This window comes from Dasypus novemcinctus, chromosome 7, assembly GCF_030445035.2.
Source record: "Dasypus novemcinctus isolate mDasNov1 chromosome 7, mDasNov1.1.hap2, whole genome shotgun sequence".
NCBI lineage: Eukaryota > Metazoa > Chordata > Mammalia > Cingulata > Dasypodidae > Dasypus > Dasypus novemcinctus.
Window position 1 is genome coordinate 4,922,000 of NC_080679.1, and position 142,590 is coordinate 5,064,589.

The following is a 142,590-nucleotide window of genomic DNA, read 5'->3' on the forward strand; positions in this document are numbered from 1 at the left end:
GATAATGTAAAGGTAATACTGCGTCTGCGTTTCCACCAACAGCAGCTGTGCACAGAGAGCGCTTAGCAGCCCCGGGAGGAGAACAGCGACAGGAGCCAGGCACGGGAGGTGGCGAGTGATGGTATTTACAGGAAATGCCCGAAGAGGCGAATCCAGAGACAGAAGGCAGAAGAGGGGGTGCCAGGGTTGGGCAGTCCTGGTAGGGGCCTAGGGTTTGAGAATTTCTGGTACTAGGTAGTGGTGACAGCCCCACAACATTGCAATGCACTTAAGTTACTGAATTGTCTACTTTTTTAAATGGTTAAAATGGTGAACTATGTAATATGTACATATTATCACAATATAGAAAAAGAGCACTAAAAAATGCCGGGCATGGCTGAGTAGAGGGGGGGGTGTCACCGGGCCTGAGTCCAAACCCCAGAATCGGGTGGGAGAGCCGACGCACCCCTCCAAAGGGTCAGTGGGGCCATGGCCAGCGTCCATGGCGGGTTTGGGGGCTTGGGAGGGGGAGACTTGGTTGCTCTCCACCGTCTGTGGCCTGGATTTTAAGGAGTCTGGCGGGTGGTCCTTCCTGGGTGGTCTGTCCATCAGTGACTGGGCTGGCCTGGGGTCTGTCCCCGCAGGGCAGCTCCCGCTTGTCCCCAGGACTCAAGCCCAGTCAGACCGGGGACCCAGGGCACAAAAAGGATGGGACACAGCCGCAGGTGGGTGCCGGGGGTGGCCCAGAGAACCGCAAGCGCAGGGGAAGAGGAGGAGGTAATAAACACCGCCTCTGTGCCACGGCAGAAAGTCTCCAAAATCTAAATTGAAATCATTGACGAAGAATTAACTGACATTTGGGACAAGGACGGCATCTGAGGGCACGGCCAAAGTGTAGGCAAACGCAGGAGGGCCGCGGTGGGCCACGGGGCAGTAAAACCCACCCTGGAGACAAGGGGAAGCAGGAAGCCCCAGCCACCTGCTCCTGGAAGCTTCCTTCCTGGGGGGACAAATGGCTCAAGGAGGAAATGAAGAACATAGCCACGCACTCCTTAAACCGGAAGAGAATGGAAACTGCACGTAAAAACGGTAGGGACGCAGGCCCAGTGGCACTGATGGAATTTTCAGGACTTTAAATGTCGCCTTTACCAAAAACAGAGAATGAGCAAACAGTCTAAGGAAACTGGAGGGGAAAATAATAAAATAGAAGTAGAAACAAAGGCTTTTAAATATAAAAAGCCTGATATGAGTCACTAAAGCCAAGAACCCGTCCACATAAAAATATCCCTGCACAGAGACCCCCCTCTCTAGAATTTAAAAGATCAAGAACCCACAAATAGGCTCTCTGGGGAATCCTCTCATTCTTTCAAGGAACAAAGAATTTTTCTAGTATATACTTTGTTTCTGAACATTCTTTGAGATATGAATCATGTGCTCAGAAGCCTTGAAAAATAGTTAAGATCCAAAAATGATTATTTCAGGGTAGGGCAACAAGCAAGGAGCAGGAAAAGACCCATGGCTTTTGAAGCAAGATTATGGGATGGAACCATTTCTTCTCGATGAGTCATGACAGGGACTCTCTGATAACACGTCTTCTAGATTGATCCCGTGCTGGAGGGGAGGCTACGGAGTGTGCGCCAGCCAGGAGTTAAACAGGCCTGCCGGCACGAGCGGTGCAAAGCCCCCTTCTGCCCCCACCCTCAGCCCCGCAGGGTGGCCACAAGGCTCCCTGGTCCTCCCTGGTGACAAACGGCTGTTTTGGTCCAGGGGCGCCAGGGGTCTGTCCCCGCAGTTGGCGCCTGCCGCTGCGGCCCCTCTGCTGGCCTTCGCTCCGGGGCGGGAGGGCCCGGGGTGCCTCTGCCGACCTGCCCGGGAGAGCAGAGAGTACCAGGGGCTCGTCCTGCGCCTTCAGCCTGCAGGTGCACGGGCGTCCCGGCGTCTGCGCTCTCGGTAGAGGCGGGGACAGGGATGGAGGAAGGGGTCAAAGGTGTGGGGTCCCTGCAGGGCTCTAGGGACCTGGAAGCCCGTCAGCCGTGGCAGGGCCGTGGGGGGCCCCTCACCTTTGCTTTCCACCTCTGGCTCGGGGGGCCCTGCAGACAGCATAGCCCCAAGTCTCAGATGGGGTGCCCCTCTGCTTGCGTGGGAATGCTGCAGCCGGCGGCAGGGGCTGGGGCCCGCCCTCGAAGGGAGCTTAGGCCTGAAGTCGCCGTGTTAATTTAGGTCCACAGAGAACAGCTCGCCTGCTGCTCGGGGACCAAACAGGTGGTGTCATGGGGTGGGTTGTCTCCCCAAAAAAGATACGGAGGGAAGCTGCTGTGGCTCCATCAGTTGGGCTCCTGCCTACCATAGGGGGGCCCTGGGTTCACGTCCTGGGGCCTCCTTGTGAAGGCAGGCTCGCCCCACACTGCAGAGAGCTGCCGGCCCGGGCTCCTCAGAGAGCCGGCTCAGCGAGATGACGCAACAGAAAGAAGGGAGACAAGCGAGAACACACACAAGAGCCGGCAGCGAATGGACACAGAGAGCAGACAGCAAGCCAGCCGCAAGGAGGGGTGTGAATAAATAAAAATAAATACAGACACAGAAGAACGCACAGTGAATGGACACAGAGAGCAGACAGCACGCAAAAAAAAACCAGCCACGGGGTGGGGGATAAAAGAAAACCTATGGAGCCGTGGAGGCCACTGTCCTTGGAAACGGTCACTGCAGATGGAATGCATGGAGGTGAGTCACTCGGGGGTTTCATCCCATAAACTGAAGTCCCTGAAGAAGAGGGAGTGTGGCCGTGGACAGAGCCGGGGAGGCCCTGGGCAGACGGGGGCAGGGGCGGGAGGGCTGCATCTATGAGCCAAGGCCGCCGGCCACCTCGGGAGGACAGAAGAGGCCAGGAGGGCCCCCCATGGGTTCCGAGGGAGCACCCCACCCCCCTCTCGCCCTGGGACTGCCGGCCCAGGGACCAGGAGGGAGCAAGTCTGCTGTCTCAAGCGGGTCTGTGGTGCTTTGACAGGCAGTGACCTTAACTGCAGCTGTCCGTCGTTCTGGGGTGGCTGTGTGGACAAGTCCACCCTTAAAAACGACCCAGTGTGGACAGAGACCCTGTGCCGCCCCGCACTGCGGGGATGCCGTGGACGGCCGCGCGGCACCATGTTGCAAAGTTCTTTCTCGAGACATCTGAAAACACAACCCTTCAAGTCCAGCCTTTAAGACAGCGTAGGGCCATTTTGGTGGAAGCCCAGGGCACTAGGAGGTCACCTTCTTGGGGACACCAGGGGCGGGCGGGTCCCTCCTGAAGGCTCAGGGCGTGCCGCCTGCCCCTGCCCTGCCCTGGCGCCTGCGGCTCACCTGGCCGGCTGGGAGAACGGCTCTCCGTCCCCTCTGCCTGCACCCCACCACCTGGGTTTTCTCTGGAAGGCGAGTTTCAGCGCCCCGCTCCTTGCTGGGAAGCGACGGGGCTCCCCAGGCCGTGCTGACCCAGCTCCTTTAGTCCTCTCCACCCGGATGGGCTCTGCTGGGCTCTGGGGCCAGCCCTGGGGCTGAGGATCCAGGGATGGGACAGACAGACGCAATCCTCGCCCACGGGGGCCTCCAGTCCAGGGGGAGCGCGGCTCCGAGTACGGGGTCCATGGTTAGATTGTGCAGCACTCAGGGACTGTGGACCACCAGAGCCATGGCGCCCCAGTGAGCTCAGGTAGGGCTTCCTGGAAGAGGTGGCGGTGCCTGAGCTGGATCTTGAAAGCTAGAGGAAGGGGTCATGGGGGGGATGTGGAAGGTGGGTAGGTGCTCCTTGCAGAGGCCCAGAGCGAGCCCAGCACAGGCTCGTGAGATCGAGGGGTGCACCTTATGTGCTGTGTGGGGGCTTGGTCCACGGGCAAGCCTGGGGGTCCTGGGGGTCATGGAGGGGCCTGGAAGAGCTTGGGGGAGTCTGGGGGTCAGTGGGGGTACTGGAGGAGCTTTGGGGGTTCCTGGAGACACCTGGGAGTCTGGAGGACCTGGAGGAGCCTAGGAGAGTCTGGGGGTACCGTGGGAACCAGGGGGAGCCTTGGGGGGCCTGGGCACCCAATTTTTCAGCTTGCTGTTTCCAAATAAGTTCTTTAAAGCCCTAAATTACCTTCCAAGAGGGTCAGAGATGGGGTTGAAGGGACACCCCCAAGGTAGGGGAGCACCCCAGCCTGAGCCACACACAAGGGTCCCGGGCCACGGACGAGCAGCGGGGAAGGTGTGGGACGCGCGAGTGCCAGTGAGGAGCGCTGGGCGCACCCGGCCCTCGGAAGGGCGGCGGTCCCATGGACAGTAAGCGAAGCAGGTGGGGCGGGACGTCCTCATCCTCAGAAAGCCCCTCGCTGCGTGCCCCCCGCACCCTGCTCCGGGTACCCGCGGGGTGCAGCGCGTGATAGTGTGCCAGAGGGTTGCCAAGGCAAAGCACCAGGAAACTGTCAGCTTTCGTATCAGGGTATTTATTGGGGGAAAAAGCTTATAGTCCCAAGGCCGCAGGGAGTCCAACCCGCGGCGCGCTGAGAGGCGCTTTCTCACCAATTGGCTGCCGCGTGCTGACGCAGGATGGGGGGCACCCTCTGCCCTGTGCCGGCCTCCCCCCGGGAGGGTCCTGGGCCCGGCCTCTTCCAACGGCGGCGGCAGGCTGCCAGAGGGCTGGTCGCCCGGGGCCTCCTAGCCCACCCGCTCTCCTCCCGAGGCCAGCTCTCAGCCATGGGGCGAATTGGCGGTCTCTCCCGGGCGTTAGCTGTTCAAGCCTCCTCCCTTCTGTCCATCAAAAACGACAGCGTTCTCTCCTCTGGTGTCCTCTTGAGTCAGGGTCCATTTCTGCCAGACCCCCCACGGGGCAGGGGCTCACCCCGAGTCAGGTCTTACAAAGAGGTGGAATCAAAGCCCTCCTCTTAGCAGGTAATCCAAGGCCCATCGGCTGAATCTCCTACGACCAAAGAGTCTCACACCCCGAGGGCAGATCAGTGCACAAACACCATCTTTTGCTCTTGGGGATTCGTTAAATGTTCTCGCACGCCACAGGGTGCTTCAGCATGCCGTGGAAACCTCCCGTGTCCCGAGTGCAGTGTGGCCACGCAGCAGGACCACTCCAGGCAGAAGCTGGCAACGGCCCCCTGGGGCCCCGGGCTCCCTGAGAATCCGTTTTGCTGAGATGGGAGGTAGTGGAACCCACCAGGGCTGGGAAAACAAGTCGGAAACATCCCAGAAAAACACGCCGGAGAGGGAAGTGCAGAGCCCGGGAGGAAGGCAAGATCCGCGCATGTGGGAAATTGCAAACCAGTTAAACATAAAAAGAGGAGGGACGGCCCGGGCGGTGCCGGTGCCAGCGCCGGGGGATTTGGCCGGATGGTGGTTCTCACTGAGCTTCATGTGGAAGATACACTTTGATTAATTCCTCCAGACTTCACCAGAGTTACACGAGCAACTCCCAGGACGGCAATTAAGGAGAAGAGGCGGACAGTGACTCATGCTGGAAAGCACCCAGCGGACGGGGTCCTCCCAGCCCTGGGATCGCCTCCCAGCCCTCCTGCGCTGGGAACGGCCTCCGGCCAGGCGGCCTCGGCCCGGGTCAGGGAGATAACGCGGGCGGAGCGCCGGCCCACGGGCGTGCGGGCGAGCCGTGCGGGCACGCGTGTGCGCACACGTGCCCGGGACCCCGGGCGTGTGTTCCCGAGCGAAGCTGGCAGGGCCATCTGGCAAGCACGCCTCCCCGTGGGGTGACCTCCCCTGGACGCCCGGATCTGCCAGGACCCCCTGGGTTTTGGATTCCCAGGAAAACAGCGGAAGCCTGAGCCGAGGGAGCTGCCGGGCTCCCCCCCTCGGCCGCCACCCCGGCCTGGGATGCGCCGGGTGCAGCTGGACGCCAGCGTGCAGGGCTGTCCTGCACGATTGAACTTTGGCTGCAAAGCCTCTGTGGTGGGGGGGATGGGAAGGCGCCCTCTTCCATGCCACGGGAGCATGAACGTGTGCGGCCTGGAGGAGGAACGGAGCGTGTCAGGCAGGGGCAGGGCCCTAAACGCATGTTTTCTCTCCAAGCAAGTTGTGGCTTCCAGTTCCGCTGTGACCGCACCCTCTGGTTGCAGAGTGGCCACCCCCCGGCTGGACCCCCGAGCCCCCAGGGCCTCGGGTGGGTGGACCACATCCATCGTTCCCAGTTCAGGCTCGGGAGCCATCACATTACATCTCAACGCCAAGCGCACCCCACGCGCCAACTCCCCAGCGAAGCGTCGGAGATAGGATTTGAACATTACGGGAATTCACAGCACTGTGGGTCAATGATATAAAATACTACAATTGCACAAGGCAGTGTGTCTCCATGCTTGATTCTCATGGAATGGTGTTAAGGACAGATAAGAACCAGCTTGTTGCTCGGGCGGAGGGGCCTTCTCTCCCCAGCCCGTGAGGGACCGAATGGTGGCTGAATCCTTCAAAGCCGTTCTTGCCCCTGGGTAAGGTCGAAGGGCAGGGCCGGGGGCTGGAAAGCCAACGGGATGGAGAGCAAGGACTCGGCTCTCACTTCTGCCAGCCATGCAGCCTGGCTGGGACCTCTGTGGGGCTCAGGTTTTCTACCCGTGGACAGGGATGGTGTCAGCACCAGCCAACCGGCTTACATGGGTCACTGTCCAAAGCGGGGTCAGAACCCGACCGCGCAAGGTGAGCCGTCAAGGTCAGATGATAGAATCGCCGCTGGATGGATTTGGCAGGCAGCGGTGCAGACTGCCAGGGGCTGAAGACCCCACCCGGGAGCACGTTACAAAAGCAAAAACCTGTAGAGTTTTGCAACCATAGCTTGACCGCAGTAATGGCAATCGAAGGAAAACGCTAACTGCATTACACAGATGCTAAATTCCTAGCATGTGAAGGGAAGCTCTGGTGAACAGAGGACCACCTGATGAACGTGGAGGCGGCTCTGTGCAAGGCGGGGAGAAGGGCTGTTCCTGCTGAGTTATGGGGACCAGATCGAGGACTGCACAAGGAGGACTTCCGAGGCAGAGCCTGCGGGCCAAGGGGCCGACCGAGCATGCTCGGCCGTGTTCCTTCTGTGGCTTGCTGTGTTCACCGATGTCCGTGCACTTCGCATCAGCTTGTTAAGTAAAATGAAATGGCCACCTGCACTGGGCATTTCTGGGAGGGACCCCTTTGCAAGGAAGGATTTTCCAGAAGACAAACACACTTGACCTGCAGGGGCTCTAGGAGACAATGAAACGATGGGGCGCCCCCTTAGAGAACTGCAGCACCTGGTGGCTGCAGGCCAGCAGAGGCGCTTAGGAGACTGGACAAGCACACTGCACCAAAGAATATCTGCCCCCCACTTCATAAGATGCCCCACGTGAAACGGAAGCTCCAGGTCTGCCCACCAGAGTGTTTCCTCACTTGCATCCAGTTGGCGCTACAGGAGTGACCCTTTTCCACCCCCTCATTGGAGCTCCTTTCCACGTGTGGTTTGGATGCTGCTCAGATAAACTACCATAATTAGTATCTTGTCTAATATATGTTTTTTTAACAAGCTACCATTATTTGTTGATCCAAAACACTAATGTGCTGGGAGAGGCTGGATAAGGACCAATGGGACTTCCCGATGTACTGAGGCTGTTTCCCTACTTAGGACTAGGTGTGAGCATGATGTAGCAGAAGAGGCTGTATTTGTTTGGAAACGTGGAGTGGATATGTACACACATACACACTTCCCGGGGAGGGGGTGAGCCCTCCTTGGGTTGACCCAAATGGACTTGCCCAGTAAATCTATTGCCCCAACAATTTACTGAGCTTTTACTACACACAAAGCGTCATACTAGGGCTGGAGCTCCAATGGCCAGTCCTTAAACTGCAGCTGGTGGAGAAGACAAGTAGGAAAGCAAATTCAAACTCTGCCCCCTCATCCTTTTGTGTCTCACAAAGGGACGAAATGAAGAAGCATTGCTTATGGCATGAGTAACAACAGATGCCTGGACTATTGCTTCCAGCGTGGAGTTAAACCTTTGGAAGGGTTCAGAAGCTCTTCAGATCCTGAGGTCTTTCGTTTCTCCCACAGAAGCAGCCACCCCAGCCTCGGACGGGCAGCGACTCTCCGAAGGCCATGCCCTTTTCTAATGGCGATTAACAAGTACCCGCCTACTCTTGTCTGTGCATGCAGGGGTGCCTTTTTAACAAATGAGATTGGCCTTTTCCTACAGTTTCGTTTCTATGTATTTTTGTTTCTTTTTACCTGCTTTTTAAATTTTGAAATAATTGTAGATTCACATGCAAGTGTATGAAATAATACTTAGGGATATAGATGGAAAGTCTAGTGTATTCATTAAGATTTTTGCTTATTTTGTCCTTTCTTCCCTCCTGATATTCCAAGATTCCTTCTTTTATTGTTTCCTTCCTGGGTTGAGAACATTCTTTCATCATTCTTTTGGGTAGATGTGCTGGTGAAAAACTCTCCTTCATTTGCAAATATATTGATTTCCCCTTCATTCCTGAAAAAATATTTTCACTTGGGGTAGAATTCTGGATTGAGGACTTTTTCTTTCAGCACCTGAAAAATATAGTTCCACTACCTATTGGCCTCCTTAGTGTCTGATGAGAAATCTACTGTTATTCTAGCTATTTTTCTGCCATAATTAAAGTACCATTTTTTTCCTGACTGCTTTTCTTTGCCTTTAGTTTTCAGTTCCATTATGGCATGTCTTGATGTGGATTTATTTGGATTTATCTTGTTTGCAATTTGCTTCTTGAATCTATGGATTCATGTCTCTAACTAAAAATTTTAGAAGTTTCATCCATTATTTCATGCATATTTTTTTCAGGCATGCCCTCTTTCTCCTCTTTTTCCAGGGTTCCTGTCACTTGAATGTTTGATCTTTTGTTATTGTCCCAGGTCCCTGAGACTCTGCTTCTCTTTTTTTTTTTTTTTTTTGGCCTGTTGCTCAGGTTGGATGATTTCAATTGCTCTACCTCCCGCATCACCAATCCTTTCCTCTGGCTTCTCGATCCTGAGCCCAGCTGCTGAGCCTTTGTGTGAGTCGCTGTGTTTTCCAGTTCTAAAAGTTCCCACTTGGTTCTTCTTTACGTCTTCTGTTTCTCTGTGGATGTGTTCTATTCTGTCCTTTGAAGCATGTGCGTTATTGCTCATTGAAGCATTCCATGAGGACTGCTTTGACATCTTTGCCAGGTCACGCCACGGTCCTGCCATCTCCGTGTTGGCATCTCCTGATGGTTTTTCATTCAGTTTGAGATTTTCCTGGTTCTTTCAGCGAGTGATTTTCAGGTGAAATCTGGACTTTAAAGATTGTGTTCTAGGACTCTTGGATCTTACTTAAATTTTCTGTTTTAGCTGGCTTTTAATGCTTCTCTTCTGCAGGGGAAGAGAGAGGCCTCCAGCTTGCTACCGCAGGTGAACGGCCAAGTCCAGTTCTCCTGTCAGCCTCCAAGGTCATGAAGGGGGTGGGTCCTCCTTACTGCTGGGCGGATGTGGGGGCTCCTGCTCCCCACGTGGCCCCCCTGACACACACTCCCATCGGGGAGAGAGCAGTGCCTGGTCACTGCCGGGTGGGGGTGGGAGTCCTGGACACTTCCTTGACCTTCTCTGACACCACCCTGGCCAGGCATAGTGTTCTTGTTCCAGGTTCTCGAGGGTGGGGGTCTAGGCTCCCCCTTGCCCCTTGATAGCATGGGTAGGGACGGGGCCCCCATATTTTTTCTGTGGTGTTGGGCTGGAGTAGAATGATTTTTGTCAGAGAATTGCCTGTCTTGCTCGGCTGTCCCTCCCGCTGTCCTTTGGCTACAGAGAGCAGGCTTTGGTTAGGGCTTTTTGGCCTGGGCCCATCGGCGCTCCGGGTTGCTGGCCTCTTCAGCTCCAAGCCTGGGATATACGAGACAGAAGACACACGGGCTCACCACCGCAATGCTTCTTGGGGCTCATGGTTCCTAGCTGCTCTGCCTTCTTCTCCCCACCTTCTGGAATCTTCATATGTCTGTTGTACCTAGAATGTCCAGGGTTTTCAGTTGTCCTTAGTGGGAGGAATAAGGAAAAGTACCTCCACTCCATCTACCTGGAGTGGAATTCTCTGTCCATTGCAATTTGAATTTCAGTTATTGTATAGCTCATTCCTAGAAGTTTTATTTATTTCTTTCTGCAGACTCTTTAAGTCATTGATTATAGTTTTCTGCTCCATGAAGATATTTTTAAGCTCATTTTTTATTTCTTTAAATGTATGTCTAAATAAATAGCCATGCTATTTTATCATCTGAGCTTGACAATTTTTCTTTCAGAAATATTTGTAGATTTATTTCAGCTTTTGCTCAGGGTGGTTTTTAATTCTTCGTGGCACATCATTGACTTACATGCCTGGTTATTTTCCCTGTGTGCTCGTCACCTACTTTGAAAACTTCTTGTGGGGATTACTTGTGGCCTAGGCTAAGTGCATCTCCTCCTAGCACAGGACGAGCTGGTTTAGGTACATAGCTCGAGGCTTCTGTTTGGTTGGGTCCACCAAAGCAATGTGCACTCAGGCGCGATGTGGGCCCGTGCTGGCTGTGTTTACAGCGCCACACGTGGGTGTCCCTCCATGCCCCTCAGCTCCACAGCCACTTCCCTTGAAGCCTCCCGAGTGTGATCATGCAGACGCCGTGGTCCACTTGCGGGGCTCAGATTTCTGGGGAGAGCGTCTCTTAGGAGACCCCCATCCTGAGAGGCGTCTGTACCACGCAGACTGTCAGAGCTGAATCCCGGGTGCCGGGATGGAAATGCCCGTGGGAGGCCAGCAGCTTCCGGCTCTGCTTCCTTCTCCGTCTTTCTCTATCTTTTCTAATTTTTTTTTCTTCCCCTCCCCACCCCACCCTGCTGTTTTTGCTGTCTGTGTCCATTCGCTATGTGATCTACTGTATCTATTTCTCTTTTTGTCTTCTCTTATCTCTCTCCTCTAGAATTTACCAGGATTTGATCCTGGGGACCCCTGATGGGGAGAGAGGTTCCCTGTCAGCTGTGCTACCACAGTTCCTGGTCTCTGCTGTGTTTCACCTTGACTCTCCCCTTTGTCTCTCTTCTGTTGCGTCATGATCTTGCTGCGTGGCTCACTTGTGCAGGTGCTGGCTCACTGCACGGGCACTTGGCTTGCCACATGGCTTACCGTGTGGGCACTCACGTGGACACTCAGCTCACTGTGCAGGCACTGGCTCACCGCATGGGCACTCACATGGGCACTCGGCTGGCCACACGGGCACTGGCTCACTGCACGGGCACTCAGCTTGCCACGTGGGCACTGGCTTGCCATGTGGACACTCTCGCGGGCCCTCAGCTCACCATGCAGGCACTTGGCTCGCCACGTGGGCACTCACACGGGCATTCGGCTTGCCACGCGGGCACTGGCTCACTGCGCAGGCACGCTTTCTCTTCTTTTTCACCAGGAGGCCCCAGGGATCAAACCCGGGTCCTCCCACATGGCAGGTGGTGGCCCTATCACCTGAACCACATCCGCTTCCCTCTAAATTTTATTTTAGCCTGGCCATTTCTTACTATCTAGTTTGCTATTCATTACGCTCATGAAGAACTAAACATACTCTATCCAGCATTCTTACTGGTCTTTAGTAAGCGTTTGGTTTGAGTAACCCCGTTTGCCATGTTCTTGGAGGTAGAACCTTATTTTTAAGGCTCATTCTAGTTTGGGTTATTTGGGGTTGCACATATGAATGATTCGTCTGAAGAGCCAGAAAGCCCCGGGCAGAGAGAGGCAGCCGACGCCCCAGGTGAGGCACACCTGCACGCGTCTCGCTCCTGAGTCCAGCCAGGCCGGAGGAGCTGCCTGTGCCCCCGCGGCAGAGCCTGCGGCCACCCCGGAAGTCCCCACGGGATCGAGGTGGCTCCCGCAGGGGTGGGCTCCGCGCCCCGCGCGGCCGTCCCCGGCCAGCCTCTCCTCCCCGTGGGCTCGCTGCTTTCTCCCTCCAGCCTGCGCAGCCCCCAGCTCCCTGCGGCTGACTGGAGACCCGCCTCTTCGGCTTCGGCTCTCCCGGCTGACGAGCTCGGGCTCTGCTTGCCCACCCCCGGGAGGCTCTGCTCGGCCCTGGGCTTCGTGATCCGCCCTTCCCTGGCCGCTCAGCGGGTGGCTCGTCCAGTCCACGTCCAGCCTGCTCCCCTCTGCGCGGCGGGCGGGCCGGGCGGGCCGGGCGGCTGCTGACTCAGCAGAGCTGTGGGTTGGAAGGCGCTGTCGACGCAAATGACATAGAATCGAAGGCGGGAGGATTCATTTAGGTGATTTTTATTAATTCCTACAACCCCCAAAATGGACAGTGGGAGGAACTGGGAAGTCAGGGTCAGCAGGACCATCCAACAAACAGGACGTGCAATTCTTTTTCAGTCTTGATTATCTTTGTATAATTTTTTTATCTGTGAATTGTTGAGTCCATTCCAACACACTCAAGAGCCAGATTTTGCTCATCTTGGCATCAAGCTGATGTGTGTTTAGGATCTGAGCAAAACTAAAGAAGTAACAAGTTAAAGGAGTAAAACTTAAAGAGTAAAGAGGCAACATACTATTTGCAAGAGTCTGTTTCAAAACAAACACAGATGAACAAAAGCGCTCTGCCGTGAGCTGACCGCGTGCTCAGCTGGCCCTGGCTGGAGGCCGGAGCGGGCATCGGATTGGCACGTGCGGAGATGGATGCATTTCCAGACCACCCGTCAGCCGAGGGGGCACCCCGTGCTGACGGGGGGCTCCTCTTCCAGCCCTCTGCAGCTGCCTTCCCTCGCAAAGGTGCTGGTGGTAGAAATGTCTCCCATAGAGCAGGAAGAGCAGGAACCGGTCTTGGGGGCCGCTGTGACCCCCACGTGTTTGCTTTTAGTGCACAAGTCAGAAACGATGGAGTCCTCCTTCTCAGTCCCTCCTGAGACCCGGCGTTGCACAACCTAAGCCAGAACATTCTAGGCCAGGAAGCTGGACGGGCCCTTAGCTCCCAGTATTCGTCTGGAGTGTCCACTGGTCCCTGGCCGTGGACAGGTGGACACCAGCCAATGCCCAGCGGCGATGGCCAGTGCCTGGGCCCCCCTTTGCTCCCGGGCCTTATGGGTGGAAGGGGAAGGAGGCAGGCCACTGCTGCTGGGTCGTGCTGTGCTGCCTTAGCTCAGGTCACTGCCAAGAGCAGGAGGAGGGAGGCCTGTGGACGGTGGCCCTGGCCTCCGCGTTCACCCGGGTTCCCGCAGTGATCCCCCTGGCTGCAGCTTCCAGTTCCTTTCAGTGTCTCTTTGAAAGTGACGGATGGGTTTCCTAGAGCGGCCACTGCCAGCGACACAGGCGGCGGCTTAAAATAACAGGCATTTGCCATCCTTCAGGTGGGGAGAGCTGCACCCCCCCAAACACCCGACGGGCCCTGCCTTGGGGGGCTTCCGGTGCTCCTTGGCTGTGGCTGTGTTGCCCTCCCCCCCACTTCACACAGCTGTACCCTCCCCTTGGGTGGCTTTTCATCTTCTGTCCCTTGTAAGGACACTTGGATTTGGGGCCCACCCAGAAAACGTGGGACGATGCCGTCTCGAGTTCCTTAACCAATTACAGCCGCAAGAACCCTATTTCCAGGTAAGGGCCTCTTCGCAGGTCCAGGTAGACACGTCTTTCGGGGGAGTTTCCACTCAACGGTTGTTAAGACGTCAATATATCAAAGAAAGATTGTTTTATCCCTCCACAAAATGGTCAAGCGTTACAATTTTTAGCAAATAGTGGTCTAATGATATTTTTGGTGGAAATTTTGAGTACACTACCCATTAGGACGTTTTGCATGTTGGGGAAGAATTCAAAAGAACTTGAACAATAAGGAGCATGTGCTGCTCCACCTCAATGGAGAGGCCACAGGTTTCAGGGCCTTCAGGAGAAGGTCGATCCAGCACCCAGGGACAGAGCGAGGCTCAAGGGCCGCAGGCTCCCTGCTCCATTCTGCGTGGCTGGGAGCTCCCCGGGGTGCACAGGCTGAACCCTGAAGCTCAGGGGCCACCTCGCTGCAAGCCCCGCCCCGGGAGGAGGTGGTCGTTCCCAGCTTCACACCCTCCAGTCGCCTTCTGGTCTCTTCCCCTGGCCCAGTTACTTTGCAAAGGCCCCCAAGCCGCCCCAGATGTCCCAGGCCCCTTGCAGGTCGGCTACAATCTTGGAGGGCACTTCCCGAGGGCCTCCTGCCCTGATTCCAACCCCTCTGGGCACCCTGTTATTAGCCCAAGGTTTTGAGCCCCGGGGCTGGGGTCTCCGGGAGGAGGGGCACATCCTGCAGGTGGCGTCTCAGCCCCACACCTCGGCAACCTGCTGTTTCCAACCTCAGGGGCCTCCGGGCCCCCCCAAGGGCCAGGCCTCCCACCCCACTCGACGCAGCCACGGCCAGGGCAGAGCCCACCCCCTGCCCACGCGTGAGCCCCTGCCCACGCCTCGTGTCCACCCCACTCCCCCTCACACCTCCCCATCCTCCCAGCCGGGCACCTCGGGCTGGGGTTAGTGGAGCCCCTGCCCCCACAGAGGGTACCCGGACCCTCGCCCCTCTCCTTGGCACACCCTTTCCTGTGCACCCTCATGAGCCCCAGCCTGAGCTCCCCAAGGCCACGGGCCCCACGGGGACACCCACCTGCCCAGGCTGCTTCCCCTGATGCCGCTGGGCACAGCTCTTCTCCCCCGTGCACCCTGCCGAGTGGGGGCCACCCCACTGTCTGTCCCCCTGCCACTTGCTGCACCCTTGCTAGGCATTCACCGACTGCACCCTCAGCCCTGGCCCCAGCCCTCCCAACACCTCCCAGACAGTTCACCTCCATGTCCCCTGGCTGCCTCCAACCCAGGGCATCCCGACCCTGACATGTCGTCTCTGGGTGCCAGCTGCCAGCCCAGCCCTTGCCGCGCAGCACCTGCTTCTCCAGTCAGCCTGCCACTAGGGCAGCCGTTGCTCTCTTCCTCCAAGTCTTCTGTGGCTGCCATTGCTCCAACACGAAGTCCACAGCCCTTGGCTCATTGAGCCAAGACCTAAGACCCCTCTGCTCAGGCTGCGTCCCCGCCGCATGTCAGGACTTGAGCCTCCCTGAGCACGGCGGGCAGCATTTTGGATCCACTGCTCTGGGTCCCTCTGCCCAAAGGCTGCATGTGGCTCTGGTCTCGCCCAGGGAAGCCCAGAAATGCAACTTCCTCCGTCTGGAGCTGCCCCCGTGCCCCTCCCATTTTCTTGCTCTTTTTTTGGTTTTGTTTGCTTTTTGTTGTTGTTTTGTTTTGTTTTTCTATTTTGTTTTAAATGTTACATTCAACAAATATAAGAGGTCCCCACATACCCCCACCCCCCTCACCCCACTCCTCCCACATCAACAACCTCTTTGATCATCGTGGCACATTCATTGCTGCACCACATGGATAGTGGTTTACAGTGCAGTTGACACTCTCCCCCAGTCCACCCAGTGGGCTGTGGCAGGACACACAATGTCCAGCTTCTGTCCCTGCAGCACCACCCAGGACCACTCCAAGTCCTGAAAATGCCCCCACATCACATCTCTTCTCCCCTCTCCCTGCCCTCAGCAGCTCCTCGGCCACTTAAACATCAGTCTGAAGGGAGCCCTGCCTCGGGGAGCCCAGGCGCCACTCAGCAGGCGGCTCCCAGAGTCACACTGAGGAGGTAGGAGCAGAGGGGTCCTGCGTGCCGGCCTCCCCAGCTGGCGAGACCCCCGCTTTCCCCGCTGAGGAGGCCGAGGCCGCCGCCTGCCTGGCGCAGTCGAGCTCCTGCTAACAGCCGCTCACTGTTTTTAAACAGAAACTGAAGAACGTTTGGGAGTTGGGATGTGTGCAGAGGAAACGTTTTCCTGGAATTTCTGTGCAGAGTGGGTGGGGAGTAGGTCCGTGTGAAGGGGTAAGTTCAGAGGACGGCAAAGGGGGCCGTGGGAGGGGCGGGGAGGCCGGCTCCAGCCTGCGGGCCCCGGCCTCTGGGTGTGGAAATTCGCCAAGTGCTTAGACAGCCGCACTCAGCCGGAGCCAGCCGAGAAGCGCCGTCACAGCACGGGGGCCTCCACGCGGGCGACGGGCCCGTGGGCGAGAAGGCGCAGGCGTCCGTGGCCCAGAGCTTGTGCGCAGGTGATTGGACTCAGCGTCACGGAGGCCCCACAAGAAACGTAGAATGGGGCTTCCTCCCTACGTCCCAGCTGGGGAAACCGAGGCCTCTGCGTACTCCACGCGCCCCAGGCTGAAGCAGGCTGTGAGTGGCAGCCTTGGAACAGAGAGGCTGGGCACGGGGAGACCCCCGGGGCGGCAGAGCGCGAACCGGGTCTGAACTGCCCGGGGCTTGGTGAGTGCCTCACCCTCTGCACGCAGCAGGGGGGCACCGGGGCCGAGGAGGGGCCTGCCTCCATGCCCCTCCCAGGACCCCTCCTGGCCAGCACAGACTGTGGGTTCGAATCGCACCTCCGCCCGCCATCCTGGCTGTGCGCTTTGGAGCGCGAGCCCTTTGCGGGCAAACGTCCGAGGCTCCCTGCCCCAGCACGCCGGCCCTTGTCCGTGTCCACCCACACGTGTCGTGCAAAATTAAGAGCGGAATGCACGCACTCGACAGTAGTGCTCCAGGCGCCCAGCCCGTGGCGCTCAGCCTCCTTGTTTTCCTTCCGGCATCAGGTCTTAGGATTTCGGCAAGTCACCCCTCTAAACGCCTCTAGATTTCGTTCTTGTCCAGGGGGATGAGCCTAATTTGCCCCATTCCAGAGGGGAGTCTTTTTGAGTCTTCAAGTGCCTGGAAGCAGAGCCAGGTCTGACGGTGGTGGACGCTCAACCCTTTCGGCTGTGTCGTTTGTCTTTCTAGGGGAGCTTGGAGCGTCTACAGATACAGCAATCAGACCTTCTTCCCCCCTTGAATCAAACCTTGACTTTGAAGACCTCGCCTTCGAAAGACCCAAAGACACCGGGAAACCACTTAGAAGTGGCGGAAGTCTCAGAGCCTAGCTCTGGAAAGGTGACAGAGAGGCTCCAACTGTTCATTTCATTTGCCACCTTGGGAAAGGAACGCCCCTAACTGCAGTGGACTATTCCCAAGACACACGGAGTCGGAGGCCCACAGGCCAGGCGGGCGTGGGGGCAGATGACCACATTCGGTCCCTGGTAGGGCCGTTCTAAGTAGAAGCTCAGCTTGGAATACTTTCGTGCCAATTTTCAAAAGAAGTTTTGCTCTGAGGGGGGCTTTGGGTTTTAACAGAGAGGTGGCGGGTTAGAGCATGGCTCACGTGGGCTCGACGTGACATCTCAAGGTGACTCGCTGAGAGGGGTCCTCTCTTTACAGCTGTGATTCCACAAGCAGCCGAGGGCTCTCTTCTCTCCATCGTCAAGTCTCCATGGAGAATGGTCGCCGACAGGCAGACGTGCTTGCGCTCCATCCCACAGGTGGGGAGGGAACAGGTGGCAGGAGAGGTGACAGAGGGGGGGCTGCTCACCTCTGTGTCCCAGCGGGAATTTCGGTCTAGGAACGGTGCCTCCCCATGCCTCGGGCCCCATGAGCTCTTGGCACGTCTGGGCTCGTTTCTCCTCGGCTCTGTCCCATCCATTCTATTCTCAGCAAAACAAGCGTGGCCGGGGAACTTTCCAGCTTGAACGGTTGTGAGGGAACACTCGGTCCAGGCCTGTGGCTTATGAAAGAGGAAACTGAGGCACAGCTGGGGGACGAGATCCAGGCCACTCCCTTCCCTGACCCATTCTGGCTGCTGCCGGAGGGCTGGGCTGATGTGTTTCCCACATCACCTGTCTAACCGTGACCACACCTGGAGGAGGCGTGGTAGGGCCCCCGTGGCGGGTGGGGGCCACGCCCACAGCCCCAGAGCAGATTGGATTGAGGAGGATGGCTCTTAGGGCACAGAGACCTCCAAAGCCCCACGGGGGTCTTTAAATCCAGAGCCTCCCCCCATGCATTAAGAGCCGGTCCTGCCCGTTGCCCTTTCCTGGGCTCATTCCCGGTCACCTGGTGGCCTGGGCCCGCAGTCGGGGGCCTCGAGGGAGGCAGCGGCACGAGGGCTCAGGGCAGAGGGGGGAAGGCAGGGCCGCCTGCTTGGAATCACCGTCCATCGGCCTGTCTGTGCCTTGATGTCCTCACCTGTGAACTGGGAATAAGAAGAATGGGCGGGAGAGCCCCTGATACCCCAGTTTTCATGTCCTTCATCCTCTGAGCTACAGGATGGTGAAAGCAAGGAAAGGCAGCCACAAAACGGGGATGTGCGCCCATGAACTGACCATACGTCGTGTGTCCCCGCTCGCTTGTCCCCAGTGACTGCCCAGCCCCCTTGGTGACGCCTGCGGGGTCAGCCTCTCCTGGCTATTGGATCCGATGACCAGGGACACCCGAACACCGAGAGGAGTGCTCGCAAGGGACCCGGCTGGGGCCACGGGGAAACTGACAGACTCTGAAACACTTTTGTGAAATGATCCTCCTTTTTATGGCCACATAAAAATAAAAGAAGAGCTATCCTGCTGTCACGTAATCTTTAAGTTTAACCTTTTAATCTCAGCTATCGCTCTGTCTACTGATCAGTCATCTACCAGCCGTCTGTCCGTCTATCATCCTAATACTAAAAGGCTTACAAAGAAAAACAGCAGTTTCCCCTTCCCCTTCGCATCCCAGAGCCCAGGTGCACTACTCTGAACTCTTCTGCCTCTGCTCTGGTGTTTGCCTGTGTTCTAAAATAGTCAGTTTGTGATGCCCTTTATTAATATTCCAGTACTAGACATTCTCTCTTGACTCTCTCCGATGAAATTTGTGGATTTCGCTCTTTTACACCCCACCTTCCCGCATGCTTCCCCTCCCCGTTCTCAACCCCAAATTAAGTCTCAATTATTAGTTAAATCAACTTCACTGTTCCTATGATTGCAGCTGTGTAAATATTCATTACAACTGAATCATGTATTGTACTGTAATCCCATTTCTTTTAAAGCTTTTTTGGTTTTCCTGGAGTTACCATTGTTTCTTTTCTTTTTTTTTTTTGATGTGTGTAATTTTCCACGTACCTAACATTAATTTATTCCCAAACTTTGCTAAAAGACTGGAAAACTCCTCTTGATTTATGTAAAATATATAAATAAAAATAAAATAAAAGGTATCAGTAATCTCTCAGTTCAGCTTTTCTCCTTGCAGACCTCTCCGTTGGAAGACGTGCCTAACGCTGCACGTTAGACCCCCCGCCTGTCAGAACTCACGCTCAGGGCTCCCCTGCGCCGCTCTCCCTTGTCTATTTTAGGATCAGGCTTTGGCTCTCCCTGGAACTTCTTTGGTTTATGCCTAGTTTTGGTGGAGCCTCTGCTGGAAGGGCAGAAGGGAGGTGAGCTGCGGGCCTCCCAGACCCCCTCCCTAACCCTTCGGTGCCCACCTGCTGCGTCAAAGGGCACCTGCCCGCCGGTCAGCAGGGAACCATGGCAGGAGGTGTGCGGGGGGGGCGGGGGGGAGAGGGGGAGGGGGAGGGCGGCGAGGCGGGGGTCCTGATTTCACCAGTGCTAAATGCAGAGCTCCGCCTCAAGAGACCCTCCCCACTGTCTGCTCCGGGCCCCGGCACTGCCAGGGGAGGGGCAGCACGCTAACCGGCTACCGTGCCCTGCCCATACCTCGCCCACCTCCCCTCGAATCACGGCATCTGCACGTGCTCCCCGCTCCTGCGGTGCCCTGATGGGGCTGACAAATCTCCCCACGCCTCGGCCTCAAGCTGCATTAGACGGAGTGTCTGGTCCAGACGCCAGAGTGGGGGTCCCCGGGGCACGGAGGGCAGGGCTCGCTATCCTCTGCCCGCGGTGCTGCAGGGCACTGCTGAACAGCATCCTGACGGACACGCCCTTGCCGGGCCAGGGGCTGGCCTCCGCCGCGCCTGTTCCCGTGAACGGGCCTGCTTCTCCACCCCAGCTCTCCCCTGGGGGGTGCAATGACATCCTGGAAATCCGGGGAGAACTGGGTACAGAAGTTGCCCCACCCTCCTGCCGGTCCCGAGCCATCTGGGGATGGGCAGCCCAGGGGGCCAGGCTCTGGGGTCCCTTTCGCTGACCTGTCTGGTTCCCACAGCCTCGACCTCCAGCTGAGCTCCACCAGTCCCGAAGGCGACACTTAGCCCCCTCACCTGCCTCCCAAAGGGTTAGAACCCCAGCAGGGAGGAGGACGGCTACGTCCCGGCCACCCGGACTTCCCAGCACCGGCGTCTGCAGGGTCTTCTCCTTCTTTCCTCCGCGGTGCTGCTCACTCTGGCGGCCCCTTCGGCCGCGAGAAACTTTCCTTACGACAGTAATTCCTCCCCCCATTTGCTCCTTTTTCTTTCTGGGCCTGCTAATTTCTTGGGGGATGGACCTCCTACACTGATGCTCAAATGCTACCTTTTCTCTTGTTTTTCTTGTCTTTGTCCTTTTTTTTCCCTAACAACTAAGCTTTCCTGGATTTTATATTCCCAAACTGCTACTAAATTTTTCAATCAATCGATTGTATTCTGAGGGAAGCGGATGTGGCTCAACTGATAGAGCATCTGCCTACCACGTGGGAGGTCCAGGGTTCAAACCCAGGGCCTCCTGGCCCGTGTGATGAGCTGGCCCATGTGTGGCACTGATGCACACAAGGAGTGCCATGCCACTCAGGGGTGTCCCCTGCGTAGGGGAGCCCCATGTGCAGGGAGTGTGCCCCATAAGAAGAGCCTTCCAGTGCGAAAAAGGTGCAGCCTGCCTAGGAGTGGGGCCGTACACACGGAGAGCTGACACAGCAAGATGATGCAACAAAGAGACACAGATTCCGGGTGCTGCTGACAAGAATGCAAGCAGACACAGGAGAACACACAGCAAATGGACACAGAGACAGACAACTGGGGTTGGGGGAGGGGAGAGAAATAAATGAAAACTAAAAATCTTAAAAAATAAATAGATCAATAAATAAATTGTATTCTGAATTTGCAGAAGTTCTACTTTCATCCTCTGCATATCCCCTTCGAATAGCCTACCGACAGCAATCTGCAGACGCCGCGTCTTCTAGCGCTAGCACAGCACCTTCGCAGTTTTCCTCGGCCCCCTCTTCTGTTTTGTGGTGTGGCTTGCTGCCGAGAAGGGACTGAGGGGCCCCTCTGGCTCCTGCGGCAGGGCCCCGGGCTCCCGGGCTCTGGGGCTCAGGGAGGAGCCGGGGTGCCTCGGTGTTGGCTGTGCGGTTGCCCCAAATCCTCTCCCCCGGCTGCCCGTCGGGGTTCAGGGACTCCTGGGCTCCAGGGGCTGTCGCCTGGCTCGGCAGGCTGGGGAGGGGGCCGGGTCTGCCCACGCCGCGTGCAAGGACCAGCCGGGCCAAGGCTTCAGGCGCACCTGTCCTCCGGCCGGAGGTTTGGCGGCCCCGGTCCCGAGCACTGCGGGCTTGCCCCTCCCGCTGGTGCCCCCACGAGTCCCGTGTACCTGAGCGCGTGGCCGCTCTCCCCTCCCCTTCCTCTCCCACTGCTGACCGCTCTGCCTGGCGCAGCCCCCTCTCTCTCGTGCCTGGAAAACCTCTTCTTCACATCCGTGTACGAGGGCCGCAGGGGAAGCTGTGCTCCGCACGCGTGCCCTCACTCGTGTTCACGTGGCAACGCTGCCGTCCCTGCTCCCCGTCACACCGATTCCTACGCCCCTCTGGCATCCTGGCAGGCCTCGTCATCCCTGGAGGATGGGTCCCGGCAGCCCCTCCAAACCCTCACGGCCAGAGGGCCCCACTTCCTACTCCACTAGGTCAGTGGGGCGAGCGCCGGCCCTGGACCGCCTGATGCTGGCGAGAGGACGGGAAAGGGTGCGCGGTCCTAGAGGTCCCTGTGCGTGGAGGGGCGGGGAGGGGGGGCAAGAGGCAGACCTGGGTCCAGCCCAGTTGGGGTGCAGGGGCTTTACTCAGCAAGGATGGAGCGGCCCTGGTAGGCAGGAGGTGCGGCTGCAGACCCGGGGGCTCGGGAACAGGGGCCGGGGCCGGAGGAGGACGGCCAAGCCCACGGGGGGCTCGGGCACGGGGGCCGGGGCTCAGAGAGGACCAAGGCAGCAGGGGGTGTGCCACATGTGCATGTACACGCATCATACACGTACCATGAGTGTACTGTGCACGTGTGTGCGAACGTGTACATCTACACACACCCACATGCATGCACACACGTCTGTGCACGTATTCCAGGAAGCCTGGCATCTGCCCGCCCTTGTCTTGGAGTCTGGGTGGGGGTGGAGATGGGTAACAGATCCAGTTTCCATGGCAACAAGTGTCCATGTGACTCCAAGCTGCGCGCCTGGCTCCCAGAACTCCCAGAGTGGGGCCAGTCGTCAGGAGAGGCCCAGGAGAGGCCAGGGCTGGGGGAAGAACAGGCCCCGATGTGCCAGCCTGGGCGGGTGGGCGGGGGGCTGGGGGCAGGCTGCAGCCGAGAAGGGCCCAGGGATGTGGCAGGCTCAGGCAGGGCCACGCATGGCCCCCGGGGACCGGGAGGGCCCAGACCCCAGAGCAAGGGGGGCTTGTGTCCGGGGGGGACTGGGCCGAGGAGGGGTCTGAGTTCCTGGGCTATGATCCCAGGGACTTGGGCCTTGGGGTCACATCTCCAATCCCCCGCTGAACTCCTGACCCCTAATTGTGCACCCCGCTTCTCGGTCACCCACAGGCTCACCCCTCGCTGGCAGCGCACCCCTGGTTCCCTGTCTCTGTGTGGCCATGCCCGTCAAGCCTGCTGCTGCAGGCTGGGTGCACAGAGGGTCCTGGGCTGGTGCCCACAGGGGGACGTGGGGCTGGACTCTGAGCAGGGCACCAGGAAGGGGAAGGAGGAGTTTTAAATCCAGGAAGCAGCTCTCCGGGCCATCCTGTCTGGGAGATGCGCGCCTCAGGGCTGGGTGTGCTTTCTCTCTCGAATCTCTCAGGGGAGGCGCGTCGTGTCCTCCCCGGCTCTGATGCTTCTCCCAGGTGCCAAGGGCAGGCCCTCTGACCGAGGAGGACCGCAGCTCCCTTTCCATTTTCTCCAAGTCTCCGCTCAGTGGACATGGGCGCACATGTGTGCACGGGCCGGCTGAGGCTCGCCCTGCAGGGACCTGGTGCCCAGGACAGATGCACGGAGCCCCCCGGGCGGTGCCAGCCTGAAGGCAAGCAGGCACTGCTTCAGCCAGGTGACAGCTCTTGAGGGCAGGCTGGCGTGTTCGGAGCTCCTGCCATCTCAGTGCGTGGAGGGCAAGGGAGAGGGGGCAACAGAGGGCTCTCAGGCCACCACGTCCTGCCAGAGGCCCTGGGAGAGCCGCCTGGGTCTGCGTGGGGTCTGTGTGGCCCCTCGGGCCGTGGACAGCTCCATCCCACAGTCCCTGGGGCCACCTGTTCCCCCACGAAAAGCCCCGGAGGCTCAGGGCTGTGACCCAGTGCCTTGCAGCCCCCAAGCTGGAAGCACTCATGCGTGGGGTACGCCCGCAAGCCCCCACTGGCACCACAGATACTGACATGCTCAGGGAGACGGTGAGCAGGGTGGGGGGCCCGCTGTCCCTCACAGAGATGTGGGGGCCCTGGTTTCCCTACCCACCTGGACCAGTCCCCAGGCAGCTTCTCCTAAAAGGGTTTCTAGGCAATGGCTCCATCCTTACCTGAACAAACAGGTGCTCTCCTTAGCCACACCCACGCCACTGGGCACACGGTGCCAGGGCGTAGAAAGGTGGACGTGGAAATCGGGATTAGTGTGGGGAAGCGACGCGCCCAGAGCTAACTACGACCTGTCCGAAGATGGGCTGACGCAGTGGCACGGATATCGCACCGGGGAGCCAGAACCCCCGGGGGGGAGGCGGAGGGAAGCTTTGTGAGCTGGCATTAGCCAGCCCTCCCTTGGACCAGGAATGGACACAGGACAGGTGAGGAGGAAACAGCCCAGAGAGTGGCGGGCTCCAGCAGCTGGGTGCCAGGTCATGGGAGGGGCCAGAGCAGACCCCGCCCGCCGTCCCCGCAGGGGCCTACCCCACCCAAGACTCCTGTGAGTCTGCAGCGCACTCCCCGTCTCAGACCGCCTCCCGCCCCTGTCGAGGTGACGATCTGCCCCCCGTGCCGGCGTCTCGGGCCCCGTGTCTGGTGCCGTGAGGTCAAGAGAACAGAGGCGCAGGCGGGGCTGTGCTGACACCTTTATTGGCCCTGGGAAGGGGAGCAGTACACACGACCACGCCGCAGCCAGTGTGGGAGGGTCTCAATAAATAAAACAAACAAGCAACATATACACTGAAACAGCAAATACAAAGGCCGGGGAGCTGAGCAAGTCACGGGAAAGAAGAAATTACTAGGGGCATGGCAGCCAGCGTTCCAGGCTTACTTGAATCGATCATGCGGAGGGCTGGGGTACGCAGGGAACTCAAAGTTTTTCTCTGAGAGCCTTGGTCCAGTTTAAACAGTACTGTACAAGAATGCATTTTTGTTTTATTAAAAAAATATACATTAAAAAAGGCACTTAAAAGGAAATACAATTCCAAAATCCAAGTTCTCGTAAATGTTTTCCTGAATCTAGAGATTTTTTTTCAGAAAAAAATACAAACCCCCCCTCCCAAAGGAAAAAAAAAAAACAAACGAACAGAAGGAAAATCCGAACAGCGACAAGGATGACAAGGAGAATGTTGCCGGCAAGAAAAACCTGTAAATGCCACTTCAGGTTTGGGGATGGTCCCTGGAGAGAGGCGGGGGCCCGGGGAGCCCGCGGCTGCAGCTGTCCCTCTCCTTCGCTGGGCTGCACAGCAGAGGCCGGAGGGGGGCTCCTTGAGGTTGTCCAGGTTTCAGAAGTTACAGGCTTGGACGCATCCCAATTCCACTTCAGCCTCACACACACGGTTTGGTCTGGAAAACAAAGAAGGCGGACGGTGAGGCCCCCAGTGCTTGGCCCCCCGGCACGTGCTGCCGCTCTGGGAGGAGGCCCCAGGGTGGGGCAGGACAGGAGGTCCACGGCAGCCAGGGACGCCGCTGCCTCCCAGCAGAGGCGGGAGGTGTTGCCGGGGCAACCGGGGCACCCACCCCCACCCGCCTCCACCCCCCACTCTTGCACCCAGAGTCCCCCTGCTGCCATCTGCATCCCCGGAAGGCTTCCTCCGCACGGGGCTCCCCGAGGGCGGGCTGACCGTGGGTACGTAACCCCCAAAGAGCAGTGCTGCGGCAGTGCAGGTGGCTGCTGGAGCTCAGGGCAGTGGCGGCGAGGAAAGCCCGATTCGGGGGGCCGAGGAGAGAAGAGGAAGTGAGGGTGCAGAGAAATGGGGCAGCTGCTGGGGCCAGGAGCTGTCAAGGGAGGGACTTAAAAAATATCTGATTTTTGCAATAATTATAGATTCCTAGCAAAAAAATGTAGTTTGGCCCCAGTTTCCCCTGCAGTATCAGCTCGCGCAGCTATAGCGCAATAGCGAGCAAGCGCAAGGGCTTTTTTGGATTTCGCCAGTTATATCTGCGCTCGTGTGTGTATGCAGCCATACCCAAGTTTATCACGTGCGACCACAATCAAGACACACCCCTGTTCCCTCCTGCTCATTTCACTGATTTCTTACATCCGTGGTGGCCAAACAAAATGCACCTGTGAGCAGATTCTCCCGGCCGGCTCCCAGCACTGTCTCTGACTTTCACAGGACTTTGGAGGGAGAAAAGCTTCCCTGGAGTAGCGTGGCGCCTCTCCCCCCACCCCTCGCCCACCCGACGTCGGAAGCCCCCTGCGCAGCGGCCCTGCTTCCCCTGCTAGGGCTTTGCTGTTGAGTCCAGCCTGTCGCCAAGCAGGGGGCACTGCCGAAGGACGACGCCGCAGGGGAGGGCGGACACCAGGACAGTGAGGTCCTCGGGGGTCCAGTGGGCACGGGCCGCAGCCCAGGCATTCTTACTCGTGCTGGAAAGACGGCGGGAGGCAGGGGTCCGAGGCCCCGAGGCTGGAGACGAGGCCACTGCTGAGAGCCGCTGGCGCGGGGGCCCCAGGTGGACACTCAAGGTCACGAGCAGTGAGGACGGGGTGGGGAGGGCCCTCAGCCACGGTCCCCGCTGCGCCCCGGGCAGGGGTGGGGCCTGCGCTGGGGGTTTTTGGAGACTAGCCCAGGAACCCCTCGGGGCTTCGGTGTCCAGTGCGGGGGCCCAGGGCCCGGGGTCCGTGAGCACTCAGTTCCGTCTGTGGAACCAGATAACCCTTGGGATGCAGAGATTCAGCGGGTCCCCTTGGCAGGGGTCCACTGAGCGCCTTCCCCGCCTGGCCGTGCCTGGGAAACTGACGCCCCTAGAGGAGCTGGGGGCAGGGGCCAAGCTCCAGGTGCTCAAGAGGCCTTGGGAACCCTAAGCCCCCTGCAAAGGACCCGGGCTGGGGCACCAGGGAGGGGGGGCCTCAGATACAGCTCCACCCAGGAGGCCACAGGATGCCTCAGCAGGCTGAGTGACTGGTCAGCTGGGGGAGTGGTCAGGCAGCGGTCCTGGGTGGTGGGGGGAGGCTGGACCCTGGGGAGGAGGCTTTCAGCCAGGGGCGCGTATGTGAACGTGAGCAAGTGTGCATGCACACAAGTGTGCGTGCAGGAAACGCACATGTGAATCTTAGTGTACGTGCAGGAGACTGCACAAGTGTGAGTGTGCACGAGAGCTGAATAAGCATGTGAAAAGGGAAGGGGAGTGCATGTGGCCGTGGGTGAATGTGGGAGTGTGTGGCTCTGACACACTCAGCAGGCAGGAGGGGATAGGTGCTCCACCCCACCCCACCCCCCAAAAGACTCCTGTCCACACTTAAATCCTCAGGCCTGTTTCCTCTGGGAACTCCAGAAACTTCTGTTGAATCAAGACAAAGATCTGAAAAGGCTAGAACACATTTTCCTAAAACACATGTGCATGGAAACACACACACACACTTCTCTCAAGTTCAGAGCACTCCAAATATTTAAGCCTTTTAAAGTGGTCCTGGGCAGAAAGTCAAAGCCTGCTCTCTCTTGGAGAATGTGGTTGTAATTAGATAATTATCGGGGGGTGGGGGGGAGGGTAGCTAGAGAAAGCTAAATGGAAGCCTTCCTCAGTGGGAGGAAATAATTACAACAGTTTTTGATATATGAGCTGAATCAACCCTCCAAGGGGAAACAGAGTATCATCCATGAAAAGCCAGAAATGCTAGGGGCCATCCCCAGCCAGCGGTGGGCTTCAGGATTTGTGTCACATGCCCGAGGGGCCTGGAGCCCGAGCAGAAACCAAGCCATGGGTTCACTTCTCTTTCTGATCAAGAGCCTCCCGGCCCAGCCCCCCTGATGTAACTCCTGACCCCAGCATGTCTGCTGACATGGGAGGTATTCTTTGCAGCAAATGTGAAGCATCTGGGGCTCAGGGCTGCCCCCTGCACCTAACAGTCACCTGAAGCCATGAGGGGTCCCGTGTACAGTTCACTCCTCTCTGCAGCTGCTTGGCTGGCAGGGAAGAAAGGATGGCAGATGGAGCCACAGAGAAGCAGCATGGAGCTGGACTCAGAGAGTCCATTTCCTTGTCTCTCTCCCACACCAGACCATCAGGTGCTAATGAGCAGGCAAAGGATCTTATCAACTCTGTATCCCCGGGACCTAACACAGGGAGTGAAATGTCAGTGGAAAGTCTCCAGAAGAAGCAGTGGCTTTATTTATAAGGCCACACATCTATCCATCCATCCATCCATCCATCCATCCATCCATCCATCCATCCATCCATCCATCCACCTACACACCTACCCAGCTATCCATCCATACATTCAATCAACCATCCACCCAACCACCTAACTATCCATCCATTATGCATCCACCCACCCGTCCTTCCATCCATCCATCCCTCCATCCCCCCATCCTCTTGTCCATCCATGCACCTATCCACCCATCCATTTGTCCATCCACCCATCATTGATCCATCCATCTACCCATCCTTCCATCCATTCAACTACCCACTTATCCATCTATCTATCCATCCACCCATCCACCCATCCACTATCCATCTCCCCATTCTTCTATCCATCCAACCATCCACTCATCCAAGCATCAATCCATCCATCCCCCCATCCTCTTGTCCATCCATGCACCTATCCGCCCATCCATTTGTCCATCCACCCATCATTGATCCATCCATCTACCCATCCTTCCATCCATTCAACTACCCACTTGTCCATCTATCTATCCAACCATCCATCCACCCATCCACTATCCATCTCCCCATTCTTCTATCCATCCAACCATCCACTCATCCAAGCATCAATCCTTGCATCCATCCATCTACTTGCCAATCCATCAATCCATCCATCCACCCATCCTTCCATCTATCTACCCATCCACTTGTCCATCCATCCAATCACCCGTCCATCCATTCACCCATCCACTTGTCCATCCAACCATCCGTCCATCCATCCATCTTTCCAACATGGTACTGAGCATCCATCATGTGCCAGGAATGCTGCTAGTTGTTAAAAAGCCCTGAGATGGATCAGAGAAATCTAGCAGGGAAGAAATATGTCTGCAAATAAGTAGAACTCAGGGTAGACGGTGGTAACTGTTGAAAAAGAAGAGCAGATAATATTCTGCAACCGGAAAGGAAAGGGGGCAAAGTGACCGCAGATACTGTGGACTGCCCAACCCCCCACAAAGGGAGGAAATAAGGGTGGAGGGACAGAACCCAGATGTAGACTCTACAGTCTGCTCTCAGAGACGAGAAGGACAGGAGCTCAGGAGCCCAGCACAGAAACCCAGGAGCTGGGCCATCAGCCTCAGCCCAAGGCAGACTTCCAGGCAGGGCCCCGGGTTTGAACTGGTCCCCACATGGACAGAGAGGCAGGCTTCACCTCCACATGCCCTGCAGTGCCCATCTCCCTGAAAAGGAGCTACATACGCCAGTCTGCTTGTGTCCTCCCCTGCTGCCTCCCTCCCTCCCGCCCACCGCACTCAGCCAAAGACGCCCTCCAGCTCCTGGGCTCCCAACCGCGGATATGCTGGGGACTGAGGGAAGGGGCCAGGTCGAGAGGAGCTGGTGCAGAGAAAGCTCCAGCCGCAGTCTGTCCTGGTGCCAGCCCCCCTCACTCAACGTCTGGCAGCTCTGGCCTCCAGGATGGCCCCCCCCCACCCTCACCGAGCCTGGATGCAGCTTTTGACCATTTCCCATGCAGCTTTCAGATGCCCCCACAGCACAGCCAGAGCTGGCTTGAAGGATGGCACCAACTTGATGTCATAAACCCAACTTCCCTTCTAAATAGGAGTAGACAACAAATGAAGGAGACGGGCTGAGCAAAAAATGACCACGAGGGGCAATCACCTCCGAGCTGAGCATTTCGAGCCACGGCTTCCGTGGATGGGGAGCGAACTTCCCCAACCCAGAATGTCTGTCCTGGAGAGAAGCCAGAGCACTCTGCAGGGCCAAAACAAGAAGAGTCTGGTTTGAAAGAAAAGAGACAGTCAGAAAACAGCAACAGTGCCTTTGGAAATAAAAGTAGATTTTGTTTTATGTATTTATTTAAAGATTTATTTATTTATTTCCCCTCCCCTCATCATTGTCTGCTCTCTGTGTCCATTTGCTGTGTGTTCTTCTGTGTCCACTTGTATTCTCATCAGGTGGCACTGGGGATCTGTGTCTCTTTTTGTTGTGTCATCTTGCTGTGTCAGCTCTCCGTGTGTGCAGCACCACTCCTGGGCAGGCTGCGGTTTTGCGTGGGGCAGTTTTCCTTGCATAGGGGCCACTCTCTGCTCGGGGGGAGCCCCTGCATGGGCCGGCACTCCTTGCATGCAGCAGCACTGCGCACAGGCCAGCTCACCGCACGAGTCAGGAAGCCCTGGGCATCGAATCCTTGGACCTCCTATATGGTCGCGGCCGCTCTATCTGTTGAGCCATATCTGCTTCCCAAAAGTAGATTTTAAACAACAGTGGAAGTAAGAAAGAGCAAAATAGACCCTGATGAAAAAATTTTTGATAAATCACAGATCGAATCATAGAAGTCTCCTCAGAAGAGGCACAAAAAGAGCAAAGAAAGTGCAGTGACTGGGAGAGAAGCAGCCCTGACGGAGACAATGAGGGGCGCGGCCTATACCAAGGGAGACCCCATCTTCAGGTGGAGGGGAATGCTGAGTTCTGGGAGGAAAAACTACAAGGGACGGGCAACAAAGCCACACCACGGAGAGACGTCTGGATTCTAAAAGTAACGAAGACCTCCCGCAGGCTTCTCGACGCAAAAGGGACAAAACCCTTCTCACTTCCTAACTGTACTGTGAAACCATGACCAGGCCAGGGAGCTTTCAGCGTGTCCAAGGGCAAGAGGTGGCGGCCCCACGGACCGTGCAGGAGAGCAAAAGGAACATGCTTTGGCATCTATGGCTCCGAAAACACACCACTCAGCTGCCATTTCTGGGAAACCAGCCCTTGTAAACTTCACCATCCAAATGAAAAAGAATCACGGCTTCTATCTCACAAGTAAAGAGGCGGGTCATCTAGCAATTCTCCCACTGCCGTCAAACAGTCGATTGATGGCTCAATCAATCGATCAGAACGTTAGGGGGAAAAACAAGAATTGCAAGGAAAATCCTCAGAGGCCAAGCCTACGATGAAGGCAGGGACCCAGGGACTGAATGCGACTGGAGCTGCCAGCTGCCCTGGACGTGCGTGGGAACCCGGCAGCCCCAGCTCCTCTGCTCAGACTAAGAGTAAGATGGGGCAAGACCTGCAGCCAGGCAGTGGATGCGCAGCTTGTTCTTTCAACAACCGCAGTAGATCAGTTTACCAAATTCACTCAAGGAGGAGGAAGCGTTAACATACCAATAACTACAGAGTGGATAACCAGGTTAGCGAAGATCTGTATCTACCCCACAAAAAGGAACAAATGAGACCGCATTACAAGAGAATTAAATCAAATCTTCTGTGGACAGGTAATTCCTATGTTATGCTCTTCCTGAATTCGGAGGTGAGAGCACACATCCCACTTTATTTTAAAATGCTGCCCCCACCACCCTGATCCTTGTCCAAATGGCAAAAACACACAAAAGGCTAGGAAGGTGCCATCCCCGAAAGTAAGTGCAAAAATCCTGAGTCGTCAGCAAGCCGGACCCCCTACCCCGCCAGGGCTTACTCCAGGGGCGCAGGAGTATGCTGGGAAGGCTGTTAAATCAGCGTGTCGCTCCAAAGGTAACACAAGTTAAAGGAGCCCTGCTCAGCAGATGCTGCAGGCGCTGAGCACAATTCCACTCTAGTCCTCCCCGAGAGCTGGGCAGGGCAGGGGTTGGGCAGGGCAGTCCCTGGGCCCTGGGTTTCGGGTAGCAGGGTCTTGGGGAGTGGCTCAACCTCCCTGGGCCTCAGTTTCCTCACATGCAAAAACACAATGTGGGGTAACAATGGGACCGAGCCCCTTGGGAGCTGGCGGTGGAGTGAGCCCCCCAGAGGCCTGGACGTGGTCCACACTCGGTGACAATAGCTGTCACCCTGAGACCACGCACCCCGAGAGGGCAGGGCGCTGTATGTGTCCCCCTCCTGTGTCCCCCAGCTCTGGATCAGCACCCCCCACCTAGTCAGGGCTCTGGACAAATGTTTGCTGATGGAATGAATGAAGCCAGCAGCTACTGTCAGTCTGGAGTGGGGCGCCCATGGCTACTCCGGACCTTCTGGAACAAGCAGGGCTGCCTCCCATCGCCAGTGGGCACCTCTGCTGGGCAGGCCAGGGCCGAGGCTGACCAGAGACGAGGGGGCAGGCCTGAAGGCAGAGAGACAGGCGACCCCGTACTGGGGCCGAGTGGGCGCCAGGGCTGGGGGGCCTGATGGCAGCACCAACTCAGCCGCTGCCCTCTCAGGGTGTCTCGGCTTGCCAGGCTGCTGTAACCAAGTCCCACCGCTGGGCTGCGTGAACCACAGGGACGTACCATCCGTCTGTCCTGAGGCCACAAGTCCACGACCCAGGAGCCGGCAGGGCCGGGCCCCCGAGCCCAGCGTTCCAGCCGGGACTGGCCCTGTGTGCGGGTCTCACCTCGGGCCCCTGTGTCGTGAGGTCTCTGGCCGAGGCCCCCATGATTCAGATTGGGCTCATCCTAAGCAGCCTCTTCCAAGGGTCTTGCACCCAAGGCGGCGGGGAGGGCTTGAGTATGACTTTCGGGGGGGCACGATTCAGGGGCGACCAACGTCCGCCAGATAACCCAGCAAGGGTCGTGCCACTGAGGGGCCAGCCAGAGGTCCCCAACCAGGTGCTTCCAAATAGCGGCAGGTGGATGGCCCAGCCGTGCACAGGGAGAAGGGGTGCAAGATGGGGGCTGGGATGGAGCCAGAGCCCCCGGCTGCAGCTCGGCCCCTGCCAGCTTCTCCCCAGGGCGCCCCTGACCCCCGAGAGAGAGGAGGCAGAGCGCCTGGCGGGGGCACCCAAGGGGGCTGTCCAACGCGTGTGGGGCCTGGCGCAGGGCCCGCCACACCCATCGTGGGCTGGCTGTGACTCGGAGCCCGCCTGGGGCCGTGGGGCTTACTTGGGCACCCACTAGGACAGGTCCAAGCTGGTTCCGTCCAGAAGCTGGAGCCACTGACCCCCGAGCATTCTGTGGTTTTGCTACTCAAAAGGCGGCCCCCGGATCAGCAGCCGAGTCACCCGGGGCCTGTGAGAAATTCAGAGTCCCGGGCCTGGTCCGCTGCAGGACCTCAGCACCTGCCCTTGGTCAAGATCCCGCGCTCCCCCGACGCTGCTGGCGCAGGAGCAGCAGGGACATCCCGTCCGTCCCGAGAACCGGGCGCGGGACAGAGAAACCTCAGGCGGAAGCGCGCCTTGACCGAGGTCGCACAGCTGGCCAGAGGCAGGTGAGCGCGTGCCATGGGCATCTCCAGGTGCCCTGTTCTGGACCAGTCCTTGGGCTGACCTGCGAGGCAGGTGCCCAGGCCCCAGGTGCCCCCAGCGACACCCATGGGGAAGGGGGGCGGCCCCGGACGTTTCCCGGGGTGCAGCTCTGGGCAGCGTCCCCCCGCTGCCAGTCCCGGGCCAGGACGGAGCGCCCCAGAGCCGCCTCCCCTGAGGCGCCTTTCAGACAACGCCGTGCCCGCAGCCAGGGGGGGAAACGAAGGGCTTTGCTTTCAACGTAGAGAAGGTGGAACCTCCTCGCAGGCCAGGCTCTGTGGGCGCACAGCTAGACGAGAGCCCCTGAGCTGTCGGGGACCCTGGGAAACGGGGGTGTGGGTGGCCCTGCCAGCCTTGAGGGTGCTGACGGGACGAGGGGGCGGGTGGGGGCAGCGCTGCAGGGCAGGGTCAGGCTTCCTCCCCTCCCACCACCCTCTCAGCATCCTCTCCTCGCCCTCCTCTACGAGATGTGAGCAGCCCGAGGGGGCGTGCGGACCAAGTGACAGTGCGGCCACCGCCCCAGGGGCCATTGAGGCTCGACTTCTAGAAATGAGGGAGAGCAGGCAGGCCAGGGGCTGGGGGCACCTGGCGGCGGATGGGACTCAACAAACTACCACTTTGTTTTCCAAAGAGGAGTCGTGCTGCTGTTTGTTGTGACACTTTCTACGACGCAGTGCCGGCAGGGGAGGTGCGCAGCCTGCTGCCCTTTCCCAAAGACTCGCACGGAGGAACTGGCACGTGCTTCTCATTAGGCTGTGGGGGGCACCGAACCCAGGACGCTTTGCAAAATGAGCCCGGGTCAAGATCTAGAACTTTCTGCAGGGCGGGGAAGAAGAGCCCTGGCGCACCCAGGTCCGGTGGGTGGGCAGAATTCCCCGTCCTCACCCCCACAGCTCTGGTCCCCCAGCAGATCGATGCGCTCTCGCTGGCCGTTCAGAGAAAGCCCCAGAAGGTGGGGTCTTGGGCAACATGGAGGCAGCCGCCCACTCTGAAAAGCTCCTTAAATGACCTCGCTGATGTCTGAAACCAGCTGCGCGGGGATGCCGCAGATGGAATGGGAGCAGGTCCACAGGTGTTTGGGGAGGCACAGCGTCACATGTGTGGTGGCTCGGTTGCGTCTGGCCCACCGAGGACGGGGCACTTGCCCCCGTGGGCAGGGGGCAGCGGGAAGGGCTGCGCCCCGTCTCCCTGTCTTCCCTGCCCGTGACTCGCGGCCTGACCCGGGGCTGGACTCCTGTTTGGAACGACTGGACTTGCCGTGCCGCGAGGCGCTTTCCACGGCCCCCTGGGTGTCCGGCGCTTAGCTGGCGGCGGGGGGGGGGGGTGTCCAGCCCGGCTGGGCGGCAGGGACCCGCATGGGGCCGCGTTTGGAACGGCCTGCCTGGCAAGTGGAAGGCGGCCGGGAACGGTCAGGGCAAAGGGCAGCGCGGGCCCAGAAGCCAGCTGGCTCCTCGTCCTCCGCCCCGGGGAGAGCCCCTGCAGGGCAGCCCCCTGGGGACGACACGGGGCTTCGCAAGCTGGCCAGCTCCCGCCGCAGGAGGCGCAGGGGGCCCAGCGCCCCTGCCCAGTTCCCTGACCCGCCTCCGCCGAAGGGAGCTGCCCATGTCTTCAGGGTGCGTTGCGGGAGCGGCACAAAGGCACGCGAGTCTCCGCGACAGTGGGAGCTGAGGAATTGGGTGACAGGAGGGAGCCCACACCAGGGCGCTTCCACCCGGAGAGAGGCATCTTCGCCGGTCACCAGATGCAGCCTCCAGGTGAAAGCACGATGGAGGAGGACGGAGGGTCCCACCAGCGGGCAGCCCCCGCTTGGGCCGACGGTGCAGAAAGTGCCTGCAGGGCGGCTCAGGGCCACGGGGCGGCGGTGGGGCCGGGCCGGGCTACGGACCAGAACCAGAGCTCAAGCCCCCAGGTGCTGCCCCCAAATCCCTCCTCTCAGGAGACTGCTCGCCTCCCCCACTGACGCGCGGGTCCAAACCCGGCGGTGCTGAAAGAACAGACATCTTCTGGTGAAACATGTGATACGTCTGAAAAGACAACCCCCACGCGGCATTATGGGGGGGACACACGAAAGCAACATACTGCACCCACACGTAACGTGTCCTAACAAAAGTTTAACAAAAGTACATGAAGGTCCATAATTATTTTGCTACAAAATACAAACATATGTTAATTTTAAATGATGACAGCACAATGTATGTGTTATAATAAAGGTATAAAAACAACATCTATCTTACGTTTGGTCTACTGTGGACTATAGTCAGTAGTGATACTTCGAAGATGCTCTTTCATAATTTGTTATAAATGTCTCACAACAATGCAAGGCGTTGGTGATGGGGTGAGGTATGGGAGCCCTGTATGATGAAATGCACATTTGCTTTGTAAGTTCGCAACTTTTGCTATACACTTGTCATTTATGTATGTTCATGTGTGAATGCTACACTTCAATAAAAAAAATTTTTAAATAAAATAAAAAGTACGGGAAAGGCGACAGGTTTTTCAGGGTGGGGGTTCCTCCCAGAATTTAGGGAATTGGAGCTGGGTCTTCAAGATGCATGGCCTCCTGGCGGGGGGGAGAAGGGGCCTCCCCAGGGGAGGAAGGGGCAGGGGCAGAGGCACGAGGGCATGCGGGAGCCAGGTAGTCTGGAGGGAGGTGAGCATTTGGGAGCACGGGCAGGCAGGGAGTCTGGGAAGGGCAGTGCAGGGTAGCCCAGAGGTTGCCATGACGCCAAAGGCAACGGAGGCGGGCGATGAGAATTTTAAAAGGGAGCATTGACAAGGTCAGATCCACATTTCAGAAAGAAAAGTTGGGGGTGAGTCCAAAAGATGGTGGAGGAAAGACCCAAGTGGTGGGACCTTCGGGGGCGGCTCCTGCAGGGCCCAGGGAGAAGTGACCAGAACCAAGTGAAAAAACAGGGGCCACTGGAGGGGCAGCAAGAGGCCACCTGTATGTGGGGGTGGTGGAAGGGAGGCTGAGGGCTCCGGCTGGGCAATGGGTGATGTGACAGTTTGATATCATTTATGAATTCCAAAAAGAGACATGGATTATGCTTGTAAACTGTTCTGTTCCTCTGGGTGTGATACCCCTTTGATTGCATTAAATTCAGAGGTTTCACTTTTACTTCATGAAATCAAGACTAGTGCTTTGATTCAATCACATCATTGGGCGTGCAGGGTTGAGTCCCTTTCCCCTTGGTGGGCTGTATAAACGGATGCTCAATCAAAAAGAGAAGTAGATACACCGGAGAACAGAGAGGAAGAGAGACAGCTCCATAGCCACAGAGGAAGGCTGAGCCTAATGGTCTACAGCTGACCTCATAAAGTGACCAGAGCAGCTGAGCCCAGGAGGAAACGAGCCCCAGGGAGAGAGACAGCCCTGGGCCAGCCTCCAGCTGAGAGTGGGAGAAGCGGGGCCCACGAGATTTAAGAGGAAGAGGACGGCTGAGCCCTCAGAGGTCGCCCGCCATCTTGCTTCGACACGTGGCAACAGAGTTTGGGAAGGAGCAACGTTAGGCTGGACTCTTTAGGGCGTTGTAACTGTAAGCGTCTACCCCAAGTCAACACCCTTTACGAAAGCCAAGCGATTTCTGGTCCTTTGCATCAGCACCCCTTTGACCGATACACACGGTGACCCCGTGAACGAAACAGGGAATGTGAGAGAAGGCGCCACTGGGGGGCAAAGAACAAGGCCAGCACTGGCCGCACTGAGTTTTTGGTGTTTTCAGGAATCCGTGGAGTTGGAGTTCACGGTGGAAAGCCCGGCAGGGGCGGGGTGCTCAGGGGGACTTGAGGACGGTCACCTTCCGTGTGAGGTCAGCCCTGTCCTCTCCTTGGGGAGAGGTAGGAACAGACCCGGAGAGGCTGGGCGACTGGCACACATACAAGCTCAGGTCCCTGGAGTCCAGGGAGAATGCTCGTTCTCAGGTCCAAGCCCCTCTCCATGGCAGGACCAGGGGAGGCATGTATTTAGGGGACCAGGGAGGGCAAGGAGTGCAGGAAGGCGGAGAAAAACGGGCTGGTTGTGGGGCAAAGTGTGGTGGAAACTGGAGTGGGTGGGTTTATGAATGGAAGGCTGGTAACAGCGCCCCCTGCTGGAGGGAGGACCAGGCGTGGCCTGCAGGCTGGGGACGCGGGGAGGGCTGCGGACACCAAGGGGGTCCCCACACTTGGTAAGACTGAGAGCGAGGCAGGAACTGCTCAAGGAGGGCTGCAGGCCACCACGGCACTCCAGAGTGACCGCCCCATCTGTCGAACCTCTCCGCAACGCACGCGTTTTAAAGGTGAATCAGCCAAGGTTTGGGAGGCGACACAAACTGTCACCAGCAAAGGGACAGAGGAGCTTACGGGAGCACAGCATCTGGGCGGGTGCAAGGGGACATTCCTGAGACCATTTCCCAGGAACGACTTAAAAGAGGGCAGAAAATCGTGTAGCATCATGCAAGCACTCTGACTACCACCCACTTCTAGTTCCCCAGATTCATCTCTAAAATGTTGGCAAGTTTTAAAAATGTGAACCTGCTCACAGAAATTACTACTTCCCAATCTATTTCCTTGGACACCTTTCCCCCAAATGGCCCAGATAAAATATGCCGTTTTTCACATTTTAAGCATGTACCCAGCTATGTTCAGAAGAACGCAAAAGCCTTTCTATTAATAGTTGATGGGAATCGAAGAAAATGTGGCATTGGTGTGGAGAAAGCGGCCATGGTGGCTGCTGGGGGTAGGGAGTGGGAGGAAGAGATGTGATGTGGGGATGTTTTTGGGAGTTGGAGTTGTCCTGGGTGGTGCTGTGGGGACAGATACTGGACATTTTATGTCCTCCCATGGCCCACTGGGTGGACTGTGGGAGAGTGTGGGCGATGGTGTGGACCGTTGACCATGAGATGCAGCGGTGCTCAGAGATGTATTCACCAAGTGCAATGAATGTCTCATGATGACGGAGGAGAATGTTGTTATGGGGGGAGGAATGGGGTGAGGGGGGTGGGGAGTTATGGGGACCTTAAAAAAATAAATAAAGACAAAAAAAAAAAAATAGGTGATGGGAAGAACGATGCTACAATCCAGCCCCCGGTCCTGCAAATCTCTGGAAACCAGGTCCCCAGGCCCTTTGTGAAGACAGGTGCTTTGGAAAACTCAGCAGCACACGGGGGCGAGGTGTGAAAGCTCTTAGGCACCCCAGAACAGCCCAGCTTTGGGGAGGGCAGGAGGTGTTGGTTAAACGACCCTCCTGCAAGGGGGGACAAGCCTTCTTGCACCCCAAGCTCTGGACTCGCTTCCTTTCAGCGCGCCTCAGATTCTCCAGCTTCTGCACCACGTGAGTAAAAGTGATCTCTGCTGGGAAACGCTGCAATGCTCACTTGAGTGTGACCAGACCTGCCTTTGCTCTAGTCCAGGTAAAAATGGGCTGGTCGGAGCCTGTGACGGTGATACAAACAACCCCAGAGGAGAAGCACATCGGCAGCGGGGGCCGCTCGGGGAAGGAAGGATGAGACGAGCTGCCTGAGGCCTTTGGCAGCAGCGTGGAGAGCGGGGGGCTGCAGACAGAGTGAGGAGGCGAGGGCAGCCTGCTGTGACTGCGCAGGCAGGGCAGGGGAAGCGGGCAGGCACGCGTGGCGGTCAGGGCCGAGACCGGGAGGGGACTGGCCGGCCCTGTGGTTGCCCGGCAACAGCCCAGCTGTCTCCAAGGCTCCAGGGTCCACCAGGCAGGCTCAGGGGCCACGGCAGGGTGGCTCCCACCCGCGTCCGTCAACACAGCACCACGTCACCAAATAAGACGCCCCAGGCGGGAACTTCGAGGCCAGCGGGGCAGACGAGAAGCCGGCAAATGGTTGAGCTCCACGAAGAAACGGCAGCGTTGAACGTCAGAGGTCGCCTCTTAAAGACATAAAAGGCGTTACCTCCCTGCAGACCCAATCTCCCTGCCCTCCACGACGCCTCAGACCGGCAGGCGTCCCAGGGGGCTGGGCAGAGCTGGCCTTGGTCCCTCTCGGGGCAGATGTGGGGAGGGTGGGGGGTGGTGGCGCACCGCCTCACCTGGGAAACGGGGAAGCCCGTCCAGCCGGCCGGGGTGCCCGGGCCTGCGCAGTGCACCTGGCCTCATCTCCGGCCCCCACAGACTTTTCTCCACATCGACCTCCTTCTGGGGGTGAAGCCGCCCCCCTAGCAGATGTGTCTCTCAGGTCCGCAGGGCAGGGACACCCAAGGAGACCCCTGCCCTCGCCCCTGGCTGCTCCCTCAGCTGCACAGTAGCACATGGGAGGGCGCAAACCCCAGGGGCGGCGAGGACAGACACGCGACCCGAGACCGGAATCCAGGCTAGAGCGCCGGATAGGTGACCGGTCCCCAGCCACCCCAGTCGGGCCCCTCGTCGGGCCCCTCGTCGGGCCCAAGCAGCAGGCCCAGGGGCCTGCCGGGACAAGCGTCGTCCTCACAGGGCACAGAGGGGCCTGGCCGGGTGGGCGAGGAGGCCGGAGGCTCGTCGTTGGCCTGGGAAGATTTACTAGGAGCTGGAAGGTTCTGGATGATGGCCTAGCTACCTCGCTGAGCTTAAAGGCACCTGGAATTGCCGTTTCCTCTGGAAAAACGTGTTAGAAATTATCTCCCAGATAGGGAAGTCGGTCAGACTCTGTCAAACAAAGAGCTGCGATTCCCAGCACTCCGTTTCTGACATGCAAACGTGAGGTTTCAGGATCCACAGACCCATGTGTTGCCGGCGAGGCCGCCCACCTGGGCCCTAGGAGGTCAGGGCCGCCGGGACGAGAAGGCCAGACCCGCTCGCAGGCGTGAGGGGACGGGCATTTACTGCCATCACAAGGGACGGCCAGGACCACCTTCGCCAGGGAGGCCGCGCTGCGGCAGCGGAGCACATTAAAGCTCCAAACATCTTGGTGGTGTTTCCGGTGACCGAGGGGGCCGGGTGCGTCCAGCCTGGGAAGGCGCGGAGAGAAGGGGTCCTGGCAGACGCTGGCCCCAGGCTCTGTCCTTGCCTGGAGAATTTAGAGGAGACACCCTCGTCTTCCAGATGCCGCCAGGCCACAAGTGTCAAACGAAGGGACACAGGCCGACTTTTGTCATTGCTCAGTTTTATTTTTAAAGATTTATTTTTCATTTATGTCTCTCCCCTTCCCTCTCGTGGTCTGCTCTCTGTGCCCATTCGCTGTGTGTTCATCTGCGTCCACTAGCATTATCAGGTGGCACCTGCGCCCACTAGCGTTATTGGGCAGCACTGGGAATCTGTGTCTCTTTTTTGTTGCATCATCTTGCTGCGTCAGCTCTCTGTGCGTGTGGTGCCACTCCTGAGCGGGTTGCACTTTTTTCACATGGGGCATCCCTCCTTGCAGGGCACACTCCTTATGCATGCACGGGGCATCCCTGCATAGGGGTTACGTTGCACGGCACTCCTTGGGCGCAGCAGCTCTGCACGTGAGCCAGCTCACCACATGGGTCAGGAGGCCCTGGGTATCAAACCCTGGTCCCTCCATATGGTAGGCGGATGCTCTATCAGTTGAACCACGTCTGATTCCCTGCTCAGTTTTTTAAAACTTCAATATTCCTGGACTGAAACCGCACTTTGATCAATTGTAACACAATCAAATAACTCTTACGTCATTTATTTTGCTTTCAAAATGCTTCTGAATAGGAAAAAACAAATCAGTCGGCATTTTCCTAAACAGTGAGTTTTCCAAGGCTAGGAAAGGACCTAAATGTGCACACAAGGTCACGTCCCTGAAGAACCTCCCTGGGAAACGATTGCGTCACCCGCGGTACCGAGAGCGGGCTCCTCTTTCCCACAGGCTTCCGAAGTCGCCAGCTCCCAGTGGCCTGCCGCTGCACTGCAGACAGTTGGCGCCAAGCATTTGAAAGGAGTCAAATGCTCCCTTGGGGTGGTGACGGGGAAGGCCTGGAGGGCACCTGGCTGGCCGAGTGGGCATGAAGGGCTGGTATCCCCGGGGCAGCTCCGCAGAGGGAGTGCCCTGGCCGAGCGCAGGGGCCGCCTGGCGCGGGCTGACCCCACCCGGGCGGGCTCCCCGCTGCCCGGCGTCCTGGGCCTCTGGCCTCCGCACCCTGCAAAGGGTCAACATCAGCTGTGAACATTCACCCACGATGCTCTGCCTGCTCCTGTGGGGAGCACCTCACTCCCCAGGGCACCCTCTTCCACCTGCTCCCCCAGGAGCACACTGGGACCCCTCGGGAGGTGCGTGCCAGCCCTGACGGTGTCCGCACGTGGCTCGTCTTCTCTCCTACCTGCCCGGCCATGCTGGACTCTCACGCTGGCCCTGTCGCCCTTGGAGAGCTCACCTACAAAACAGGGCCAGCTCTACCTGTCTCACAGGTGGGAGGTTACCTGCCAGCTAGTAAGTGCTCACTTCATGCTAAGAAACATGCAATGAATGCACTGCAGGCTCTGAGCAGGTATGAACGGATGAGGCCAGTGGCACGGGAGGGGGAGCTAGTGCTCCCTGCCAGGCGCTGTCTTCCCTGGGAATGGGGCGGCTCCTCATGCAGGTTAACCGATCAGGTACCAACTTCATGATATAAGTGCAAACGAGCGTTCTCTGAAAGGCAGCCAGTCGGTAACAGCCACCTCTCCTTTGCAGAGTGCCCAGCGCTCCGCTCCAGCCCCCAGGAAACACGACGGTCAGCGAGCAGAGCCCGGCTCTCCAAACGCAGGCGGCAGTCACCTCAGTGCCTTTGGACCCATGCTGCTGCTTTAAGAAGGGCCACCTTTGTCCCAAGTCTGCTGAAGTTGATTTTTCCTGCGGCCGACTTGGCGTGGCAACTTCCCACTTGCTCCTCGGCTAGCCCACCCTACAGAAGATGGGGTAAATGCAGGGCCACCCTGGCACCGATGACAGCAAGTCAGACACGGACACTCTTCAGGCTCACCAGGGGAGCCTCCACGGCTCCTCTGCCGAGAAGAGAAGCTCCAGGAGTGGCGGAGGGCACAACGACGAGGTGGAGGGAGCCGCCTGCCACTCTGGAGCCCGTGCAGCCCTGGGAAGGGAAGTGCCAGGCTGTGCCCAAGGAAGGTGCCAGAATCCCTTCTCAACGTGTCACTCAAGGGTCCAGCACACTTGCAACCCCCTCCTCTCTGGCAGAAGCAGCATGAGCAGTCATTCTGGGGAATGCACATGGGCCGTGTGTCCTTTCCCAAATCGCCCATAGATATGTCCACTATAACGAGAGCCCTGAGTTTAGAAGCCAGAAGCAGCTGCTTTTACTTGAAAGGGAAGCAAGTCAGGGCCCAGAGCTAGCGGGTAAGACCTTGCGGTTATCATCCGCAAACTGTCTAACAAGCCGGGTAGGAGACGAGGGTCCCCAGTGTTTCCTTACATCCTTTGGCTAACTCAGGCCACTGCTCTCTAAGTGGGGACCACCGTAGCTTACGTGCCCATATCTAAGGCAGTTAAACCTCCGACTCGTCCTAGAGTAATTTCTTCTACCGAGATGGACCCCATGAATATGTAAAGCGGTGCTGACATCATGTTTACCAGGGAAGTCAGCCATGTACTTTAAACCCTGCCTCCAGAAATCCACCTTTTCCTTCAGGTTCTCTTTAATCAAGCTTTGTCAATAAGCAAATGGGACGCAGATGTTCCTGCAGTTTAAGGAACTCAGCTGAACCCACGTAACACAAAACACTACCCTAAAAGCAAAGAGAGAGAAGTCAGTAGACAGAAGAAAGCCCCAGCCAAATCCGAACTGGAGGAAGGACTCTGAAAATACTTAGAGAAAAGACAAAATGGCTAAAACTTTTCCAGCATCCTAATATGAGCTACTTGGAGGCAATCTGTAGACAGAGGCCATTCACATTTAGTAAACAAAAATAAAGGAAGCCATGGTGACACCACGGAAAAATGTCATGATTTGTAAAACCTAAGTGAAAAGTTTCTTGGGAAATTGAGCTCCTCTAAAATGAATGTTAAATTCCCTCACTTTATGCAGCTTTCTCAAGGAAATGTCTATTTCTCAAAACAGAGAATCCCAGTATCTGGCCCTCAGGACAACACAAACAATAGTAAGGAGGTATTGCAGTGCTCTCCAGTCAGGATTCACCGTGCAACAAACATCCCCTGACCCTCAGTGGATTCCCACAGCCACGGGCTCCTTCCTGCTGCGCGGTGCAGGTCGGCGGGGGCTCTGCTCCCGCGGGGGCTCGGGCTGGCGGGGCTCCACCATCTCGTCCTTCTGCCACTTGGAGCACTTGGGGCAATGGAGGAGAGCAGATGCGAGCGCCGGCACTGGCTCTTCTACTCTGCAGCTGGGAAGCGCATTGGCCAAAACCAGTCACATGACCCCACCTTCCGCACTGACGACTGAGCAGGGGTCAGGGCTTCCGTGACACGCAGTGCCGAGCCCTGGAAGGAGGTGCGCCCCCCAGGCTGCTCATCCCCTGCTCCGGCACAGGAATCACCACCCCTGTGAAGACCAGGGGACACAGAGTCCCCGCCCCCTCCACCACCGGGGCGGACTCTGCGGGCTGGGACGAGAGGAGAGGAGACGACGGTTCTGGTCAACCAGGGAGTCGGGCCTGACCCCGAACGGCCCTGAGCTTCTCAGGGAATTGCGTCTGCCCGCCGCTTCCCATGCCACCCATGGAGGAAGCACAACGATCCACGCCCCTTATCCTTCCCTCCCCCAGGGGAGGCACCGTGACCTGCCTGACGGGTGCGCTCAGCTCGGCACCCCGTATCTTCCTCTGCGAGTGCGCTTTCTGCGGCGTTTCCAGCAGTGCCCGCGTCCTCTGCGGGCAGCCCCCCACCCCGCTCCCTGGCTCTGGGGAGGCCTTGGTCCAGCTCTGCAGGAGCTGGGCGGCGAGTCTGCTTGATGGGGACGGTCATAAGCCACACCCTTCCACTTAGGCTCCATCAGTAATAAAGGGGATGTTTACATCGGCCTCACCTGTGCTTTAGGTCTCAGCACAGGTGAGGCATGTGCCAGGTGATCACAGCCCTTGAACTTGTACATTAGCTCAACTGCTGCGCAGGGCCTTCTCCTGGGCCTAAACCTAAAGACGGGGAGACTAGAAGGACTTCCTTCTAGAACTTGCTCTAGGACTGAAGCCTATTTTGCCATGGGAGCATATACGAGGCCTGGCAAATACACCCTCCCATCTCGCCTTTTCATTTTTTATGAGTGACCCTGTGTGGCAACTCGAAGTTTTTGGGGACCTCAGAAAATCCTGTGCATTCCTGTGCATGCATTCCTGTGCATGCAAACCTATGTAGGTGGGGCCTTTTGATTAAATTACTTGGATTAAATTACTTTGGGGAAGGGCCTCTGGTTAGATTGCATGACCCAGGGTGGGTCGTAATCCTCTTACTGGAGTCCTTAATAAATGGAGGAATAAAAAGCCTCAGGGACAGAGGAAAAAGCTGCAGAGCCAGAGGGGAACTCAGAGGCTAGGCAAGAAGGCCACAGAAGCCAGAAGCTAAAATCAACAAGGATCAGGGGCGGCGGACTTGGCCCAGTGGTGAGGGCGTCCGTCTACCACATGGGAGGTCTGCGGTTCAAGCCCCGGGCCTCCTTGACCCGTGTGGAGCTGGCCCATGCGCAGTGCTGATGTGCGCAAGGAGTGCCCTGCCACGCAGGGGTGTCCCCCGCATAGGGGAGCCCCGCGCGCAAGGAGTGTGCCCCATAAGGAGAGCCGCCCAGCCTTAAAGAAATTGCAGCCTGCCCAGGAATGGTGCCGCACACACGGAGAGCTGACACAACCAGATGACGCAACAAAAAGAGACACAGATTCCCGTGCCGCTGACAATAACAGAAGCAGATAAAGAAGAACACGCAGCAAATAGACACAGAGAACAGGCAACCGGGGTGGTGGGGGAGGGGAGAGAAATAAATCTTAAAAAAAAAAAAATCAACAAGGATCAGAGAAGAGGGGAGGGGTGAGCAGATGCCACCGTGGACCCGATGGCCCACAGCTGCAGCTCGGGGCGACCCCGATGACATCGTGATCTGGACACATTCGGGTCCTCAGACCTGGAAGCTTTTAACTAATAAGTCCCCACTGTAAAGGTCAAGCCATTCCTGGTATATTGTTGCCAGTAGTAGCATGTAGCAAACACAAGCACCGTGCCCACATCCCATGCCCGAGCTGGACCTCCCTTCCTGCCTGAGCCATGTCATGGCCACAGGGTCCCCAGGGAAAAGGAGGGCTCGGTCACCCTCTCTGGCTGTGGGTGCAGCTGATGCCTGTACACCTGCTGTGAGGACTTGGTATATGGGTATGGAGTGCTGTATTTTCCCAGAAAACGGCTAGCACCGTGACGACCCTCAGTGCCTCGTCGGGTGAAGGGCTGGGTTGGATGGAAACACTTCTGAAGGAAGGGGGAAGGCCAGAGGGACTCGGAGGCACGCGGAGGAGAGGCAAGCGCACTCCAGGTGGGGGGTCAGGGCAGACTGAAACCAGACGTCCTGCAGGGCACCCCGGCTTTGCTGGAGCAGCGCTGCTTCTCAGCCGTCGTTCCTGAAGCCTTGCAGATGCACAAGGAGAGAAAAGCCACAGTTCCGTACATCTTACAGCCGAGAAGCCAGCGAAAACCTAAGCCTGTGGGCCCTGCATTCCTGGAAACCGCCTCCCTTTCCGCAAGGCACGAAATCAGCACGTCCTCGTCGCGGCCCTGCCCGTCCGCCCTTGGCACGGGAACCCGTCTTTAACTGGCCTCGTGTTCTAGAAGTCTCTTCCAGCCGGTCTCTTGGAAAACGCTTTGGCTCAAATGCTGACCAGCTTTCCTGAGTTGCCTTCAAAATCGCAACCCTCTTACTTGGGTTGGAATTAAGGGCTGTGGGCAATGAAGGACGGGCCGACTGGCCTCGTGGCTTTGCCTCGAGGCCTCCTGTCCCTTCTTCCTGCCCTTTGTTTCCTCGCTCTCTCTTTTTCCCTGTTTAATGTCAAGCACGCCAGCTCGGCTCCTCGGAGACAAGCAGCTGCAGGGGAGAGCGGGAGTGGATTTTAAATCCCCAGAGAATTTAGAAATCGAGCCTCGGGTACCAAGGGCCCATCGAAAGCAGGGCGTAGCTGGGCTGGCCCCTCGTGTCCACGGATTCCCGTGGCTCTCCACGATGCACAATTCACAAGGGGCATCTGCCGTGGGCAGAGGAAACATTTCTGCACCCCAGCCCACCCCCTGAAACAAGGCTGGCCTAAAGACTGCCCTTCTCCCCCAGGGCAGTTCAACCCCACCTAAGCCAGCAGCAAAGCCGAAAAGGGAGGTCCCGGGCCCAAAGTACTTGCTCCAGTCCCAGAGGAATTAGCACCTGGAGGCAAAGAGTCACCCAAGGAACGTTCCCGTCCCTCCTGGCCAGAGGTTTCCAGCTGTCGTGTGCACGCCCCCAGGGCTCAAGGCCTTGCGCGGGGGATGGACCTCTCATCCCAGACCCACGTCCGCCTGCTCACCGACTCCCGTGGACAAGTGTCCCCCCGCCCCTGGCTGGCCACCAAGCATGAGGGAAGGACACCAAGACCGGCCGTAAAGGCCGGGGGCTCAGACTTGCAGCCTGACCACCTGGCACACGCGAACCTGCACAGAGGCTACCTGCCCCTCGGCCCCCGTCACCACTGACCAGCCCCCGGGCCACCGGGACCGTCCCCGGGCTTCCACGGAGTCCTCAGAAAGCAGCTTTGCTCTCGGCGGACTTTGAAAAGGAATTACCACTTCAGCGTTCTCGAAGCAGACACGGCCCCTAATCGTGCAGCACAATGAACCTGTAAGTCACAAGCGAATTTTCTCCTTTCAAGAAGGAGATTTCCTCACGAATTTAAGTGATTTTACAGATCAACAAGCGCTTGGTGGAGAGGCCAGAGCACAGAGAAGAGCGAAGCTCCAGTGTCCGCGGCCCCCACCGCCTCGACCGGAGTCAGGACAACGGAGCTCTCAAACGGTAACGTGAGGCCACGCCAGCCTGAAGTAACTTGGCACGTGCTTCGAGAAGGCTGTGCAGTTTGAGGCTGGGCACACTGGCAGGGAAGCGGCGCCAGGCGTTTTCATTTGTGTTTGGCCAGAGCATAAAGGGGGAAAGTAGCACCCTAATCTGTTTCCCAGCCACCAGCTCATTCAAAGGCCGCAGCGGCCCCAAAACGCCAGTGGATGCCAGAAGCCACGGTGGTGGCAGCGAAAGTAAGGGACGCCCATGCTGGCCGGAAAACACAGGAGTGGCCAGTTATGTCCAAGACAGTGGCCCAGGGTCTGGGGGTATAGAGGCTGCCACTGGAGGGAGGGAAACCAGCCTTTCCAGAAGAGGAGGGGGACGGGACCCAGGAGAGAGGAAGGGGCTCAAACCGCACCTGCTGTGCGGGAAAGCTGAGAGTGCAAGCGTGTGTGAGACAGAGACACAGAGAGTGTGCACGTGTGTGTACGACAGAGAAACACATGAAGAGTGTGCACGTGTGTGTGAATTGAGACACACACAGTGTGTGTGTGAGAGAGAAGGGGCGTGTGTGAGTGTGAGAGATGGAGGCAGAGTGTGTGTGTGAGCGACAGCGAGGGGCTGGTGTCCTCTTTCAGGACCCCTCACTCGCGGGGGCTGTGAGCCCCGAGGCGCAGACGGCGAGCCTGGCACCCGGTGGTGAGCCTGCCCTCCCGAGCTCCACGCAGCCACTGTTGGAGGTCCAGGGGCGTGAACATTCATCCTGTGGACGCAGCGCTCCCGGGGCGAGCGCAGGACCAGACCTGGCGACACAGGAACGGGGCTGCTGAGAGGGGGCACCAGCCCACAGGGCCGGGGGCGCCGCCTTCTCCCGGGGAGCCGCTCACAGTCCGCGGGACCCTCCCTTGCTGCCAGGAACACAACGTCCTGAGACTGGCAGACCGAGGGCAGAGCAAGTGACTGCAGGAGTAAGAGCGCAAGTGAGCAAGCAAGTGTGCGCCAGTGAGCGAGTGAGCAAGGAAATGAACGGGAGTGAGCAAGAGTGTGAGCAGGCGAGCAAGTATGTGAGTGAGGAAGTGAGTGAATGTGAGTGAGCAAACGAACAGGAGTGAGCAAGAGTGTGAGCAGGTGAGCGAGCAAGTATGTGAGCAAGAGTGCACATGAGCAAGCATGAGTGAGCAAGTGGGAGGGAGCAAACAAGCGTGAGCAGGTGAACGAGTGTGAGCGCGCAAATGAATGGGAGAGAGCAAGAGTGTGAGCAGGTGAGCAAGTATGAGTGAGCAAGAGTGCATGTGAGCAAGTGAGCGAGTGTGAGCAAGGAAACGAATGGGAATGAGCAAGAGTGTGAGCAGGTGAGTGAGCAAGTACGTGAATGAGCAAGAGTGCATGTGAGCAAGTGGGAGTGAGCAAGTAGGAGGAAGCAAGCAGGTGTGAGCAAGTGAGCAAGTGGCCTGGGGAGATGAGGGCCTCACGATGAAGGGGTCCCCAGGACACAACCCGGCCGTGCTCTGCTGAGCTCGTGGGAAAGTGGTTACGCCACTGCGCTCAGCCCTTCACGCAGAGCCAGGCTCCACCACGGCCCCGTTGCTCAGTCAACAATAATTACTACTTTATTACTTGCAGTGTTTTGCTTTATACTTTACTTATTCTAAAATTATTTAGATGTGGCCACTGCTGGCAATGCCCCCATTTCTTTCCGGCCTCCGAGGTGCTGCCTGAGCCTCTCTCTGTGCCCACATGGTGCCCAGCCTCTCTGGGGAGCCCACTTGACTCTTCCCTCCCTGCTGCCCCCTCTCCGGCAAGCCTTGGAGCTGGGCATGTTGGAGTGGGGCTGGGGGGGACAGGGTAGAGGAGGGGGCTTAGAAAACCCCACAGCAACCCCAGCAGCCCAGCCCCAGCAGGAGGGAGTGCAAAATGCCCAGGAGCCCCGGCAGGAGGGAGTGCGCATGTGCACATGCTGGACCCACCCTCAAAAGTGGGGTGCTCCTGAGCACAAAGGGAGGGGGGCACTATTGGTAATGACAATGGAAGCAGGAGCACCGGAGTGGTGCCGGCATGCCCCCCCTACTGAGGCAGACGCCCCTGCCCTGCAGGGGTGCATGCTCGGTGAGGGGAGCACCTCGGAAGACCCACGTCCGAGGCCAACGGCCCCGAACACGCTTCCTGCCGCGCGAGACAGTGAGAGGGTCTGCCTCTCCCCTTTCTGAGCTGCCCAAATTCTTTCTCTCTGCAAAGCACACACTGAATGCAACACCACACAATTAGAGAGTCAAACATTCGCTCTCAATCTTCACGACGTGGAAATCTCTGCTTCTCTATACCATTACACGCCCTCATTCGGTATTTTGAACAGACGAATTCCTGCGGCGGCTTCCAAAATGAACAACTGATGAGACATGCGAAGGAAAAGCCAGCTGCTAAGAGTGGGGGGCTGCGAAGAGAGTGCCTGGCCTTTCCAGCTGCAGGCCCCTCCCAGGGCCCCATTCTCTCCACTCGAGTCTACCCCTTGCATGGAAGAATTTAATCTGTGAGTTCGCTCCTGGAGGGACAGACTCCCCATTAAACTGGGGAGTGCTACTTCCCCTGGAAAAAACATCGCGCTCGTGCTTCTGCCTGCACTGTCCCTGAGTCCCCCAGGACCCTGGCTGCTGGGCCCCGTCCCCCTGAACCCCTGCCCGCTGGGCGGGTCTACAGACACCCATGGTTGCAATAAGCTCGGGTGAGGAGCCCCCACTCGTTTTCAGGATGGCTGCCGTTTCACCCTAGATTAGGAAGCTGTAGGAAAAAATAAGGTGGAATAATAGCTGAGAAAGGCACAAGCGGGCTGTCCACAGGTGCTTTGGACAGACCCCGATAGCTGGACTTTGTGGACTGAGGTCCTGAGCCCCCACGGAGGGCAAGGAGATCCAGCCATTGACTATTTACAGCTGGACAATGGACAGAGAAATGGCAGCTGGGGCAGGCACCGCCCGAGTCTGGGTATTCACGACCAACAGAGGGCATGCCCAGTCAGGGAGCAACCTCGACGGCCGTTCTTGCCCTTTTGGAACTTACAGGAACTGTGCCTTCACCTGGGACCTGAGTGGGGCAGATATTAGGGCTATTTCTGTGCTCCCTAATGTTCTATTCCACTCAGTTTTCTGTCTAGCCCTCAACTTACACCACCATCGTTTTCATACGGGGGCTCTAAAATCTGGTAGCAAACGTCCTTAAAAGAGGCTGTTTCAGCAGTCAGAAGGAAGAATTCCCATCGCTGCTGCAGCCAGCCAGCTTCTCCCTGGGACTTCACTGGGGTTCCCAAATCGGGGCCTGCCCCATGGGATACAGACTCGCCCATCCTCACGGTCACACGAGCCAATTCCTATAGGAAATCTCACAATATTGACATAATCATATGTTGGCTCTGTTTCTCTGAAGAACCCTGACATTATATTACAGTGTCTTTTTGTTTTATCATATGACTAATGGGTTAATATTAGTGCACATGAGAGTGTTTTTTTAATTTTAAAATTATCTTTGCCTGGATAACTGGACTCCATACTAAGTTTTTTCACTAGTTTTAGTGATTTTTTAATTGATTTTCCTTTTTGGTGATGGGATGGGGGCCAAGGTTCCTCATAGACAATTGTATTATTTACAAATATTAATATTTCTATCTTCAGCATTCCAATAGTCCAATATCTATTTCTTTCTCTTGTCTTCTAGAATCACTGAAAAAATTCAAAATAATGTCAGAAAATAGTATGTTCACAAGAAACGTTCTGACTTATGCAAATGACTTGACTGTCATATCAGTTTTTGAAGTAGGTACTCTCTACAAAGGTGAAGAAGAATCACTGTATTATAATTTCATTGAGAATTTCAATATCAGAAATGATATTGAATTTACTTGTGGATATGCTGAATTGCATAACTGAGTCACAGACTATAAAAAATTTTCATGCTTTGATACATATTGCCAACGTGTGTCAAAAACCTGACAAGGTATCCCAATAAACTATCCTCCTATTCTGTACATAAACCCTCCTTGTCCGTAGTGCCTTATTCTTCCAAAATAGTGCTGAATTCATTTTTCCTACATTTTACCTGGAATTTTATTTAAGATCCTCCTGAGTTGAGTCTGATTTTTAAAAAAATCTTTGACAAGTTTTGGTATCAGAGTTATGGAAAACGCTGGGAGAGACTTTTCATCTTGCTCCTCTTTTTCTGGAGCTGGTGCCATCAGGTCGCCACCGCTGCACCCTCAGCTGCACCTGGGGCCCTGCGCAGAGCTGACCGGCCGGTGACGGTGAATGGCCATGTGAATGCTCCTTGGGAGTGGGAAGCCTCCACCGACACAGAAAACGCCTTGGGCCGACATCCCCCAGAGGCAGGTCATGAAACACTTTATCAGCATTTTTTCCTAAGCGTCCCTCCTCTCGACTTGGAAATCCTTAGGAGTAAGGGCGGTTTTGAACGTCCAGGCCCCCCTAATCCCCACTGCAGGCTCTGCCCGTGTGTTCCTCTTAATCTCACCCTCACAAGGCTCAGCTGCCGCGGAACTCCCCAGCACGGCCATCTGGCCAACCTCACCCAGGCTGGCGGGGAGCAGCCTGGCGTCCAGCAGGGAGAGAGTCATTAGTTCATGAACCAAGCCAGATACAAACCCTTTTAAAAGCTCAGCTTTTTTTTTTTTTCCGTAGAAGCACAGGGACAACGCAGGCTCATCGGCCTGCATCCTTATGTTGTTTTCATTCTTTTGCACAAGAGAAGCATTGGGTAACAAATTAGACATGTAACACCAGTTCACACTGGAGCGAAGAGGAATGCTGTCTGCGCAGTTATGGTAACCACAGCTGCAAAGTCGCATTCTAAAGCAAAGTGGATTTAAGAATGCACGAAGATTTCAAGACGGCGCCTGTGCAGTCAGGGTTCCCTTGGAAGCTGGGGGCCGCGAGCTGCCCTGAGTCGCCGTCCCGCCCCACATTTGGGGGAGAAGGGTGTGGTCCACCTGGGCTAGTGCCACCCCGAGAACCTGCACCCCTCATCTGCCAAGAGGAGCCTGTCTCTGTCCCTGTTTCCAGACTGCTAACTTCTAGAAGACACAGCCTGCCACCCAGGGAGGTGTAAGCACCGCTGTGAAATCATTAACTTTTTTCCCTGGAAAAAATACCGATCAGCAAGTTTAGAGGCCCAAATTCCCAGGGCGAGTGGGGGAGACAGGGACAGCAGGCGGAGAATTACAGGCTTCCAGCTGCCCCTGAGCAGGACCTCACAAACGTGTTTCATCATTTCGTTTTTGGCGTCGAGATGTTCCAGAACGTCCCTTATCAAATCGTTCCAAGACAAATGCAACTGCCTCGACTATTATCTGCCTTTTGGTCTAGTTTTCTTTCTGCCCTCCCCTGGCCTGGCCGGCTCAGTCTCAGACTCTTCTAGCTGGCTCAGCATTCCGCGGTCGTCCGCATGGCAGGTACCGTCCTACACACGTTTGGCTTTGTAGAACGCCAGGATGCCCCCTCTTTAGAGCTCACCTCTCTCCTCCCCCACGCCCCCAAGACCCTCCCACACGCCACGCACGTCCGATGCTCAGGCACTCTCACGCCCCCCTACTTTGTGTCCACCTGGTGCTCTTCTCCTCGCATGCCTGGCGCAGGCCTGCTAGTCTCAGGCTTTGGCGGGCTCAGCCCCTCCCTCCATTTAGCTCTTGGCTCAAGCACCGTGCTCTTCAGAGAAGCCGTAAGTGGCAGCTTCCTCATGCCTCTCCGGTTCTATTCCTCGTCACATCACGTGTGACGGCCAACATTATAGCACCTGATTTATGCACTGACTATCCGCTACTCACTCCCTGTGGAAAGTGCAATTTTCCCCCACTATATCCTGATCTCTAGCACATAGGACGTACTCAGCCGATGTTTGCTGAATGAATAACCAAATCCCCTGACAGGCACCCCTCTGTCCAGCCTTCCCACTGTGTCCTAGAAAACAGACCCCTGTTTTCTTTCTTTGCAAACCACTGTCACATACCATGAACACATGGGGTTTACGTGGCTGCGGACAGAGCTGTCTCCCCAGTGGATGGCAAATCCTTCGAGGGGAGGCCAAGTCACAATCATTTTATCATCTTCATGCCTCTGCCACCAAACATGAGGGCTGAGAACAGTCAGTGCTCAATAAACATGTTTATGATAAGAACGAAGGGCTCTGAAGATTCGCTCCATGGCATAGCACTAGCTATTCTAGATCATTCCGCTGAGAGCCTGCTTTCAGCCCCGATGTTTGAGACCTTCTATTTTACACCTGTAGAAAGGACAAGCCACCAGCCCTCCACGTGCAAACCGTCCAGGTGCCAAAGTTTAAGGGGATCCACTGGCCTGCAGCTCTGCTCCCTGGCTATGCCCCCTTCTCCTCTTTGCTTTATGCAATGTAATCATTTATAGTTCCAAAAAGTCTGAAAACTTGTCCAAATGACCTTGAGGAGCTGCATCTGTATCAAGTTAACTAGGTATTTAAACCAAACCCTAAAAAACAAAAGAGCATCACCCTTCCCTCCAGCATTGACCAAAAAGTTACTAAATCTAAACGCAGATGAGCAGAAAGGCATTCTTTGGCCTTGCTGCAAGGGTTTGGACTCAGCTTTCTCTTTGAGATTTGGGAGCACCGCTTCCAGTTAGAAGGTACCGGAAGCCCTGACAGGTGCCGGCCATGCAGGTGCAGCACCTGCCACTCTTCTGACCCAACAAGGCCCCCGGTGGCCCGGGCCCAGGTCCTGGTTCCCGCCCCTCCTGGCTGCCCACAGCACCTGCCCCTGGGCGAAGGGTCAAGAGACGCATCAAAACACCCTCCCGGGGAGCAGCCTCCAAGTCGGGGGGCGCGAAAGTCAGCCCCAAGCAGCCAGCATCGACCCGAGACCCCTGCCTGGGACCCTCCGTGCCCGTGATACCAGCAGCTCGTGGAGAGGGGACGCAGCCGGGGCCCGTGGGGCCACCCTGCCCGGAGCCATTTGTCCTCCAGGCAGGACAGCAGGAGTGGCTCCCGAACACTTCACTGAGACAGCCAGACTTTGCTTCCTGAGAGCGTGGAGTCCCATCCCTGCGGCGCTGGCAGCCAGAACGGCGTGAAACCCCGGCAGCCCGGCCGTGCGGGGCAGGCGGCCCTCCTGCCGCAGCGCTGGTCGCCTCGTCTCCTCTGCAGGGTGGGGGTAAGGCCAGCTCCTTCGGGGCTGCAGGTTTCCTGGGAACGTTCCCTGCCGCTCGTTGCTTCCACCGTTGGCTCATTCACGTCTGCGCAGCTCCCTGGCCACCCTCCCGCCACGCGGTGCTCCTGGCCGCCTCTGGCCCCGCCTCTGGCGCCCAGCATGCCCCTACCTTGCCTTCCTCCTTGGCCCCCCAGGCCCGTAGGGACGCTGCGGCCCCTGGAAAGCCACCTCCATGCTGGCCTCCCAGCGGCCCCCGCCTCTTTCTGGGGAGCAGACGCCGCGCCTCAGTGTCTGGTTTCGGGGCACCCAGCGCCCACGGAGCACTGCTTGTAGCACACGGAGCCTTCTGCCGGCCCGGAGTGTGCCCTCGGGTCCCGCCGCCCCCAGCCTTCACCCTCCACCCTGGGTGCACGCTGCTGGGGCTCGCCCAGCGCCCGAGGGTGCAGGCCCCGGACCGGAGGGGGCAGGGTGGGCCCTTGGCGCAGGGAGGACCTTCTGTTCTGTTGACGGTCACGGCCCCCCGCAGCTCCCACTCGGCCACCCCCAGCTCCTAAAGGTGCCTGCATCCCCAAGATGCTGCGGACCCTGTGAGAAGCGGGCGTGCACTGAGAATGTGTGTGCGTGCAGGTGTGTGCCAGCGTGCGCGAGTGTGCACATGAGTGAGAGTCTGGGAGTGAATGCAAATGAGTAAACGAGTGTGATGTGTGTACGAGTGTGTGAGTGCATACGTGTGAACACGTGGGCCCCCATCCAGATCGCACCCCTGGAGGTGGTGCTGTGCCAGCAAGCCCCCTCCTCCCTTCCTCCCCCGTCTTTCTCTCCCTCCTCTCTTTCTCTCCCTCCCTCCCCCTTTTGCTCTCCTTCGCTCTCCCTCCTTCCTTCCCCCTCTCTTTTCCCCCTCCCTCCTCCCACTCTCTCATCTTTCTCCCTCCTCTCTCTTTTTCCCTCCCTCCCTTCCCCTCTTCCACTCTCCCTCCCTCACTCTCTTTCCTTCTCCTTTCCTCCTTCCCCCTCTTTCCCTCCTCCCTCCCTCCCTCCCCCGTTTTTCTCCCTCCTCTTTCCCCTTCTTTCCCTCCTCCCTCTCTCCCTCTCATCTTTCTCCCTCCCCCTCGCTTCCCCTTTCCCTCCTTTCCCCTCTTTCCCTCCCCCTCCCCTCTCTTTCCCTCCCTCCCTGCTCTCTTTTCCCCTCTCCCTCCCTCCCCCTCTCTCCTCGCCCTATCCTTCCACACAGAGCCCCTAGGGGTCCTGGCCCCCAATTCTGCAGGCCTCCCCGCAGCCGCCCTGGGCTTCTCCTCGGCAAAGCCCCTCCCAGGATGATCACGACTTCTGTTCTCAGCGAACAGCATCCCCAGGCTGCCAACAGCGCTCTCCTCGGCGGCACCCAGGGAATTATAAATCACAAATACTTCTTCCTGCCCCCGAAGCAACTGTGCTTTTTCACGTCACAGATGCGACATCACTTCTCGGCATGCGCCCCAGGGGAGCCCGGGTCCTCTCGCGGGCCCAGTCCGCCTCCCCCATTGTCCAGCGGGGTCCCGGGGGGCTGACTCCCTGGAGTCCAGGATGGCCTTGTCGCATGTCCTGGGGGCTCAGAGCCTGCGGCAGACAGAGAGGGGTGGCCATCACCCCACAGGCCACCGCAGAGGAAGCAGGGGCCAGGGGTCGTCCCTGTGAAAGCCACGGGGTGGGGGCGGAGGCAGCCCTGAGCGGGGCACCCTGAGCCAGGCAGCCCGGGGGGGAGGCCAGGCAGGGCACCAGGCATGGGCAGGCGGCTGCTCAAGTGCGCGTGGACGCCTCTGCGCCGCGGGTTTGCTCGGAGCCCCCCTCGGGCCGGGCCCTGGCCAGGTGCACGCAGGCTCATGGGGAGACAGACGCCCAGCGACCCGGGCCAGAGCTCAGCGACCCGGGCCAGAGCAGGCAGGGCCTATGGCAGAGGGACCTGGGGTCTTGCCGTCCTACAGGCCTGAGGTGAGGACCATGCCAGGGCCCAGGAAACCCAGAAACCGCGCGGAGCCTGCATGCACCATTCCTCTCGTGCAGAAGTGACGAGGCCGGGCCTGCGTCTTGGGAGGTGGCCCTGGCAGGGGTGGGACACGGGCCCCTGAGCAGGACTCGCTCTGCCCTGCTGGGCCCGGCGGAGCTGACGGGGTTCGCCCTTGGGGAGCGCGGTTGGCTCACATGCCGGGCTGCGTAGAGCTCGGGGAGGCAGTGTGCTGACCGAGGTCCGTTACTTCCACCCCGTCATAAGGGGCCTAGGCATCTCCTTCCAGAGCAGGGCAACGAGCAGACCTAAGCACCCAGTAACTCACCCACACCCACCTGCCCGGGAAGCACAGAGGCGTCACCTATGCTCGGAGCCCGGCCAAGCTCGGGGGAGTCACCCGCCCTTTCTGGACCTGGTGGCTCAAGCACCTGCCTCGGTGGACCCTGACAGTGGGTGCATAGGGGCACCCGGCAGTGATGGTGGGGCCATGAGAGCTGTGAGCAGGGCTCGGCTGTGTGCAGGGGCCTACCCGGACCCCACCGGGCCCCTGCCCCCTCCTCGGGAAGCTCCCTTCTGTGTTTGCTGGCAGCCGTCGAGTTTTGTTTGAATAGAGAAGGAAGACCATGTCCCAGCAACAGGAGCCGGGCTGTTACTTGATGGGGAGGGGAACCTCGTGCCTTGGCCGGCTGTGCTGAAGGCACAGGCCCTGGGTCCAGATCTGGCTCTGTCCACCCTAGATGTGCAGCCACAGCAGTTCCTTGGCCCCCTGTGCCTCAGTTTCCCCATTTGTGAAAAGGGTGTAATTGCACCAACTTCCCTGGGTTGTCTGGAGTAAACTAATGCTACCCACAGGAACAGCGAAGGCTCACGTAGCACAGCCAAGGGCTGTGAGTTCTCGTCCCAGCTGCCTAGCTCAGCACGGAGAACTTGGCTTTGCCACTGTTGCACCTGTTTGCAGGTGATGAGAAAGCCCCTGCCAGGGCAGCTCCTCCGGCAAGCCCCTCTCCAGCCAGCCCAGAAGGCCGGCAGACCAGCCCTGCCACGGGGGCTCAGCTGCACCGACGGGCTGCACCCCGAGGCCCGGCCGCAGAGGCAGCCCTACAGGCCCTCTTCTGAAGGGGGTCCCCCAGAGGCATCCCTTCCTTCCAGCACATCCAGAGAACTGGGGGCACTGGGGACCATCCCCCACACGCGTTATTGGGGACGTGGAGGTGCTGGCGATGGGGTGGTGAGCCCGCCCCGGGGCTCCTTGTGTGCCCACGCAGGCCAGGCCAGGTGGACGCAGGGCCAGGGTGGACTTAAGCCAGGTGGGCCCCGGGTCAGTTGAGCCCAGGCCAGGGTGGGCCTCAGCCTAGCGACTCCGCAGAGCAGGTTGAGGTCCACCACCCTGACCCACGAGAGGGCGCCCAGCGCCCCGCAGGCAACAGCCTCTCGCCCACGTGCTGGGCTCTCACCCCAGGCCACCCCTCGTGCCGCTGGCCAGGCAGGGCACCTTGGAGCCGTCCCTGGCCTTCCTGCTCTGTTCGTGACGCAGCCAGAAGATGACCTGCCACGTGAGCCACGGCGCCCCCGGTCGCTCTGATTCACGCGGGAGGACCCGGCAGGAGCTGACGCGGCCCTTGACCTCTTGGTTTCGTGCATGGAGGCCCAGCTCTTGGCTCAGGGTGCCGCCGGGTCTACTGCTCAGAGTGGGGATGGAAAGCTCTGTGGGGACACCCAGGAGCTGGGGCGCCCCTCCCGGCTCCTCCTGGAACTTTCCACCCCACGCAGAGGGCTACTGAGAAAGGTTTCAGAGCTCTTTCTCAAAGGGATCTGGTCACCTGGAAATGCGGCCCCAGAATCTGCAAGAACTATGCAGCCGAGGCAGCCCAGGGTGTGGAAGAAGAGGAGCCCAGGGCAAACCAGACAATGACTATGCCGTGAAAAAAAAGGCATGGCGCGCTGTGCTGGGGCCTGCAGCTCCCGTCGCAAAGGGGGTTACTGGGCCCCCAGGGAGAGGCCACCTCACGAGGCAGAGGGTCCGACGAGGCGTGCGCAGCGGGGCCCGGGTTCTGCAGAGCCAGCTCTCAGGTCTGCACTTTACCGTGCCTCCCCCAGGTAACTCCGGGACCGTGGCCAGCTTCCTTGGACTGTGGCACTCCCCATTCACAAGGAAACACCAGGAGCCAGGGAGACCAGTGGCCGTGGATTCCAGCGGAAAATGAACGCAAAGCTCCCAGAATTCCAGAGGGGCTCTGACTTGCAGTGCGTCGGAGACCTCGGCTCAGTCGGGTTGGGGACTAGCTAGGGAGCGCGTGGATTTTCTCCACCAGCTTCCTCAAATGGGAAGTGGCTTATGATTTAAAAACATGTATCCACAGATCCATAGAGAGGATTCAAAAATAACAGCACCACACCAGGGAGACAAGAGTGCCTACACCTGAAAGCAGGAGGATTGCATCCAGCATCCACGTGGAATCCAAGCCCCCTCTTGATATAGATGTGGAGAGGACACAACCAAGGTCCACAGGATGGAGGAATAGAGTATGGATTAGAGTGGACTTACTGATATTCTATTCATGAACTATTGTGATTAGTAATCGAAGAAAATGTGGCATTGGTGTGGAGAAAGTGGTCATGGTGGCTGCTGGGGGTAGGGAATGGGAGGAAGAGATGTGATGTGGAGGTGTTTTCGGGACTTGGAGTTGTCCTGGGTGGTGCTGCGCTGCGGGGACAGTTACCAGACATTGTACATCCTCCCATGGCCCACTGGGTGGACTGTGGGAGAGTGTGGGCGATGGTGTGGACCATTGACCATGAGGTGCAGCGGTGCTCAGAGATGTATTCAGCAAGTGCAATGAATGTCTCATGATGGTGGAGGAGGTTGTTATGGGGGGAGGAGTGCGGTGAGTGGGTGGAGGATATATGAGGACCTCATATTTTTTTAATGTAACATTTAAAAAAATAAAGACGAAACAATAAACAATAGCAGACACCTAGCAGAGGGTGAGACAGGTCCCGTCATTCTGCATCATACAGCAGACGGTGCCATGAAAGGCGGAAGCCACACAGTCCTCTTGACAAAAGGAAGCTCCTAACTGGGAGCCGAGCTGGGCCAAGTTAGCAAGTTCCGGAAGAAGAGCTCGCATTAACCGTCACATTAAATGCACTGTGTGCAAATAACTGGCAGGATTTTGAGCGGTGGTTTGCAGAATATACAGAAATATATCTTGCAAGGTATAAAAACCAAAGCCTCGCTATTGAGTGACAGTTCCAGGGAGGGCGTTCCCTGCCTTGGGAACACTGATCTCTAGTAGGGGGAGTGGGATTAGCCACAGAGGGCGGCTGATGGGCCTGCGACTCTACCTTTTATTTTGTTTTATTTTTTCATTTTAAACAAGAAGTTTATTTAAACAACAAGATACTTGACTTGAAGGGAAAACTATCTAGGATTCTTTTCTTTTAGAGTAATTTATCCCTACTTAAAGACAGATTGCCCTACATGTAACAGCTACGTACAAAAAAGTTATAAAATTGTCCTTGGCTTTACAACGATAAATGAAAAACATTAAAATTCTCCAATCGAACAAGGTATGCAAGGATTTTTTATGTTGTTGGGTTTTGTTAAACAGTGAGAGCAAAATAACTTATTGGAATATAAAGATAAGAGCTGAATGAGCATGCCACTAATGGAGAAAGAGGGTATTTTCACAGGACCAGTATTTTTCCCCATTCCATCTCCATCTGATGTCGATCAAAACATACCACTGGCCATTTAGTTTACAAAAAAAAAAGCAATATGCTTGTGCACATACACCAGTTACTTTATGTACAATAAAGGAACAGGGAAGGGTAAAATGAAAGAATAGAGAAAACTACTGTAATAGTCAGGATGCGGTGGAACCAAATTGCAGTTTTTCTAATTGAGAATGTTTTCTTGGTCTGTAGGAACAGAGTTCTGGAGTAAAGTAGCAGGCTTCCTTTTCAATAGACTCCACCTGTCTGCTGCTGGAACACATCAATTGTATCTTCACCCTCCATTTCCAACTGTGCAGGTGTGTCTGTTTCATTGATTGGCTGCCCATCAAATCAGAAGCTGATCTGCCTCATTGACAAACCCTGTGGTTCACAATAGGCTTTCATTAGTTTACTAAGTGGTGTATGCCTCTTAATCTTAAACTGCACCACAGAACCATCCTGCCCCGCAACCTTCAAATTAACATGATCGTTGTTCTCAGTCTTGACTCCTTCCTTGGGTTTTTCATCGGCCATGGCGAGAGCCAGTGTCCTCAGCTGCCGCTTCACAAAAGAGGTACCAGGTCCATCCCGTACGAGCACACAAGCAGCACCAGGAGCGGCAGAAGAAGGAGGCAGCAGTGGTGGAGGAGGGAGAGGGCACGCGCACGTCGTGCCCGACTCTACCTTTTAAACCCACCGACAGCCTTAGTGTATGAGGCTCTCCTCAAGGCAAAAATGATGCATGACGTTTGGAAGACAGAGATTTTGGAAAATAAGGAAAAGCAAACGTTCATGAAATTTTGGTACAGACATCCACCCTGGCTTCTCTGGACAAACACAGCCACGCGACACACACGTTGATTTTCCAACCTGGGATCATATTATCTGTTCCATTTTGAAATCATTTCCCCCACATTATTAAATATCATTTATGACATGAAACCTGCTGACTGCATGGTGTGTCATCGTATGAATGAATCACAATGCTTTCGACTGACCTCCCGGGATATTTAGGCCACTTGACACTTTTCACCAACACTAACGAAGCCGAGATGGATTTCTTTGTTGCTAGGCAGAGCCACAATGATTCACTGGAGAAAATTCCTAAAACTGGAATGGCTCACTCAAAGGGTATTTCCAACTTTAAAATCTTTTCTTACCTATCATCAAAATCTCTTTAGAAAGACTCTATCAAGTCTCTTTCAACTAGTAGGGACAAACCCCATCCCGGGGATTATAACAATTATTTCCTAATTTAATAAGAGTATGTTCCCGTTTTATTTTTAAATTCTTGGATTCTTGTTGAAGTTTAACATTTTTTCATGTCTATTGGCTCAGTGAATTTCTCCTTTTGTGAATTCGGGTTTTTGCCCCATACTTTCTATTGGGTATTTGTCCTTTTTCTGTTAGATTTTTAAGGGCTTATTGTCTAGTAAGAATACTGATCTTTTGTAAAATATTTTCTTTGCAGTTCATTTTTAAACTCTGATGATCATAATTTTTGGCTATACAAGTTTTATATTTCAACTTGCTCAGTTATTCTTTTATTTATGGCTTGTACTTGCTAAACTTTGAATGATCAGCTAAATATGCACCTGTATATTTTAGGATATTTAGGACTTCATTTTTGTAACCCTTACATCTTTAATTGATTTGGAATTTCCTTTACTACATGTGCAGGAGTTACCAAACTTCATTTTTTCTCCAAAGAGTCAGGTGCTCCAGCGCCCTTGGTGGAGTGGCCATCCGCCCCGGCCTGACGCCCAGTGGCACCTCTGCTGTAACTGGACTGGTCCGCAGGCCAGGGCCTGCCTCTGGGCTCCAAGCTCTGTGCCATCGACACGGGACTTCAGCATCCGCCGAGGGGCAGCCTCCGCGCTCGGGCAGGCACCTGGGGAGCAGGTGCTCCGCGTGCTGCTTCAAGGGCGGGAGGACCATCCGCCGGCTTCAGACACCAGGCCGGGGCCGCGATCAAGATGTCACAACCTGGATGACCCAGAGTCAGACAGCCGGCTGCTCGAGGAAAGCAGCTGCACCTTCCAGAATGCTCCATGGGTCGCCCTGAATTGGGGGGTGGCTCTGACTCCCGACATGGTCCAATGGTAAGCATCACCCCAGTGGCTTTGGAGTGGCCAAGTCTCCCCAACTCTGGGGCCTGAGCGGGCTTCGCCCTGAGGGTCCTCCAAGTGGGACGAGAATGAGATTGAGCTCATTCTCCGCTTCGACAGCACGGTATGACCCAGGGGTCACTCCAAGCATCCCCAGTGAGTGACGTGCTCCCGGTACCCAGGTTCTAAAAGGTGGGCAGGCCCTGTGAGGGCCCGTCCCACCCAGGAGGGCCCGTCCCACCCAGGCTCACCTCTGCTGCAGTGAGGGGGGCCCTGGGGCTCTGTAGGGAGATTTAGGTGGGCCTTACGGAGGGTGGGCTGCTCGCCTGGGGTCCCTGCGGAACACACACCCTGAAGAAGGGCTCCCATGAAGAAGCCCCCTGCTCCTGAGCTGGCAGGTGGAAGCGAGCCTGGCGTCACCAACCGCAGGTCTAATTCCCCACGTCACACCCCTGCGCCCGCTCCCCAGCCCTGAGAACCACGTCAGTCACGGCGCATTCGCCGTGGGCTTCCGTGGGATGGCAGCCTGGACGTGGCTGCCGCAGCCCGCCCGGACTCGGCCACGGCAGGCAGGCGCGGGATGGTGGTGGAGCCAAAATGACCGCCCCCCATGGGGACGCTCTGTTAGCCCAGCGAGCACATCACATCGGCTGCAGGAGCAGGCACGTGAGCGGAAGGCCGAGCAGGTGCAGCGACACCAGGTGCTCTGGCTTCAGGGACGGTGGGAACGGCGGGCAGAGGGCGGGGCACTCTGTGCACGGGGGAGACAGGAGCAGAGTGCGCCACCCCCCCCCCCCGCCGCGGGCACCGCCCTGGCCAGGCGCTGGGTTCCCGGGTCCTGAGGCGGGTAGAGCACGGGCTGTACCTGGCTGAGCAGTGCGACCCCAGGCAAGGCCAGAGCGCCGGCTGCAACGTGCAAAAGCGCGTCCCCCCTGCAGCGCGTCCCCCCTGCAGCACAACCCCCCTGCAGCTCGGCCCTGTGCCTCAGCAGCGGCAGGGGGGCCCGTGCAGCAGTGGGGGCGAGGGCGGGGGTAGCAGGACGTGTCCGGCTCAGGGGGTTGACGCAGGCTCCGGTCAAGCCAAGTATGCGACTAGGGAGCTGGGCAGGCGAGCAGAGGGCCCTCCGTCCAGGAGTCCCAGTGTGGGGGCGTCCGTTCCTGCCCACCCTTGGAGCTCTGCTCATTCAGCCCCCCCCGCCTCTCCTCCCCCATCCCTCCTTCCCTTCCTCTCTGGAGGGGCAGAGGAGCAGGGATGGGAAGAGCAGATGCACCCGAAGATCTTCCCTTTGCCTCTGGCAGTTCGCCTTTGGGGAGCCCGCCCGTCTAGGTTTTCAAAACACCAGCAACCCCCCAGCCTGGCAGTGACTTGGGTGCTTCTGCAAGAGTCTGCACATGCTGACTGCCCAAGTCCACGACGGTGACGGCGATGGAAAGAGCGGCTGGAGGGGGCCGGGCCAGCCCGGAGGCGCGGTGACTTGAGCCAGTCCTGGCACGGCTTGGGGAGCAGGCAAGGGTTAACAGACGGGGGAGGAAGGGGAGAAAGAATCCAGGAGAGCCAGCGAGTCGCCCCGGTGGCTCAGAGCCCCGGCGCCTCGGCTCCTTCTCCTGAGCAGCACCCACAATTCCCGCCTGGCTGTGCTGTGATGGGGGGCCACTGTGGGTCCCCGGAGCAGGTCCGGCGCTGAGGAGCTCTGCAGATGCCTGCGCCTCCGTGCTTGGGAGCTCAGGTGGCCGCAGCCTCTCCCCGAGGGGCCTCGTGAGCCTGGGCCGCTGGGGACGGCTGGGGACAGCTGGGGCCCTTGGGGGTCTTGAGGACACCCCCTCCCCACCCCCTCCTCGCCGCGCTCCCCTCCTGGGGGTCTCTGCAATGACGGGCATTTGGCTCCCTGGTTTCAGCACTTTTCAGGAAAGCACCCTTCCCCCTGATTCTCAAATACGACATTTTCATTTCAGAATATCTGCAACACGCAGCAAAATGTAAAGACACAACTCAAACCATGCGCCCTGCCTTAAATGCTGCCTTGTAATCCACGGACGCGACACAGGCCCTTTTGTAAATCCACCCACGCGGCCCGGAACGCGGGGTCCCCTGGGGAGGCCTGGCATCCGGGGGCCACGGTCCGGGCCTGGCCCAGAGAGGCGGCCTGTGGAAAATGGAAACGGCGATGGACAGGGCCACGGCCAGCCCAGAGGCCCCCGGTGGCCGCCCGAGGCGGGCCAGGTGAGGAGCAGCGACCTGTACAAATAAACACCTGCCTCTTCCCGAGACAGGGGTGCCTCGTGAGGCCGCCCGCGTGTGTCACCACGATGCAGAGACCGCGGCCTGGACAGTGGCCCAAGAACGGCGCTTGGCAGGGGTTCACGCAGCGGGGAGAAGGGCAGGTGGGGGCCCCCACTCTTCCGGAAGCATCGTGTTCCGCAAGGGGCTAAAGATGCCCGTGGGATCTCCCCGAGTGGGGCTCCCCCATCCCCAGGCCCTCACTGCCCACTTTACAGAGGGGCCCCCCACTCTCGCCTGCAGTCATCGCAGCAGGACAGAACCGGGGGGCCATTCCCCGTCCCGCCCCCACCCCCACGGGCGAGGGCTCTGGCCCCCAGGAGGGGTTCCGAGAGGCGCAGCCGGCAGGCGCGCCATCAGAGGGCTTGCCGAGGAAGCGGGTGCTCTCGGCCTTGTTTGAAGTGCCTTTTATTGTCGGAGAACTCTTTCGGAAATGGATCTGGGAAGGAAAGTGCTCTTAGGCAAGCTCCGCTTGCTGAGATGGTAATCGCCCACGAGCGAATCGCCAGGCTGAGCTGGACAGTGTCTCCGCAAACGGGGGAGAGTGGACGGCTCGGCAGCCCCACCCCAAGGCCCTCGTCAGCAGGGGCCCCGGTCTAGCCGTGGGATTTTGTGTGTTGCTGGGGTGAAACACACACGACATAAAATGCATCATTTTGACCGTTTTCAGAGAACGGGTCCATGGCACTGAGCACAGGCACAGCGTCATGCCGCCACAAGCCAGTTCCAGGGCTCTCTCATCACCCCAAACAGAAACCCGTACCCACGAGCCGTCTCCCCATCCCCCCCCCCCCGGCCTGGCAACCGCTGGCCTGCGTTCTGTTCCTACGGATTTGCCCATTTATGGACATTTCAGATAAACGGAAGCCACGGAATGTGGCCGTTTGAGCCCGGCTTCTACTGTTTTCGAGTTTCACGCATGTCGCCGCACGTATCAGAACTGTGCTCCTTTTAACGGCTGAGTAAAATATTCCACACTGTATTTATCCACTTGCCAGCGGATGGACACGGGGTCGTTTCTACTTTCCCGCTGTTTGAATCATGCTGTGGCAAACATCTATGCACAAGTTTTATTTGCACGGCTGTTTACCATTCTTGAGGCATATACTCGGGAATCGTGGGGTCCTGTTGGCTCGTGGGCATTCGACTGCTGGAGGTATTATCAGAAGCTCAGGTGGTTATTCACAGTTGGGGAAACTGAGGCCCGGGGGCCATGCCTTGCCTAAGGTCCCACAAGTGCACGGCAGGGCTGGGAGCTGGAAGCCTGAATTACTGCTGATTTCTAGAAGCAAGACAGCAGGTTTTGCCTGGTAGATTAATGCGGGGACCCAGCCTGCCTTCTCCAAAGTAAACAGCCTTTGATTTTCATCAGATTAAATCCCTAAACCAGAAAACACCACATCAGAGAAGTGGAAGAAGGAGAGACTCACACTCAATTTTTTCTGGAAACAACAACTGACATTAATTACAAAGTCCATTGTGGAGCATCTCAAAAAGTTCTCAGAACTAATTAACGAATTACAGGACGACCGAATGGCTGAATTGCAGGATTCATTAATTGACACGAGAACTGAACCAGGCGCCGGCGCAGCCAGAGGACGCCAGCACCCTCCTCTGAAAAAGCGAAACCGTGTAATTAGCCTCAAACGGCATTTGTTGTCACTTAAGAAGACATCTGACACTGACTTTCCAAGAGGCTGACCACCGGGTGCGTCCTCGCCGGGCTGCGTCTGCAAGGGGCTTGCCAGGAGGACAAGGTCTGTCCTCTGCTAAGTGTAATGTCTTATTATCTTCCAAAGGGCCCTGCTGCCCAAGCGGAATTAGGCTGCACGAGGCGGGCAGCACGGCCGGCGTCGCCCGGCAAGGACAGGGCTCTGTCTCCTCGCAAACCTCAGTGGCGGCTGGACGGGACCTTCTGGAATCGTCTTTCCGAGTCCCAGAGCAGGATCTGGCTGCAGGGCTATGTCCCTAGCTCTTAAGCCAGGAGGAGGGAACAAAGGCAGCTACCACTTCCCTTCCTTGACCCCGGCGAGCGCTGAGCCGCGCTGGGCTCAGGGGAGGACGTTCACTCAGCCATGGGCACCAGTGGGCTCCCAGGCCCGGCCGAGCTCACACACAAGGTCCAGGGGAGGGCCGGGCCCGGGGACAGTCGTGCGGTGCAGACGGCCCCTGCTGCCGCAGGACGGCTCGGCGTCACCCGGGGGTGCGCTGACCGCAGGGGACGCCTGCTTTCCCTGGCACGTGGGTGCCCCTCACCGAGCAGCGTGGACGCCTGTGAGCAGATGGGAGGTGTCCCGTCCCCGTAGCCCGGCCTCCAGCCTGTGGCTTGACCGTGGAGGTCCCAAAGTGGCCCTGCCAGATTCGAAAAATGTTTGTTTTTCTGGGGAGACAGCAGGGTCTTGTATTGAAAAGCCACTGTCTTCTAGGCTTTGGGGGGGGGTGGCAGGAGGGATGAGGGGAACAGAGTCCTGCAGCGAGCGGAAGATGGGGCACCACCACCCCAATCCGCGCTGCTCCGCCCCCTTGTCAAGGGGCCTGCCTGCCCCACAGCCTGGCGAAATCCTTTCATTGCCAGCCCGTGCTCCCCCGGTTACCGGTTCCACTTTGTCACTCCCGTAAGTTAACTTCTTGATTATTTCAAATTATAAACCAGTGACAACCGTGTACAGAGACATCAGAACCCACAAGGAGATTAAACTGCTCGACAAGGAGGCGAGAGGAAAGCGTCCATCTGTGACACGCGACAGAGCCACCTCGACTGTGACCTAGGGGGGCATCAGAAACCGGCAGAGGAGCCAGGGACAGCCCCCGGCTTTCCCTTGCTGTTTAAAAGAAAATCTCTGTCCTCAAAAACAGTCCCCAAAGGGGTTTTGGAAGGGGCAATAATTAAACATCCGGCAACATATCTCTGCCTTGACTCTGCCCAACACTTCCCTGCGGGGGCCGGGACAGCACAGCCACCCACGGAGGCCCCGCGAGACCCGCGCCCGCCCGCGTGGCCACCGCGCGGTCCTGGCGGCTGGGGTAGGTGGGGCAGGGCATCTGCGGGAGCCGCATCGGGCCTCCTCGGGCACCGAGCCACGTTTGGGGCATTTTCTCTTTAGGACAGATGGAACACTTTTTGCAGAAAATGGTAATGATGACCGAGGGAGGGGGCCGCAGGGCGCCCTGGGGAGGTGGGGGGGGGGCCAGGCGCGTCTGTGGCCGAGCTGCAGTGACCTGCCGGGATTCTTAGAGACGGTCAGCGAGAGAAGCCTGCGAGACGATGTGTGTATTCCGTGGGTGAGGATGCCCTTCCACAGTCACCTCCGCGGGCTTTTGCTTCATCCTCTTACTTATTGTCATAAAAGCCTGATGCAGACATCTGTTAATTTAAAAAAAAAACAGCAAAAGATGATATCTCAGCTGAAAAAACCTCCACAGAGGCGTGTACGGGGGTGGAGGAGTGGGCCGGCTGGGGGAGGAGAGGACGGGGACGGCTGGAGGAGGGACGCTGCACGGTCGGGAAAAGGCTCCCGCGAGCCAATCTTTTGGTCTTCGTGTCCCACCTACGCTCCCAGAACTGGAGGCACCCAGATGCCTGGGGGTGCAGCTCTGCATTCTGTGAATCCAGGAGAAGCCACCCTCAGTGAAGAGGGTGTTAATCACTCAAAGCCCGTGGATAGACACGGAGCTCAACTTGAAAAAGAAAATAATGCCTCTGCCTCCCTCCATCCCACCTCGGATAATTTAAGTACCCTCCCCCCAAATGATGAGCAAGTTTATCAAGACAAAACAATCTTACTGAAAACAGGATTCAAAAGTCACACAAGCTTTCCGGAAGTGACTCGACAGAGCTGCATCTTGCGACGCCGGCCGGCAAAGCTTGCCTTGCTCCTTCCTCCGTCAAGTTAAAGTCTGAGTTACTGAAATAAACGCGGAGGTCACGGGCACTTGATCACCCCCAGGCCCGGACCGCAAACGAGGCACCCGGCTTCTGACTTCTTTGCACACACTTCAAACCCAACCTCCTTAAAGAACGGAGATGGATGAAAGGAAACAGCAACTCAGTATTTACTTGGAGGCTGCGTGCTGGGGAGGAAAAGGACCCCTCCCGCTTGCTTTTGGACTTACCCCTTGTTAAATCCAAGGAGAAGGCACAAAGAACCCCGCCTCGGGAGTGGAGGCCGCTGCCACTGCGCCGAGTTTTCCTTTAAGGGAGTTTGTTTATTTTACAAGCCATCCCTCTCACGGACCCCACCTGCCTCTTCAGCGGGCAAAACCCACCACCCTTAGGGAAGAGGCACAAACTCAAAAAGCTGGAGAGGTTAGGGCATTTCACTTGGACGGCAATAGAAAAACAGTATTGACAACCAACGCTGGGGCATTTTTTCCACCAAGTGGAAGGCAGAGGAGGCGTCCACACCCCTTCCCCTCTCGGGATGGCCTGGAGCCCTGCAAAGGCCCGGCGGCCGCCAACCCGCAGGCAGAGGCCTGCCGTGGGCCACAGCCAAAGGGTCAATAAAAAGCAACGTTTTCACCCCAACTTTCCATCAGTCGCACAGCAGCCCTGCACGTTTGGAAAAAACCTACGCGGACGCTGTCAAATCAAGTCGCGAGAAATACCAATCCAACTGCAGAAAACATACGTTGACTATTTTCCCCCAAAGAAGCTGATGGCGATTCTTCTTACAGAATGTGAGCTGAAAAGAAAGGCGTGTTTTCCAGAATAATTGAATTTGATCATCGGAAAGCTCTGTGAGGACAACCCCGGCCTTTCTTTAAGTAATGGGAAACGTCTGAAGTAAAGAAAGGAGGAATCTGCTCAATTTTAAAGGCATTGCTTCTTAGATTTGGAAGTAAAATGACAATTCCACACTAGGCTGCAAGTGAGGTTGGGTCATCTGAAATTTCCTCTGGCCAAATAACAGAGGAAATATCATTATGGGAAACTGAACGCCAAACGCTCAGTTCTCTCAATCACATTCTTTCTTACTCATCATCACAGGCTCACAATGAAACTGTGGATAAAATAACACAAATATTTGAAGCACATAAAACACTGTTTTGGTTCCAAATGACCCTGTTTTCAACTAGCCAGTAAGACATTCCCTGCATATTGGAATCAGGGTTTGGGCTGGCTTTCCAGACTCTGGTTCAAGTCTCTTTTGATGTGAAAACTACTAGCAATCGCTGAAGGAAAAAAATTCCACTGTGCCTCAGTTTACACCAGCCTGCAGATCACATCGTTAGCATCACTGTATCTCACACCAAAATAAACATTCAATTAAAGCACAGTGTTATATAACTAGATTGCTTTCAGAGGTTTACTGTTGAGTCTAAACACAAAATACATTCCGAAGGAAAGTATCCATTTAAAATAACCAAGTCTGGATTTCAGTCTCTCTCCCCCCCTCCTGTCTTTCTCCTTTTCACTATGTATGGTTCCAAATGCTCAAACTTCAATCTGTACACTTCTGGTGAATTATTTTTAAAAATCATTGACTTCAGAATTGTAAGCGTGTGTGAAAAAGAGAGAGCGAGAGGGAGAGGGAGAGATCAAAGTCGATAGAGACTTAGTATCCGTTTCAGGTGAATACTTCCCCAGAACTTCTTTGAAGCAGATTTTCTTTACTAGTAGAGAAAAAAATGTGTTGATTTGTGTTTCTTCTCTCAGGTTTCCGAGATGCTGCTCTGTTTAATAATTATAGGCAACCATTTCTGATCAGTTATGTATTTGAAATTTTGAGAATACCTCATATTTCTGAAGCTATTCTGAAAAACTTTTGCAACACTACAAATGGTATCAGGGGGAAAAAATGTGAATTTTTGCTCAAAGCACGTTTTTAATTTATTACTCTGATTTAAGGCATAATCCCTCATATAATTTGCTCAATTAAATACAGAGATTTTAAAAAAATTCTTCTGTGATACCTTTTTTTCCTTTTTCTTAACAAATCAATTTTATACAGTCAATGGCATTTGGTATAATCACATCTTTGTGCATTCATCACTTCCGTCATTCTTAGAGTACTTTCATTATTCCAATAATAATAATAAACAAAAAACAACCAACACTCATCACCTCTCAATCTCTATGCTTTCCCTGCCATATATTGCTGCTATTCTTTTTCCTTCTTTCTAGTATATTTGTATTTATATTTTGTAAAAGCAGTCTTATATATGCAATACCATCCATTTTTATGTTTTGCATAAGGTTTTGCTATCATATACAGTCCCATGTCATAGGTTTTAGGCTTCCTTCTAGTAATACACATGGCCTTAGGCGTTCCCTTTCTGTGATATCTTTTTTAGAAAGCTTTTTTTTTTTTTTTAAATTTTGAGATCGTTGTAGATTTACATGCTTTAGTAAGGAATACTGCACAGAGGTCCTGTGTGATTGTCACTCAGTTTCCCCCAACAGTAACAACTTGGAAAAGCATTGTACAATGTCACAACTGGAAAATGGGATTGATACACTCTGAAGATCTTATTCTGATTTCACCAGCTTTACACGCTCTGTGTGCGAGTATGTGTGTTTCGTTCTAGGCAGTGGTATCACATGTGTAGATTCAGGTGAGTATAGAATATCCTTTCAAGCATTTCGTCTGGGTTTTTTCTTAGTTTTATAATTTTTCCCATAGAATCTTAGGGCACTTTACTGTCTTCATAACAACATTCAGATCATAAAAATAAGCAATGCAACAACTGGCTTGTCCAATTCTAACCCAATTCGAAGACAAAATAATTTTCCATACATCTTTCAATGATTTATTTAAACAGAAAAAAATGTAAAATTAAGCAATGATAGTTAAATGTAAAATTACAGAAAGAACAGTTATAAGAGTATTCAGGGACACAGAGAAAGGCAGAGAGGAAGCTGAGCACGGATCAATACCGCACAAATTCTCGTGACAGGAACTCAGTTACGCCATGTTTTCATCTTAGATCCCGTTTCTTCTTTGCGGTGTCCTCATTCTTGACTACAGAACCTCTTCCATCTCTTATTTTAATTGTGTTGCCTCTTTCACGAATGGTTAGCTAGGGGGGAGCTCTGCATTTGGTTTGCTTTTTGCAGCACATTTATCCTTTCCCAGGAAAAGACACAAACATAAACAGACATTCCAGCATGCATTCACAGGGTCTTTAAAGACACCAGTGAGGATAGGGTAATATAAATCCTGAGTTTAAAAACTGTCATAAAAGTTCAGCCTTTAAAATTGGCTTATTAAAATATTTGTTTTCTTTTAAAGCCCAGATTTAAACTAAAGTTATGAGTTATGGTGCACTGCTCAGAAAGTTTACTTTACGCTCTTTTTGCCAGGCAAAGGAAATCTGGCATCGGTATCGTCTGTCCAGAATACAGCGAAGGAAAGACAACAAAAACCCAATTCTTCAGGCTCAAGACCTGGGTGAAAATAGCACAGTTTTCAGAATAACCTCAATAAGGTACTACAATCTCAAATGGGCCTCCAGTGGCCACTACGGAGGTCCCCTGCTCTGGCCAGATACGTGACAAGACTTCTTTGTCCAAGGTTATAAGAAGAGCTGCTGATATACAAGAGAAAAATAACTTCAATACCAACAAATTATATTTCAAGGAACGATAATAGGGCATAGGGGGCAACTGCCCACATCTGATTGTTCTGCTGGAGATTCCGTAACAAAGCATTACTTATATTTCGGGGACCTCAGCCTATCATTCCCACCTTTGCTTCTGACCAATCTACATTCTACTCACATTCTGCATTTTCGTTCTTCTCCATGGGGAATTCATTTTTCTTGGAGACCAACTAGCATTCAGAATACAGCAATTAGCAAACACACAAGAAGCAAATTTCCAGGGAAGAAGAAAAGGTTTATATGTACTGAATGGCAAGAGAGTCACACACTGTTCTCCAAAGTAACTAAAAGTTCACGGTAACTTCCTAAAAATCTGTGCATACGCTGCCGAAACGAGAGCTACTTTCTTGAACCACAAGACAGAAACTAGGAAAAATGCCTGATAAGTAACTGTCACCTTCCACCACCCTCCAAGCCAGGTGACCTTGGCTCTGCCTCATCCCAGGGCTCAGATATTTAATGAGAATGCTTGAAAGAATAAAAATCCTTTTCTGACTTTTCAGTTGGATTAATTCAGCTGACTGTCCAGATACATGATCTATTGCCTATTTGTGTTTTCAAATAGCAGGCAAAAGAAGAAAATCAAGATAAATATTAGCATCAGCTGTACTCCACCATTTCCTGCATTTCTCTTCATAGCAAGGGACAATTTAGGCTTAGTTGTTGTTTAGACACGGCTTTTTTCATATATGTGAAAACATCTCCAATTAGCCATTAAAATCACAATGTACTGAAAACCTCTAGAAATTCTTTACTGATACATATAATTAATGCTTCTTAGAAATGGATGGTGGAAAGAAAAATGGAAAAGGATTATAAATAAAGAACAAATGCCATCTGGCTACATTTTCAGGAGATAATACAAATTATGATTGCATTTATGCTCATGGAAACTAAGGAAGCTGTTGCACAATTTTTAGGCGATTTGGATTAAAAAACATCTTGTCTAACAGGCTTGATAAATAAAATCAAGATATGTCCAGAATCATCAGTGTAACAAGAATTTCCACATCCCTTCCCCTCTTGTAGAGGGTGGGTATCTAGCAACTTAAGGACTTGATTTACGTTAAGTAGCCAGTTGGATTCAAAAATTTAAAAATAAAAATAAAGAGGCCCCCATAGAGATCCTTTGCTCTCCAACTGAAAGTGCCTAATACATTCTTCAAGGTCTTTTTTCCAAACCAAGGATATAATACTCATTTTCATTTATTTATCACACATACTGCCTTTCATTTGTATATAATCTTTTACTGTGGTCTGTTTGATTCTCTAAGTTTTAAGAATGTGATAGTTTTTAAATGAATTTTAAACTTTCATGCTAAATCCCTGCTCTAAGGTAGTTATCTCCTGGTGTTTGTTTTCAATACTTTTCCTGGAGGGCAGTCTTAATGATAATTCTGTTGACATTTTCCTTAAACAAAGCTATATGTGTGTGTTTTTAAAAAATGACATTCCTCATCTGTTTGCTCTTATTTCAGATGTGCTGTAAACCCTGGTGGCATAAAGAGTAAAGAGAATTAACTAATGGAGTTTCATAATTTAGGCAGCAAAAAATCAGAATTAATGTGTTATCCCACTGTAGCATTCTCATTCTCAGCCAATCCAAACTTTCTTTCTGCAGAAATATGTGATGGAGACACTTTCCATCTGTTTTTGACAAAGACAGGAGAAGATTCCCACAAGTTATTCTCTTTAAAAGTTCTTTGTAAAATGGTAGGAGGCTATTTCAGCCAAAGAATCTTCAGTGGCACAGAAATAAAAGCTAATAAAATAAAATAAAATCCACCTGTATGAGATCAATATTCCATGGCCACGGCAACAACTTTTGCAGATATTATATAGAACGAACCTGATAAAAGAAACGGGTTTGGGAGAATGGGCGGCTGCAGGCTAACTCTTGACTAATCTAAATTCCTTCTGTGTGAAGTAGAGTGTTTTTAAAAACACTGCAAGATGAGCAGAAGCTAAAGCATACTAAATAAATTTTAAAATTTCTACACGCCCCCACCCTGCAAAGAATCGTACACCTTTCACTGTGCTGGGATGGCCCTTCAAAGAGAAATGCCCACTGGCCTCACAAAGTGCTCCTGGCAGCTCGCTGCCTCCACGTTGGGCTGATCTACAGGAACCTGCAAGGGGTCTGGTTTGAAAAGGAGCGCGCGCAGGACGCCCTAAGCGCTCTCCCCAGAGGAAAGCCGACCTTGGAGGGCGCCCGGCCGCCTGTGTCCCCCCATTTCCTTCTCCCTACCCTTCTCCCGCGCAGGGCCGGATCCACAGCTCCTTCTATCGCCTGGAAACCTGTTTCCCAGCCTGGACCCCTCGCGCTCCTCCGCCGGGCAAGACTCAGGGACGCTGCTGGACCGGGCGGGAGGCTCCCGGCGCCGAGGTCGGCCTCTGCCTGCCTGGGGACGCCAGCGGCTGCCTGCCCGGGCCTCGAGCTCCTTTCTCGCGTCTCTCCCACCCTTGGCCCAGGCCGGTGGCCGGCGGGCTGTACCTTCCAGCTCTCCGATGGAACGGGCCGGAGCCGGGGCCGAGGGCGCCGAGGGGCGCAGAGCCGACTGGGGCGGGCCCCGGCGCCGCCAGCAAAGGACAGTGACCCCCCGCCCCCTTTCCCAGGCCAAGCCCGGCGCTGCCGGCCCGCACCTCTGCGCCCGCCGCCGATCGCCGCGCACCGCCAGCGGGACCCGGGAGGCTAGTCGCCCTCGGGGACTCTCGGCCAAAGGAGAGCTGCGTTGAATCGACGGCTGCAGCACCAACCGGCTTGGCCGCTGCCCGGGAAGAAGGCGATGCCACGAGCCGGGCACCGGCAGCTTCGCGGGGCGCCTCAGGGACCCAAAACACAGCTGGTCTCCAGCTGCCTGCGCTGGCTGGTCCCTGGCGGTTCTTCTGGTGCCCTTTCCCTCCACGGCCATCCAGACACCCCCACACCACCAAGAATGGAAATCGCGACGGTCGGTCCCCAAAGAGCTCTGGGGTCTGCTGAAAGGGTCCCTCGCCCCCTGTTCTCCACTGACACCCACGCACGGCAGGCTGTAAAAGGCCGCGGAGCTGCCTCGGACCTGGCAGCTTAGGAAAAAAAGCGGACCCCTAGCGCAGCGCGCCCTGCGCCCCATCCACGCGGCCATGGGGGCCCCTCGAGGAGGGATGCGCAGGCCCCGGCCGGCCGCCCCCCGCAGCCAAGGGCGCCCCTCGCGCGCGCAGCGCTTACCCGGGGCGCGCCGGTCCGGAGGTGGGTGGCGGCGCGGCGCTAGTGGGAGGCCGACATGGACCACGCGCCCTCCATGCGCCACACGGAGAAGGCGTAGCTGAGGCGCTCGTGGGCCACGTAGCTGCAGCTGGTCATCTTATTGTCCATCTCGTCGCTCTGCAGGACCTGGTAGAGGAAGTCTATGTACCTGGCGGCCAGCTTGAGCGTCTGGATCTTGCTGAGCTTGTCCGAGGGCAGCGTGGGGATGATCTTGCGCAGCGCGGCGAAGGCCTCGTTGAGCGACTGCGTGCGCTGGCGCTCGCGCACGTTGGCCAGGATGCGCTGGCTCTGCAGCTCCTCGAAGGACTGCGCGCTCGGGCTGCCCTTCTTGCCGCGCTTGCCCGGCGTGGGGCTGCCATCTTCGCTGGACTTCTTGCTGTAGCGCCGCTTCCGGCCGAAGCGCTTGGGCTGCCGCTCGAGCTCCTCCTCGCTGGTGCCCAGGCTGTCCACGGGGGACACGGGCGAGCTGGAGCCCTCCTCCATGGCGCCCGCCCGGCGCGCGTGGGGCTGGGGGCGCCGGGCCCGCCGCTGGCCGAGGCCGCCCTGGCCGAGCGGACGCTCCCCGGGGCGGCTGCGGAGGCTCCGATTTCAAGGACGGCGTGTGCGAATCGAGGGCTCCGGGAGAGGAAGTTATTCTAACTTTTTTGGAAACTCTAGCCCGGCTCGGTTGCTAAATAGTTGTCAGGAGCGAGGGCGGCGCGCTGATTGGCCGCCGCGGCCGGGGGCAGGACGAGCTCGGGGGCCTCCGCCGGCGCCCCCGCCCCCCGGCGCGCGGCACTTTCAGTTTTGCCTCCCCCTAAGGCCCGGGCCGCGGCCGCCACCTCGGAGGCCGGGCCCCCGCGCGCCGCCACTCTGGGCGCTGGGCCGCCCCGGGGCCCGGCTTTGTCTGCGCCGGGCCGGGGAGCGCCGGGGACCCGCCGGGCGGTCAGGACGGCCCCGGGACACCGGCCGCGGCGCGCGGCGGCGCCCACCCCGGATGCGCTGCGGGGAGGCGAGGGCGCCGCGAGGAGCCCCGGCCGGCCTGCTCCTGGCCAGACCCCGCGGCGCGCCACGAGTCCGCCCCGCGCCCGGACGCTCGCCCTTGGGTCGGGCAACCTGGCGGGGCTCCCGGCGCCCCGATCGCGGGCGTGCGGGCGCTCGCGGTGCCTTGGAGTCGTCGGTCCCCACGGACGCGCCGACGGGATCCGCCGCCCGCTCGGCCCAGGCAGCGTGACGGGGTCGGTTCTCACCGACTGGAGGGCGGCCCGACCCGGACCCTTCGCGGACCCTCCTCCCAAGGGCTTGGAAACAAAAGCCACAGCGAGCCTCTGCGGGAGCGCCGGGTAGCCGCGGCGCCCGCCCGCCTCGCCCCGGCCGGATTGCGGGGCCCGGGCCGTGGCGCCTTCCAGGACCGCCGTCCCGACCCGCCTCTGCGCGCGCGCCCTGCGCCTCGCGGTTCGGCTGGGAACCGAGGGCGGTCTGCGGAGCGCCCCAGCCGGAGGGGCCACCTCCCCTACCTGCACTCCGCGGGCGGGAGCCCCGGGCCGGGGGTCCAGTGCGGCCGGCGTGGCGGGAGCACAGGGCCGGGGCCTCGGGGGGCGACCCCGCGGCTCTCGACCCTGCGCCATCTGGCCGCGGAGCGCGGGCGCTTTTGAAGTGGTTCGGGGGGGCCTCTTTGTTCGCCAGCCCGCTCTGGCTCGAGGCCTGGAGGTGGTTTACTGCTTTGATGCCTTTGAACCTATTCCCAGGTGACCCGGGCTCAATTAGGCCCTGGCCAGAGCCGGGCTGTCAGGAAAGCCGCGTGATCAAGGGCAGGCTGGGGGAGCGCAGGGCCCCAGCTGCCTGGAGGGCCGCGAGGTGGGGCCCGCGGGCTGCGACCACCGAGTTAGGGACTTGGCTTTCCTCCTGGAGGGCCCCAGCGTGGGCCGCCGAGGGGCACTTCCCCACAGGCAGCCGAAGAAGGACGATGCCAGCCCCGCGCCGCTTACACACGAGGCCACGCAGCCGCGCTCCGTGTATGCATTTTACTCCTGACCCGCGCCCAGCCTGCCGAAGGCTCCCCCGTCCCGGTCCCCAAGTGCAGCAAAATAGCTTTCCATAAACCTTTCTTTAAAATTCCAAAATAAAAATGTCGGTAGCATTTTGCCCAGGGTGCAGCCCCTCCTGAGGCTTAGGGCTTGGGGCAGGCGCCCCCACCCAGACCCCCTCCGCTGCTCTGTTACCAACTCCAGGTGCCGCTGGGGCTGGGAGGCTGAGGACCCAGACCGGTTTCCAGCCCTGTGACCCCCAAGCTGGGGCGACTGGTTTAGTTTGCACCGAGGGCAGCTCAGCTAAGTGGGAGCAGCCCGGCACCGAGAACTAGGGCCCGAGAGCGCCTTTGGGAATGGAAGCCCCAACCACTGAGGCTCGCCCTGGCCTGCCGGGATGTCTGGAAGCTGGAGGGCTTCACCTGAGACCCCAAAGAATGCTTCGTGACTTTCACAGCCAGCATCTCAGAGTGATGGTCGGGGTATTGTCCTGGCGCCATTGTCTTTTCTACTTAAGCTACATTAACAAGACACTAACATAGTAGACGACTTGTTCCCAGTGACTGCACCAGGGAACCTTGGTTTGTCAGAATCTGGAGTGTCTCGTAGGCTATATGGTTAACTCCCCTGCTCCTTACCTGGGCTTTGGGCATCGGCCCACTTCCATAGGCACCATCAGCACAAGTGGGCTGGGAAAGTGACACACCTCACTTTTTTTTTTCAGGCTGGCTGAATTGGAACCCAAATGAGAAAGTAATCAATTCAGGAAATATCAATCAAGTTACACTGATGTGGTTTGATATTTTGTCTTTAAAAAAATAAAGTCTGTGATAAAACTAGTAAAACCGATTTATTAGTACTATAAGCAGCAAAATGAACTTGTGCATGGATATCCATTGAGGACAGCCAGGCACACTTGAACTTGTGTTAATTATCATACAGTAAGGATTCACAGAAATAAATATAGTTTGTGAAATAGTTATTCAGTTAACTGAGTTTGGAAAATCATGCTTTGTTTTCATACGATTTTTTTTTTTAATTTACCTGCCGCTCTGGAAGATTCTTCTAATGTGTTTTCTGCAGGGCGCAGGCAGGAGAATGAAATGTGTTTTCACAGTGAAGTTGACAGTTCTTAGCTTGGCATTATCCGTGCTGGAATTCACACCTGGGGATTGTCTTCAATAATAGGACACAATTATACAAACCCTGGGCTTCTGTGGAATAATAAAACGTGCACTTGCTCAGACCTGAAAAATCACTGACCACCCCGCAGGGGTTGTTACGCTACAGGACATCTATACATTCAAATGCTCATCACAGCTACCTTTTGCCAAAATGACTGCAGAGATGATGACGCTACCTGCACTGTCCACAGTCCCTGTGGCGCTTCGGCCGTAATTTCTAGGTATCACTTTGTGGAATGCTAGAAACATGGTGTCAGGAAAAATGAAAACACTCTTGAACCATGTACTTTCTGTTTTTACGCTTTATTATTAGCAAAGCTTTGTGCTTCCTGACAGTGCCCCCCACCCCCTGGGAGTTAATTCTCTAGCACATTTCCCCAGTGTGGCATAGCACCTGTGTGGGGGTTCATTGAAAAGGCAATTTTTTCCATCCTGAAAACCAGGGTTTAAGAATGAATATGCTTCTCAGATCGCAGAGGAAATCCTGGTGCCGGGCACCTGAAAACGTTCTGACCGGCAGTTCCTAAGGGTCAGGCATCTGCCTGGATTTACGAGGACACCAGCAGAGCGGGGCTGGAACCTGATGCCCGAGGTACACTTCCCGTCCAGGCAAGAGTCCCCACTGGCGCGACCTCCTCAGAGGGTTTGGCGCTCCCTGCCCAACGCCGTCGGGCAGCTGTGCGTCATCGCCTTGCGCCTCCCTTCTGTGAGTGAGGATGGACGCCCACCACCTACTGCCCCTTCCCGGGTTGCAGAGGAGGAAAGAGGGGGTGGCATTTCCCGGCTGGAGAAGCTCTGCTCTGCGAGGCCCTCGCAGTGGAAGGGGGAGAGTGGCAGAGACACCCAGGACTGCCTCGCTAAGCTCGGTGGCAGAAATGCCCCTCTCTCCCGGCAGCAGTGCGAGTGCTGGGGTGCTGGAGGTCTGGAGGTGAGGGGTGGACATCCGTGTTCTGGAGCCGAGTGCAGCAGGGGCAGCGAGGCTTGGGGCCAGCAGCAGAAGCAGCAGCTCTTTGCCTCCAGGGTGTCCTGGAACCACTTCTCATGATGCCACGAGGGACATCCTCTCTGCGGTCCATTGAGAGCCATGGACTCGCAAGGTCCGTGGGAGCCTGTTGGCCTCTGAGAAAGCGTCTCCTGCCTACTAGCTGGTGCGGGCCCTGCGCGCTTCACCAGACCCCGCCTGGGTGAGATGTCCCGCTTCTCTGGACTGGGTGGGGTCTGGAAGATGGAGATGATGGCTCTGCCCCAAAGGGCGCCATTTTCTTGACATCACTAACTTTGGCTGATTTCGTAATTTGCAGCTGCCTTTGGCCTTTGTTACACACTTAAAAATGCCTCAAAGAGTTATTTTTTGGTCTTGCAGCCCACTCATAGTATGATTTTTTTCACTTGGAATATATTCTAATATACACCAAACTCTGATTTTTCAACCATGGGCTAAAGAGCATGGGAGAGGGCTGGGGCGGAAGCCAGGCCTCTCTGATGCACCTTGCATTGTAGGTTTGACTTTGGAATCATATAAATGTTTTATGTAATTGTAAAAACTTAAATCTAAAATGAAAAAAGGAGAAATCCTTAAAAAATCAAGAGAAAAAATCTAGCAAATATACCTCACTTTACATGCAGAGAGAATTCATTTCAGATAGTTTTAAAACATGATAAAATCTGACGATATCCCTAATGGTCGATACTCTAAGGAAGAGCTGCAAAAAAGTCTTAAGCTGTTCTAATAATCTTGAATAATAAAATTGCTGCTGTTATTCTGAAGCTATATTGTAAGCTGAAACAAAAGAGTAATTATTTTTATGTCACTAGGAACCTGAATTTTCAGCCTAAAAGAAAAGAGATAGAAATAGACAATGAAAGAAGTTGAGTAAAACCACAAAATTCTAAATCCACTGGAAATATCAGTGTGCACTAATGAAGCATTTTCCCATAAACAATGTATTTTCTAGCTCTTCACCATTGAAAAGACCTAAAAACACTCACCAACCAGTGGAAACGGGCACCCATGCTGTCCAGTTTGTGTTCTCTTCCTTAAGAAATGGCAGGTTTAAGGCGAGGGCAAACAATGTACATAATAGGCCTGGACCATCTTCTTATACAGGAAAGCAAGGCAATCATCATAGAGCACTGTGGTCAAGTCAGACAGACTCAGGGGCTGACCCACAAATGCTTCCACAGGCCAAAGGCAGGACAAGATGAGCATCCAAAAGGGCAAGAATTGCAGCAAATTGAAACACATCAGAGGGTTAAACCCATGAGTGCATAATGTTCATCAAATAAAAAGTTTATTGATCCCTTTTGCATGATGCTCAGAAATCAACTCATAATTCTGAAAGCAGGTAAATAAAGGGGCAGAATCAATCACCCAAACAACTCTTCTTATCAAATTATACCCCAAAGGAACATAAGAGTTGATGAAAAAAAGTTTCTCTTTATCAAAGTATTCCAGATAATGAATGAAAGCAGAGTGGTAGAACCGCTTTGCAAACCCTAGTGGAAGAATGCAGTTAGGCAGCGACATCCGTGGCTGCTGGCATCACGGGAGAAGGCCATGCCTTCTGATGGAAATCCCCAGCACCATCTGTGGAGCACTCCTGCCAAATAATCAAACCAGCATCACAAACCTCCAGCCCTAACATCCAGTTCCAGGAAACCCAAGGCATATAGCAGTAGGTTAAGTGACTCCACATGGATGCAATCCCATCAGGCCTTTCCTCTGCCTAGAACCCCCAAGGGCTTCTCATTTCACTTTGCAAACAAACAAACAAACAAACAAACAAACAAACAGGTCTTTGTGTGGCCTGCAATGGTAAGCACAGTCTGCTCTATCCCACATCCCACTACCACTTCAAGCTCATCTTGCATTCCTTGGGCTTACTCTACCACCATTACGCTGGGCTCCCTGCAGGCCCTCCCCAGCACAGAGCTTGTTCTCATATTAGAGGCTACCTGGAAGCTTCTGTCCCCTGGACACGCACACAACTAACCTCTTGACATCCTCCAAGCCTGTCTCAGATATCCATTAGTACAGAACAGATCTTCTGAAAATTTTAATGGCCTGAAATAACCACCGTTTTATTTGCTCACAATTTTGGAGAACAGCAATTTGGATTGCGCTCAGCTGGGTGGTTCTTCCAGTAGTCTTTACCTGGTATCACTCACGCTCCTGCAACTTGAGTGGAAACGAACAGCCTGGGATGGCCTCACTCACACATCTGGTGGGCAGGAAGCTTCAGCTAAGACACCTTGGTTCTCAGCCACGTGGCTTCTCCAGCAGGCTAGCTTCACTTATCCACATGGTGGTCTCAGGATTCCAACCAAAGCACAAAGGGGCAAGTATTGTTTGCATCATATTTGCCAATGTCTTGCTGGATAATGTAAGTCACAAAGCCAAACCCACATTCAACAGGTGCAGAAATAAACACCATCTCTTGGTAGGAGGAGCTGAAAAATCTCATTGCAAAGGGAGGAGTGCAGAGGGAGGAAAGAAATTATGATGGCAATTTGCAAGCATCCTACCACAAAGTCTTTCATATAGTATAACTTTTGAGTGAAGTCTAATTTGACCATTCTATTAAGATTTTTTTCATAACACTTCTTACTTGCTAAATAGTTTTTTAATGAATAAATGGACAAATGAAAGAATGAATGGGAAATCCCTTCACTGTCATCCTGATACAATCCCTTTTGCCTGCCCCACCTTAGATCACCTATTTCCTGCATCCTGGTTCTCCCTCTTCCTTTATTTCTCGTTTATCTTGATTGATCAAATACATCCTCATCTGTGAAAAAGAGTGCATTGGAGGTAAATTTTTAAGACTTTTTACATTTGAAGATATCTTTATTCTATTCTCTGCTTGAATTATGCTTTGGCTGGGTATAAAATTCTAGAGTAGATATCCTTCAGAATGTTAGTGAGAGCACATGCTAATCTTTAGTTTTCTGGTGTAAGTGAACTTTTTTGTTCGTTTGTTTTCTCCCTCCATGGAAGCTTTTAGGACCTTCATGTTAATTTTATTGCTCTGAAGTTTAGTGATGTTGTGCTTGGCTTCTGCATCTCTATGCTCATTGTGCTGGCACCCCGTGGCCCTTGCATCTGGAAACTCACTTCTGGTCTTAAATATTGCTTAAATATTTTCTTCCTCTTCACTTTACCCCTTCCCTTTTTTTAGCTATCAGTATGGGTTGTTGAACCTTCTAGACTGGTTTTTTTATTCCTTCTTTTTTGTTCCAGCTTTTTGTCTTTTCATCCTGGTTTCAGGAGAGAATTCCTCAATTCCAACCCTTTAGATGTATCATTTTTTTCTGCAATCTTATATTTTCTTGTTCTCTGAACACCCACTTTAAAACTATCATTCTATTCTTTTCCATGAATGTAATATCTTATCCCCTTGGAGTATAGGAAGCTAAAGTATTTTCAAATCTTCTGCTTTTGGTACTCTATGTTTCCTCCAGGTCTCCTTTTCCTTTTGTTTATTTTAATGTTATTCTTCATTGTAATGGTCTGGTGACCCTTGGCTGCTCTTTAATTTTTAAGGTGTGGGATTAAACGGCAGCTGGCAGCTCTAAGTGTGTGTGTGTGTGTTAATGAAGGGGATCCATTGTCACTAGTAGGCTTACTTTGGGATGATAAACTGAGATCCCAATCATATTTTGTGAGAAGTCCCTAATCATTAGTATTTATCAATCTTCTTTCCATGGCTTGCTGCCATGTCCAGAGAAGAATTCTTCCATCTCTTGCCTGGGGTCCCCACCATTCAGAATGTGGATTTTCACATATTTATCCTGTTTTCAGTAGAGGCCCTTGCATCTCCCCTCAGCTCAGCACCCCCAGTTCGAAATCCCTGTGCCTTGAATTCTCGAAGATGAACTTTATGTCTTCTTCCAGGGTTGGTGGCTAGCCTTGGCACCTGGCCTCTTGGGGTGGGGGTGGCCATTGATTAGGAAAACCTGCCTGATACTTACATTGACTTTCTTTTTTTTTGGCTTTCTTTTGTTAATTTTTTAATTTTTAAAATTAAACTGTCCTTTTTTTTTTTAGGCACATAGATCACAAAAAATGTTCAATTGAAAAATATAAGAGGTTCCCCACACCCCACCCCCCACCCCCCACCCCTCCTTCATCAGCAACCTCTTTCATAATTGTGGTACATCATTGCGGTACATCATTGCATTTGGTGAATACATTTTGGAGCACTGCTGCACCACACGGATTATAGTTTATATTGTACTTTACACTCTCCCTCAGTCCATTCAGTGGGTTATGGTAGGATATATAGTGTCTAGCATCTGTCCCTGCAATATCATTCAGGACAACTCCAAGTCCCGAAAATGACTTTCTAATAATGCCTTTCTTTGGTGTAGGGCCAGCTGAAGGGTTCTGCAACAGGAACCAGGCAGCTTGTTCCATCAGCTGCATTTACAGGTGCAATTTAATTTGAATGGATATTTTCTCAAATAGTCCCTTCACATTCTCACAGTCCTGCCCCATTTGTTTTTGATCGTCAGACGTTGTCACTTGGGAGTTGTGGCCTCTCCCCCCACTACTCCCTACTCATTGAAATTCCTCAAATTTTGCACTTTCAAGCAGAGACCAGACCAGCCGCTCCTTTGACTCCGATTCACCGGGACTCCTGGCTGACACCTCTCATCACCACCTGCTGTGGTTATGCCCTGATAAAAACATGGTGCTGTATTGTACCACTGCAGAAAGAAATGAACTGAGCACAGAAAATAATTAAACGAGTGACTTTTAGTTTTCCCTCACTCTGTGTTCAATGCTGCACTAAGAAGTGGGGCAGAAACCACGTGAGCAGATAGTTGACAGCACAGGATGCTGAGGCCACAGGAGGCCAAAGGGAAGCCTGAGGGGGGAGGCACCGCAGCGTTCTCGTGCGGGCAGGACATCTCCAGGGGAATGCTGCTTGGACCGGCCTTCAAGAATGAGTCAGACCTCGCCAGGCCGAGGAGGGGGGGAGAGCCGTCAGGCGACAGCCCGAGGATGAGCCAAGCCCGGCTGCCGCTGAGGCTGGAGGTGCAGGAGCCTCGGTGGCCAGCACTCTTGGGGTTGCAAGTGACGGAAATGCCCCTCAAACCTGCTTGGCGGCCAGTCCTGATGGCTTCAGGCTCGGTGGGTCGGGGAGTTCCAATGATGTCGTGTCCCTTTGTCTGCCTTTCTCCCTCTCCGTCCTTTGGCTCTTGTTTCCCTCTGCATGTGGTTCTCATTCTCTCTTGAAGCAAGAGGTCCTCCCCCTTGTGCTCGAGGCAGGAGGTCACCCTCCCAGGACAGCAGCTCCTACTAAAGAGCGGCCGTCCCCCGCTCGCTCCAGTGGAGCATCTGACCTGGGAGCTGAGTGGCCATCAGTTGTGTGGCTGGAGGATGGAGGGACGCTCGTGAATAGGAGCAAGCCGGACGGCCGGGGTGCCCGGAAGGGCGGGGAGGGCCCCCACTGGAAGGTAAGGCATGTCCACTGCTGGGTGTGTGGGTGTCCCACAGGGGAGGGGAGGGCCAAGCCTTCAAATAACTCACAGGGCCGGCAGTGGGATCCAAGGGAAGCAGCGCTGAACGAAAAGGGCTCTGCGATGTGGGGAGTGGCGGCCTGGCCGACCAGGAGGCTGCGGCCCAAGCCCATCCAGCCGACGAGGGGCTGAGTCGAGGAATGGTAGTGTGGGGGCCGGTAAGGGACGGGAGGGACCCAAGAGGGAGGAGCCTCGGCTGTTGACTTCACTTAGTGGTTTCAAATCCCCTGGAGTTAGGCTCCGGGTTAACTAGAGAGGTCACGTGGACCCATTTCTCCTCCTGCTGCAAATAATTATGCTTTCATATCTGAACAGACCAGTTGGGAATGGGAAGACATTCAATTTAAACATTGCTTTATTCTATAAGAAAAAAATACGTGACAAAACCCAGCCACAGTGCCCGGCCGTGCGGAAAGCAGAGAAAGAACGAGTCTGCATTTTGTCATGAACTAGGGGATGGACTTGAAGTGGTCCCCTCCCCTCCGTGGGACTCAGTTTCCCTCCATGAAATGACCGGCTCGGGGTGAATGGTCCCTAGAGTTCCCCCAAGATGACAATCTTAAGTTTGTATTTTCAGAAACTAAATCCCTCTTTGGGAACCTGAGTTTCGAGCCACGCTTTGACACTTGCCGGCGTGTTAGGTAGAGGGCGCGTGCCCGTCTGACAGGGAGGCGGATTTTCTTTAATCTTTCTAAATAATGAGCAGGGGGCCGTTGGTGACCACACATACCCTGACCCCTCATAAAGCTCCTGCCCTGCTCTGGCCTGGTCGTAAAGTTTCCTGAAAAGGTCATGTGAATTTTATCGTCCCCAGTATTTTATAATTAGAAATCGCAGCCTCTCTTCCCCACGGCACTTTTGAGCTTTAGCAGATCTTACATTAAGCTGTATACATGTTTCAAAATGCCCTTCAGGAAAGTTTAAATGCAAGAGTTAAAAGTTTGACTTAAAAAGTCCCCAACACTTATCTAAATGAACATCCAGGTTTGACCTAACATGTTTTAAGAAATAAACTTGGAACTAGACTTGTGTGTTAAAATCTGACTGTGTCTTGAATATAAAAATGCATCCAAGAAGTCTTCTGGGGGGAGCAGATTTCTCTTTTATTGGCGTCTCCAGAGCAGGGGGAAGCCAGCCGCGGACCCCTCCCAGGCGGCCAGGTGCGAGAGCCAGCCGGGGGTCAGGGTTTTGAGAAGTGGGTATAGGTATTTGGGGCAACAGGTCCTCCAGGGTACCTTTTTAAAATGCTTCTTAATTCTTTCATTTGACTCCATTACCTTTTATCTCCTACCAGGGAAAGTTGGGTAAATAACGAGTCATTTTCACCAATGAAAACGGAGGACGCTGGGTTCCCGGCGGCGGTGCCCACGGGGGAGTTTGCAGCCCACCTCTCCAGCGTCTCCCTCAGGCCGCCGTCCCTTCTGCCCAGCCTGGCCTCCCTTTCTCACCTTAAAAGTCACTCATTCGCTGCTAACCTCCGAGGAGGTACTGTCTGAACTCTGAGAATAGAGGGAAACCAGCTTTGCTGGTGTTATTTGTGGTTGTTGTTGTTTTCTTTTTTGACAGACACTGCTATTTTCTTTTTCTGGAAAAATAAAAAACAAGTGAACACCATTATCAAAGGATGAGGGTGCCACATGGGAGTATTTTGTATTGAAAATGTGCTCTATCTTTAGGGCTATAAAATGGATGATATTCCTATACCCTTAGTCCATTTTGAAACCCAAGGCAAGCTAACGTGTGACTGGGCAACTTAGCATAAACATGCCGGGAAGGTCTGGCTGGTAGATACACCAATAGATGGAGAGAGGCTTGAAATTTAAAGGGAAGAAAACACTGGCCATTTTATTTCGTTTTCTCAGTATTTGTTTAAGAAACATGGAATACTGTATCTTCTTTTAAGAAAGTTCCACGGAAAATATTTCGGTATATAATACATGGATGGCGATCGGTGGGAACCTTGAAAAAAAAAACCACACATGTAATTTCTTTATGCTTAAATTTAAGGAAAAACAGTCGACTTGAATAAGGAGTGTAGAGGTACCATCTGGTAAGCAGACGGTCTCGTGAGGACTGTTGATATGGGTGGGGAATCCGTCCCATTTCCTCGACTTCCCCTAGAATGTGTCTCGAGACATTGCGAGAACCTCAGCCCCCAAGCAGGGTTCAATCGTATTCCTCACACTACAGCAGGGCGTGGAGGACCGGGTCTCATTCAATGCGTGTTTTAATCAACATTTTTTTTTTAGGTAATACAAGAGAATACACCCATTTTTAAGTTTAGGGTTTGATACGTTTGGCAAACGTCTATGCTCGTGTAATCACCTCCACAGCGGAGACAGAGAACACTGCCGTTCGCTCACAGAGTCCTCTTTGGCTCCTTTACGTCAGTTCTACCCCTGCTTCCCCAGTCTATGGCAACCACTGATCTTATTTCTATTTCTAATTTGGCTTTTTCCAGAATGTCATATAAATGAAGTCATACAGGACAAAGTGTTTGTGTCTGGTTTTTTACACTTAGAGGAATGCTTTTGTGATTCATCCACGTTGTCGCTTGTATGGGCATTTTCTCCTTCTTCGTTGCTGAGGATTCCGGTGTATGGCTATGCCATACCTCAATCACCCAGCCAAATGTTCATGGACATTTGGGCATTTCCGGTTTTGGGTGATGATGAATTAAGCTGCACAGAGGTCTTTGTGCAGATGTAAGTTTTTATCTCTCTCGGGTAAATACATAGGAATGGGATTGTGGGGTCCTACGTCAAGTGTAAGCTTAAGGTTAGAAGAAGCTACCAAACAGTTTTCTAAAGTGGTTGAACCACTTTGCCTTCCCATCAGCAATATATATGTGCTCAGCCACAAATGGCCATAATAAAAAAGAGAACATAGGCGTTATTTCCCAAGGGTGTGGAAAAGTTGAAACCTTCATATGTTGCTGGTAGAAATGTGAAATGGTAGAGCAGCTAATGAAAATGCTTTGGCAGTTCCTCAACAAGTTAAACAAAGAATTACCATATGACCCAGGAATTCTACTCCTGGGTATACATCCAAAAGATGTGAAAACAGCTGCTCAAACAAAAACTTGTACAAGAATGTTCAGAGCAGCTCAATTCATAGTAGCCAAAAGTGGAATCAACCAAAATGTCACCAACTGATGAATGGATAAACAAAATGTGTCATAGCCATGCAATGGAATATTATTCAACCATAAAAAGGAATGAAGTACTGCTACATGCTACATCAGGGATGAACTTTGGAAACATACTAAGTGAGAGAAGGCAGACAACAAAGGCACACATTGTATGATTCCATTGATATATGAAATATCAAAAATAGGTAATTCCAAAGGGGCGGAAAGCCGGATCGTGGTCTCTAGGGGCTGCGGCTGGAACACGGAGTGTGCTTAATGGGTTGAGTTTCCTTTGGGGGTGAAGAAAATGTTCTAAAGCTAGATGGTGGTGATGGTGGCACAACATCATGACTCGACTAGCTGTCACTGATGGTAAACTCTGTGCACTGTGTATTTTACCACAATTTTTTAAATGGGAAAAAAATCCAGGGTCTCTGTACCTTTGCTAGCACTTGGTCTCATTAATTTTAGTCACTCTGGTAGGTGAATAGTATCAAGTTGTGGTTTTAATTTGTATTTCTCTAATGACTGATGTTGGCATTTTTTCCCCTACCAACTGTCATTTTTATTTTGAAATGATTTGATACTCACCTAAAAGTTGCAAAAGTAGTTCAGAGTTCCCTTAAGCCCTTCATTCAGTTTCCCCTAATCTTAAATGACAAAGTATGATCATGGAAACTAGGAAATTAACATTTGTACACTACTATGAACTAATCCATGGATCTAATTTGGATTTCTCGTTTTCCCATAAACTTTTTTCTGGTCCAGAGTCCAATGCAAGATCCCATGTGCATTTAATTGTCATGTTTCCTGAATTTCTTCCAAACTGTGACAGGTCCTCAGTCTTTGTCTTTCATGGCTTTGTCACTTTTGATGAGTATTGGTCAGTTATTTTAAGAACGTTTCTCTCAATATGAATTTTTCTCGTGTTTCTAATGAAGAGATTGAGGTTATGCATTTTATGTTTTGGCAAGAATGCCACAGAAGTGATGCATCATGTCAGGTGATGCATCATGTCAGAGGTACCTGATGCTGGTTTCTGTCACTACGGGGAAGCATTCTCAGCCCCATGGTTAAGGCAGCATCTGCCAGATCTCTCCACTGTACAGCAATTCATAAGAATCTTGTTGGGAGATACTTTGATAATACACAAATATCCTGTTTCTCATATTTTCACTCAATAATTTTAACAACCATTCATGGTATTTGCCTAATAATGATTGTTTCCAATATTATTCTACATTTATTTAATTAGAATTTTACAGTAAGGAAGAACAGGGCTTAACCTGCTATTTATTTATGCAATTATTTATTTATAATGTAGATTCGTGGGAATGATTTTACACTATGGATTGTAATCTAATACCATCATTATCAATTTTGTTGCCTTGGTTACTGGGAGCCCCTTCAGTCTTGACTTCTGTGTCCTTGCCATATGCCCCCAACATTTTGGGGGGCACTTCCTTACTTTCTGGCATTATTAGAATTCCAAGGCATGTTAAGCATCTTTGGGACTCAATGCCCTAATGAAGTGGCCCAATCAAAGCCCCAGTCATAACTCAATCATGCCCAGGTACAGACCAGATTACAAACATAATCCAATATCTATTTTTGGAATTCATATCCATATCAAACTGCTACACCTGTCTATGTGTCTTTTCCTGGATTGTTTCTTCTTTTCCATTAATCTATATGTTTGTTCTTGTGTCAAAACCATAGTGTCTAGATTATATAGTTTTATAGTAAGTCCTGATGTAAGGTAGTAGGAGTCCTCCAACTTTTCTCTTCTTTAAAAAATTGTTTTGGCTTCTCTAGGTCCCTTGCATTTCTATATAAAATTTTGAATCTGAATTTCTACAAAAATGCCTGCTATATTTTGATCGTGGTTGTGTTGAACCTACAGATTGGTTTGGGGAAAATTGATATCTTAACAATATTGAGTAATCAAATCCATGAGCTTGGTGTATCTCTATTTATTTAGGTCTTATTTGATTTATTTTATCAGTGTTTTATAGTGTTCAACATATAGATTCTGTACATTATTGTTAGATTATTAGATTTATACCTAAGTGGTTTGTTTGTTTGGTTTTGGTTTGTTGCTCTTGTAAATGGCAGTGTGTATTTAACAACTGTCCATTGATAGCATAAAGACATTACTCTTTTTTTTTATACTGACTTGTATTTTGTGACCATATTAAACCCACCGTAGTAGTTTTAAGAGCTCTTATGTAAATTCTCTGGAATTTTCTACTTAGAAGATTGTGTTTTGTTTTGGCTTACAAAGTTTCTGAGAAGAATTTTACTAACAACTCTTATCTTTTTTCCTCCAAATGTACGGTGTATTTTGTCTCAGATTTCCTTCAAAATGTTATATTTATGTTTTATTTCTAACTATTTGGCTAAGATGTGTCTAGGTATGTTACCATTGTTTTTAACCTATTTGAAGTGTTCTGGGCTTCTTTGATCTCCAGTTTGTAGTTTTTCTCTAATTTTAGTAAATTATCATATGTCTTCCAATTAATCTTTCCCCTGCCCCTTTTTCTCTTTTTCTTCTCTTTTAGGAACTACAATTAAATGTAGGTTAGCTTGTTTGATGTTGTCCCACAGTTCTTGGGTGCTCTCTACGTCTTTTTTTTCTTCCAATCAATCTTTTGTTTTTCTTTTTGTCTCAGTTCAGATAATTTCTCTTGACTGAACTTCAAGCTCAATTACTTTTTTCCTCTGCTGTGCCAAAATTTCTGATAAGTCTGTTGAAGGAATTTTTTTCACCTCTGATAAGGTATTTTATTTCTAGCATTTCCATTTGACTCTTTTTATAGTATTTATTTATCTGCTAAAACTTCTCATGTGTTCATGCATGCTATCCATTTTTGGTCTCTCTTTTATGGATTAACTATAGTTATTTTAAATCCCTGGCTGGTAGTTTCAATGCCCAGATCATCTCTGGGTCTGATTTTGCTGGCTGCTTTATCTCTTGACAGTGAGCCATCTTTTATAACATATTTGTGTACTCATAAGTTTTTACTGAATGTGAGACATTGTATGTAAAAGAACAGCAGAGACCAAGCTAAATAGTTTTCAAGTCTGGAAATGGACGTGCATCTTCCAATAGGCTGTTGGTGTGTTTATGTGTGGGGGGGTAAGTCAATCTGTTAAGTAGTTGGGCTAGGTATGAAGTTTTTGTTGCTAGAGTTATCTTCAGTGTATATAGATGTCTGGTCCCTTCCTTGGAAAACTGCTGCTTCTCTGTGCTGAGTTTGGGCCTGGAATGCTGCAGCTTTTCCTCCCAGTTCCTGCTCCACTCTCAACTTCCATTATGCCCTGCACACCTGTACCACGGTCAGGGATTTTCTCTCTGGTCTTGGTCCTTTCCCAGTGGTAGCCTGTTATTACTTGTGACTTGGTGCATGGCACGTGGTTGGGACAGGAGAGGTTTCTCAAATCTCTAGCTTCAGCCTCCATCTTTGGCATGCATCTGGACCTCAAAGATAGGTTTTTCTTAGCATTCCTGTCTTTCCCCCATGACAGCTAAATTCTTCTTGCACAGTATGTTGGAGGGTCTGGATGGAAGAATTTTCTGATCCCCCTCCAACAGAGCAGGCTTCTGCTTTGTATCACAGCAGAGCCCTATGCTCCAGGTTCCTGTCCCTTCTGCAGTGGAGATGGCCTTTGCTTCTCCTCCTCCCCCAGAGGCTGGCCCTCTCCCAGCATCCTGTGGCTTTTGCTTCATAATGGAGATGAGTCCATGCACCAGGAGGGCTTCATTCCTTTGCATCAGCGAGAGGCTGGAAAACAGCTGGTGGGTTAGTGTACCATCCCCTTGTGTGCAGAATTCCCAGGATGCTAAGCTGTTCCATTCTCAGCACTCACTAAGTCATTCAATTTCAGCTGTTTCTATTTTACCTGCTTTTTTTTTTTTAACAGCAAACACCTCTTCTTCTTATGCTCAGCTAAAGTGAAATCCTCTCCTCAGAGGGGCATGTCCCCTTTGAATTGAATTCACCTGTTTGCTTTGTGAGTTCAGCTCTCAGAGAGACTCAAGAAAAAATTATGATTTTATAGATGATTGAGTTTTTTGTTTTTTGTTTTAATTTTCTCCTGGTTAGAGTAGGAGCAATGTTCCCTGGCAGCTTTCTAAAGCCTAAGCAGAAATAGGGCTCATCTACTGATGTCTCATTACTGCTATACCCCCTGCTGGTCAATGTTTTAGTCATGTCAAGATTTGTGGTAAGGTTCCTCACCTATTTAACACTCTTTGTGCTCATCAGAAGCAAATAATTATCTTTTGGGTTACAAATTACCAGCCCTTATCTTTAATTTGCGTCTGATACGTCTCTTTGTCAGAATAACTTTGCTAGTCCTCCGAGTCATGGGGGAAACTAATTTGTGAATGGTACTGGGGTATTCCAAGTATGAATTCTTTCCCATGCAAAATCTAATGTAATAAAATGCATCCCCCACAGCTCTCTACTCACCCTAGAGGATCCACATGGGCAGAGTGACATCTGCCCCTGTCCAGGCAGTGGGTGAAGCAGGTACATGCCCTGGGATTTGATAGAAGTTCCCAGTGGTGTCTGGTTCTGCCCCTCCCACCCCCACACCAGCACATGACTAGCACCTCCTGAAGTGATTATGAAAACATCTCCTTTCACTCTCAAACATGTCCCTTTTTGAACACTAAATTACACAGGAACCCTGCAACTAGGGGCCAGGAACCCAGCACAGCCAAAGCTTTGTGGTGTGCTCCTGTGGTTCTTGCCTCTTGAACAGGTCCCAAGTTCTCTGGCCCCCAGCTGGGCTGCACACTCACCCCTGGAACCACGGCGGATCAGAATCTTGGTCCCTGGCCTTCACTTTCTTGAGCCAGGCTTCTGTCCTTGGCATCAGGCCTGGAAAGCCCCCCTCTGTCCACCCTGTCCCTCACACCGGCTCACACAGCCAGGGCTTCTCCTGGTCGTGGGCATGGGCTGGACCCTGAACTGCCCGACAAGGCAACCCGAGCCCAGAGAGGCAGAACTCATACATCCAGAGTCTGCATCCAGCAGAAAAGCTGGCCCCTCTCGGTGGATTTATCGTGAAGTCCATACCTGTTTGGCATCTGGTACAGAGATGCTGAAAGGTGGCTCTGAACCGAACCTCAGTATACACCCAGGAGCCACAGGCAGCACCCCCTCTTTGCAGAGTCAGAGGAGACTAGTGCTGGTTGCATCATGCTTGTCCTTGACCCCTTCCTTCTCTTCCTTCCAGTGTTCCTTATCATTTTTGATCATTAAAATAGCTCATACTAAATGCATCCTCCTTTGACTCCTTTTTTTGGTAGACTTGTTTCCCCTCCTTTTCTCTGTCAGGAAGGGCGTCTGGAGCCCTGAGTTTTTATGCAAGGACTAGACGACCATATTAAAGCACACACATATGCAAACTTTGATCCTTTTGCTGACACGTGCCTGGTTAATCATGCATTTTCCGTGGCTGATGTTATGCAACATGGACTTGTGAAGAGAATGGATCTGAGGAGCACATGATGAGACAGAGAATGTATGCCGTCAAGTTGATTTAAACTTAGAGGGATCGGCAGGAAATCACTGGCATCATGATTCATGGTTTAAGGCAAATGCTTCGTTCCAGCATCTGAGGGTCTTAGAGCCTGACGTCTCCTTCCAAAGTTCTTTCATGTTGAAAAGTGATAATGATAAATGCTTCCTTTCCACGCAAGAGGCTTTTTAGTGATTCTGAAATATTTGAACTCAATATAAAAGGGAAAGACCAGGCATCCAAGCATCAATTTGTATTCAGGCCCACCACCGATCGCAGATGTGCAGGATTCATGACCTTGGGTGAGCAACTCAACCTTTTGTAACCTGAATTTTTCCTGCCGTAAATCGGGATAACAATGGCAGGCACCCCAGTGAATTGTTACATTAAGACCAAGCCTGATGGAGGTATTCGATATTATTCTCATTTTCTTCCTCATGTAGGCTGCCTTGCATTCTCCAGGCCGTTCTTTTAATGCCCCTGTTCCTTCTTCCCAACTGACCCTTGGGAAGGGTCACTCGTAGCTTCACTTTCTAGTGATTCCCCATCCCAAAGGAGCACCAGCATCCTCTGATTTAGAACAGTCCTGGGGTGTGTGGGATAACAGTCCCCCCAAAACGCCCATCCTAATCCCCAGAACCTGTGAGTATGTCATTTTATATGGCAAAGGGGGATTTGCAGATGACATTGATTTAGAATCTTGATGGGGGATTGTCGTGGATTATCTGGGTGGATACAAGAGGGAGGCAGGGGAGTCAAAGACAGAGAGAAAGGAATGGAACACTGGAAGCTGAGGTCAGAGTGAGGGGCCACGAGCCAAGGAATGCAGGCACCTCTAGAAGCTGGAAAAGGTGAGAAATGGGCTGCCCTAAGACCCCAGGGGTATGAAACCTCTGGTTTTAGCCTTATAAGACCCATCTCATACTCCTTTCCTCCAGTACTGTAAGATAAAAAATAAGCGCTGTTTTCAACCACCAAGTTTGTGGGGATATGTTGAAGCAGCCACAGGACATACCAATAGTGCAACTTCTTCCTGGAACAATCACCTGGGCTGAACCCAAGGTGCTGGTGCTGGGTGGTTTGGTGTCTGTAGCCTGTTTTAGTCTCCTGGTTGCTAAAACAAATCCCATGTAGGAGTTAGCTTAACAAGGGGAATTTATTGGCTCATAGTTTTGAGGCAGGGAGAAGTCCAAAAAATTAAAGCATCAGCAAGGTGATGTTTTCTCCCCAAGGCCTGTGGCCTTCTGAGGCTGGCAGCCAGTGACACTTGGTCTTTGGCTTTTCCATCACGCGGCGATGTGCATGGTGATGTTTTTTCCTTTCTCTTCTGGGTTTTGTTGACTTCTGGTTTTCCCATGCCTTCTCTTCCTTGTCCAATTTCCTTTGCTTACAAGGACTTCTGCTTTTTTGGATTAAAGCCCACCCTCATTCAGTTTGGGCACACCTTAATTAACAATATCTCCAAGGGCCCTATATACAAACAGGCTCATACTCACAGGACCAGGGGTTGGGGCCCGAACATGCCATTTGTGGGGAACACGATCCAGTCCCCAACATAGCGCGCTATGCTCTTTGTTTTTCCTGTTGACACCTGGCCTGTGGAGTCTGAGTGCCTCCAACCAATCATATTTGATTGATTTTCCTCCTGAGGGTCACCCTGACCGGGGATGCATGTGAGACCTCTGGCCAAATACGAGAACGGCTGTGTTGCACGTGACGTCAGATCTCATTAAGACCAATAATTATTCTTCCACAATCACAGCCAACCCCAAAGAAGACCCCGTGGAGCTGGTAAGTGCAGCCCAGGAGTTGTACTGTGGGCACCAGGGGTGCAGAGACATCTGCACCACATCCTGCAAACCCTGTTTACATATCAGCAACAGAGACGTTTCCTAAATACACCATACTCATTAGGAATGCGTTTAAGAAATAAAGAGGAGCTAGGACATTTTAGGAGCTGGTATAAAGGAAACTGGCATTTCTTTCCACAGAGACTTCTAATTGGTTTGTTGTTAATTTAAAAATTACTTTGTATAGCTCTGGCTTTGACATTCAGAATTGCTCCCTGATGTATATCATCAAGGAACACAAATGATAAGGGAATAACCCTTTGCTAAATGAAGAATTTAAGGCAATTCAGTTAGAATAATGGAGACCAATAGGGCATGAAACCAGTCTCACTGGAGGTCTTGTGCCTAGGATGGTACCTGGTAAACAGTAAGTGCGTAATAAGTGTTAGTCACAGTTATTATTATCATGGTTATTTATGATTGAATATGAGGTTGTCTTGTCTCTACAGCAGGATTGTATGTTCTCTAAAGGAGGAAAACATACACACGCATGCTCCACACATGTAATTTCACTCCCAAAGTGTACCAAAATACTCACCAGACATAGATGCTAACCAAATGTTCCTTGAATCGAAATGGACTCAAGTGTGCATTCCTTGAAAAAAAAAAAATCTGCCGTATGGAACAGAATGTGTTTGTATAGAATGAGGCGATGCGGGTTCTGCCAGCATCCACTTGCTATTTGTGAGCATGTGTGTGTTTTAACGGGCTTTGTTACCAAGGAGCTAGTTATCCTTCCCACTGAGCCTAAAGTGAGATCACGCGCTAGGTCTCATGAGATCACTCTTTCCATTTGGGCAAATAAAGATGTTCAAAACACATTCTCTTAAAAGCCCGCTTTGAACAGCCAATGAGAGAGGTTGATGGCTGACAATGGGTTCAGAGGAAAGCTGTGACTTCCTACCTTCCTTTAAAAATTCCTTGATCAGCCTCCGGTCACTAATGTGACGCCTTGGTCAGTAGAAACACCAGACTCCTGGAAACTGGGAAGTGTCAGGAGGCCAAGCTGGGAATGCTATCCCTGCCTAAGGCCATCTCTTCCTCAACCCACCACTCACCCGGACACATGGCATGCAAGAGCAGATGAGCTGGTCCACATCCCTTTTCTGGAAGTCCTAAAAGAGCTTTTACTTTCCCAAGCTCACATCGGCAATACAGGTAAGAACCAGTTCGAAGTGAGATTTCCCACTACCAAACTTCTTACACAACTTTAAGTGAAAATTTATGTCTGGCTGGATTATATCACCGATCAGCCTCGTGGGCTTGTGTGTAAGAGAACACCTGAGTCCTAGAGTGGCAAAGTTCCTGCCTCTCGTCCTTTCAGCAGAGCTCCTGTCCTTTGCTTCTCTCTTGGGGCCCAGTTTCTCCTTGGTGCCTGTCACACAATCAGAACACAGAGTTCTCATGCCTTAAACATGACTTAAGGACAGAGAGCCTGGTGTTTATGGCTCTCCCAGGCTCTGCAAGACGTGCAGTACACCCAGGAAGGTCCTGAGGGTGGGGACTCTTGTTAACATGACAGCGCCATGTATTGTATTCAGTCTAATTAATATAACTCATTTATTAATTGGTAACATATACTCATATATGCTAGTATGTCATTAGCATAATATAATTAATAGCCAGCCACTACAACCCAACCCAGTTCCCATTTAAGCCTAAATCAGCTACAGATATCATGGAAACAGTTGACCAGTAAATTTTGTTTGCTAGGTAGTTACATGTGGAATGCAAAAATAACTAAGATCCAAATTTTAAATACAGGTTTTTAGTGGAAGTTCAAGCCTTGGGGAAGAGGAGAAAAGATATTAAATGCCAACTTTAGTAGGAACTTTTCTAAAACGTTAAGCTGAGAGAAATGGAGATAATTTAGGGGACAAAAATATCCTAATAAATAATTCATATCTTCAGAGTAAGAAGATATTTTCAGCTTCGAAACAAAGGACAAGACGACATAGAAAAGCAACAGAAACTGAAAATGAACCCTCAGCAATATATAAATATAATATGTATATTTACTGAAATTAAAATTTTCAACAGAAAATTTGGAAGATAAAAGACAAGAAAATCTTTGAGAAAATAGAACAATATGACCAACCAACCAACCAATCAATGAGATGGGATAAGTCAAGGATGTCTAATCTCCCATTAAGAGAAAAGACAAAGAAAGAGTTCAGAGAAATGGAGGGGAAGACATTATCAGATAAACAAAGCAGGAGAACTTTCCAGAACTGAAGCTGTCTTCAGATTGAATGATAACTAGACACATTCTTATGAAATTGTAAAGGACCAAAGACAGAAAACAGATCCTAAAGACTTCCAAAAAGGTAAAGAGAAGCCCACCTACAAAGGAGCAAGGATCAATGTGGCATCTCACTTCTCATCAGACTAAACACTCGAAGAGAATGAGCAATGTTTTCAAAGCTCTGAAGGAAAGTGGTTTGGAACCTACAGCTCTCTATCCAGCCAACCAGATATGAGGGCAGGGTGAAAACATTTTCAGGCATGACAAGTTTATGTTCCATGAACCTTAAGAAGATACCTGAGAACATCTGCCAGCAAAACAAGGGAGTAGACTAGAAAGAGAGAGACGTGCAAGGCTCCAACTTGAGAGGACAGAGCTTGAAGTCCCAACCTGATAGCACTCAGCAAGGGCCTGGAGAGCTACCTAAGAAGATGGAGGGTTTTGAAAAAATAAAACATCAACAGTAGAGTTCATAGACTCCATGGTATAATTAAGCTTGGAAAAACTTGCACCTGATGCTGGGAGCATGTTGCGTAGAGCAGGACAGGGACTGTGATGTTGGACTTGGAGAGAAGGGCACGGAATCCTTGCATATTCCTCGGCTCTGCAGAGAACATTATCTCCATGGTTTTTGGGTTAGTGAGGTGCATTAGCCTGGACACAAGGTTAGGGGCAATCTTAGAGGGAGAAAGGGGACGTAGCCATGTCACAGAGCAGCAGACGGGTGGCATTGCCTTGAAACGAAGGCAACTTGAAGGAGGAGGACGGGGGGTGCTGGAAAGGCCAGTGCCCTCAGCTTCCAAGTGGGAGTCACAAGATGAGTCTGCGCCTGCTGGAATGAGAAACAAAAATCTGGAGATCTGCCAGGTGAGGAACAGTGTGTGGAGTGGTAACTGATGGAGAAGAGAGGGAGAAGGGAGGGGAGGGAAGAGAAGGCGGGAGGGAGGGAGGGGGCGAAGGAGAGCAGAAGCCTCCACCCTCGGGGCAGGAAGTCTGCGGACAATTTCAGGAGCTGAATCAAGGAAGGGACAAGGCCAGATGAGAACTGGTTCAAAGTATCTCCACCTGTGGCTGGAAATAAGGTCAAAAAGGAGTGGTACTTTTTATTAAAATCCTTTCTGTAATATCTTATTATTTTTAAAATAATCATTAAAAATGGTATTAGCACTGTAACAATTAGTTTATGGATTTCATAAACTATTTAATTCAAATTTTAAATCAAGTCTGTGTTTTCATTGATCGTCAGCATTGTGACGTGGCCCGAGGTCAGCTCTCCGGCCCGGTCTTCCGTTCCTCTGGACTGAGGGTGTCTGCCCCTGGGGGCCTCGGCCGGCGAGGGGGTGGGCGTCACCAGTCCTCTAGAGCGTCCCTCCAGAGGATAACGGCTTCACCATCAGAGCTGCCAGCTCAACCCTCGCCAAGCCCTGTGTGCTTTGCCTGTAAATTTGATCTGAAATATGAATTTCGTTCCTTAAATCCAAGAAAGATCCACTGTTGGATCGTGTTCCCATTCGCCTGCCCCATATTTATATTTCCAGCTTGATCCTACCTACATGTCAACAGCTGTCCATGCGAGCATGTGGGCCCCCCCAGGCACCTCCTTGGGAGGGAAGCCTGCATTTAGGTGGACGCAGTGGCGGTCTGGGCAGTGGCTGGGTCAGGAGCCCAGAGATGGGACAAGGGGAAGGCTAGCACTCCGGTGCCTGGTCTGTGGTCTCCAGGGTGCTGGGAGGGGCTCTGGGGCCGGCCGGGCGCAGGAGGGCAGCAGGACGAGGAGCGCTCAGTGACCACTGGAGTACAGGACGCCGTCCCGCGCCCAACGCCCCCGCAGGGATGGAGGGCGCCTCATCAGAGCCTGCAGAGGAGGACACGACGCTGGACTGCAGAGGAGGACACGACGCTGGACTTGGCCTGCAGCTGGCTCAGACCTCTTGCCAAGGATGGACTTTAACCTCCAGGAGGTTAGAATGTCCACGGGGGAGCGGGGAGGGAGCCTGTCCCCCACAAGGTTTAGCTTTGCTGTGCGTCTCTCGGCCACCCTTTGCCAGGTGCTGATGTTCTTTCCAGCTCACAGACAGATTGGTTTCTGGGTGGCCATGACAACAAGAGGAATTTAGCCTCTCCCAGCCCCAGAGGCCAGAAGCCTGCACACCCAGTGTCTGCAGGGCCGAGCGCCTCTGAGGCCAGCCCTCGCCTCTTCCCAGCTCCCTGGCGCTCCTCGGCGTGTCAACACGCTGCTCCACTCTCTGCCTGTCTTCCCGTGGTCTTCTCTGTGTGTGTCTGGGTGTCCTCGCCAGTCAGCGGATTTAGGGCCCACCCTAATGGAGGACGACCTCTTCTTAGCTGACCACATCTGTGTCTTAGCCAAAGGGGTGCTGATGTGATGCAAAGTACCAGAAATGGGTTGGTTTTTATAAAGGGTATTTATTTGGGGTAGGAGCTTACAGATACCAGGCCATGAAGCCTAAGTTACTTCCCTCACCAAAGTCTGTTGCCACGTGTTGGAGCAAGATGGCTGCCAACATCTGCCAGGGTTCAGGCTTCCTGGGTTCCTCTGGGCTCAGCTCCTCTGTTTTCTCCACAAGGGCAGCTGTAGACTATGAGGCTCTCTAGACTTTGCCTCTCTCCACAAGGTCAGCTGTAGACTATCAGGCGAATGGCTCTGTCTCACTCCCTGGGGCTCCAGCTTAAGACTTCAGCATCAAAATTCAACATCAAAACTCCAACATTAAGAACCCTCAATTCTGTCCTTTGCCATGCCTTTACATAGAGGTTTACATAATTACTTAATCAAGTATACCTATGAATCCAATATAATCTAATATGCCCAGAGGGAAAGATCAGTTTACAGACACAATCCAATATTTCTTTTTGGAATTCATCAATAATACCAAACTGCTACAATCTGCAAAGACCTATTTCCAAATAAGGTTTTGGGTGGGCATGTGTTTTGAGGGGCCACTACTCAACCCATTAAATACTTTTCAGGGGTAGTAGAGATGGCTCAAGCAGTTGGGTGCCCACCACTCACATGGGAGGTCCCAGGTTTGGTTCCCAGTGCCTCCTAAAGAAGATGAGCAGACACAATGAGCTGGTGCAACAAGCTGAGACAATGAGCTGATGAACAAGTAGACACAATGAGCAGAGACAACAAGCAGGGAGCAGATGTGGCTCAAGTGGTTGGGAGCCCACCTCCCACATGGGAGGGTCTGGGTTCAGTTCCCAGTACCTTCTAAAAGAAGAAGAGCAGAGAGAACAAGCAGACACAACAAGCAGAGACAACAAGCAGATAGAATGAGCAGCAGACAACTAGCAGACAATGAGCAGACAGACAAGCAGACAGACAAATGAGTCACCCCGGGATGGGGGGGGAGGAACACTATTCAACAACAGGGGAAGGAAATGAAGTAGAGTGTGATTAATAAGTTATCTGAGAGTCATGTAGTGAACAAGCGGCAGAGCTGGGATCTGACCAAGGCTGTCTACACTGAGAGGTTAACAACAGTCTCTGGAGCAGATAAGGCCAGCTGCTTCTGGTGGGGTAAGTGTGGCAAGCCGAGGCTTAGCCCCCTTCTCCCACCAACCTGGGTCACATCCCACCTGGAGAACACAGAAGGCTCCAGAAGCACAGGCAGACAGAGATATGAGTCTTGGAAACCAGCCTGTGTGTTCCTACACACCAGGAAGGACTCATCACAGAGCTGAGCTGCCAGGCATCCCTGGCTGAGTAGAATGGTGAGAGAAGGGTTTAATTCATCAAAGAAAGGGCCAAGAAATTGTAGGGGAGGCAGAGGAGGGCCCATGCCCTGCTTCGGTGAGGGCTCAGGCTTGTTGGAGAGAAGACTGAGAATCTCAGTGCTGAGGGTGACCAGGCCAGTGAATGCTCAGGGCCCCTCTGTTGGGTGCTCAGAGAAGGCTCCTCTGGGGGTTGCCCAGGCTGGTACCTGGGGATGGAAAGGACGGGGGCTCCAGGAAGGGTGAGGGAAGGGACTCTGGGCTGTGGTTTACGGTATGAGACAAAGTGCACATAGGAAGGGTCAGGGGGTGTCTGACGGATGATGAGTAGAATAATCTCACTAGTAAGGAGATTGTGTTGGGAGCTGAAGAGAGGCCAGGATATGGAAGGGTCAGGCGGGACAGGATGGCTGTGGGCCAAGGCATCTGTGCGTGGCCGCTCACAGGCTTAGAGAAGGGGCCATTTGGTGATGGTGGGTGGAGGATTTGGAGTGGGAGATGGAGACGGCAGCATCAGCCAAGAAGTTACTCCAGCACCCTAGAGAAGAGAGAGGACCCAGGAGCCTGAGGGACACCTGAGACAGGGGCCGCTGGCAGGGGAGGCAGGGCAAGCAGAAACAGAATGTGCTGGTCTGAATCCTGGCACCTTCCTACATTCTAACACAGGCTAATCAGCTGCTGTGAGCCCCAGTGGTCTACTATGTAAAATGTGGATAGAGTGCTAATAAGACTTTCCACGCAGAGGGTTGTAGGAGAGGTTGTGTAAAGGGCACAGCACAGCAGCTGGTACACAGGAAAGAGTAAAATGATAGTGATGGGGAGCAGACGTGGCTCAAGCAGTTGAACACCTGTTTCCCACACGGGAGGACCCGGGTTCAGTTCCCGGTGCCTCCTAAAACCAAAAAAACAAACAACAAGGAAACAAATGAAAAGACCAACTTGAGGGAGCCGATGTGGCTCAGTGGTTGAGTGCCAGCTTCCAACATACGAGGTCCTGGGTTCACTCTCTGACCTAGGTACCAAAAAAAAAAAAAAAATAGTGATGGTCGCTGTTGGAGAAAAACAGCACTCACTGGGACATGGAGACTGATATGACCGCAGGCAGAGAATTTATTGAGAAGCTTTCCCAATGGAGAGAGTCCGAAGAACAGACTTCAGCCCCGCTGCTGGCATGGTGAGGGTCTGAAGAGAGACTTCAGCCCACTCCTGGAAGGGGGGACTTGAATTTATACAGAACTCTCATAGGTGGGGAAATGGTAGTTGGTGGGAGGGGGTTGAGAGGGTCCCAGTGAGGTGCAGGGGCCAACGGGAAGCCCTAGAGGTGAGAACTTTCCCTTGTATGGCAAGAGGGTAGTGGGTTAAGGAGTTAGGTTTTCTTGGAATGCTGGAGGAGTGGTTGTTCCTTTGATATGTAGGGAATAAAGGGTTTTTTTCTCCCTTGGACATGCAGATAGTGAAGGTCTCCATCTCCCTTTACTCCTATCTCTACGTGGTTTCCTTGTCCAACCTTTGGGGAAGTGTCGGGCCTCAGACATGGAGGCATATGGGGGAGGGGTTTGCCTTTTCCCAATGCATATCAGGGGGAACTGAGCTACAGCGCAATTATTGCAAACCTCTAACATTCCTAACTCTTTGTTTTATATATATATATATACATATATACATTGGGGGACCTGGATATTGGGGTATATGGTACTGGGCAGGTTGGGAGGATGAGGGGATTTGGGGCCTGCCTACTTCCTGATGTCAAGGAGCAGAGAAAAGAAGTTCCCTTCCATCCTGTACAGTGGGCTGTGGTTTCAGGTTCCGCAGGGGTTGATATTGTTGTTCAAGCAGCAGAAAGACACCATTTACTTATTCCTGGCTTGTTGACTCTACAAATCAGTGTATGAATCAGACAAGAAGCTATTAAGAGACAAGGACCAAAAAGAAGCAGCAGCAATACTATTAATAATGGTGTTATGATGGGTAAAAGGATTGATTTTAGGGATAAGGAGAAAAAAGAGAGAAATGAAGAGAGAAATGAAGATTGATTTTTGTAGCTGTTGTCTTGGGCCCTCTGAATGTTTCTATGGGTTTTTTTTTAAGTTTTGAGATTTTTTTCTACCTGTCCAGTTTTGTTAATATACAACAAGTTTCATTTATGATTGTACAGGTGCCTAGTACATCCTGTTGGAACAGGGATGGGGGGGAGTGAGGTTTGGGGTTATGTGTTATCTGTTATTGGGACAGGGGAGACTTAAAGTTCCCAACTCTTTTTGATGTGGTTGGGTGGAGAGGGAGAGTGGGAAGGCATGGTGGGACTGTTGTTGTTCCCCTTTCGGCGTTGAGATGTTTTGACTTCCGGCTCAGCGGCTGGCACTGTGTTTTTGCAGCAGGAGACTGTGTACATGATCATGGGTGACATCTTGGAGGCTGTCTGGATAAACTGAGTTATCGCATGAAGATGTGTGGTCCTGCTGATAGAGGAGAATGAGAGTTATAATTGTGGTAAGGATAGGAATTAATCAGGAAATTTAGGGTGGGCTGTGAGGTTATTGCCTCCAGGAGTCTGAGGAGAAGGAATAATAAGATTATACATTCAGCATTAAACTTTAGTGACATTAATGGTTGACAGTGAAATTACATAATTTGATGGGTTTATATACTAGAGCTTTAGCTGGAATAGGAGACTAGATTATTAACTGTGGTTTTACAACAGTGTTTTTCAATGATTTTGTGTGGATTTGAGATTTCCAACCAGCAGAGCTGCATAGACCAGTACAGTGATCACAATAACCACAGTTTTCCTAGTTTATAGGGTTTGAAGCATAGGCAACAACAAATTATTATTATTTCCCTTTTGGGGCTTGGAGCAGCTGGCACTTTAACTTGTAGGTTAAACTTTGTTTATTGTTGTAAGGATTCGGTTACAAGAGTCCTGTTGCAGTGTCTGCAGCACTGAAAGCACACCTTGCCCCTTCTGAGAGAGGGAGGGGACCGATGTCAGCCACTTGCCATCGTGCTGCTGGAGCCTGTGCTCGGCCAGTATGTCTCATCCAGTGAGGTGATTGTCACAGGCATTGGAGTGAGCACGATGGACACTCGTGGGTGATGCTCATGAGCTGCTGTGAGTGACCGGCAGTGGGAACTGCTGCCCTAGGCACCACAAGGCCTGCTATCCACGGTATTTGTTTTTTGGTGGAGCCACTCTGCTGCTTCTTGGGTTTCAGTAGTTTGGCTTTGGATTTTCGCGAGGGCATCTGCCTTAACAATCCCAAGAGAGACGTTAGAGGAGGGGACAGGCACACGATAGACAGTTCCCTGTCACTGCTGGCAGGCGTTCCAGATGCTCTTCCACAGATTTCTCTTCCCACAGAGGGCAGCTCACAACAGTTCATTGTTTTTGTCTTGCACTTTCGTTTCTTCTCACAATTGTGACTAAAACTCAAGTGGTATTTGTTTAGAAAGTTGTCTCTGCCATAAACTCCCCCCAAAGCCAATACTGGTACTGGCTCCATCCAATTCACAGGGTAGGTAAGATCCACCCCTTACAGCTTGAGCCTGTGTTCTTGTTTTAAAAGCAGCCGGCTGGGGCGGCTCTCATTTCCATGCACAACACATGTAATGGTTTTAATATTTGAGCTAAATGACGGATGAAGGGTTTTCAGTATCCCAATAATATGAGAAAACATTATACTTCATCAGTTACAACAGAGGGTACAATTTTTTGTTTTACTTAACTGAACACCATTTAAGAATGTGATAGACATTCAGGACTTTGTAACTTGTCCTAATTGTTTGCCTATCTCAGGCTTTTAAGATAAACCAGTTGTTTTATTTTAGGACAAAATTATTGTTTTTTCCCTTAACAATAAAACACATTCTATATACCTTACATACATAAGTTACTAAAATGATTTTGGAAACTGTCTCAAAGCAAATTTTTTAGAACAAACAATTGTCATGATTACACTAATTAGCAGGTATTTTATTTTAGCAGTGCAGGAAAAACTACTTTTCTCATTATTTTGTGAAAACTTAAGATTGCCAATGGAATTTAAATTATTTTTTCCTTATTACCATTATAATATGCAGATTCAGGTGGCTTCTAATCATCAATTCAGTTTCTGTTTAAGAATGATTTTTTATAATTAGCCCTTTGAATATTTCAGTTTAAGCAATGCTTTTACAAGCATTTATAACTATGCATAACCACACAGAGTATAGTTACTTCATTTCAAGACAAACTCTGCCTTCACAGAGAACATTCTCTCACTCAGGGCTACCCCAGTACCTTCTGCGACTTGCCATATGCACGTACAATTTGTCTTCCATACTTCCATTCTAACTTTATGAAAACCAGCCATCTCATCTTAGGACAAAACACACTTTCTTGAACAAACTTATCAAATTTCAGTCAGCACTCCTACAAACTTTTCACTTCTTTCAACATCTTACATTTCATTCTGCGACAAAAAATAAATTTCATTTTAATTTAGGCAAGAACCATCTTTTATGAAGAGATTTGTAGCAATGTTATCAGTTAAGACCTATGGTTTTCATCACTTTAAAGATTTTCTTAGCATTCATACCTATTAATTAATATTAGCGCTTATTTAATTTTTGGCCATTTGAATAGAGCTCTTTTAGGAATTAATATTACCATCCAGAGGTATTAAGATATTCACTGGCAGTGAACAAACACAAAAAGAGTTACGATACACAGACAGAAAACATAAAGTTCATTAATTTGACTCATAATTCATGCTCCTTTGCTATGGCTATTTTTACTGCCTTCAAAATTTTAAGTTTTGGAATCAGAGTTGCTTGTAATATGCAACCTTGTTTTTGGAAACACGTTTACTAGTAATCAGCAACAATTAGGAATATCTGAGCATGATAAATGCAATTAAACTTTAACAGTGTAATTAGACATATTTAGCACATATATTTTGGATTATTGCCTTTTAGGAATATACTTAGACTTAGGAGTCAGCTGAAAGCTTACTTGTAAGAGGTGAGCAATTGTAGGTTAGGGAAGGTTATTAGGGACAGCTGGGTATTGGTAAATTTTTAGGGATCAGAGGAATAGGATCTGAGAAGGTGTTTGCTTTTGGAGAGATCGTACTGAGAAGGGGATGGTCGTTCTGCCTCAGCCACTTCCTGGAAAGGGAGGACTGGAGCCAGGAAAGGAGGCTGGAGAGTGGGGAGTTGGCCGGAGAGGGGTTAGTGGGTGAGAAGGGAGCAGCTTCAAGGGGAGGTGTGGGGGACAGGAGGAGGATGGAGTAAGTCAGGGGGTGCTGATGAGGCATACAGCAGGGGAGGAGAGGTGTGACCAGAGAGATCTGAGATGGAAGGATGGTTTTCTGTGTATGAAAAGCAAGGAAGGGTGGGAGGGGAGGCGAGCTCCAGCCCCGGCACCTGTACGAGGAGGGGAGAGAGTTGGGGTGGAAGGTGGTGAGGACAGGAGGGGAAGAAGGGGAGTCAGAGAGTGTGTGTGGGGGGGTGGGCGTGATGTCCGAGGAAGTGTGGGGGAGTCTGATCAGCTGGATCAAAGTCAAGGTTTTGGGGGAATTTGAGGGGCAGAAAGGAGGAAGAAGAAAGCTTTTGAAGAGTTTTTGGTGTAAAAGAAGAACAGGATTGACAGAGGAAGGGGCAGATACAAAGAGGAGAGAAGGCCTGAGTGTGAGGAATCTCACAGGGCTGCCCCTGCTCTGGATAAAGTTCTTTAAGTCTTGGAGAACTTGGGAATTAAAAGTGCCATTTTTCAGCCATTGACTTTCATTGTCCAATTTGTTTTGCGACCACACAGAAGTTGAATAGAAAATGAGGTTTTTGGGTCTGATATCTCCTTCTGGGTACAGAGTTTTAAGGGTATGAATGAGACAGCCCAGAGGTGTGGATTTTGGGGGCGCCGAAATTGAATTCCCCATTTTAGGTGGCTGGGGTGAGACTAAGGATCTCTAGGATGGGGGAGATTCTGAGTGAGACAGGGGTCCCCAAATCAGTCGGATATCTCCAAGGAAATGGGAAACCGTGCTTGGAGCCAGACGTCTCTGGGGCCAAGGTGTTTCTTCCCATGAGGATGCAGGCATACCACCGCTGTGAACCCCTGGGAATGGTGAGGATCATGACCTAGTGCTAGGATTTCCCAGTGGGTTGTCCTTGACAATGGAAAAGGAGCAAGAGAGAGACAGCAGGATCCTCTGGTGGAGAAATCCTTAACTCACCCAGCTGAGATTTGATGTCCAGTGTGGATGGGCATTCGGCTGTAGCAGAGGGGAGATTCCTCACTAGTCAATCAGTCTCAACATGACCCCAGTCCCGTGTATCGGCACCAAACATTGGAGAAAAATGGCACTCACTGGGACATAGAGACTGATATGACCACAGGCAGAAAATTTATTGGAAAGCTCTCCCAGTGGAGGGGGTCTGAAGAACAGACTTCAGCCTCTACCCCCCTGCTGGCATGGTGGGGGTCTGAAGAGAGACTTCAACCCACTCCTGGAAGGGGGGACTTGAATTTATACAGAACTTTCCTAGGAGGGGAAATGATAGTTGGTGGGAGGGGGTTGAAGGTCCACATGAGGTGCAGGGGCCGATAGGAAGCTCTAGAGGTGAAAATTTTCCCTTGTATGTCTAGAAGGTAGTGGGTTAGGGAGTTAGGTTTTCTTGGAATGCTGGAGGAGTGGTTGTTCCTTTGATATGTAGGGAATAAGGTTTTTTAAATCTCCCTTTGATATGCAGGTAGTGAAGGTCTCCATCTCCCTTTACTCCCATCTCTACGTGGTTTCCTTGTCCAACCTTTGGGGAAGTGTCATGTCCTCAAACATGTAGGCATATGGGGGAGGGGTTTGCCTTTTCCCAGTGCATATCAGGGGGAACTGAGCTACAGCTCAATTATTGCAGACCTCTAACAGTTGCTGTGGTCAGTACCCAGTGGGTCGGGAGACTAATTGAAAGAGTCAAAGATGGATCATGCAAAGTGGATGTGGCTCAGCTGAAAGAGCATCCGTCTACCATATGGAGGGTCCAGGGCCTCCTGACCCATGTGGTAAACTGGCCCATGTGCAGTGCTGCCACGCACAAGGAGTGCCGTGCCCCACAGGGGTGTCCCCGTGTAGGGGTGTCCCACACGCAAGGAGTGAGCCCCACAAAGAGAGCCACCCAGCATGAAAAAAAGCACAGCCCACCCAGGAATGGCACCACATCACACACAGAGAGGTGATGCAGCAAGATGATGCAACAAAAAAGAGATGCAGTTTCCCAGTGCCACCTGATAATGTAAGCGGATGCAGAAGAACACACAGCGAATGGACACAGAGAGCAGACAAAGGGGGAAAGGGAAGAGGAATAAATAAAATAAATCCTAAAAAAAAAAAAAAAATGGATCATGATATGAGCCATTTTTATTGTAACTAACAGTGGAACTTTGGAGAAACTAGACTGAGCTGGTTCTACCCAAATCAGATCACAAGGCTAGAACAGGGGAGGTGTGACTTCCTTGAGCAGGTATGGGGTGCTGCCACCCAAAGCAGGGGGTGCTGGGCAGCAAGCACAAGCATGCTCATCACACCCACTTGCCATATCCCCCAAATGCCATTGTTCCAATCCTACTAGAATAGAGAGAAACCGGAGAACTGGTTACCCATACCAAAGCCGTCAGCTGTCCCTCTTGATTGCTGGCCTCTTTAGGAGGTTTCTTATTTAGACGTCCTAAGACAAACAAGTAAAACAACTTATGAGCAAGAGCCCCCTGTCTCATTGCTGTTTACCTGGGGTGCCCAGACTCCTTATACAGGAACCATACAGCTTGCTTCTCTCAGACCAGAGAAACTGACAGTCGCTCCATTTCTGGGATATTTTCTATCTTTATTCATACCAAAGTCGTTAAGATGAAGACACAAGAGAGAACTCAGAAAGGAATATAGTGTCTAAAATGCCAAACAGCTGAAATGAGAAGTGAAAGAAATTGGCTTATTTGGCAACATGGAGTCACAAATTGCATTGTTTGACTGAGTTAAAAGTGCTCTAAAAATTATATTCTATCAAGATCATTTAAGTGTTTAGATTTAACCTCCTATTAACTGAACATTAATCTGTCGTACACCCATCTGCTTTCTTTCCTTTTTGGTCCTGGGAAGTTCTAATGCAATCAACATTTTTGAGTTGAAAATTGAAGTTGAGGATGGAAAAGAGGAGGAAGGTTTATTTAAAAGCCAGTATAGACCAGGATAACATTGTTCCGATCTTTTGCCAAAGGGGGAAAAGTGAACACAAGTTCCAATTTCTGTGCTTGGGGTCAGAGAGCTGAGGTTTAATTGTAAGCAGAAATAGAAACACATTTGTTCATTTGGCTTTGACCATCTGCCATTCAGCAACATCCACAGTTTCCTGCGTATCGTGCGTCATGCTCTCGGCGTCTCCTGCTTTCCCCCCACCCTATAGTCAGAACTATTTGAGAGGATTCAACAGATGTGGCTCTATCTCTGTTTCTCTTTGTTATTCAAATTAGGAAAGAAAGCAGAACTTTAGGGAAATGGTTTTAATTAGCAAATAAAATAACAATGTCTCATGCTTGCAGACCAGTAGATCTGAAATTGATTTGCAAATAGGAGTTTGTTAATATTTCCAATGTTTCCTAAGATATGGTTGTGGAAATTGTTATTCTGCTTTTAAATGGAGAAGCCAGGACTGTGAGAAGTAAGTGGCCATATATTAAAGAAGACTCTTTGAGAGGCCATCGCTTAAACTCCTTGTAAACATCACTTGAAATGAAAACCAGAATGAGACCGCTTCTCTATGAATCACTAGCACCCAGATGTGGCAAAGTTAACTGGAGTGCTTTCTTGTTCTGACTTCCAGATGACTGAAAAACTCAACTTCTTTATCATTGGAATGTTTCATATCAGCCTAAGGAGGTAGATCAAAACTTCCTCCTACGTGGGGCAGGGTCAGAATGCAATAGGCCAGCGACTGAGCATGTGGGCCTTATGCATTATTTGGTGATGGGCTGGCGACAAACTAAACCACAAGCATGAGAGCCCAGAGAAGAGAAGACAATCCCAGCAGCTGACGTTTTGGTTCTAAAGGTGGATTTGGAGCAGGTTCTTGCCCTTCTGAACGACTGGACCCTGTAGGTGTGAACGGTGGCTCCTGAAAGACGGGTCCACGTACTAATGCTCGGAACCTGGAAATGTGTCCTTATTTGGAAAAAGGTCTTCATGGATGTAATCAAGTTAAGGATGCTGCGATGAAATCATCCTGGATTATCGGGGTGGGCCTGAAATCTAATGACAAATGTCCTCATAAGAGACAGAAGAGGAAAAGACAGAAAGAGAAGACCTTGGACACAAGGCAGAGATTGAAGTGACGAAGCCACAGGCCAAAGAGCACCCGGGACCCCCAGAGTCTGAAATCGGCCAGGAAGCCTTCTCCCCTTGCGTCTTTGGAAGGATGGCAGCCCCCCAACTCCCTGACTCCAGACTTCTGCCCTGCGAACCTGCGAGACAATACATTTCTGTTGTTTCAAACTGCCCCGTTTGTTGCAATTTGCTATGGCGTCCCTAGGAAAGTAAACGGTGTCCTAACAGAGAATACAGATGAACAAGACAAGGCAAGCCTTGGTCTCGCCTTCTGGGCTCCTCAGCTCCAATGGGGAGGAGAGCTGGCCACTCGGGGCAGTGCCTGGCAGGAGGGAGGTGGGAGGACTGTTATGACCACCGCCCCTGCTGGTCTGGAGGGGAGGATCCGCATGTCCCTCAGGTCAGGTGGGCCCATGGCCTCAGCTGCCCCAGAGATCAAATACAGGCTCATCGGGTTTGGGCCCCCACACCCGTGGTCTGGATCCTGGCCAGAGTGGCTGGGCCTTCTGCGTTGTCTTCAGTCACAAGTGACCCACAAACCCTTTAAAAAGCTCAAGGTAAATCCCAACTTGCCTTTGGAATTTAGGTGTTTGAGCCTACATTCAAGCTCCTGCATTATAATCAAGATGCAGCAGCTATACTTTTTACCTTTAAGACCCATAAACTAAAGCAGAGGAGTCTGGCAACTAAAGAAAGTCTGTCTTACAATACAGGACTACTTCTTGGGGTCAGGACAGGCCAAAAAGGGGGTTTTCTCAAGCAGCACATTTAAGACTTTTCATTTAGCATCAAACCTAGCAATAGGCAGGAAGCCTGATCTGATACCATGCAGGCTCCAAGCCTCAAAGCCAGGAGCTCATGCCTGTCAGCACATCCCCAAGGCCACCACATGGAAGCCACAAATCCAGCAAGCTCTCCAAACACCAGGGCCTGAGCTGCGCAGAATGGAGCTGACCCTTTCTCAGTTGACAATATTTCAGGGGTTTTGATTTTGAATCATTAAAAACACATGATTACATTAGGTAGGGTTTGTAATATGGGATAGAAGGACATGGTAAAAAGTATACAAGTTTAAAAGTGCATGTTACCTATTTAAAAATAAAGGTATGCTCTAAATCAATTGATGATTGAAAAACACAGTAACTGAAATTTTTTAAAAAGACTGTGGCTGGGCTAACAGCACAATGGGGAGGACAGAGGAAAGTATCAGTGAACCTTATGGCAGAACAGTGGAAATGGCCCAGCTGTGACAACAGCCTAGGCTTCATGCTGAATAAGAGAAAATAGACAAGAAGAAGGAAAAAAGGACAGTCTCAGCTATGTGTGGGACTGTAACAAAATATCTAACATCCATGTCACTAAATCCCAAATGGAGAGGAGGCAGAGGTTGGGCCTGAAAAGGTATTCAAAGAATAAATGACTGAAAGTTCCCAAAATGTGGCAAAAAACATAAACTCACAGATTCAAAAACCTGAGCAAACCCCAAATAGGGTAAATCCAAAGACATCCACACCAAAACACATCATAATCAAACTTCAGAAAACTAAAGACGAATCGCACAAATCTAATGTTAACTGAATGAGGCCAGATACAAAAGGAGTTACATAATTCAATGTACATAAAGCAAAAATTTCAAAATTTCAAAATGAAAAACCTAAACCTATGACAAAATGTACGTTGTTACTAATTAGGATAGTGATTAGCTTTGTGAGTGGCTTAGTGGCCAGGAGGCTGCTGGGGTGCTGGTAATTCTGGTGGCTGTTTCCTGGGTGTGTTTGGTTTCTGTCCAGTTGTGTGTGCACTCTCTGTAGGCATATTACACATGGCTGAAAAGTGAAAAATGCAATGCACATATAAAAGTCTGCAGAGTTTTATTTGCCGGGGAATTTCGTCGCTCTGCCCGGGTTGGAGAGTCCCGCTCTAAGAGGTGCTCCTTTATGTTAACTTCATTTTCAGCATGAGTGCTGTCCTGTGGGCGGGTGTGAGCCAGGCTGCGACGTCCTCATCTGACATCGGGAGAGGTCCGGCCACCACGCACGTCCTGCGTTAGGACAAGTACCTGGTGCTTAAGCTCACAGCGGATGGCCTTCTCTGTTTAAAGCCACCACTCCATGCACACATCAGCTCCTCAAAGAAATGCTTAAGAGCTCTGAAGAGTCCTTGACTTTGACTTAGCAAAATGCCCTTTAGGGGTCAACAAGGGCGGGGGGCATGGTGTAGAAGAAGGCTGCTTTTCCAGGAAAGAAAGGAGGAGAAAGTCGGGGTGGGGGAGGGAGCTGCCCCTGCCCCGCTTTGAGTAGCAGGAGGAGCAGCCCTGCGGGCGTCACCCCCCAACTCCCTCCTGCCAGGGTCTGCGGTTTGGAGGGTAGAAGGAAGAGGGGGGGCCTTTCTGCCACCCCCCCCCCCCCGAAAAGTAGCACCTCCTGGTATTTATTGGTGCAGTGAGCTCTGGCACATACATTTGAATCTAAAAGCGTGGGGAACGCCTGACCTTCCCAGCCGAGCAGCTGCCTGGTTGAGGTCTCTGGCTTGCCCCCCAGACTTGTCATGGGGGTGAACTCGGTGCCGTGGCTGTGAGGTCTGAGTGGCACTCCCGCCCTGACAGCTTGAACCATCCCTTGTCTGCTGAAGCAGGCTAGGTAGGGAACCAATAGACGGATCTGGAACCCGCCAAAAAGTCCACATGGACATCAGTACCCTCAAGACGGCTGCTGGAGGACCCTCCCACAAGGCTCTGCCATTCGGAACGAGATTTCCTCTAGAAGCGGGGAGAAGCCCTGGATATTCCTCCAAGGACTTTATCATAGGGCCCTGCGGGGGGATTAATGGGTGGGGTGATCAATCAAAACGGCAAACAGCTGGGACTCCTCCCCTGCCATTAACAAAGGGGTGGAATAACTAATGGTTTAAAAAGTAAGCAGGAAGGCTTTCTGCTCTCTTGCCTTTGCCCTGTCCCGGTGCCAGTCCGTGTGCCTGCTCCTGCTCTCTGCACCCTGTTCTTGCCATTTTTCCCCGCCATGATGGCCATGCAAGTAAAACCTGGGCATTTATAATCTGTAATGGGAATTGCAGACTGTAAATCAGCCTGCTTTACCAACCTTCAGCCCCTTCCTCTCTTTCCGGGAGCCCTGCTCTGTTATTTCCTTCCATTTCTCTTCCCTCCCCACCCAAATAAATTACTGGCCTAACTCACCCAACGTGCTCTTGGAATTCATTTCTTATTGCTTAGCCAAGAACCTAGACAAAATCTGGCTACACTTCCAGCGTGAACACTTGCCCTTCCATGGGTAGTCCCAGTGCGTTAGAGTCAGAGTAATTTTTGGAAAATTTTTATTAGGATTTTTACTGGGGAGGGGGAATGGGATGGAGGGGTCTTAGAGGCCATCACAGGGATCCTCCAGAACGAGGATCATGGAGAAATCTCTTAAAGTCGACCCCACCCCCCACCCCCTGGTCTTGAGCAGCACCTTAACCCCGTCAGGAAATCCCAGGAATGCTGCCAGGGCGTGGCCTCCTGCCCGGGTCAAAGCACAACGCCGAGGTTCAGATGTGTGGAAGTTCACAGCCACAGGTGGGGGGGCGGGGCTGGGGAAGAGGGCGCCTGCCCGAGCACCTGTGCCTCCCAGGACAGGTAGCAGAGCTCAAGACCAAGTTCCTTCTCCCCTACACAGGCAGAGAGCCCAAGGAGGAGTTATCTTCAGCCGAGATGACCCTTCCCTTTACAAAGCGGTCACAACCAAATGTTCAAGTGTGTGATAGAAAGGCTCCTACCACAAATGATTAGCAACAGCTCAGAGTCACCGCGCACCCAGAAATGAGCGGCACATCCATTTGCATTTTGGAAGGGAACTCGGGCAAGTGTGAAAGAAAAAGGGTCTCTCCTACTAGCCTGAAAATGCACCAATAGAAGACCTGGTTTTCTTTCCCTAATTACCTAGACTAATTGAATTGCCTCCTTGACAACTGAAATTAAATATTTACTAGTTTTTATATACTCATCCATTCTTGCAGACTCTTAGATTTTTCTTTCTGGTTCAAATAGCAAGACTTCCAAAGGTTTGAAGCTCTTTTTATTTATTTATGTTTTTAAATGCAGCAAAGCTAACAGAAATCAGCTTTTAAGGCTTGTAGAAGAATCGCCGTGTTTATTTTCGCTAGTTGTTGGATTGGATCACATGCCCTGACAGATGTAGCGGAAAGTGGCCCAATCTGTCCCACGAGGGGAGGGTTTTCATCAATATTAGACCTCCTCGTGGCAGTCATGATGAATAGAGTATGTTTGAATTAACTCATTTCACGTTCCTATAAATATTTTTAATAGAGGAAGGCAATTGTGGGGACTTTCAAAATCTTCTATAGGAAGCTGAAATAGCACTGCTTTGAGCAAGAAAAACACCCTTATAAATTCTTTTAAAAAACAAGTTAACTTTAAATTTCATAGCATGTTAGGTCACCCATTTCTCTCTCTGGTATGTTTATTTCAGGTCTGAAGAGGCAGCAATTATTTCCGGGAGGAAAAGAGACTCTCTTTTCAATTAGTGCAAAAACCCTTGAATTTCATGGTTCCTTGTTTTATCATCTACTCCCTCAATGGATTTTATGGTGTGCCTCATTTTCTTATTTTTATCCTACTCTTAACACCTGCAGACCCAACGACTAGTGAGGAAGAGTTTTGAAGACAAATTGTTGTAAGTGTTCAGATTTCCCAAGCGTCCCCACGGGAGGCGCGGCCGGCTGTCTGCTCTGTGCTGAAGAAGCACATCCCCGCTGGACAGGTTGAGAGCCCAATTTGGAAGACGTGTTTCTCATGACTAATTATTAATTATCTCCGCGACTTTCAATTCCAGGAAAGTATCTGGGGAAGCAAACTGTAGCAGAGACCTATGTGAAATAAAATTCATAGAGACAGAAAGCGGAGGGCAGGTTACTGGGGCGGGGGGAGGGAGAATGGGGAGCCAGTGCCAGAGTTTCCCTTTGGGGTGATGAGAGAGACTTGGTCATGGATAGCGTGGTGATGGCGCAACATTGGGCGTATGATCAATATCCCTGAACCGCGTGCTGGCGGGTGCTTAAAACCAGGAGTGCTGTGTGGTCTCCATGTTACAGCGTAAGAATAACGTGGGAGGGAAAGGAGCAAGGAGTGCCCTGACGTTGCAGTGGAGAGGAGGTGGGGACAACGGGAGCAAATGATAGCCTTCTAACAACACGCCACCCGCTCCCCTACTTGTCCTTTCAAAAGCGCCTTCCATAAATGATGGACATCCCATAAATATTCCCTCCTCAGCGCTGTCAGAGGAAGAAGCAGTGGTGAGAGGGCGCCGTGGGTGGTTGGCGGGGGAGTGGGATTCCTCGGTCCCGTGGAATCCTCTCCTGCTCTCAGGGGCTCCTGAGGCCCCCGCGTCCAGGGCCAGGCTGGTTATCTCTGCTCTTTATCTACAGACGGAAATGGGAGCAATACATGCACAATTAGCTCCACAAATAAACCAAGGGGCCGAATTGCCAAAGCCACCCCGGCCCACAGTGTGAGGGAACCCTCCCCTGCGCTTTTCATCTCTGGTTAGGGCTGGGGCTGGCGCAGGTTGGTTTGAAGCCCTGTTGTGTTTTCTGCCTTCAGAGAAGTGCTTTGGGGGCCTCCCCCACCCCATTTTTCCTGGGGGAGAAATATCGACTTTGTACTGACAGGCCTCCCACCCGGCAGCCTTAGTACCATCACTGCAATTCCTAGAGCTTTCTGCATCCTTGACAGAAGAGCGACAAGGCAGCACGCGACACCGCCCAAGGACCAAGCACAGGATAAGGGCACGTGCTGTGCAACCTTCTTGCCAGATGGCCGGGCCCAGGGACAGCCGCCCTCAAGGCCACCCAGGGTCTCCCTGGGCACCCTTTCTCCCAGACACATTTTCTGAGCCCCAGGGCCACAGGATTGTACAGCAGCATCTTGGTTTCCCGGCTGCTATGACGAATGCTATCCAGTGGGGTGGCTTCAACAGCAGCATTCGTTAGGTCAAGTTTTCAGAGGCCAAAAGTCCACAGTGAAGGCATCAGTAAGGCCACGTTTCCTCCCCCAAATCTGAAGCATCCCTGTGCCAGCTCACCACCATCTTTGGGGTTCGTTGGCTTGCACCCCCGTCTCCGACAGGTGACATCTCTGGTTTCCACTGACTTCTGACTTCTGGCTCCTCCTGTGGCTCTCTCCCCATAAGGCCTCCATGAGGGAGGATTGAGAAACCACCTTTTTGCTGTTGGCTGCACCTAAAATACCATCCCCAGAAGAGCGTGTTTCCAATGGGATGCAATGAAGATGAAGAGCAGAACTTCCGCCTGCGTGCACGCCTCCCTCCACCACCAGCAGCTTCTAGTACCTGTCTTTATCCCACTGTGCAACTTCAATTCACAGCATTCTCTTTCCATTGGGTGCTTCGATTTTCTTGAACTATCATTTATTATTTTGTTTTGCTTATAAAGCAGTTACACTTAGGGTAGAAAATTGGGAAAACACAAGAAAAGTAAAGAGGAGGCAGACGTCTCCCATAATTTACCATTCAGAAATACCCACCATGAGTTTCACATTTTATAAGTGGGAGCATTAACCTGGTTTTCCCACATAACATATCCCACATGTGTACTCTACCATCATCATTCAAAACCTCCTGGACAGCGAGTTATACTGGCCGTGTAGTATTTCATCACTTAATTTCCACTGTTTATTTGATGGTGTATCTCTGACGATGGGCATTGTGGTTATTTTAGATTAGATGATTAAAAGCAAGATGGTGATGAACATTCTTATACCTAAATCTTTGTCTCCATTTTCATAATTTCTTTAAAGTAGATGACTCTGTGTGGCATTTCTGGGTCAAAGGGAATGGACGTTTGATGATTTTTTTTTTTTAAAGATTTATTTTTTTAATTGTTTCTCTCCCCTTCCCCCACCACTCATTGTCTGCTCTCTGTGTCCGTTCGCTCTGTGTTCTTCTGTGTCCGCTTGTACTCTTGTCAGTGGCACCGGGAATCTGTGTCTATTCTTGTTGCATCATCTTGCTGTGTCAGCTCTCTGTGTGTGCGGTGCCATTCTTAGGCAGGCTGCACTTTCTTTCACGCTGGGCGGCTCTCCTTATGGGGCACACTCCTTGCGCATGGGGCTCCCCTATGTGGGGACACCCCTGTGTGGCACATCAGCACTACGCATGGGCCAGCTCCACACGGGTCAAGGAGGCCCGGGGTTTGAACCCTAGACCTCCCATGTGGTAGACGGACGCCCTATCCATTGGGCCAATTCCCCGTTTGATGATTTTTAACACAACTTTTTTACCCTCTCTCAAGCATTCTATCTCTTCACACTCACTTTTGCCATAATCTCTGAGAATTCCCAGTCACTCCCCACCTGCCAGCACTGAGTACCAGCATCATTTTAAATCTGCTTATGATCGCAGCACTTTGATCTGTATTTCTTTGATGCACAGAAGTGTTAAACACGTTTTTATTTATAAATATCGTGGTTTTAAAATTAATGCTTTAATCTTAGTGTGGGTGCCTGCATGAGGGCAATATGAAGAGTGTGGTTTCTAAATAGCTCACCAATTCTGTGGACACCACCTGTTGGCTAAGCCTCCTGGTCTTCGCTGCTCACTTTCTTGGTGTCTTTCTGGTCATTTGTTCTGTTAGTCTGTGTGGTCTTGGATCATTAGCCACAGAAATAATGATGGTCAATGTCACTGACTGCCTGGCTGTCTTTTTTTCCCAGGTAGCTTTTAGGATGTTCTCTTTATACCTGCTCTTTGCAGTTTGCTATACAGTGTCTTCAGGTGAATTTGTTTCTATTTGTCCTGTCCAGGTCTTGAAGAGATTTTTAAATCAGAAGACTCATGTCCTTCAATTATAGAAAGTTTTCAGGCACAACTGCTACAAACATTGCCTCTTCCCAAGTTTTGCTAGCCTCCCTTTCTTGAACTCCTTTTAGATGCATATTTCAGCTGTGCATTTTGTTCTCTATGTCTCTCAATTTTTCATTTGTATTTTTCACTCCTCTATTTCTCTGAACTGCATGCTGATGAGTTCTTCAGAATTTTCCCCCAATGTCTATTTCTGTCTTCTGCTCTAACTTGTCTATTTGAGGGTTTCTCCTTGATTACTTTTTAAATTTACTTAATCTTTTTTTATAATGGCTTGAGGTTGTTTTAAGGATTCTGTCCTTTCCTGTAGCTCTTTGAATATTTGAAGGATGTTAGTTTAGAATTTTGTCCCGATTTCTCCTTCTCTGATTCTTAGGGTGTGAATCCTCCCATTTTGGGGGTGTGAATTCTGTGAGCTGTCTCAGTTGACCCTGGACTGACTTATAGCTAGTTTTCATCTGTGAGCTTGGTTTTCAGTTTAGTGTCTCCACACCCCAGAAGTACAAGTGTGAGTTGGGGCCTTACACCTGCACACAGCACAAGCCGTTTCTTTTCTTTCCACAGCCTTTGTAAGGAAGCTTTCTTTGCAGGCCAAGACCTTGTGCCAGAACACAGAGATCATTCTGCTCTCCAGTCACACATGGTACAGCACTTGCCAACTTCCCATTTCCTCAGCCCAAACAAGAAGATTGGTTCCAACTTTTGCTGCTCACTTTTACCTATTGCCTCGATGCCATGAAAACTCCCCCCACCCCACAATCCCCCTCTGAGACATGCACCTGCAACTCCTGCTCACTACTTTAGCTAAACATTCCCTCTTAATTATGGGCACCTGGAGAGTTCCCTTTCTCACTTTTATTTTGGTTCAATATTTTAAACTTAAATCAGTTGTTCTAAGTATTTGGAGCAGGCATACACAAATGTCACGCCTCCTGCATCCTTTGAAATGACCAGAAATCTATTTAATTGTTGTGGATTGAAAATCGTTATAATATCTAGTTGGTCTAGTCTTCTTCCTTTGCTTTCCTTTTGTTTCCTTGGTTATTAAAGTCATTTTCACATGACATTTTCCAGATGGACTTATTTCTGTGAACTTAGAGAAATCTTGCAGGAATTTAAATTTGAATTAATTAGTATGATAGTCTTCCTACCTAGAAAGATAGTATCATAAATTATAAATTTGATGTTCAATCTTCTGTCTTCCCCTCACTCTTCTGTCCTTTCCGCTTGTGCTTTTCTTTTTTTCCCCTTTTCATTCTTTTTTTTCTTTTGTTTTTTATTTCTATCTTTTTTATTCAAAGTTTTCACCAGAATGTGCACAGCATTCTGAATAATGAATTTTTGAATCTTCCTGATTTATGCTTTTCAATAACCCAGGAAAGTTTTCTATTATTATATCCTTGATATGCCTTCTGTTCTCTTTCTCTCTCTCTCTCTCTCAAAAATTACTTTTTTTTTTTTGCACTTGTTGGGTTTTTATTCTCTGTCTTCTTTATCATTTTTCTCTTATAATTTTCTTATTTTTATTCTTTTTAACTGCATTTTGAGATAGCCTCACAACAGCTAGTTGTCTTCACTAAAACTCAGTTTTCTGCTGGGTGACCTCAGTCTTTGGTGCCCATCTGGCACATGTTGCAGCCTCGATCTGTCGATCTGTTTGCTATTACTGTGGTCAACAACTGGCCTTTGGTCTGGTCCTCCAGCCCCTCCTTCCTGAGGCTCCACTTTCACAGGATGAAAGACTGCAGAGAGCAGTGTGAATATAAGGAAGAAGGTTTATTAGAACACAAAGGAACTTCTAATAGCAATGGTGCCCAAGAAACTGGGCTGAGAAACAAAAATGCAGCATCTGGAAATTCTTCAAGGATAATTCATAACCCCAAGGATAGCCATCTTACCATGAGGCTACTCCATTCCAGAGATTTGTGTAAAGCAGTTCTTTCTTTCTTGTCAAGATCTCTTTTAAGCCTCCCTCCCTTCTTCCCTCCCTCCCTTCTTCCTTCCTTCCTTTGTCAAGACATCTTTTAAGTCTTAGGGGCCTCCCATTTGGACAGCCCATGGGCTCCTCTCTCTCGGGAAAGCTTCCACTTTTTGCTGCTCACCTGCCCTTACCTACCCCCTCCTTCTGCCCTGTCAGACACCCCTCCTGGCCCCAAAGCGTTGAGTCTGCTGCATCCAAGGCATCCAGGTGGAAGGGCTTTCCTGTCCTTTGAGGGTCTTTGGGAAAGGTCTCTCCTGGCCAGCAGAAGGTGTCAGAGGGGCACAGTCAAGAGAAAAAATGGGTGCGTAAAGCCCATCAGGTGCTGGCTTGCTCTGGGTCCAGTTCTCTTGGCTCCGGGTGGGTTGAAGCTGCACAGGTCTGGAAGGGATTCTCCAGGCAAGGGTCCAAATCCCAACCTCAGGATTTCCCAGGAACACCAGTCATCTGCTCACAGACATTTGCATCCCCAGCCAAAACTAGTAAAGCAAGTCAACAAGCAAAAGAGAACCCATTTCCTTGGGACCTTAGACAAGAGGCTACAAAGTCCTTTCAACCTTGTTCATATATTTACTGAGCACCTTCTGTATGCCAGGCCTTGAGCTGCACTGAAAATGGAAGTTCCTAAACAGATACTAATTTATAGGGTGGGGATTTTTTCCCTGCATTTTTGCCAATATCACCATCTTAAAAATGGTATTTCCAAACTGAGATAGTCTTAATAGTCATAGATATTACTGAATTCCACCAGCCTGGCCTAGGTCCTCTCTTTCCTTAACGGATACAGAGCACCATCTCCAGAACCCAGCAAGACGGGGTCTTGAGGCAGCTCCCCAGCCTCAGGGCAGTTTCTCTCTTTGCCCTGTCCCCCAGTTATCTTTCTGGTCTGTGCTCAGAACTGGACTTCGATGGCTCCTCTTGGGAAGCTTCTTGGTTTTCTTCTGCTTTGAGTTCCTCCTCTGGACAATGTAATTTTTAGAAGAGGGAATCATATGTACAAGATATATATAGAGAGAATCAGTCTTAATCTACTTCTATTTAATTCTTTTTCACAACAAATATATTTCTCTGTCCCATACCCCCACCCTGAGATGGCTCCCTCATCTGTTTGCTCATTGTATGCTTGTGGTCTGCTCATTGATTTTGCTCATTGTCTGTTCACTGTCTGTTTCTTCCTTAGGAGGCACCAGGAGCCAAACCTGGGGCCTCGCATATGGGAGGCAGGCGCTCTACTGCCTGAGCCACATCCATTTCCTGCTCTTTTTTGTTTGTTTGTTTGTTTGTTTTATTGCTCACTGTCTGCTCATTGTCTGCTTAGGATTTTGCTCATCTGCTTATTTTTTTGTTTGTCGTCCACTCATTCTTTTTGCTCAATGTCTGCTCCTTGTCTGCTCATTGTTTGTTTGTCTCCTTTAGGAGGCACTGGGAACTGAACCTGGGACCTCCCATGTAGGAGGCAGGTGCCAAACTGCCTGAGCCACATCTTGCCCCCTGTAATTTCTCTTTAATACAAAAGCAACGCATGTTCATTGTGGAAAACACAGGAAATACAAATAATTTTTTTAAAAAACAAGGATCCTTCAGAAGATCACTTCCAGAGATTTCCACTGTGAACATCTCCATGCACAACTTCTGTCATTCTCTCCCTGTTCTATTGTTTTTATATAAGAGACATGATCTTGCTCTTTTAAAGCTTGCTTTTTAAGTTTATAAATACCCTTTCCACTTCTTACTTCATCAAATTTCCATTGTCACCCAATGACTGCATAACCTTCCTTTAAATGGGTAGCCCTGACATTTCCATCCCCTCTTGGGTTACATTCAGGTTATTTCTAAGCTTTTACTATTACAAACAAAGTTGTAGTGAGCATCCTTCCAGTCAAATATTTGCATACATTCATAATTATTTCCTTAGGATAATATGTTTTAAAGTAAACTGCTGGGTGAAACTTCTACAGCTTTAAAAAAAAAAAAAAGTGTTGTCCTGAATGATATTGCAGGGACAGATGCAGGACGTTATATATCCTGCTGTAACCCACTAAGAGGAGGGGGGGCATGTAAACTACAATGTAAACTATAATCCCTGCAGTGCAGCGGTGCTCCAAAATGTGTTCACCAAACGCAATGACTGTGCCACACTGATGAAGAGGTGGTTGATGCAGGAGGAGTGGGGAGTAGGGTATAGGGGAACCTCTTATATCTTTTAATATAACATTTTGTGTGCTCTATGTGTCTTTTAAAAAAAGACAATAAAAAATTTTTCATTTTCAAAAAAAAAGCTTGCCAAATTGTTCAGGGGCACTTTAGAAAGGTCGATACTGTCCCCACCAGAGTGGACAGGCCCGTTGCTCGGGCATCCCTGCAGAAGGGCAGGGGTTTCAGATGGGAACAGCGTGGGCTCTGGACCCAGACACCAGGCACAGAGCTGAGCTGTGGGGCTCTCAGGTCCCTGGTGAGGGGCCCCAGGACGAGGCCGGGGCACCGCCGGGACTCGCTGTCTCTTGTCCATTTCTCCCCACCCACGGGCCCGTCTGCCTTGCCCGCTCACCCTCTTCTTCCGTCTGGGAGGGTTGTGGCCCCCAGCAGCTCACCTGCTCAAGGCTCCACCTGCAGAGGCGGCGCCTCCCGCTCCTCCTGGGACAGACCCTGACTGGTTCTGCTGGGTCTCATGCCCGTCACCCCCCATCTTAATCGCCAGCTCCCCTAGGCTCACAGGTTCTTGAAGGGAGGGTACATCCCCAAAAGGAGAGAGGGTGGTGCCTAAAAGAGGGAGGGGCTGGAAAGGCAAGAGGATGGCGTGTGCTCTCACCGCCTGGCCTCGATTCAGAAATGGCCGGTGGTTGTTTACAAGGTTTAAAAATATCCCATCAGGGCAGTTAATTAAATGAGAGAAAAAATTAGCAAATGAGCCGTTGGTGCCATCTGGCTCACACACCTGTCAAGTCCGTTGAATTCTTTATCTTGTAGCCTATTTTTTCCATTTCTTTTTCTAAGGCATACTTTATATCCAGTAAAATTCATCCTTTTTAGTTTTAATGAATATGGACAGTTATGTAACCACTGCCACAATCAAGACATGAAACTTCCATCACTCCCTAAATTCCCTTACCTGCTTTTCAAATCAAGAAGGCATAGCCAGTGGTTCACCAGAAAATGAGACTGAGTGCTAAAATATTTAATTCATAAAGAGATATTCATGGCTACCTCCCATCAAATTTTTGCTGAATTTGCTTAAAATGCAGGACGAGCAGGAAGAAATCAAGTGTGTAATTAATGCCAGTCATGTTACTTCAGCAAATTGTCTTCAGAGCCACCCAAGGACTCCCTGGCCTGCCAGGGTGCCCTTCACAGGCCCACAGCCTCGTCATCCCCACCCAAGCTGAACCACGAGCCCCTTTCCAGAACAGCAGAGTGGAGTGGCGCTGGGATCAGAGAAAAGGTCCAGGGCTGGGGAGAAAAGTTATGGAATAATGAGGAGAGCCGAGGGGGCTGGGAGGAGCAGCCCTGGGCACAAGACGTGGGGCCAGAGGGGCCCGGCTGGTGGACGGCGACCCCCGGGGGGCCGGGGGGCTGGGGGGCACAGCGACCGGCTGCGGCGCCCAGTGCCCGGCACGGCAGGTGGCGTGTGCCCGCACAAACCACCTCAGGGCACAAGGCGGGCCCCCCAGGGCAGCCTGCCTCCCTCGCTTTTGTCTTCCTCCAGCACACACGCATCCGTCCCCCGCAGACAGCCGCGCAGAGAAGAGCCCAAGTCTGGTTTCAAACGCCTGCAGAACTGCACTGCAGCACCCAGACCTCGCCGCTGAGCAGCTTACACCCAGCCAGAGCCAGGTGACAGCGTGGCTGTTCTCGAAGAAAGGGAGCATTTAAAGCTAGAAGAAACTAGAGACTTGGGGTTCCGGCGATGAGCTCAAAGCCAAGGTGGGCAGGAAGGTGCAGCCGCCGGGCAGCCTGGAGGTGCCCTCTGCGTTCGACGTGCAGACCCAGGGAAGGCAGGCCTGGAGCCTTCCGCGGGAGCTCGAGGAGTCCCCAGCACGCTCACCTCTTTCCGGGAGAGGCAAGGCTGGTTTGAGGAAGCACGGCTGCTTCGAGTCTGTGACTCCGTCTGGTGAAATCAGCCTCTAGCTGCCTCTTGACTTTGTTCTCAAATGAACAAAGCAAAAAGCATCACAACGGATACTTCTAAGCCAACACAATTTTCCTGCCAACTCCGGGCAGTCGCAGCTCCTTTGATCTCCCTGGGCTTGCCAGTCCCTGGAAACGGCCGATGGGACAGAGATGCCCCAGGGAGGCAGCCAGGCCCCCAGCCCCCTCCCGCAGAAGCGAGGCCCTCCCCACCCTGCAGACCCCCAGGCTTCCGGGAGGCTGGACAGGTGGCAGCGGTCAGGGGGCACTGGAGACCCCCTCGCTACCTCGGCTGGAGCCCAGGTGAGGGTTGAGAAGCAGCAGGGTGCCCATCCCACGTGGAAGGTCCAGCTCTCCTGGTCCCAGGGGGCAGGGCAGGGGCTGCAGGACCCCCCGGCCCCCCGCAGCCCCTTACCCGGCAGCCTCTCCCCTGGGCGGGCCCCCAAGGCAGGGCGAGCACATCACGAGCCCTCGGGGTGTCCGCGAGCCTCCAGGCACCAGGTGCGCCCGAGGGCACCTGCCCGGGTCCAGCAGACACGCGCCGACGCGCGCCCACACCCTGCGCAGGGCTTCCCGCGCCCTCAGCTCCACGTCAGGGGGTCCCCGCTCCCACAGGTCTGCTGAGGACACGAACCCCCGTACCAGGCCCATAAACGACCTAATCTTTCTGGTTTCCAGTTTCTCAGCCACGAGCCGAGACGGCGCCATCAGCCCACCTAAGAGGTGGAAGGACGCGGCGGGTGGCTGGGAGGCGTGCCGGGGGCGCGCTCGGAGCATGCGCAGCCGGCGGCACCTGGGAGCGGCGACCTCAAGCCCGTCTCAGGTGTGAGGGCGTCGTGCGCCCGCTTGCCCGGGGAGCCCCGCTTTCTACCTGGACGTGCTGGCACGTCCTTAACTCTGAGCCGGGGAAGAAGGAGTAACGGCACGACAGCCAGCTCTTCCGCTGCTCCTGCCATCCGGGTGGGCAGCTGCGGGTTCTCCGTCGCTTAGCTCATTTTCCCCACGCCACGCGTGCACGGCGCTCCCACCTCTCCATTGGACCCGTGCGCAAACCGTCGTGCAGGGAAGGGCGTTGCGCCGGGAAGGGGCGGTGCGCGCGTGGTCTGCGCCGAGGCGCGTCTTAGGCGCGCGGGGCCCCTGGTTTCAGGAGTGAGGGTTTGGGACATGTGGCCGCGGGGGGGTGGGGAGGAGAGGCAGAGGGTCAGGTAGGGAGCCACGGTGCCGTGCAGGCACACCGGGTAGGCTGCTCTGCGGGGCCCCAGGCGCCGCCCGGCGGGGGCACATCTGGAGCGGGCGCGGTCCATCGCCAGCCCTTCCTGGCTTTTCCTGAGTGAGTTATGAATTATCTTTATCTTCTCCTTTACCCTCTTCTGCATTTTCTTACGTGCTTTGATAACAACCATATGTCGTTTTTACCGTCAGAAAAAGAAGGAAGGTGGAGGCCCCCTTTGGCTCTCACCCCTTCCCTGCGCCTCGCCCCTTCCGCCTTCCCACCCACCCGCCTTTTGTCTTCAGCTGGGTGTCTTGCCCCTGGGGTAGGAGGACGCGGTGAGAGACCCCTCGTGCAGACCCTTCTGCGGGGTGGAAGGTGTCGTCCGGAGCCAGCAGCCGGGGAGGTCAAGGCTGGCCCCGAGCCAGGCCGGGCCGAGTTCCCCGGGGCGCCCCCCGCCCGGCCTCCCTGCCGAGGCTGCGGTGACTCATCTCGTTCATCATCGCACTGGAGGCAGTTTTGTTTGTTTTAAAAAGCTGGAGCCTCTGAGCGCCTCTCTGCCTGGCGAAGGATCAGCGGGGGTGGGGGTGGCATCTGGGCTGTGTCTCGGGTGGGGTCACGTTCCCACTGCACCGGAAAAGGGGCTGCGCTGGCTTGCTGGAAACTTCCAGGACAGTGATGATTTGCTGACTTCCATTATCCGGAAAGTTCTCGGCCTTCCCTCCCTTCCCACGAAGGTGAACGCAGCTAGCGTGAGAGCTGGGGGCGGCCTGGCGGTCAGGCCCGGCACCCCCTCCTGTTGTGGGATTTTCCGGGAGGGTTCCTGGGCTTGCCCCCCTCAGCGAGCTGAGGGCCAGGCTCGGGGAGGGGTCCGGAGCCCCCCTGGGTGCTGCGCGCAGGCGGGTGCCGGCTCTTAGGCCGAATGCCCGGCTTGAAGCTGGACTCTGGCTTTACGTTTCCAGAATGGTGGGTTTTCCCCCCTTTAAAAGGGGTGTGTGTTTATAATGAGGTTCAGTCTCTAGTCTGTTTGGATTAGTCCCATTTATAAATCTCTTATCCTTTTTTTCCTCTCACAGATATTATGGCCACAAATCACATCAGTTTAGAGTCATTTTTGTACTTGACTCACTTAGGTTTACTATTTGCGATTCCAAAGGGTTTTGGGGGTAAGCAAGGCTGTTTCTGCACATCCAGCCTCGCTGCCTTTTCGGGAGCTGCCCGCCGGTCGTCCGGGGGATTTGGGTGACCTGGCGTGGAGGAGAGCTGAGCACTCAGCCGGGCCTGCATGTCCCCATCAACCTGAGCCTTCCAGCGAGGAGCAGTGGACAGCTGGAGGTCAAGGGCAGCCTGGAGGGGTGGACGGCACTTGTCGGCAGGCCGCCGGCCCCTCTGCCGAGCGCTCCGCCTTCCCAGATGTGGGCGAGGAGCCCCGGGCCCTCATCAGTGGGGGAGGTGGCCCTGCACCTCGCTGAACCAGCCACGCTTCCCAGCCCCTTCCATGTGCGCGTCACACGGCGCTTTTTTGGATCTTTCTGAATAACCCTCTAACTTATTCTGTTTCTGCAGACGTGTTTGGTAGAGCCGTGGACTTTTCTGCCTCCTCTTCTTTTTTAAGTTGCAAATGCTTAAAACTCTGCCTGCCTTTGAGCTCCCCAGGAAATCCCCCCGCCCCAGCCCCCACGAGCCGGGACCCTGGCGACTCCCCTCTACCCTTCAAAGTCTGGAATGCCGCATTCCATGAGATTTGCACCGAAAGTGGCTTGGTCATACGCAAAGGCCTGCCTGTCAGGCTCCAACAGTCTGTATCAATAAACACCCTCTGAGACCCTCTCCCTGCCTTGCCGTGAGAATTCAGGCTTTGACAGTCATTTGAGAGATTTTGTAAATGTCCAGGACAGCACATGTTCCAGCTTGGGAGAAGTGTGCGGTCTCAGGATTCTTTCCCTTGGCACATGAACATTTTAAACTCTTGTTATAAGATAATGCAATGTAGAGCTGGGGCAAAATTACATGTGTAGCTGAACCCAACAGGCTCAAAATATTGAACTGTAGTTAGATAGGAAAGTCATTTAAAATGTAAAATACTTTTTAAAGTCCTCAAATAAACAACTTCAATTACATAAAACCCTCTATCAAGGAAATTATGGTTATTTGCTAGAGAAAATGGTGTTTACAACCTTAGCGGTTAGTAATTTTTGAAAGAATATCATTGTCTTTAAGTCTCCTGTTCAACCATTTTCTGAACTGAGAATAATAGGACTAATTGCTGTTTGAGTAAAGGATTGTTCTGAATTTCATGTCGTATTTTGAGTCCAGTTAGATGGATGAAAATGAAGATACCGATACGATGCTTTTCTGTACGGAGAAATTGCCAAAAAAATTTTCCACAGTCAAAACAGAGCATCAGCCCTAGAGATGGTGTTTTGTTGAAATGAAGTAGAACTCCTGTGTTAAGGGTGGTGGAGTTTATGTTGACCGAGGGGAGAGGATCCTGGTTCCGTGTCAGGCGCGTGCCCGGGTTGTTTGCAGGCTTGCCGGCGTGACGTTAAGCAGTGGGGCGGCAGCCGCGACTAACGCGTGAGGGGGGCCCACGGCTTGTGGTTCAGCCTCGGCACGGGGCCCCTGTGGCAGCACACCTGCGGGGCCGCTTCCAGGTGGGCGCAGGACGGGGGCAGCCCAGGCGGGCTCTTCTCGTAATGCATCCAAGAGAAGCACGCGGACTTTCCAAAAACTTGTTTTCTCTCAGAGGCAACGCGGCAGCACTTCAGACGGGTGTGGGGTGTGCCCCGCAGGCGTACTAGTGCCACACCCTGCCTGGAGCACCCTTACAATAAAATAAAAGACTGTTCAGTCCGCTTTGAAGACAGCTCCGGGAAATCGCAAAGATCAGGTCCTGCCGGTGAGCCCGAGCTGGTTTACTCCTCGCCTGAACAGTGAGACTGCTGCATCTTCTCCCAACTTCTAGGCAACTTAAATGCAAACTTGGGGCTGGGAGCGGTTGAATTTCCCTTTTTATCCCCTAAACAATGAAAGTCAATTGAAACATTGTGTCAAATTAGCTTCAATAAACTTTCCACTCTCCACTGTTGCATTGTTCTCCGATTTGTAAGATATATATCCCATCACAAAGCTCAGTAAAACCCAACAATTCTAAGCCTGATTTTTCATAGAAGTCTTTATTATAAAACAATTTGATAAAATGTGTCTGGCCATACATTTGTTGTTTAAATGTTGCGGGCAAGCGTTTTAGAAAAAGATTATACATGCACAACGGTGCATGTATATCCGTGTGTAAATGTGAACACGTGTATTATGTAAGAATTATACATGCTCCAGAATTAGAAAAAAGAAATGATTCTCTATTCTAGAAACGTTGGGAGATGTAGAATACTATTCCCGTTGCTAATTTAGGGCAGATTTTTTTTCATGTTCCATAACTTTAAAAAATAACAGATGGAAAAGATTTTTGTTCTTCTTGTTTATCTGGACAAATTCAGAAAAATCCAGAGGCCTGGCATAAACATTTTCATCAAAAGTATCACCGTGCCTCGTCAGAAATGCTGCTGTGAAAATCGGGAGACAGAATTTAAAGCTGTCTGTTTCTTCTGACGAAATCCTTTCAAAAGGATATGCTCAGAATTTCAAATCTATTTCTACCAAAATATGAAGTATAAAGAGAACCTTCAATTAAGCTAGCAATTTTCTTTTAAAAGGAAAGAAAAAGCAATATACTAAAAATGGTATTATATCTAGTCTTACATCAGATTTGTCAATTTTTTACTCAGAGGTTTTACTTCATTTTAGTAGTTGCTTTAAGAGTTTGGAAGATTCAAACCAAACCCAGCTAGAGCAAAAACAAGAAACAAACAAACAAATAAACAAAAACAGAGAAAGCTATGTGACTTAAATGATTTATTTTCCTGCATAAATTTAAATTAGTTTTTATTTTTAACTAAACATGGTATTGGTTAGTAAATCCTTGGTGCCTTGTTACCTGCTTTAAAATAGAAATTCATTTCCATTTCCATTTAGCAACCTGCAATTTTCTAAAGCGCACAAGTGAAAATTAAAAAGTAATTTAAAAAACATCTCCATTACCAAAAAATGGCCTATGTTAAGTTTATTAGAAATTATGAAATAGCTACAAGAACATATTTAAAAGGTTTTAAATTCATTTTAAAAGACTTAAGTGGAATATCATTTAGATATTGCAGGCAAGCATTTTGTTGCAAGTTTTGTTGAAAAAAATCCTTTCATAATTAACAGAAGATATAACTTAAAAAACATAATCAAAACTTTGAAGGCAAGAATAGTTTATTCCTCCAAAAGATTTCGGTATGCCCATTTTCACTCAGGGCATCACACGTTCACAATGGAAATATTTCTTTCTCTGCATTTTCATTTTCCAAGGCAATTCACTCAGAATTTTATGAGTTCATAAAAAGAGAATAATAGCTTCGTGTTTCATTGTTGAGGATTTTACTTTACATTTTCTCACTTAACCATTTGTTTTTCAAAGCACTGTGTTGCACTTGGCATTCCCTCCTGATATTTTGCCTGTTAGATGGATCCAGGGACCTGGAATTGTTTCTCTGTTGTAAGCTGAGCTGACCGAGATCTCTGGGCTCAGGGACCCGATTCAGGCTCTCGTCTGCCCAGCCGCCTGGAGCCCAGGCCTGTCCTCTGTGCTTGGGACACACCTGAGCCCCGTGCATGCAGGTCAAGCATTTGGACAAAGATGTTCACAAAAGCCAGAGGAGAGGAGAGGAGACATTTATTGCCGCTTCTTGGGCTTTTAATAATCTGGAGGGAAACAGTAAGCCTGGCTTAATGAAAAACGCTGACGCAGTTGCAGGCTTTGAAAGAAGGAAGCTTGCTAAGTGCAAGGAAATGCAAAAGATTTGCAGCAGTGGCCTTATAATGTGCATTTTGGCTTAAGTAACTGCCATGTGCAGGAAGTGGCTGGGCTTGTCTAAATGCTGTTGCAGGAAATAGCACTTCAGGTGTCAGGAAGATTCTAGAAATGGTGGAGGCAGAGACGAACAGAAAGCTTCCCACTAGTAGGGACTTTTTCAGGTCTCTTCTAGGGCATTGCCCTCATGAGAGAGGAGGCAAGGTGAGAGGTGGGGGCAGTGGAGGCTGGACTAAGAGTAAGCACAAGTTATGGACTTTTTTTTTTAAAGAATTAAAATAACGTGGAGAGAGTGGATGGAATGCACAACGCTCTCAAGGGCAAGCCGACGGCCGGTTTTCTGTGTCTTAGATCAACGGAAAGGATGTTTGTTTTCTGGAAAGTGCCTGGTTCCTAATCCTTCTGAATCCGAATCCAGTTTCACCTGGCGTCCCATCCCGGGCTCCCCTGAGCCGGGCTCCAGATTGGGAGAGCTCGACCGAGGGGGCTCGAGGCGGCCCAACCCTCCTGGATGCCGGGCCCCCGGACGCCTCGCTCGCCGGACGCACACCCGGGAAGGCTGGGCCTCGCGTCCCTTAACCTCTCCTGCAGCGCAGTGATGCCGCGCTCACCGCCAGCTTCAACGAACCCTCGGGACCAGTGCCCCGGGGCCACAGAGCTGCCACCCTCGGCCCCACGTGACAAGAGCTAAGAGTCCAGAGAAGAGAGAAATGATTGAGAGCGACCCCAGGGCCAGAGTCGCATCAGCCGCCTGTCCCTCCCACACGCCTCTCGTGACAGCTCCTGGGCCGGCGGGCCGTGGTGGAGGCTGGTGGAAGAGGCAGGCGAGGGCTAGATGACCCCAGGTGAGACCCTTGACCCTGGGGCCCCTGTGCAGCCCCGGGCAAACTGCCCAAACCCCTGCTCCTCAGTGCCCCAGCGAGTTAATGAAGGGAGGGAGCTGTCTGAGTGCTGGAGTCCCTTCGGGCTGTGATGGAACCATCAACCCAGCATTCTCCTCCCCAAACGGTGAGCGATTTGCTGTGTGACCTCAGGCAAGTCATTCCACCTCTCTGCTTTTGTCCAAAAGAAGGAATTTAGACTAGATCATCTCAGTGATTCCTCCCAGCTTGAGATTTTGGACATCCTAGTGCAGAGTTCTGACATGTTAAAAACTAGGGGAAAAAAAAGTAAGAAAAGAAAAAGAAAAGAAGACGCCGGTGTTCCTTCCTAATGGCAGAGGAGCATAAGGCTGTCCGCAGCAGATGTGCTCGCAGTCGTGCGTGTGTGCACGAGCTGGAGGGCAGCCTGGCAGGAGGGCTGCTCCTCGCGCAGAGCACACGCGGTCCCCCGCGCGGCCGCCGGCCCGCGCTCGGGGCCCGCCCGCCCGTGCTCGGGGCCCGCCTGCCCGCGCCTCGGGGCCCGCCTGCCCGCCGCACGGCCACAAGAGGGCAATGCACGCAATGGATTCTGTCGGCTGGCGCGTCGGTCTCCGCAGACGTCCACTTCGGGGTTTGCTGTTCAGTCCTTCCTGGAGGCTTTGGGGTCTTTCTCGGGGGGGGGGGGGGGGGCTCGTTGCTTTCTACGCTTCTTCAAGGGACTGAGGACACAGGCGGAGCTAAATGCCCGGGGCTGTTCAAAAATACAATGTTTTGTCGTCACCAAATAGTTAGAATTCACTGGTCAATAAAATGGGCTGTGAGCTATTTCAGGGTGACGTGTAGATTCTATTGCAACGTCACCTAGTTCAGGAAGCCGGCACGGCTTCATCCCACGCAGTGCACCCCGCGAGCCGCGGCCCTGGGCCTGGGAGCGGGCTCCCACTCCAGAGGAGGGTGGCCTGCCGGGCGCCGGGGCTCAGCCCAGCGCAGCCTCCCAAGTGCCCTGCTGCTCGGCCATCCCGGGTCCAGCCTGAAAACAGGCACATTTATTCTAAAAGGGGAGGAGCGTTGGAAAGCTTATTCCCAAAGCATTCCTTTCCCCAGCTTTGGTCCTGCAAGAGGGGGATCCGACTCGTTGGCCCCAGCCCACCATCCCTGAAGTCTGAGCGGCAGGGCTTTGCTTCTGGTTGAGAATGTGCCTTTGTCCTGCTAAAAGCCTGAGACACGCTCCTTCAGGCTGCACCTGCTCCCTCGCTTCCTTCGACATCCCCCTTACCCCCCATCCCTCCCCATGGGCTGCTCACTCCCTGGATGTCCTTTGGGCACATCTGCATAAGGGACCTGCTCTTGAGGCCAGACAGCGCCTCCTAAACGTCCTGTGCCATAGGAATTAATAACTTAATTGGTTTTTACTGAGCAGCTACTATGTACCAGACACTAGCCAATGTTTTGCATTTTTCCAGACTCATTTCTGTTTTCCAGTTGACTGACTATAATTTCATTTGCGATTGCTTTTCAGTGGCAGCTAACATTTCTGCTTTAACTTTGTCTGGCCCTCACTTTTTCTGTCCAACCATGATCTGAAAACCCTCAAACAACTAAGATGTCAAAATGAAAGTGAATGCTGCAGTGAAACACTGCTTCTTTCAGATAATCCTTTTATTGTGTAAGCAACTACTGAGTGGTTCTATGATGACACAATGCTAGAGCAGAGAACAAAGATACATGCTCTGCTTCAGGTTAAATATAAATTTGTTATATTTGTATTTCAACCCAGGTTTGCATTTCCCTATGTGTAAATGTCTCCTGACATTAAACAATTATTTATTGAGGATTTACAGTATGTGAGACAGAGTTGCTAAACCCTAAGGCTGCCATCAGAATGAATTCGACAGAGGCTTTGGCCTTGAGATTACCATCTAGTAGGAGATCAAGACTCATCTACAATAAGTGTATAGAATAGTAGTTACACTCCTTCAGCTCATGGGATGGCTTCTACTTGCTTTGTTATTCCAGGTAAATTCATTTGCTCATTTTTTCATGCACTGAACATGTATCAAGCACCGACCGAGCGCCAGATACTGCTCCAGGCTCGGAGGCACTAAGGACAAGGAAGATGGGCCAAGTCAGCTGAAGGCCTTCAGGAGAACTAGTGATTCCAGCCGAAGGCCTTCAGGAGAACGAGTGATTCCAGCTGAAGGCCTTCAGGAGAACTAGTGATTCCAGCTGAAGGCCACAACAGGAGAACTACTGATTCCAGCTGAAGGCCTTCAGGAGAACAAGTGATTCCAGCTGAAGGCCTTCAGGAGAACTAGTGATTCCAGCCGAAGGCCTTCAGGAGAACGAGTGATTCCAGCTGAAGACCTTCAGGAGAACTAGTGATTCCAGCTGAAGGCCACAACAGGAGAACTACTGATTCCAGCTGAAGGCCTTCAGGAGAACTAGTGATTCCAGCTGAAGGCCACAACAGGAGAACTACTGATTCCAGCTGAAGGACTTCAGGAGAACTAGTGATTCCAGCTGAAGGCCTTCAGGAGGACTAATGATTCCAGCAGCCAAAAGAAGAATTTCTCTCTCTCCTTCACAAAGAGATGAAGCAATGTGCTCAACATCACACAGATATACATGGCAGTACTAGGATTCGAACACAGAAATAAGGCTGAAATACTAATGTTTTCAAATAATTAACTTTTCTTTTTTCAAATATCAGGATATATTTATGGATAATTAGCATTAAAATGTTTCTCTCAATCACTTGAATTCGGTTCTGTCTTTTTGGTTCATTCTTTCAATAAATATTTATTAAGAACCTACTAGGTGCCAGGCATAGGCAGTGGGACTCAACACTGAACAAATCAGACAAATCCCCTGTGGATTTGTGGAGGTTACATTTTAATTAAATGTGGAGCTTACATTTTAATGGAGGTTGGTGGTGATGAGAGGCAACAAACAAAATACATAGGGAGAGCGGGAAATAGAATTAAAGGCCTTGGCTCTTATCACCTGGTAAAAATAGAATACTAGAACCTGTGTTTGCCTTCCCAACTAAAACAAGCAAACCAATTCTAAAAACCAGACAATTATGTGAAACAGTGGTTTTTGAGACATTGGACATCAGGCAATGAAGAAAGTGATTGCTGTGAGGGGGCAAAAAAAACACAAAAAACTAAGAAAAAAACAAAACTGAGATGAGCCCTGCAATTGCCCCAGCTCTGTGCCTTGAGTTTCCAAGAAGGGGAGCCCAGGCATAGCTCAGGGCATCCCCTGAGTTGAGAAGGTAGTACTGAGAGATGGAGAACAGCACTGTGGCATACATTTCACAGGACTGAGCACTGGAGAGGAGAGCTGCATGGAGAGGACCCCAGAGATCTGCAGAGGGTTACCCTAAGGATTCAGCTGACTTCGGATCAACACATGCATGTGGGCAAACTTTCAAAGATTGTGGGAAGAATCACCTGAAAGGATTAGAGGGAACAGTGCTCAGCACTCACACAGGTCTGGGAAGAGTGTCACTTCCTGTCGGCCAGACTGGAAAATCTGGCCTTACTCAGGGCATGGAGTAAGGTCTTTAGTATTTGCCTCAGTGATGGGGACTAAGTACCTCCAGAAAAAGCAAGGCTCTGGTACCAACTAACAAATCTTAAAAGCAAGATGCAAAAGGATAAAACTGTTTTCAAGAAACTCAATTGCATCCAGAAAAACGTTCAAGAATATTTACAAGGATTTATAGGAAAAGAACACCCAGCATCTAACATGGTAAAATTCACAATGTCTGGAACATAATCAAAGATCACCAGGCAACCAGCAAAGAAACAGAAAATTATGACCCATAATGAGAAGAAGAATCAATGAAAAGAGACCCAGAACTGATGCAGATGTTAGAATTAGCAAAGAAATTAAACAGCACAACTGTATTCCATATGTTCAAAAAGTTAAGTAAAGTCATGGAAGATATTTTTTTAAAAGACCAGATCAAAATTCTATGCATGAAAACTATAATATCTGAGATGAAAACCACACTGGATGGACTCAATGGCAAATTACACATTGCAGAAGAAGATATTAGTGAACTTCATGATGTAATAATAGAAACTATTCAAAATGAAACACAGAGGAAAAAGAGCTTTTTAAAAAATGTGTAAAGAGCATCAGTAAACAGTGGGATAACTTTAAGTAGCCTAATACATACGTAACTGAAGTCCTTGAAGGAGAGGAGAAGGGGGGGCGGATAAAAACAATTTGAAGAAATAATGATGAAAATTTTTTCCAAATTTGATAAAAACCAAGGAGTCAAAGAGCATCAATCAGGAATAAACTATATAAAGCAAACTATGTCAAGGCACATCAAAATCAGATTTTTCAAAGCAGTGATGGAGAGAAAAATCTTAAAAGTGTCCAAAGAAAAATGACATTTTATGTGCATAAAAACAAAGGTAAGATTGCGGTCACCCCTCGGGCTGAAGTGTGGTTTGCTGGCCTGGCGGGGGAGCAGCCGCGGCAGGCCAAGCCGCTGCCCCCATAATAGGGTGGCTGGTTGGACTCACCGCCACCCCTGAAGGGAGCTCGGCATGGGCTCAGAGTGCCCTCGGGTCTCCCCTTCTCGGCAGCCATGCTTCCGCGGCCGCCCCTGCTCCCAGATAGCGCCACACGATGCCTTCTTTCTCCCTGCGCAGGCGCAGGGCGGAAAATTCCAGTCTGCCCTTTTCCCCTCCCCCGACAGCAGCAACAGCCAGGCGTGGGCGGGAAACTCCAGTCTGCCCTCCACCCCAGCAACAGCAGCCACCAATCCCTAAACCCTGCCCCTTCCCCCAGCAACAGCGACAGCCAATCCCTAACCACCACCCCTCCCCCATCCAGTACCGCCCACTGACCTTTCGCCAGCAACCAATCAGAACAGGGCGTGGCTTCGACCAATCAGCCTTCCCCAGCCCCTATAAAACTGTTGCCTCTCCCTCAGTAAAGTGGACTTGCGTGTTTACCTTGTCTCCGCGGTAGTTCTTCTGCCGTGCGCCCTCCAGTCCTGAGAGCCCCGGACAAGGGCCTGGCCTCCCTTGTCCCCAGTTCGTCGCCTGCTTCTCCGGGCGACCCCTTCGTCGCCTGCTTCTCCGGGTGACCCCTTCATCGCCGGCTTCGCCAGGCGACCCCGTCAGCCGAACCGCGCAACCCCTGTGAGACCGATCCCTCGTCTGCTGCCGGACCGACCCCTCGTCCCAAGTGGGACCGACCCCTCGTCCCGAGCGGGACCGACCCCTCGTCCAGAGCTGGACCGACCCCTCGTCCGCAGCCAGACCCCACCTCTACCGACCGAGCAAGCCGCCGCATAAGATGGAGTCAATTTCTCATCAGAAACAATGCAAGCAAGAAGATGGTGGAACTACATAGCTAAAATACTAAAACAAAAAAGCTGCCAGCCTAAAACACCTGAAGAAAATGTCTTCCAAAACAAAGCCTTCTTTAGAAAGACAAACGCTGAAAGAAGTTACCACCAGCAGATAACTACAAGAAGTGTTTAAGAAAGTCCTTCAGGAGGAAAATGACACCAAATGGAAATATGGACAGAAAACACACAAAGGAATGACACCGGAAATGGTAATCATATGAGTAAATATTTTAGATATTTTTCTTATTAATTAGATCTCTTTAAATATTATTGGCACTGTTAACAAAAACAGCAATGTATTTTGGGTTTATAGCATATGTTTAAGTAAAATGTATGACAACAATCACATAAAGGCTGGGAAGACAGAAATGGATGTATACTGTTGCAATATTCTACTATACTTGAAGTGGTATAATATCACCTGAAGGTAGACCAAGAAACTTAAAAATGTACTGTAAACTCTAAAGCACCCACTAAAATAACAAAACAAAAAATTATAGCTAATAAGTAAAAAAAGGGGATAAAATGGAATCATATAAACCATTCAATCCAAAAAGGACAAAAAGGGGTAACAAAGAACAGATAGGCAAATATAAAACAAATAGCAAGATGATAGATTTAAACTGAACCATATCATTGATTACAGTAAAGGTAAATGGTCTGAACATCTCAATTAAAATACAGAGATTCTAAGAATGGATAAAAAAGCAAGATGCAGCTCTATGCTGCTGATAAGAAACCCACTTTAAATACAAAGAGGGATAGACTGAAAGTAAATGGATGGAAAAATACATTGTATTATGCTAACACTAATCAACATAAAGCTGGAGTGGCAATATTGATATCAAACAAAGTAGATTTCAGAGCAGAGAATAAATACTACTAGGGATAAAGAAAGTTATTTTATAATGATAAAGGGGTCAACTTTTCAAGAGCCCACAATACTCTTCAATGTTTATGCAACTTACTACAAAGCTTCAAAATACATAAAGCAAAAACTGATAGAACTGCAAGGAGAAATGGACAAATCCACAATTATCAATAGATTTCAATCCCCATTTCTCAATATCAGTAGAACATGTGGGCAGAAATCAGCTATGATATAGAAGACTTGAACAATGCTCTCAGCCAACTTGAGGTCATTGACATTTATAGAACACTCTATACAACAGCGGCAGAATACACATTATTTTCAGTTGCACATGAAACATTTACCAAGACAACTCACACTGTGAGTCATAAAATAAACCTCAAAAGTAGATTTTAAAGGTATTAAAAGAATAAAGGGATATTATGAACAACTTTATGTCAATAAATGCAATGGCTTAGACGAAGTGGACCAATTTGTTGAAAGACACAAACTATCAAAGCTCACTCAAGAATTCCTTTTCTAGTAACAAACACAGCTGGTGTTAGAAGAAATGAAGAAATGTGTCTGTATTTGTAGAGGCTGGAATAGGCAGGAACCTGAACAGCAGAGTTTGGAGTTTATAAGACATCATTTATTATTTCAGGAAAAATAACCATAGATATCATGATTTAAATTTTGGGTTAGCCTGGAAAGTCCCTTCCTCAAAGTAAGAGGACCAAGCGATGGATATAAGTCTCCACTCAGCCCAGAAATTTCTCAAGGCCATGGCTTCCCGAGCACATGTATTTTCAGAAGAGGCTTCATATCCCTACTAGCCCTCAGACATCAGATGTGAGATGATCACTTGATGGAAAACTACCAGGGCAACTTAATCAAAGAGGCTCACCAAAAAAATTGCCAGCAAAACAGGAGAAAGGATTGCTTGAGTTGTGGAAAAAGCATGTTTTTGGAAAATATTTTGCATAGTGTTTTAGTTTGCTGAAAGCTGTTGGGAGCAATATGCCAGAAATATGTTGGCTTTTATAATGGGAATTTACTAGGTCAAGAGCTTACAGTTCTGAGGCCATGAAAATGTCCAAATCAAGACATTATCGGAGATGCCATCTCACTGAAGGTCAGCTGCTGGCACTCCTGGACTCCTGCCACGTGGCAAGGCACATGGCGGCTCTCCAGCCTGCACCTCTGCCTTCTCCTCCAGGCTTACTTCCTCCCTGAGCTCAGCTGTGGGCCATCGGGCTTAGGGCTTGGCTCTTCCCTTTCCACAGGCATTGTCTCTTTCAGCCTCCCAGGAGCCTCTTTCCATGCTTCTATGCCCTGCTGATCCCAGCCTCTGGACCTCTCTGCCTCTGATGCTTATTTTTCTCAGTGTGTCTATATGTTCCTCGCATTTATAAAGAACTCCAGCCACAGGACCAAGATCCACCCTGGGTCACGCCTCACTGAAGTAAACTAATCAAAGTCCTCCCAACTGAATCCAATTCAATCAAAGGGTCCTACACCCACAGGAATGGATTAGCTTTAAGAACATGATCTTTTCTGGGATCCACAAAAGCCTCAAACTGTCACACATAGGACATATAAATTAATTTTAGCAACTGTCTTCTGTAGTCTCAAAATAATTCAGGGAAATATCATCTCTATGAAACAACAGATGACCACATGGATAATAAATAAAGGCCATACCCACCTGCAACATTCGCAGGGAGGCAGACCATTCCCAGCCCCACATTGGTCTGGCCTGATGTTAAATTCTGACCTTGGCTTTGTCTTCTTGAATTGTAACAGTGTTCTGCCAGGCCTATCCAACAAGACAGTGGCACTAGTTTCTCCTGGCTTGACCCATGGCACCAAAAATGTATCTCCAGAACTGCCTGTATGGAATCTGGGTTCCCAATGATATTCACTTCTGTATTCTCCTCTCTGTAATGGCCTCCTGCTTTCTCCTGTGGAATTCAGAGACACAGGGTAGCATGCATTGAGTCCTATCAATTTCTCCTCACAAGCCTGCTAGCCAACAACCAAGTCTTTACTTTGAGACATGTGACCAAGGTCTGGGAGCTGGCTCAAGGTCACACAGCTGGAGTGCATTGGAGTAGGCGCCCAAGTCCAGGAACATCTGCCCATCTGAGACACCCAAGCTCACACCCCTTGCCCCAGCTGTCCTTTCCTAGAAGGGCCCCAGGCACAGCTCCAGGACCTGCTGGAACTGGGTACATGTGCTGAGATTCCTGCACTCTGCCCCCACAGCTATGAGGCCCAGTGGCCTTGCACCTTTTGGGGGAAGGGCTATGTAGTGTGTCTCCCCAGCCCACCCGCCTGCCAGCCCACCCTGGAGGGGGTGCTAGATTACTGTTTGTCAATGAATGGGCACCTGGCTGTGATCTGCTCTTGTATTCAATGTGAAATTGAGTGCCCATGAGATGCAGCCTGTTGTTCTGAACTCAGTTCTTTCAGGGGGTCTGTGCAAGGTCCACGATGGTGCTGAGCCCCGAGCCCCCCGAGAGGCTGAAGAGCTCGTCCTCAAAAGCTTGCTGTGGTTGCATTGCTTAAACCTCCAAATCAGAACACCAGGAATTGCTGGAGTGAGCTGACCGCCTCCTGCAGCCAGGGGGCGGGGGGCCACGGCTCCGGCTCCAGTCGAAGGCACACGCGATGCTTTGTAAGTTCAAGTGTGAAAGTGGTGAGGATGGCAGTGACACTTCATGTCACGATGGTGACACGTGAGGAAGTGCCTTCCGTGGAACTCCTCTCTCGCGGCGTTCGTGCCAGAACCACCTCCTTTCTTTCTCCTGCCTGAGCGCCTCAGAGGACCCTGCCAGGTCTGAGCTGAGGAGCTGGTCTAAAAGCAAGGAGCTCCCTCTCTTCTCACCGCGTTAACAAACCCGCTGGTCAGTTATCAAAGAAAACCACCCCGCGCGGCTCCCGGAGAGGATGCGGCCTCCCTCCCCGCGGTGCGGCCTAATGACCAGGTTTCAGAAAGACCACGGGGTCAGCCATGGCGGCCCCAGGAAGGGGAGCACTGTGGGCTAATTTGTCTTGGCAGGAAACCAAATTAGTCAGAAACACGGGCATGTTTTTAATTAGCCATTTTGCGCTGCCAGGAGGCCCCAAAGCCTGGCCGTCCCCTAAATTCTGCAGAAAGTTCCTGTGACAGAAACATTTCCTGAAAGAAAGCTACCCGCTCACACGTGACTACCAAAGGTCAAAAGTTTCCTAACGGACGAGAGGAGAGAGGAAGGGCGAGGGAACCCTGTCTGACTTTCTGGAATATTCCGTGCCACCCCAGGGAATGTGCAGGCTTGAAGTGCCCTGACTGCACATCAGCAGGAGTTCCAGACCTGGTTCTCGGGCAAGACAGGGCAAACCGACCTGCCAGGGACGGGGTGGGCAGAGCTGTGGAAATTCGGGGCCTGGCTCCAAGGGGCCATGCCCTAATAATGTCTGCCCTTCTGCCCACCTGGAACGCTCTCGCCTCCCTACAGGTCTCAGCTCACACTCTCTCCCTCTGGAGATGCCCTCCAGGACCACCTGCCATCTTAGTAAGCTCCCTCTCCCCATTGTTCCTTGTGGCAGGTCCAGCTGGTTTGTCTCGACAATGCCTCAGGGATTATCTCTATTGGTAACTCACTAACTTGACCGTGGTCGCTTCTTTCAAGTGCATGGGTCCCTCAAGGCCAGGGCCACGCCCACATCCCTCTGTTCCTGTGCCGGCACTGGCCCTGCAAGCCCTGGGTACGAATAAAGATTCATTGATCAAATGAATGAACTCCTGACATAGGTTGCGTGCTTAGGACACCCTACGAGTTTGCTCTCGCTTATTCAATCTGTTCCCATAATTGGTCCCCAGTTGGAATGCCTCCTAAAGATCCCCTGGGGAGTCCTCCAGGTTGTCCCTCGGTCATCTTCTGCTCTCTCTCATTACTTTCCTTGCCCTTCTGTTGAGTGCCAGGATCAGGAGCGCTTGGTTCTCGAGGTCCAGCTGCAGGAGAAGCCCCAGGAGGTTGTCAATGTAGAGTCAGTCTTGGTGCTTCTCAGCAGAGAAGCTCGAGCCTTGGGTTGTGCCCACTGCACAAAAACTGCACAGGAAAATGTGGACGCTCACTTCCCTGAGTGGCCACAGTGTGCTTGGCCGATGCGGCCTGCACCTTGAAAACACGTACTCGAAGGGGCCCGGGCGAGGGGCCCGGGGTGTTCCATACCCAGTGCAAGGCCTATGGAGGCGCCCTGCATGTATCCCCCCACCACCATCTGCAGGGCTCCAGGGTCTGGTACCCTGAAGGTGGACAAGGCCAGGCCACTTAGCATTGAGGATGTGATGATTTTAACTCAAGGGCTGTCCATGTGGCCTCTTGACTTGTGACTTCTGGAAACATGCACAGTCTCTTGGAGTATTTATAGTTGCAGAGGGGGCTGGGTGAGGGGCTCCCTTTTGGCAACAGTTAGCACTTTTCTTGGCTGATAGAGTTTGACATGGCGGCCATGGTGGGCAGGGTGGAAGGTCAGAGGTCAAATTCCCTGCACGGTAAGGATAGTTAATGAGGTGATCATCAGGTGTGGCTGGTGGGGTGGGGTAGGGTGGGGTAGGGAGCTGGTGTGGAGAGAGGCTGAGGGAGAGGCATTAGGTGCGGGCCGGTGGGAGCCAGCTCTGCCCTGCTCTCATGGAGAAGGGTGGGAGGCCATCACCAGGCTGTTCTTGTTTCCTCCTGAGGATAGGGAGTTGGTGGAAATCATGAAACAAGGGGTGCCTATCTTCAAAATCATGGGGAACTCTTCCAACCTCTTCATCCTTTCCTTGAAAAGAAAAAGTGACAAGAGGAGATACTGAGGCCATCAAATCATGCAACGAAGTTTATTTTCTGCAGAGGGAAGTCAGGAAAGCGGTCATTCTGCCCTTTTGGACATGGAGAGCCATGCCCTTGTCATCTGGCCCCGGGCCTGGTACCTGCAGCCTTTGTTTCCAGGCTGCTTTGTCGGGGGAGCCAGATGGCACCAGCTGGAGGTGACGAAGGGGAATGGTAGATGATAAGGCTAAAGCGAGCTGTTCCTGGGCCGGAAGCACCGTCAGAAAGGCCCGTGCCCTGGAGACGACTGGTCTACCCGTGGTCTCCTGCGCTGACAAATGAGATGGGTGCAGGCTCAGGGCTGTTCAGGTGAGGAAG

At 52.1% G+C, this 142,590-nt stretch overlaps 1 protein-coding gene across 1 annotated transcript; it reads right to left on the reverse strand.

Moving 5' to 3' along the window:
* Positions 1-24,004: 24,004 nt before the first annotated feature.
* On the reverse strand, positions 24,005-75,261 carry TWIST2 (twist family bHLH transcription factor 2). The gene is made up of 2 exons (XM_004455607.4): positions 74,611-75,261; positions 24,005-24,717 (listed from the first exon to the last, which is right to left on the reverse strand). Exon 1 carries the CDS (start codon positions 75,130-75,132, stop codon positions 74,650-74,652), a length of 483 nt encoding a protein of 160 aa, XP_004455664.1. The 5' UTR covers positions 75,133-75,261; the 3' UTR covers positions 24,005-24,717; positions 74,611-74,649.
* Between the last annotated feature and the right edge of the window lie 67,329 nt (positions 75,262-142,590).

Bases quoted from the DNA above. Each gene is read 5' to 3' on its own strand.
- TWIST2 (XM_004455607.4), bottom strand. From the start codon at position 75,132: ATGGAGGAGGGCTCCAGCTCGCCCGTGTCCCCCGTGGACAGCCTGGGC.